We start from the raw sequence: 126054 nt of genomic DNA, 5'->3' as shown, positions 1-126054 counted from the left end.
AATCCTTAATTTACCTTGTAAGGTGTTCTGATCAACTCTTGTGTTGGTAGAGTGACTTTAAGAGATCTCTCACTCCAAAAGGCAACATTTTCAGTGGAGATAAAGAGAAGCCCTGCAATAGGACCAACTGTTGTTGACAAATAGCATTGGAAAGCATTTTAACAGCTTCTCTCCTTCTCCAACATTGAAGATCTGCTTGAATAGTTTGTCAACACCACCTACTTGGAGAATTCTGGCACCCAACCTCAACTTCCCCTTCATGGTGGCAGATGCCTTGGCCCCAATCTAACTGTAACATCCAACAATTCAGAACAATATTCAGATACTGATCCACTATTTTAGGGCCTGTTTGGTTACGCGAATCCAGAGATTTGAAATCTCTGGATTCACAAATGGGAGATTTTTACCTGTTTGGTTGTGTGAATCTCTAGATTCATGAAATCTAGAGATTCACATTTTTACACTAAAAACGTAAATCTGTAGATTTATGGGTATGAGGTGAAATCCAGAGATTTCACCCATACTATCAAAGCGTTAAAGATTTGAACCATAATTCAATAAATATTTTTTAGGATAAATCTAGAAATTTCATTCCAAAAGTTCAAACTAACCAAAGAGTTAATTTTACGAACCATGACTCTAGAGTTTTGAAATCTACAGACTCAAGTAACCAAACAAGCCCTTATACAATGGCAATACTGATGGGAGGCTAAACAATATGCTAGTGTAAATTAAAATAACAAACACAATTGTAATGGATCAAGTATTCAACAAATAAACTATCACAAATACAAGAATTTTTTAACATGGAAAAACCTGTAAGGGAAAAAAACTACGGAACTGTTATCGGAGTCCACCCAAACTTCCACTATCTTCCATTTTTGCCTCTAACATTGATTAAAAAGTCACATTTTGTTAGTCACTGTCACCATGGGAAAAATTATTCTTAATAAAACTTCCAAACATTCTACTTTTACAACCGGCAGATACTAAGCACTATGTGGTATTTATACAGGTCTCAACATGTGATGAGAAAATTTTCCAAAAATCAATTTTATTCAATTTTTCTTTTCTTTTTTCTCTTTTCTGTCATTTTAGCAAAAGAGGCTAGATGCATTTGACAAGTCAGTCACTTTTTCTAGTGACAATCATTGACAGATTTGAAATAATGAATGCCACAGAGAATAATGCTTATTATTGATTAGATGTGAGAAGATTGTGTTTTCTTTATTATCAATCAAAGGACATGATCAGGCGGAGCCAGGATTCAACATAGGGGTGGTAGTACTAATATTTCAATTGGAAATTGAACGCCACTCCCCTCAGGAGGAACTCTATTTGTACATTGACGCATAATCCATTTTTCCTCCATATTAGGACAAATAAATCTTACCAACAAAAAGCTCAAATTTCCATCATACCAATATAAAGATAAAAAATTTCATCATACTGAGCAAAAACAACCTTAACAACAAAATGATCAAATAGAATTTACTAGAGTAAAAGTTCCATTGGACTATCATACGACCAGCTATGATGTATATTGTAAGGTGTTGGCTGTTAACAAGCATCATATTGATATACTCAATATAGCTAAAAGAAAGGAAGCAACGATGCATGAGTGGCAAAAGTAGGAAGAATTAAGGTAAAGAACGATCAAATTCCTCCCCAAAACACAAAAAAGGTAACGAATAACCATATTAGAGCTAGACTCAGAGGAACTCTGGGAAATGATAAGCCTTGAGAAAATCATCAAGATGGCATAACCACATTCAATTAAGGCCTTCCTGACTTAGAGTAATTGTGAGGAATGATAAGTTTTTAGAAAATTGTTTAAGTTAGCCCGGCTACATTCAATGAATGCCTTTGAAAGCCCTTGGGTAAAGAAAGATTTAATCAAAAGCGGAGGAATAAGAAAAATTAGCCGCAGACATAGTATGACCTTAAGAGAAATGGTGAGAAATGATATGTATAACTTAATACTTGTATCTAATATGACTTTAAATAAGACTAATTAAAGATAAAAATTGATATGGTCAACTCCGTTTAATTGGAAAAAGACAATGTCATTCTTCTTCTTGTTAACCCTCAATCAATTATATAAAATGGTATGAAAAAAAGAAGAAAAAAATTCCTCATGGGTGGATTTTTAATTATTTTTAAGTAATTTGAGGTCCAGAACCATGATATTTATAACAATTAAACCAAATTACAGAATCTCAACTCACCATTCTCCACATCCTTTCCTTCTATGATATTTAAGTTTTCCTATACACTCTTCTTATTCCCAAGCTGTCATCAAGAAAGGAGAGGGCAATATATATAGGCAAGAAGAAGCAAAACTACCCTCAGGTTTCACCTCTAATGGCGGAAAATGGCTGTTTGATTCATATAATCTTTAGGCCCATTTCACTCTTACCCTTAGATTTGTAAAACCCAATTGAGTGTCAATTTCAATTCTCCCTTTGTTATTCATTCTCAAATTGGTAGAGAAATGTCTCTTGAATGTGCACAATGGTATGAATTCCGATAATCTCATCATCCCTAAATTGCCCTTAATGTCTTGTGACTTTATTGCCCTTAATCCCATGCATAAAATCCTTGATACATTGAATTAAAAAAGAATTTTCTTCACCAGGTTGCTAAAAAATATATTTATTCCTGAAATGAATAAAATATAATTGATAGCAAAGGTCTTTATAAAAAATCAAATTAGTTTTGGCAAAAGCATTTGAATTTGAATTTGAATTTTAAATTTAGGAGTAAATTTGAATTTTCTTTAATAATTTATTCATAAATTCAAAATTCAAGCTCAACTAATTTTTGTCAAAATTTTTGAATTTCACAATGATTTCTGCTATCCATCATATTCCTTTTATAAGGAGTAAAACTTCTTTTAAAGAACCTTACGAAGTAAATCTCTTTTAAACACAATATATTAAAAAATATATATATTTCCAAAGGGGTTTAGGGCTGTATTGTAAAGTCACAAGGTATTAAATGCAATTTAGGAATTATAAGATTATCTAACCATGACTTTTGACCTTTTGATTTCAAGTACACATATTCTCATGATACAAAATTTCGGCAAAACGAAAACCCTAGATGAAACGACATATGCCAAATAGGGCAAAAAAATTTCAAAATCGGCAAGACCTTGATGATTATTCATTTTATTGCGCTAAATTAGTTGATAATCTCGGAAATTCTCTAGAAATTTGGAAATACGAAGGGATTTAATTGCGGAATCTTCAAGGTCAAGGGACAATCTTTTCAATTCTATCACAATGATTCAAGCCTCAAAAGGCAACGTGCCTAATTAATGTGGAGAGAGAGGAGAATCTATATAGAAGAATTTCTGAAAATAATTCAAATTAGGAAATGATTTGTAGCAAAATCTTCAAGGTCAATGGACAATCTTACCAATTCTGTCCTAATGATTTAGGCCTCACAAATGTGATTAGGATGGAGAATCTGCATGTAAAAATGTATGAAGGGCATGTTTGGTTACATGAATCCAGAGATTTCAAATCTCTGGATTCATGAATGCAAGATTTATACCCGTTTGATTGTGAAAATCTCCATATTCATGAAATCTAGAGATTCATCCTTTTGCACTAAAAATGTGAATCTATAGATTATGGGTATGGGGTGAAATCCAGAGATTTCATCCCTACTATAAAAACGCTAAATATTTGCACATTCACAAAAATCACAAATGAATCCACAGATTTCATTCCACATATTCGGTTAGGGCTTGTTTGGTTACTCGAGTCTGGAGATCTCAAATCTCAGATTAATCTCTGGATTCATGAATTTGAGATTTATACCCATTTGGCTTTGAAAATCTCTGGATTCATAAAATCTAGAGATTCATCTTTTTACATTAAAAACATGAATCTGTGATTTATGGTTATGGGGTGAAATCTAGAGATTTCATTGCGCCACTATAAAAACACTAGACATCTTACCAAAGCATTCTTGAGCTTCTCCCATCAACAAAGCCCCAAATTGCATACAATACCATTCAATCCTCTGCAACAATGGATGCAACAAGAGTAATAGTTGTAGCTTTGCTTCTTCTATTGGTCGGCCAAATCAATACTACTAATGTTACTAATACTTCTTCAGGTAACAAAGACAATCTCGCTCTCTTGTATATAAATATAGATAAATACATATAATGTATGCCTTAAATATTCTTTTATATGTGTTCTATTCGTAATTCATGATTCTGTTAAATTTGGGTTAATTAACAGAAGAAGAATTGTTTGTACCTGTTGAACTGATGCAACGTCAGATCTACTACAATGAAGGACTTCGTGGACATACAGGGAATATAGAGAGGTGTACTAAATGCAAATGTTGCAGAAGAGATGATAAGAGTGTGTGTTCTGAAATGTGTTGCACATGTATTGCTAGTTGCACACGTTTTGGATGTTTCTGTGATGTTCCTGCTGGCAAACCTTGCGATTGTAAATCATGTGATCCATGAAGTAACTAGCTAGTTAGTAATAAATAAATAAATAATAAATAAATATTTGAAAGACTTGGAGTTCAAATTAAAGTTTCTTCACATGTTTCATATTTTCTTTTTAATATTTTTTCGTTCCTTTTCTCAGTGGTTTTATTTTTATTTTTATATCTGGATGTGATGAGAAAGAAAAAGTTTGTGGATTTGTACATATGGAGTCTGTGTTACCTATGAGATTATTTATATATCAGAGCCTCAGAGGCATTAATTTGTTTGAATTGTGAATTAAATTTCCTGTTAGATTTCACCTTCATTTGTCATGAATGGTTTGACTTTGACAGACTAGCTAGCTTTTCATTCAGACTCTCCCTCAGCCACCTTCGTCGATGGAACTCAAGTTAACTGATCATGCATAGTTATGGATGACAAGTGAGAAAGAAATATATACAGAACAGAAGAAAACATGAATAAGAAGAGAATCAGAAAAAATAAAGCTTGAGTACTTCATTCAGATTAAGGAAAGATGGAACGGGGTAAATTCTGGAAAGCCAAAATTGTTTATAGTTGAATATGGCAAGAAATATATTGTTACTTCAAGAATTTCTGAAGACACGCAATAAGAGAATGTGAAGATAGGATCAAAGAATTCCTTAAAATAAGGAAATTATTGTGAAACAGAAATGTTGTCAAATGGGTACCCTCATCTCGAGCTGGGAAAACCTAGTGCTTGGGACTGGATGATTTCACTTCGGTGTTCAATTATCAAATGAATCTAGACCGAAAAGCCAAGCTTCAACTTTGATGGTCCAATTCAGACTAGAACCCCTTGAAAAAAAGCCCTTCTTTCGAAACTTGATCGTATGTGGTTTCTCCTTTATCCCATCCCTTCTCTTGCTCAGCCTTCAAGAGAAACTCCTCTGGCTCCCTCTAGAGAATCTTTTTTCTTTTCTACTACTACTTGGAATCATATCTACAACTCGTCTGGGACTAAGCTCACTTGGTTAAAACCATATCCCCCATCATGTTGCCTCCCAGCTTAAGCCTTCCTTATCTACCGTTCCATCCTACATCTACTACACCGATGATGAGACCGCCGCTCACTCCAAAGGGTTTTGTGTCCTCTTCTCTATTTGGTCTAGATCTAGACACTCTCAACCCCTACGAAAGGTGTGGTTGTTTTTATTGAAATCAAAATACCAAACATTCTATTATTTTAGGAATTTCATGTCATGGCTAAAAAAGAAGTAGGGAAGCTTTTGAAATGTCTCTGCACTGATAGCGGAGGAGAGTACACATTAAAAGAGTTTAAGAACTATTGTTCCAAATATGACATCAAACATGAGAAAACAATTCTTAGAAGCCCTCAACACAATAGGGTAGCAAAGAGATACAATCGAACCGTTGTTGAGAAAGTAAGATGCATGTTGAAGATGGCTATGTTACCAAAATATTTTTGGGGAGAAGCAGCTAACAGTGTTGTTCTTTAATGAACAGGTCTCCACCAGCTCTTTTAGGGTTTGAGATTCTAGAAAGGGTGTGGAGAAAATGACGTATCTACTATCAACTAAAGGTGTTTTGGTTGTAAGGCAATTCCTTACATATTCTTGGGATATGGAAATGAAGAATTCTGGTACAAGTTATAAGGTCCAAAAAAAAAAGTCTTTCAGAAGCAGAGATTTAATATTTTGTGAAGCTGAAAATTTTTCACACTTGGAGAAGACTATGAATTCATATTGAAAATGTTATACTTGATCCTACATATGTTCTGGCAGGAGAATCTATTCATGGTAAACATGTTGATAATGATGATCTAGAGATAGTGATAGATGATACTGAAAAGCATGAGAAAATTGGGCAGGGAGAGCAGCTCCCATAAGAAGAGGTTGCATGTAGAACTTCAAATGAGGAATCCACAAAAGAGCGTAGACCAACACAAAGGTATCCCAATTCTAACATGTTCTTCTTACTGATGAGGGGGAGCTTAAAAGCTTTCAAGAAACAATGACCCACGCTGATAAAATTAGTTTCATGAAAGCTATGCAGAAGGAGGTGAATTCCTTGCATAAGGACCATACTTATGAGTTGGCAAAACTTCATAAGGGTATAAAAGAATTGAAGAATAAATGGATGCACAAGATAAAGAAAGATGCAACTGGGCAGCTAGTGAAGCACAAGGTTTATTTGGCGGTGAAAGGATTTGGACAAAATAAGGGAATTGACTTTAATGAGATCTTCTCACTAGTTGCAAAATTGAACTCTATTCGAGTCATTTTGGGTTTAGCATCTAACTTGGATCTTGAGTTTGAGCAGTTAGATGTGAAAACTGCATTTCTTCACGATAACTTAAATAAAGAAATTTATATGATGCAACCAGAAGGGTTTGAAGTCAATGAGAAGGAGTACTTAGTATGCAAGTTAAATAAGAGTCTTTATGGACTAAAGCAAACACCAAGGCAGTGGTACGAGAAGTTTGACTCACTTATGCTGGCTAATGGGTATCAGAGAACTCAAACAGATCCTTGTGTATGTTCATTGGGCAAGATACAAACATGATTAAGAAGTTAAAAAAACAACTATTCAAGTCCTTTTATATATATGAAGGACTATAAAAGGACTTAGGGCTAGTCAAATAAATATTGGGCATGCGAATTGTTCATGAGATGAAGGCTAGGAAGCTATGGTTGTCACAAGAAAAACATGTTCAGTGGGTGCTTGAAAGGTTTAATATGCAGGGTACTAAGCCTCTAAGCACACCTCTTGCCAATCACTTTAAACTGAGTAAGTAGTCATGTCTATCTACTAGTCAAGAAAGAGAAGCAATGTTAGGTATTTCTTACTCATTTGCAGTTGATAGTCTTATGTATGCCATGATCTACATTACACCAAATTGCGCAAACAATTAGTGTTGTAAGTAAATTTCTTGATAATTCAGGAAAAGATCATTGGAAAGTTGTAAAGTGGATCTTTAGATACTTGAGAGGAAGTTCCAAATTGTGTTTGAGTTTTGGAGGTTCAGATCCAATCTTGCAAGGGTATATTGATTCTAACATGGCGGGTGACTTTGATTGTAGAAAGTCAACTTCAGGTTACTTGTTTACTTTGTAAGTGTAGTTATTTCATGGAAGTCCAGCTACAAAATGTGTTGCTTTGTCTACAACTGAAGCTAAATACATCATTGCTATAAAAGCAAGGGAAAAAATGTTGTGGTTGAAAAGATTTCTCCGAGAATTGGGTTTGAAACAAGTCAAGCATGTAGCCTATTTGACAGTCAAAGCGCAATAGATTTTAGCAATAACTTTACATATCACTCTCGCACAAAGCACATTGATATTAGATGTCATTGGTTGTGTGATGTGGTGGAAGGTTTTGTTGAAGATTAACATGGATAAAAATGCTTTCGATATATTGACAAAGGTTGTTACTCGAGAGAAGTTTAAGGTATGCATGGAGCTTGCACACATGGATTCCAAGTAAGGAGTCAAGTGACGGTTTCCTCCCTCATGGCCACGGTAGGGGAGATTTGTTGGGTCCGGCCCATTAAGTATGTGGGGCCAACATCATTAAAAGAAAGAAAAGAAAAGAAAAAAAAAAATGGAACAAAACCAAAAGAAAGTTTCACTTTTCAGTTTGAAAAAGCAGAGTATCGCACACAAAAGGAAAATTGTGAAATAGAGAGAGAGAGAGAGAGAGAGAGAGAGAGAGAGAGAGAGAGAGAGAGAGAGAGAGGCAGCAGCAGCAGCAAAAAGAGAAGAAGGGATTTTTTTTGTTTGGTTTCTCTAGTGAATCCAACGGTGAGATTTTCCCGAAATGAGGTGAAATTTGAAATGAATGGTCATGATATATAGCACTTCATATCGAACGGTCAGAATTTTATTCTACCACAGTTCACGGAAAACTTTAGTGACTTTTCTCCATTTTCTCTTGATTCCCATTTTGTGATGATGTGGCTATGACTTTTTGTTCCTCTAGTCTTATTTAGAGATGAGATAGTAATTTTGTAACCATTATTGTTATTATTTGGTGATAGTTAAAGTTTGGGTGGACTCCAATAACAATCTCATAGTTCTTTTCATTGTTATTATAAACCAATGCTTCCATAGATTCGATTGTGGTTTATAATTATAGCTTCCATGCCTGTTCATTTGGGGTCATATCATCTCCCAAATAAAGAAAGGGCAAGAGTCAAAGAAAGGGTGGTGATTCAAATCAAGATTTTTCTAGTACCCTATCTTAAAATCGCAAAAATCAAACAAAGATACCAGAGCAATGCCACATCCAAATCTACTTGAGCATCCAAATCTAGGTCAATCCCAGCAAAAAGGTCTTTGAACAAGGTTCTAGCACCATCCAAATGTGTCCGAAAAAGAAGAGCAAGGCAAAAGAAACATGCCCAAAAGTAAACCAACCCCTTGGACTGCTACGAAAACACTATGAGATTTCAAAGTAGCACTATATAATTCAAAAAATTTGCCCAATTGAGCGCGTCTAGCATATTCTTTTACAATAGCAAGATCACTATAACTAACTCCATTGAGTTCATCATCATAGAACTCAACAATTACGCCTACTTGTTCGACACAATACTTCAATTCTTCCCTTCTGAAAGGAACATCGACTCTCACAATTTCATCTCTGTCTACCAAAACTGCAAGAAATTTTTCAAAAAAAGTAGGCAAAGAGCATACAAAAGGCTCACGTCCTTCTTTATATCTAAAGACGAATCCAACAGCTATTTCCATCCCCGTTGTCCATTAACCTGTTTTGAACAATCCCCCTTTTGCTAGATTGTTGCCAAAGAAATCATAAAAGACTAATTTTTCAGGAATTTTAGACAAAGCTTTAGATAAACTTTGGTTTTCGGCTAGTCTGCTGCCAACTCTTCGATATATTTCTTGCTGGAAATATCCTTGATCCCATTGATAACAAGTGAACCCAAATAATTCAATGGGAGTAGTTAGTTGTGATTATTGGATAAATGATTGCCATACGTTACAATCCTAATGGTTAATTGCAGGGAATTGTTGGATTGCAAATGACCATATTCTCTCCACCTAATCCATGTTTTTCCACTTCCACTTTGACCCTCTACCCAAGGGGGACGTGATCAACTCACAAGTTATATGGTCAAAAATGCAGCTCTATTAATTTTGTATAAGTTCCTTAATCTCAATTGTCAAAATTGGAATCCTTACTATGGGGTGATTCCTAAATATTTATCGAGTGTCGTGGTGGACGACTACCTTGACTATAGACCTTTGTCTGTCATATTTGGGAGAAGTGTGAGTACCCATAAGATATATTAGTTGCTCTTAGATGATTTCGAAGGGAAACTAGAAGGAAGCACAAAGCAGGGACTTAGAACTTAAAAGTGTTTCCAGAATAAAAGTGAACTTCGTTTTCAAACTTTTCTTTCGTTAATAGATTAGAACAGAACCATGGAACAGTATCATTGAAGTCAAAATACTAGATTAAGGTAAACACAAATTACTCAAAACTATTTCCTTTACATCCAAAGATATCAAACACTTCCTGTTGCATATATGATATATACAAGTTCCATTTACATGAACATGAAGTCTATACATGAAATCATGTGAATATAGTTTCCATCAAACAAAAGAGAGAGAGTTCCAAAAGCCATATACAGGGTGGATTCGTGATGCTTCTTCAATCCAGGCTTTGGTCACAGCTAAATTTTTTAATTCAACTTGCTTTTTTGCCATTAAAATTATATGACAGTTCCATCTCAGCAAATCACTGTTTTGGCCTTGCTAACTCTGAAACATAGCTGATCTCTTAATTTCACAGCCAATGATGATCAACTGTATTGGGAATGCACATATCTTTTGAAACTGGAACTCTGTTCTCTCCTTACTGATTGAGAATCACATGTTGTTCTAAAGCCTCTCCAGAAGCCACAGGCATACCGTGTACTGGGAGTAGTTTTCAGATGGCCTCCTCGGAAAGATTGGATCATGAGGTCCATATAAATTTACCTTCTGTGGTTCTGTCTCATGAGAATGGTTATATGTCTCGAACCTCTTCTCTTTGGTATTGAGAACTGATCAATTCCCTCACTTCTCTTTAGACCCTCAGATCTCATACACAGGGTACTCTAGTTTCTGGAGGTCTCATCAAATTCAAGACAGAAATTTCAATGATATCATACTGCAAGAACAGTTGGCCTGCGCGAAGAAACAACATCTCGTTGGAGATCGAGTAATAACTCGTCCACACGAATGATGGTTGGCATCCGTTAAAAGCTTTAAGAAATATATACATGAAACTTTTGACGAATGCTGAATTCCTGGGCGGAGCAGTCAGTCTCTGTTCTTATAATGACAGAACTGACTCACTTAAGATTCAGAGATGGCCTGTTGAATATACTTGAAAACTTTGAGAAAATTTAAGAAACCCATAAACCAGAACTCAAATTTATCCACGGTAACTACTTGTATGTAATTCTGGTTTGGGTGCTTCACATTTTCACTTTGGTTGGCTCCCTTTATCTTCTTCAATGGAATCATGACCTATATAAGATAACAAAACATGTTTGAGTAAAAAAGAATTCTCTAATAGAGCATGCTACAAAAATGCTGGAAGTATATGTCTTCAGGGATCATTAGTTCCAGAAATTTTATCATGAATTTACCTTGTAAGGTGTTCTGATAATCTCTTGTGTTGGCAAAGTGACTTTAAGAGATCTCTCACTGCAGAAGGCAACGTTTCAGTGGATATAAAGAGAAGCCCTGCAATAGGACCAGCTGTCGTCGACAGATAACATTGGGAAGCATTCAATAGCTTCTCTCCTTCTCCAACATTAAATATCTGCTTGAATAACTTCTCAACACCACCTTCTTTAAGAAGTCTGGCACCTAAGCTCAACTTCCCCTTTACAGTTGCAGATACCTTGGACCCCAATTTAACTGTAAAAATTCAAGAGTTTGGAACAACATTCAAATACTGTTCATTGTTCTAATGGCAATACTAATCTAGAGAAGAAAAAATATTGAAACCTTTGGCTCAGATCAACATAGTTATCAGAAGAGAAATTTCAGAAAACACTTCCAGTAAATTTTAGTGAAATTACTCAGAAAAAAACTACTCAGTTCTTATCATAAAATAATAAAAACAGGGTTTTTTTTTTTTGGGGGGGGGGGGAGGAGGAGAATAACTAAATTCTAGCATGAAGATGCTTACCATGATCACAGAGTCCATGTGTGAACCTGTCGGCTTTTTTCCCCAGCTTATTGATCCGTTCTATCAGTGTTTCAAATCTGTCTGCATTGACAAAGCTAAGCCATCTTAGTGCATAGCTCAGATATTTAAATTATAGCAACTAGTTAGTAAATTAACCCAGGGGGAGAGAGGGAGAGGGAGAGAGAACATAGACTAATTACTTTGTTTGGATCTGGAGGACTCATTTGGAAAGGAAATAAAATATGGGCTCGAAGTTTCTGATCCTGTTGTTTGCTTCTCAGCTGATTTTTCAACCGTGAAGGATACTGAGTTCACTGGGATACCGATGACTTGATCTGGAAATTGGTTCTTCATATTGAAAGAATTCAGATTCAATCTGAGACTACAAGGCCCAAATGTTCTCCACGGCTAAAGAAATGAACTTACAGATTTAAATGCTGGAGCAAAACTTGCAGTTGGTTAGCATATTTAAAGGAACAGGGTTGGGTGGTGAGTGAGTCACAGCATTGTGTTGCCAAGTCATCTATGGGTCATCGACATCAATAAAGACAGATTTGGATAAAGAATGAAAAATATAAAGGTCCCACAGAATTTTCTGTTTGATGGCGCCTTTCAAGTGCTCGGAAAACTGAAACTTTTGATCTTTCTCCATGTGAAAAGCAGGTAGGAGCAGTAGGGGAGCAACAGTAACCAGAAACTTTGTCTTCCCACCATTGTTTCCCTATATAGTTTCCAGGAGATTGACATTGTCAGATACATCTATATTCTTGTTATTTCTTGGTAAAAAATGGAAGATCCATAGAAGAGGTCCCAATATACAAATAAAGTCATTCAGGTCTAAACATTTCAGTTAGTTCAACATTGCCGACTTTCAAAGAGCAGAAAACTTAGACATTTTGATTGCTTGTCTCTGAATCAGCTTTATATATCTTTAATGGTCGAACAAACTGTAGAGCCCACTAATGTTTTTAAAGGAACAGATTGGGTGGTTACTCACACCTTTCAGTTGCAGTGTCATCCATGGCTCATCAACAGGAATAAACAAAACCCACACAGATATGAAAAAAGAAAAACTTCTAGTGGCCACTGTGTCCTTCCATGAATTTTCAAAGAACTTGGAAAAGTTCAGTCTCCCAAGATTAAGAAATTTTGAAATTTTGTAAAAAGCCTTATATTAATGACGATGCACATGTGTGCTTATATGTAAAGTAGGGCTTTTGCGTTTCTTTTTCACTCATCCTGAGGTTGAAGGTAGCGTGGTTAGTAAGAGAAGCAAACTAAGGATCTCTTTTCGTAGTGGCCACCTCATATGAAATAGATACTGAAAGGGGATAGGGCAGCCACATATTTTATGCTTTTGCAAGCAGCGTACTTCTCTGATTAGTCAAAATTTTCTCTGTTCTCCTAAAGATATCATGGACATATGGGAAGTTTCTAGTAGTTACTGATTTTTATCAACTACCCCAACCTAAAGTTTGCAAGCGAAACTGAAAACTTTTCTGGATTTCTTTCTGGAATCTGGACTAAAAAGCACAAGATACTGCTACTAAGGTTAGTCAATCGGTTAAAGACCCGCCCTCCCATGGGTAGGTCTTGGGTCCGCACCCACTTGACGGTATATATTAGTAATTTAGTTCCCACCCCATAGTAACAAGCTACCTTTCCAAATATATATATATATATATATATATATATATATATATATATATATATATATATATATATATATATATATATATATATATATATATATATATATATATATATATATATATATATATATATATATATCAACTATTTCTTGCTGGTTGAGAAAGGGCATGTTCTTTTGCTCAAAATTATTTGCAGAAGAATCAAAGGCATCAAGAACATGAGAAGTGGTTTCAGGTCTCATTTGATGTGACCAAATGGGATGAAACTGTTTATTATTTTTAATATAATAAAATGATAAATACTTCATTTTATTGGATTTATAAATGCGAAAATTTTTCCTTTATTTATTTTAGGAAAGTGTTTTTTATATAGTTCCACATTGGAAACCGAGATGCCGGAATTCAAGTTAATTAATAGGTACTACCTATTAACTTTAATTTATAATAATGAGACACGCCAATGCATGTGCAATGTATGAGCGAAGACAATGTACCGTCCGAGGGTGCAGGCAGTGGGCTGTTTAGGCCTTTTTGGCGCATGCACTTAAGATTGGGTTGTTTAGGCGCTTCGAGTGAGATCAGGACTGAACCGTATATTATATAGGGCGATGAAAGTAGATCCATAAATATCTATTTGATGTTTTAATCTGGATCGTTAGATCGTGCGGCCGAACGATCCGACGGCTCAGAATTAAATGTCGGCATTTGTAACCCTACAGAGAGGTGCACCCATACGAACAAAGTCATGAACTATTTAGAAAAGGCACCTCAATGCCTATAAATACCCTTAGCTTCTCAACAGCAAGACATACGAAAATTCCGAAGTTTTCTCTGTTCTTGAGTTTTGTCTGTGCTTTGCAAAACTTGGGAGATACAACTTTGAATTGGGCTTCTTTGTATCATGGGAGATAGTTCACCAGTACCTCATAACACCTTTGTAGTGAGGGCAAATTACGTCTTAAGGAAAGTAACATTAGTAACACGCCTAGAAGTTCCTACTTTCATACTATGATCTCGTATTCCATTATTTTACAGAAACAACCCGAAAGGTAGCCAAAGCGCATAATCCATATTTCAGATTCTGTTTTGGGTGTAAACAATAAAAGCATACCTCAACCACAATAAATAGACAAATTTTTTTTGTATCAAGGTCTATACCCAACTCTTTTCTACAGGTCTTTCGTTTTTCTTAAGAGTTTGAGCCTTCTTTTCTTACCCATGAAATTGCCTCATTACTTTTTCACCCAAAAAAAAATAGAAATTGTTTCATTACTTCTCTTTTTTTTTTTTTTTTTTTGTTGGTAAAGAAACTATCATTCAACTACACAGGAAGGCAAGGCATCAGAATTACAAAGGTCCAAGAGCCAAGAGGTGGAAAGTGGCCAACTGATCCTCCCTGTAGAGGCAGCGGCCTTCCTAGCCAAAGAGTGTGCTACATGATTACACTCCCTGGGACTAAAAGAGAAGGAACAATCCAAAAAGTAAGAAGATAAGTGAGTAACATCCTCCACAATAGGTTTCAAACTTACAGGGGTAAGGAAGGGATTATGCAGCCAACGAACAACCTCTCGACAGTCACTCTCCACAACAATATAATCAACTCCTTCAGCAACAGCAGCAAGTAGCCCCTCTCGAATACATAATACCTCTCCTTCAGACACCGAACCGAAATCTGATGGGATTGAAACTGCAAGAGTGGGCGCCCCTGTGTCTCCACGAAGAACAAAACCCAATCCTCCTTTCTTCCCTCTTGTAGCAGCATCAGTGTTGAGCTTACAAACTCCTCTAGGAGGTGCTGTCCATTTCAGATTAGTTCTCTCCAATGGTAAAAGAGGAGTGTCATTAGTGGCCAAGACCTGAAAGGCTGCTTGAAAATCTGTTGCACTCCTCAGAGCCTTCTGCACAACCTGCAATGGAGAGAGTTCCACGCCTTCAAAAAGGAGCTTATTACGGGCCAGCCAAATTTCCCAACAGATGAATGCTGAGAGACTTGATATCCCTAACTGATTCCATACTGCTATAAAAGATGGAAGAGACAAGTTAGACAGTGGGGCAGAGAAACCCAAGGGAGAGTGAAACCAGACGGCTCGGGCAAAAGAGCAATCCAACAATAGATGTTCAACAGTTTCCTCATCCCCACCACATCTAGGGTAGCAAGAGTCCCTAGTCAAATGCCTAATTTGAAGAGCCTTTGCAGTAGCTAGACGTCCAGAGAGAGCTCTCCACAGGAAGGTCCGAATTTTTGGGGATGTCTTGCAGCTCCAAATAGCTTTCCAAACTTCTTTAGGGACCTGCATCTGGGACAGTTCAGCACCATGTGCTTCTCTATTCTCTTTGTCTAAAATGTCACATAATCTGTGGTAAGCAGATTTAGTAGAGAATATACCATTTGAAGCTGGACCCCAAATTTGATGGTCTTCTTTTGGAAACAAAGCAAGTTTTATAGAGAGAATGGCCTTTGAATCCTCCTCATGAAACATTTCCCTTATAAGATCAGCCTTCCATACTCTGTTGACTTCATCAATTAAATCAACTACCCAAGTGACCCTCGAAGACCTGAAAGATTGGTGCACAACTTTATATTCAGGGTTTTGAGGAATCCATCCATCCTCCCAAATATTGATTTTCACACCTGTACCAATCCTCCACAATAGCCCTGCTTTTAGAACTTCTCTTCCTTCAAGGATTCCTCTCCAAGCCCAGGAGGGTGACGAGGATAATCTGGCCTCCAAAAAATCACAGTGGGGGAAATAGAGTTTTTTATAAAATTGGGCCCAATAAGATTGGGGATCCGACCAAAGCCTCCAAGCTAATTTACCCAATAAAGCTCTATTATGTAATTCAGGGTCTCTGAAGCCTAGACCCCCTTTCTCTTTTGACTTGCTCATCCTCTTCCATGATATCCAACATACCTTGTGCTCCTTGTCCGTATTGCCCCAATAGAACTGAGAGATCGAGCTCCTTAGCTTCTGATGATGTGCCTTAGGGATCTTAAAATGTGAGGCAGCATAGATGTATCCAGATAAAGCCACTGATTTAATTAAAACCTCCTTCCCCGCATGTGAAAGTAAATTACTTGTCCAACCCTGCATTTTGTTAAGAGTTCTTTCTTCCACATCCTGAAATAGAGTTTTCTTTGACAGTCCAAATTCCACTGGTAATCCCAAATACTTCTTTGGACCCTGCCCATAAGGGATTTTAAGAATACGAGAGAACCACCTTTTGATTCGAGTAGGTGTGTTTGGACTAAAAGTGAGGCATGATTTTTGGCCATTGATTCTTTGGCCACTTGCAGAGCAATAAAAATCAAGACATGCTTTCAGATTGTGGACTTCACTCAATCCCACTTCAGCAAATAAAATACTGTCATCTGCAAAGAGTAAATGGGAAAGAGGAGTGCTTCTATTCCTGACCTTGATCCCATGAATAAAACCATTGTTTTCTGCTTCAATCAAAATGGCACTCAAAGCCTAGGAGCATAACACAAATATGGAGGGGGAGAGGGGATCACCCTGCCTGATACCTCTAGATGGAGTAATGGTAGGTTGAGGTATACCATTCACTAATATGCTATAAGATACTGAGGTAAGACAAGACATGACCATCTTCACCCACTTGCCTGAGAAGCCAAGTGCACTGAGAACCTTTTCTACAAAATTCCACTCCATCCTGTCATATGCCTTGGTCATATCTAACTTGATAGCCATGAGCCTTTTCTTCCCTTTCTTTTTCTTCCTGATATAATGGAAGGCCTCATGGGCCATGAGGACGTTGTCAGAGATCAATCTCTGAGGGATGAAAGCTGACTGAGTAGGGGAAATAATATTATCCAGGTGGACCTTGAGTCGGGTGGCTAGAATTTTGCTCACAATTTTACTTGTGACATTACACAAGCTAATAGGTCTGAAATGGTCAACCTTCTCTGGTTGGTCAACTTTAGGGATCAAACATAGATAAGTCACATTTGCATCCTTGGACATGCAACCCGAATTGAAAAATTCATAAACAAAGTTACAAACATCAGTACTTACCAGCTGCCAGAATTTCTGGAAGAAAGCAGGGGGTAGACCATCAGGACCAGGAGATTTGAGAGGTGCCATGTCCCAAACAGCTTTCTTGATTTCCTCCTCAGTGGGTGTAGAGCATAATCTATCATTAATGTCCTGAGAGACTGAGTTGTTAAGAGCTGATAAAGCAAGCTGCAAGGCTTCCTCATCAATTGGTTCTGAGGAAAAAATCTTCTCATACTTCTCTTGAATGATATTCTTAATGTCCTTTTCCGATTCAGCCCAAGTCCCATCAAGGTTCTTTAAAGCCAGAATTTTGTTTCGTTTCCTTCTTTGTATGGCACAAGTATGAAAGAATTTTGTATTCCTATCCCCTTCACGTGCCCAATGTAACTTTGCCTTCTGTAGCCAATGCACTTCCTCCCTTTGATAGGCCACCCGAAGGTGCTCTTGAATTTCACATTCCCTAGATTGATTCAAATCCGAAGGAGGTGCATCTTGTAGATATTCGAGTTCCTTGAGCAAAGTAGCAATTCTGCTATTGATATTACCAAACACCTTTAGATTCCAATCTGAAAACACTTCCCTGCATTTATGGCTCTTCTGCTGAATTATGTCACTAGCTCTACCATATGATGGTATATTCCATGCTCGTTTGGCTATTTCAGCACATTGCTCATGGGAAAACCACATGACCTCAAATCTGAAAGGTTTGGGGCCCTTGGGAATATGACCTTGAGTATCTACTGTGATGGGAAAATGATCAGAACCTATAGCTGATTTTACCCGAACAACAGCATTAGTAAATAATCTTACCCATGCAGCATTAGCAATCACTCTATCAAGTCTGATTTTAACATTGGCATCACTCCTCCTCTTGTTTGTCCATGTGAATTGAGCTCCTTGAGATTTAACATCAATCAGTTGGCAATCATTCAAGAATTGCCTAAAATGATCCATGTCATGAGAATCAGATTGGTTTCCCCCCAGCTTTTCTTTCCATTGCAGGTATGAATTAAAATCGCCAATGCATGCCCAAGCCTCCTCCCTTCCATCACCCAGTTTTTTAATTCTGTTCCAGACCAAGTGTCTCTTCTCCTTAACAGGGTCCCCATAGACGAAGGTAAGAAAAAAGCAAGACTCACCTCTAGGCTGAATATATGTATCTATCAACCGATTATCTGCGTAGAGAATCTGAACTTTAATCTCATCAGTCCATAGAATGGAGAGACCCCCAGCAGTGTTTAAAGGAGGTATAGAGAAATGGTGGGGCATCTTCAATCTACGACAAACAGCCTTGAGCTTAGTACCTGGATTTTTTGTTTCCATTAGGAATACTAATTCAGGTTTGACATCCTGCATGAGCCTTTGAAGAGAACGAACTGTCAAGTGGCTCCCAATACCTCGACAGTTCCATGAGATTAGTCTCATGGGGCCCTTTGGGGCTGCATACCCCCAGCCGCCAAGGGGTTTACCATTAAAAAAGGAGTCTCAAGATCAGCTGCATCATGCTCCATGAATTCGGGATCCTCACTCTCCATATCTGTCTTAGTTCTTTTGCATCTGTTCACAGCTCTTACTGTTGGGTGATTTTGTGAGGTAGAGGAAGGTGGCTGATTAGGACTAATGAGTGCTGGAGAAACAGACATGTTAGTAGAGGTAATATTTAGGGAAGAGGTAGGGGAGATATGGATGGGGTCGGGATGGTGTGAGTCTTCATTACCCGTGCTAAGAAGAGGTATGTTTCCTTGTGGAAGAAGAGGACGTTGACTGGTGGAATTGGATTGATAATTGTTGTTGGCTGAAGGTGGGCTATATTGATGAGCATGAAGAGAAAAGTTTGAGTGATGGGCTTGGGCTTGTGGGCTGGTCCATTGGTTAGAAATTGTAGATGAAGGTTTTATGGAGATACTATTTAAAATGGGTAAAAGGTTATTAAGGTGTGTAAGCACTGCTGGATTCTGGGCCAGATGGGCCTGAAGAGAATTTAAGATCTGTGATTGTGAGACATTAGTATCGGGTGGCTGTTGAGATGTGACAGAAGAGTGTAATGTTGGGTATTGTATGGGGAGTACGTTGGTTGAAATTTCAACGCGAGGTTCCGCCGAATGTTGAAGTATGTCAGAGTGTGGACGGATTGTGTAGGGAGCACGTTGGTTGTACTCAGCCATAGAGTTGGTACCACGTGGCACAGTAGATGTCAGATTTTCAAACTGTTGGGTTCTCGAGGTTTCATGGAACAGACGAGTTGCAGGACTTGCCGAACCTTGAACAGTCACCGCCGTTTCAACCGGAGTTGGAAAATTCTGCTGCCCTTGAATCATTCCATCAACAAAACTAGGAGCCAGGTTGATGAGACGAGGTGGAAGGACTAAGGCTCTCAATCGGGTATCCAATGTTGCTTTCGGGGCCTGGGAGCAAGACTCAGTGTTGCAGTGGCCATGGGAACGAGAATGCTGCACTTGATCGGAGAAGAAGAGTTGACACAGACTAACGTCATGGCCGAGCATACCGCAATACGAGCAAAATATGGGAATCCGTTCATATTGCACTGAGAAAATCATAGCTTCTCCATTTCTTCGCAGCACCTGAATTTCAGATTTAAGAGGGCGTCTAACATCCATTCTAATTCTGCAACGGATATAATTTCGCAAGACACTCCTACCATCCCCTGTTATTAGCATGACCTTCTTTGGCATTCCCAACTGATGAGCTATCTTCCACCCAAAGTTTAACTTAAACAGTTCAATGGGAACCTCATGTATTTGAGCCCAAAAATCGGTAAATAAGAAGGAGCTTGGAGTGGAGCGAGACCAACGCTCTAGCACAATAAGGTTACCCGCCACCGCCCAGGGTTCACCTTGTAGAACATTCTTCACATCAATCTCATGGTTGAAATGGAACGTGAAACAAAAGTCAGAAACTTGCTCTGTATGAACCCCATGTAATAAATTCCAAGCTTTAATCAGGCCCTTCAGTAATGGCTTGACGTCTAAAGGGTTTCCCAGCCAATATCTTACCTACCAGGACTAGCTCCTCCTTCTGGTCCAGAAGTTCTTCCTCTTCCTCATCAAGAACAAAAGGTTCTTCAATATCAGGTTCATAGTTAGGAGAATACTGGTTCATGGGTTGTTGATTAGATGGGTCAGGAGGTGGACGCGAGTGAGACGATTCTCCCCGCATGGTGAATACAGATACTAGGTGAGTTACAGCTTTCTATTCCGGTAAGGACAAGGGACACTCCGGTAAGGAGGACAATACACTCCGGTAAAGGAGGACAATACACTCCGTTAAGGAGGACAAAACACTCCGGCAGCAGATCTTCTCTGAAGAAGAGAAACCTTCACTACATTCAAGTTTCTGCTAGCTTAGCTTCTTTTCATTACTTCTCTACAATGATAGTAGTTGCTCTTCAAGGATTTCAGAGGGAAGAAGGAAACAAATATTAGACCTCTAATTCTTCCTGAAAGGGCTCTCTACTGAAGGGAGGGGGTGACTTGTAGGCTAAATTTTACTTCTGAGGCACTTTCCTAGTGAATTATATAAACTATTAAGGAAACAATAGACTAGATTAAGCCACTCAAAGCTTAAGGAATTTCGTCACATTCAAAGATCAAAATGATTTCTGCCCAAAAAACTAAGGGGGAAAGATGCAAAAGATTTTCTCTGCTTTTTGTGGACGTAAGTTTTATTGGCCAAAAAAATAATAATTATAGATATAAACATAAAGCCTATACATTCGCACAGTAAAATTACATTAGAAGAAAAGAAGCAAAAATGAGAAGTGGTTCCAGGCACCATATACAAAGGCTTGACAAATTCAGTAAAATGGATTCTTGAAGCTTCTTCAGTCAAGGCTTTGAGGGACTAAATTTTGCATCACAACTTTGCCTTCTTTACTGTTTAAATTTGTATAACAATTACATCTCAGCAAGACTGTGTTGGCTCAAATCTACATGAAACAGAGCTGATCTTGCCTTTATAGCCAATTACCATCATTTGTGTGGAGAATGCACCTGTTAACTGTAATTAGATCAACGTTTTCTTTGCACTGGTTAACAACCACATGACATTTTCTGGTTAGGAACTGAAAAAGCCTTTGGATTCTGGACCTTAAGACCTGCTTCACAGTAAATCTTCAAGATATGCCAGAGCCAAAGTAAGTAATTGCATCATGCATTGCGAGGGACCTTCATTTACCTACCACAAAGATAGCATCAAAAGGTCTAGAAAAGTTTTTTCTTCTGTGCTTTATACTTCTCATGGGTGTGCTACATTTCTTGAACTTCTTCACTTGAAGATGGAGCTGATCTATTTCTCATCCTTCCTTTTCAGTGTCTCAAATCTCACATGCAGGGCACTTAAGTTTTGGGAGATGTCAATTAATTCATGACAGAAACTTTATATGGGACAGAAAGAGCAGTCAGACAGGTACCAAGAATCATCATCACCTGGGAGACCATTCAAGCTAACTTCTCCACACCTATGTAGAGATTTAAGACATATCTACATGCTTAATCTTGGCTGAATTCCAGGAAGGGAAAGTCAATTTCTGTTGATACGTGTCGAGAACTGACTCACTTAAGATTGGAGGTGGCTGTCGAATACATTTCAAAGCTTTCGGAGAATTTACAAAACCCAGAAACCAGAACTCAAATTTATCCAAAGTTACTACTTGTATGTACTTCTGGTTTGGATTCTTCACATTTTCACTTTCGTTGGCTCCCTTTATCCTCTTTAATGGAATCATGACCTGTAAAATGATAATAAGAATTTGTCGAGTGAATATTCAATATGACCATCTGAAGAAAGACTGGTATAGAGATTTTGAAAAAGTTCTGAATTTTCAATCCTTAATTTACCTTGTAAGGTGTTCTGATCAACTCTTGTGTTGGCAGAGTGACTTTAAGAGACCTCTCACTCCAGAAGGCAACATTTTCAGTGGAGATAAAGAGAAGCCCTGCAATAGGACCAGCTGTTGTTGACAAATAGCATTGGAAAGCATTCAACAGCTTCTCTCCCTCTCCAACATTGAAGATCTGCTTGAATAGTTTGTCAACACCACCTTCTTGGAAAATTCTGGCACCCAACCTCAACTTCCCCTTCATGGTGGCAGATACCTTGGGCCCCAATCTAACTGTAACATCCAACAATTCAGAACAATATTCAGATACTGATCCACTATTTTATACAATGACAATACTAGTAGAAAGAGGAAATATGACTGAAAATTTTGACTCAGACAAATCTGATTCAATTTCAAAGTTAAATGTTCAGGTTACCAGTTTCACGTTCAGTTTCTCTTCTGATAATTTCTCATTCAACTACCAAAAGAGAATTTCTGAAAACATGTTCGTGTAATTTTAGTCAAAAACTAGAAGCCCACAAAGGCTCTCCACGTCTCATACAGAGAACAGTCCCTATCTCCTGGAAAAAAGAGGGAAGATACAGATGATGTTAACCTAACCAGAAGATAATTACCATGCTCACAAACTCCATGTGTGAAACTATCAGCCCTTTTTCCAAGCTTGTTGACCCATTCCATTAGGGTTTTAACTTTATCTGCATTGTCAAAGTCAAACCATCAATGCATAGCTCAAAGATTTAAATTCTGTAGTTATAGCTAATAGTCTAGCAAATATGTTGTTGAATATATGCAATACATATGAGAGAGAGAGAGAGAGAGGGGGGGGAGGGAGGGAGGGAGAGAGAGAAATTACATTGTTTGGATCTGGGAGACTCCTTTGAAGGAGTGGAAATAAAATATGGAGCAGTTTGTTTCTCTGCAGATTTTTCAACCGTATAAGATACTGAGCTCACTGGAATTCCTACAACATGATTCAGAAATTGGTTCTTCATATTGAATGAAAATCTGCAGAGGGTTCCTATTTGAAAATCGTTCTTTCTTATCTAGCCTACAAAACCCAAATGTTCTACACTGCCAAAGAAGAAGATGAATGGCGTTCACCGTTGAAGCAAAACTTGCATTTTGGTAGTATATATAAAGGAATAGAGTAGGTAGTGAATCACAACATTCTGTTGCTAAGTCATCTATGGCTCATCAACATCAAGACAGACAGAGATATATGTATAAGAAAAGGGAAAGTAAAGGAACTGTAGATAAATAAAAAATTCATGTGATATGATTGCTTGCCATGGAGTCAGCATTGTCCATCCCAGCATTATATACATGATACAATCAATAGAAACAGAGGAAATTGGCACTCATTCCATGCAAACAAACCATATGTCTGCCATAAAGATTGTAATCCCTGAGTCAAAGAAGCGTATAATCTATAAAGATTCGACATTTTTATACTATTTCTCTCTGACTCACCATGAGCTTCCCTTGTCTGTGCTGGGAACATGGCTTAGTGATACTATTACTTTAGAATTCACATTTAACAAATAAAAATCCAATGATTAAATAACATACTGATTAGTATATTGATCTGACAAAAATTTGAACTTAATATTGCAACTACAGTCAGATTATACCAATCAATTAGAAAACCCAACTACCACTTCTTCCTAAAAAATTTATTAAAGATGCACAAACTGAATTCAAAACCTTTCCTAGGAAGTAAAGCCAATTGCATAAAGCCTTCTATTAATGACAATGCACATGCATGCTTACATGCAAAGCAGGGTTTTAGCATTTCTTTAACTCATTCTGAGGTGGAAGCGAGTGTGGTTCGTAGGCCAGGAAACTAGGATGATTCAGTTTTTTCCATAGTGTTCCACCTCATCAACAATGGATGTGGAAAGGGGGATAGGGCAGCAACCCATATTTTATGCTTATGCAAGCAGGGAAATGGCATCACCGCATCAGATGTGAATCAGCTACTGCCTCTTATAGGCCAGGCGAAAGAACAAATATCCCATTTTGTGGGGTTTTGAAGCTTTAATTGGGTCCCTGAAAACATTATCATATCAAGTGTAAAGCAACACATAATTGATTCATCAACCCCACCTCCCACTCTCAGGGACTCACTTTGGCATCACACAATCCCTCTTTATGAACAAATCTGGTTAGTCAAAGATTCATCTCTGTGCTCTCCCAAAAAAAAATCATGGACCGGTGGAAAGTTTCAATTAGTCATTTATTTTATCAACTACCCAACCGAAAGATTCGGGAGCAAAAATAAAAAGTGTTCTAGCAACTACAAGAACCCCAGAAATTGCTACCTAGGGTTGATCAAGAACTTTGTTGGAAATGCACAGATTTCAGATATTACTCACCAACTGAAATGGGCTTGTTTCTCTGATCTGGATTATATCTTCTGTTCCGTTGCTGTACAATCCCCTGGAATGTAGAAGAAAGATGAACATCAAGAACATGAAAAATGGTTTCTCTTCTCACCAGGGGAGGACCTCCTTCCCTGGTGATGAAGGGTCTACCAGATAACCTTCTAAGAATTAGTTCTTTCTGTATCTTCCGAGTTGTGTGGGACTTGAGAGGCTGAAAATATATCAAACAAACTCAATCCACAAATCACCATTATTACCACTATAATACACCTTGGGATCCTAAATTTTAATGTTTGATTGTCATTTTTGACCACCAAAATCCAAAGTAAAATGGGTTTTATCAAATATTTATTTTCTTGGGATATAATTACTTTAGCGGCTGAACAAAGGATAGAAATTTCTACTCTGAAATGAAAAAGTATGAACCATAATTTTCATTTCGACCACAAATTTCAAACTAGAATTGTATTGAATACTTAACCAAAGGAAAGGATTAGGTCAGTTTTTTAAAATTCTATTTTTGACTTGGGATGCATTTGTTTGATGGTACAAAATGGAGTCGACAAAAAGATATAATTGGGAGATCACTAGTTTCAATGAAATCTCAAAACATAGTTTATTACCAAGTACAAAATGCTAGCAAAATTTGGTTGTTTTGCCTCTTGGAGAAACTGGCAAAATAGCAAAATTCTCCAATATTTCTGTTGAAATTTTGCCCCTGTTTCAGTAGGATTTCAACCCCAAGTTTTGAAGGGTATTTATGTCATTTTTTTTGCTGAACTTTGATGTTTAACCTAATTTTAGGCTGATAAATATACTGGGAGCTCTATTTTGACCCAAACATCAACTAAATTGATGTTCTTGATCAGGACATACTCAATATGTGTTTTGACTATCAAATTTCATTGCCTAATGGGTTTTTGGGCCACTTTTAGTTTTCTAATTAGATTTGAGTTTTTTTTCATTTTGAGTCATTTTAGCTTTGTTATTCATATATATTGCATAAATGTCGAAATTGAGCAAAATAGAGGAAAATGCAAAAAATATGAGAGAAAAACCCTAGAAAACAAAGAAAATTTGAATAAAAATTCACCTAAATATATCGCGAGAAATCAATAAATTGGCTATATAGCACCAATTCAATGATAAAGTGGCAAATTATCACGATATTTTGGTGATTTATTGATAATATTGTTTTTGTCCCCTATTTCGGTTAATTACCTTCCAAATTGGAAGAATTTCGCCAAGTTTTGGCCGAAACTTCCTACCATGGTTTATTAGGTTCGATGGAGTGAGAAAATGAGCAAACAAACTTATAATGACATCCCACTTCCCACAAAAAAAAAAAAACCTTTCATTTTCAATTTTTCTGCAAAATCCTTTCTTATTATTTTCTAGTCTCCATTCCACTATTAGTGCGTCCTATCTATTTATTTTTTCCATTTTTTTTTTGGGCAAAGATAGTTATATTATATCAATTTAATTCTCACCCCTTTTATCTTACAAATAATCAAACTTAAGTATTTTAACCTAGTGTTGAGCATCCTAATCCCAACTACAAAATAATATAACGATGCATAACTTCATATTACTCTCACTTTAATAAAAATAAATAAAATAAACATTGAACCCTGACCTCGTGAAAAACCATAATATGACCCAAACTTGCTCGACCTAGCTTGCCCTTGGGGTCAAAATTTTGAGCCCACTACGGGCCTCACCCTACTCAAGTTCAGAGTGATTTTGAGTCATTAGAGCCAAAATTGCACAAATAATCTCAAAAGTTCATTCTAATGAAAACATCTTCCACAAGTACTTGGATGATTAGTGGTTTATGGCAATACAATTTCCTACCATGGGTTTGCAGAAAAATTTTGCCCATCTTGGAGGGCTTCTACCATATGGATTAGCTCACTTCACATGAAATCCTATGAACCATATGAGGTCATTTTAGCCATCAACGTACACAAAAATGTTTACAGATTTCCCAAGCTAAATTGAAAGTTGATCAACATCAACCCCAGCATATCATTGAAGCCAGATACTGGATTAAGGTTCACATATTACTTGAGGCCATTTCTTGCATATCAATCAAATACTCAAAAGATGCTTTATGTTTGGTAAGCACAAGTTTCATTAGCATAAGCATGAAGACTATACATTAATTAATACATACAAGTAAATATTTACAAGAAGATAAGCAAAAATGAGATGTGGTTCCAGGCACCACATAATTATTGATTTTTTATGCTTCTTTAACCAACAATTCCATCGCAGCAAGCCTGTACATTGTCTCAAATCTCCCTGAAACATAGTTGATCTTCCTTTTGTTTTGCACTGGTTGACAACCACATTGTGGTTCCTTGGTTGGAAACTGACAACCCTATCAAATCTTCTTGGATTACAGATGATATGATGTGGGTTTGGATCCTGAAACTGCAACTAGCTTCCTCATGAACCCCAAAGATATGGAAGAGCCAGAACCCAGAAGCAGAGGCACCAAGAACTTAACATAAGCTTTCACATTGCCCTCTCATCCAGAAGGTCAGACCTAGAGGTTTTACCTTCCAAGCTTCCTTCTGTCATGGCCATCCTTATATAGCTTGAACTTCTTCAATTGAGGTCAGAGAGATGATCAGTTTCTCCTCCTTCAGTGTATTAAATATTATATTCAGTGCACCCGAGGTTCAGAGATATTATCGAAATCTCCACAGGAAATTTTGAGATGTGAAACTGAATGATCCAGACTGGCACAAAGAATACATTTCAAGAATCCTTTTCAGATAGCTTCTTCATTGGCATGATGGTTGCGACTCCAGCACCAGCATCAAGAAATACAAATAACATATGATGCTTTAACCTCTGCCGAAGAAGAAACAGTCAGTTCCCTTGTTAAATGGCAGAAAACTGACTCACTTAAGATTGAGAGATGATGGCCTGCTCAATATGCTTGAAAGCTTTCTGATAATTTAGAAAGCCCATAAACCAGAACTCAAATTTATCCACAGTGACGACTTGTATGTACTTCTGATTTGGATTCTTCATATTTTCACTTTGGTTGGCTCCCTTTATCTTCATTAGTGGAATCATGACCTGTAAAAGATAACAAGGAAGTGCTGAGTGAATATTTTATAGGATCAACCGAATTAAAATTAGGTGGAGAAAACACGAGATTTTCAAGAACTTTAAGCTTTGGAGTTTCTCTTGAATTTACCTTGTAAGGTGTCCTCATCAACCCTTGTGTTGGCAGAGTGAAAGTAAGAGATCTCTCACTGCAGAAAGCAACATTTTCTGTGGAGATAAAGAGGAGACCTGCAATAGGACCTGCTGTTGTCGACAAATAACATTGAGAAGCATTCAATAGCTTCTCTCCTTCTCTGACTTTGAAGATCTGCTTGAATAACTTCTCAACACCACCTTCCTTGAGAATTTTGGCACCCAATCTCAACTTCCCCTTCACAGTTTTAGAGACCTTGGGACCTAATTTAACTGCAACATACAATAATTTGGAACAATATTAGATACTGTTCAATCTTCTAAGAGTTGAAATTGTCCCCACTAGTTCAGAAAACATGTCCACTTATTTTTAGTAAAAGCTTGATGCTCAGAAGAAAGACTCTGCAGTTCTCATATATGAAACAGTTTTTAATATAGCAAGCTGAAAAAAAGTGGAGAAGAACCAGGGAAAGAAGATGGGGAAAGTAAATAGATACTAAAAAACAGCAAGAAGATGATTACCATGTTCACAAATTCCATGTGTGAAACTGTCAGCCTTTTCTCCCATCTTTTTCATCCATTCTATCAGTTTGTAACTTATATCTGCATTGACAAGGCTAAACCATGAATTCATATCTAAAAATTGAATAACTTTTGTTCATAGCTAATAATTTAACAAATTAGCTGTTGCATATTTGCTATGAGAGAAAGAGAGATTACATTGTTTTGATCTGGCAGACTCCTTTGAAGGAGTGGGAACAAAATATGGGCTAGCAGTTTCTGGTACAGATATGGGTTTCTCTGCTGATTTTTCATCGACCGTGTAGGATACTGAGCTCACTGGAATTCCAATGACATGATTTGGGAATTGGTACTCCATATTTGATGAACACATATTCAATTTGTTCATGCTTCCTATTTGAAACGCCTAGTCTCTCTTATATCCAAAATTTTCTCGTCAGCCAGTGAAGAAGATGAATGGCCTTGACTGGTGGAGCAAGACTTGCATTTTGGTAATATATATACAGGAACAGAGTTGGATGGTGAATCACAAGATTTTGTTTCCAAGTCATCTATGGCTCATCAACAGAGATAAAGAAAGCAAAAGCAAAAGATACTATAGGTACACAGAAAATTGATATGATTTAATACAATCAATTGAAACAGAAGAACATGGAAGCAGAGGGTTAAAAAAAGACAATTACATAAAGCATTGTATTAATGAGCATAAAGCAGGGGTTTCTGAGGTGGAAGGGTGTATGGTATGTAGGCCAGGAAAGAAAGAAGCTTGAGTTCTTTCCGTAGTGTCCACCTCATTGAAAATAGAAACAGAAAGGGGGATAGGGCAGCAAACCATAGATTATGGGTTTGAAGGCACGAAAATGGCATCAGTGCATCAGAATTGCATCAGCTATTACCTCTCATAGGCAAGGCAAGAGAACAGATAACTGATACTATGGGGCTTTGAAGCTTCTATTGGATCCTTTTGCCTTATTATAATTGATGCTTCAACCCAAACTCCACTCCTCTAGGGATCAAAAAAAAGGCATGGTGTATCATTCTTAAAGATATCATTGACCAGAGGGAACTTTTCAGGTAGTTACTGAAATTAATCAAGTACCCAACTGAAAATTGGCAAAGGAAAACTGAAAATCCCCAGTTCATTATTGTTAGTGCTTCTGAGTGTTATTCAAGAAAGCTTTTCTTTGCTTCTGAGGGATAATCAAGGAATTTGGTGGACTATGTCAAATATGAAAAATGTAAGATGTTTTTAATCAAATCTTTGTTGGCTTAGTGAATGTAAGAGATCTGTCACTGCATGGGGAATACGATGAGTGAGGAAGACCAGGAGGGGAATATACAGAGATTGAAAACAAGGTTGCCTTCATAGTTTTGGTTTATTGTCTTTTTTTAATGGTTTAGAATAGAAACTAATAAAATGACCAGAAAATAAACTGCACAAGAGCTGAATCGAATGGAATTCTCCTATTAAATAGCAAGGAGTTAGCATGACTGACACCCCCTCTTCCTCCAGAGATCCTCCCCCCCCCCCAAGTCCTCACTCTTCTCCCCTACCCTGCATTTCATCCAACCCTCATCTGATAGCTCCACCTTGTTTGCCCTCTGTCCCACTTCTTCTCTGGCCCCTGGCATCTCTAAGTGGAAGTCATGCCTCATTGGAAACTTCATCGGCCCTCATCCCCCTTCAAAGTTGTTCAAGCATCTCTCTCTAATAAGTCGAATGCTTCTAGCTCTCTTCACACCTATTTGCTTAAAGGTGTAATTGTCTTTCATTTTCTCAAATGAGAATGACAAGGTCTGCACCATGGATGGTGCTCCCTGCCAAGTCAATAACAAGCAAATCTACCTCCAGCAATGGGCTCCGGACAGGAATCTGGAAAAAAATGACCCTGCAAGCCATCCCCCTCTGGGTTACTCTCCCAAGTCATTTTAGCCATCAACATACGCACAAAAATGTTTACTGATTCCCCCAAAAGAAATTGGAAGTTGATCAACATCAACCCCAGCGTAACCCAGAAGAAATTGGAAGTTGATCAACATCAACCCCAGCATATCACTGAAGCCAAATACTGGATTAAGGTGCACATTTTACTTGAAGGTCATTTCTTACATATCAAATACTCAAAAGATGTTTGGTGCTTGGTAGGCACAAGTTTCATTAGCATAAGCATGAAGTCTATACATTAATACGTACAAGTAAGCATTTACAAGAAGAGAACCAAAAATGAGAAGTGGTTCCAAGCACCATATAATGGATTCTTGATGCTTCTTTAACCAATGATTCCATCTCAGCAGGCGTGTATATTGTCTCAATCTCCCTGAAACATAGTTGATCTCTCTCGCCTTTGCGGCCAATGACCATCATTTGTGTGGAGAATGCATGTATCATTTTGCAATTGGATCTTCAATTTTGTATGGTTCCTTCATTGGGAACAGAAAACTCTACCAAATCTTCTTTGATCACCAATGCTATGACATGGGTTTGGATCCTGAGACTGAAACTAGCTTCCTCATGAACCGCTAAGATATGGAAGAACAAGAAGCAAAGGGACCATGCCCTTTTCTCACCCCACTTTGCTGCAAGACCGAAAGAAAAGCGTCGAAGCGGAGAGGTCTGAATCCAACAAAAACATAAGAGTAACAAGGGGGAAAGCCCAATGAGATGGTTCCAATTGGATCCCCTTGACAAGAAGCCTTCAGGTTGCCCTCTCATCTAGGAGGTCAGACCTAGAGAGATTTTGCTTTCCAAGCTTCCATCTGTCTTGGGCATCCATAACATAGATTGAACTTCTTCAATTGAGGTCAGAGATGATCAATTCCTCCTCCTTCAGCATATTAAATATTATACTCAGGGCACCCGAGCTTCAGAGTTATCATCCAAAATCTCCTCAGGGAATTTTGGGATCTGGCATTGATGATCCAGACTGGCACAAAGAATCACCTTTGCCTAAGAGACCTTTTAAGACAGCTTCTCCATGCCCATGATGGATGCCACTCCAGCACCAGCATCAAGAAATATATATATATATATGATGCTTTAACCTTTTCCTGAATTCTAGGAAGAAACAGTCAATTCCCTTGTTAAAAATGGCAGAAAACTGACTCACTTAAGACTGAGAGATGATGGCCTGTTGAATATGCTTGAAAGCTTTCTGATAATTTAGAAAACCCATAAACCAGAACTCAAATTTATCCACACTAACTACTTGTATGTACTTCTGATTTGGATTCTTCAAATTTTCACTTTGGTTGGCTCCCTTTATTTTCATTAGAGGAATCATGACCTGCAAAATATAACAAGAAGTCCTGAATGAATATTTAATAGGATCAACCGAAGAAAAATTTTGGTGGACAAAATGCAAGATTTTCAGGAACTTTCTAAGATTTTGGAGTTTCTCTTGAATATACCTTGTAAGGTGTTCTAATCAACCCTTGAGTTGGCAGAGTGAAAGTAAGAGATCTCTCACTGCAGAAGGCAATATTTTCTGTGGAGATAAAGAGGAGACCAGCAATAGGACCAGCTGTTGTCGACAAATAACATTGAGAAGCATTCAATAGCTTCTCTCCTTCTCTAACACTGAAGATCTGCTTGAATAACTTCTCAACACCACCTTCCTTGAGAATTTTGGCACCCAATCTCAACTTCCCCTTCACCGTTTTAGAGACCTTGGGCCCTAATTTAACTGCAACATCCAATAATTTAGAACAACATTAAATACCGTTCAATCTTCTAACAGTAGCAATTGTCAATACTAGTTCAGAAAAAGAAGAAACAGGGAAAGAAAATTGGAAAAGTAAATAGACATTTAACAATAGAAAGAAGATGATCACCATGCTCATGAATTCCATGTGTGAAACTCTCAGCCTTTTCTCCCATCTTTTTTATCCATTCTATCAGTTTGTAACTTATATCTGCATTGTCAAGGCTAGAACATGAATTCATAGCTTAAAAGTGAAATATAGCTTTTCTTATAGCTAATAATTAAGAAAATTAGCTGTTGCATATTTACTAAGAGAGAGACAGAGAGGGAGGGAGATTACATTGCTTGGTTCTGGCAGATTCCTGTGAAGGAGTGGAAACAAAATATGGGCTTGCAGTTTCTGGTACATTAGTGGGTTTCCCTGCTGATTTTTCATCAACTGTATAAGATAGTGAGCTCACTGGAATTCCAATGACATGATCTGGGAAATTGGTTCTCCATATTTGATGAACACAGATTCAATTTGTGCTAGCTTTATATCAGAATTGTTCTTGACAGCCAGAGAACAAGATGAATGGCTTTTACTGGTAGAGCAAAACTTGCATTTTGGTGGTATATATACAGAAACAGAGTTGGATGGTGAATCACAAGACTGTGTTGTTAAGTCATCTATGACTCATCAACAGCAATAAAGAAAACAAAAGCAAAAGGAAGTATAGGTGCACAAAAAAAATTATGATTTAATATCATCAATTGAAACAGAACAACATGGAAGCAGAGGAATAGAAAAGACAAGTCACATAAAGCATTGTATTAATGAGAATGCAAACGTATGTTTATACGTAAAGCAGGGGTTTCTGCATTTACTTAGACTCATTCTGAGGTGGAATGGAGTATGATTTGTAGGCCACAAAACGAAAGATGCTTCAGTTCTTTTCATGCTGTCCACCTCATCAAAAATTTTTAAAAAAATGAAAGGAAGATAGGGAAACCACCATACTTTAGAGCATCAGAATTGCATCAGCTGTTACCTCTCATAGATAAGGCAAGAGAACAAGTGTCTGATTCTGTGGGGCTTTGAAGCTTCGATTGGATCCTCGAACAGATTGCCTTATTATAGTTGATGCATCAACCCCAACTCCACTCGGGGACTGAAACATGGCAGGGTATATCTCTCCTAAAGATATCATTGACCAGTGGAAAGTTTTCAGGTAGTTACTGAAATCAATCAAGGACCCAACTGAAAGTAAGCAAAGGGAAAACTGAAAATCCCCAATTTATTATTGTTTGTGCTTCTGAGTGTTAGTCAAGAAAGTTTTTCTTTGCTACTGAGGGTTGATCAAGACACTTGGTGGACTATATCAACTATGAAAAAATGTAAGATGTTTAAATCAAATCTTTTGTAAGCTTAGAGAATGTACAAGATCTGTCACTGCATGGGGATTACGACGAGTGAGGAGGACCAGGAGGGAATAGGGAAGACGAGAATATAGAGAGATTGAAAAAGTATTTTTTTTTTTTTTTTTTTTCAAAAAAACTGATAAAATCACCAGGATATAAACTGCAAGAGCCGAATATAATGGAATTTTTCCTATAAAATAGTGAGAAGAATGTTGAGAGAATCCCCGCCATTTCTCATCAGGATCTAACGAATTTACCAAAAAATACTATAATCCAACGAGAGTTTGATGGATATTGAAACGGTCAAGAACAGTATACCAATAAATAAATAAAAAAAGGTCAAGAACGGAACACTCTGTTTCTCACTACTCTATGTGAGAAGAATTAAGCAACATCTTTGGACACTTGGGTTAATGGGTAAGGCTTCAGTGATCATCTACATTGCTGTAGCTCTTCTACTTCTATTCATCATCTCTCGCCATCCTGAAGAACCCAAAACTGACCGCAATCGCCGACTGCGTCTACGTCCGACCTTCCTCTTCGATTATCAGCACCATGAACACGTTGCATTTGACCCGTTAATCGCAGACATGGAACTTCGTCGAGAAGGCAAAAAGAGGTATTTCGATTATACCCACATGGATTTCAAAGAAAAAGCTTCAGGAACTGAATCTCAAAAAGAATGGGAAGAATTCGTGAATTCCGAGGATTTCTTGAACGATGAAGACAGGTTGGACATTCCTAAAAGATTGACATCGTTGTTTCAATCGATTGATGTCGACCCAGTTGATGGGTTTGTGACGAAAAACGAATTTACCCACTGGATTTTGAAGCAGGGGGAGAGGACCGAGGAACATATGATTCGGAGGGAAATGGAGTTTCACGATAAGAATAGTGATGGGTTTGTTTCGTTTGCCGAGTACAATGATCTTAGTTCGGTTCAGAATGCAGGTTAGCTTTTAGTATCTAAGCCCAGATAACAACTGTAAGCCTTTAAATTTTTGAGCTGACATCATTATGCATTGTTAAGTAGGAATACTTGATCAGCAACAAAAACACTAGACATACCATAGCTGGTTTCAGACGTTCTTTTCAACCCCATTACTGTCCTTGGTTTATTTCAAAAGTTCATTTGACCTTCTGGGTGATCCGTTATTGGTTACCGGTTTCTGTTCTCGTTCCAGATAATACTTCATTTGGGTATGATATGGGTTGGTGGAAAGAGGATCACTTCAATGCTTCAGATGCAGATGGGGATGGTCTTCTGAACCAAACTGAGTTCAATGAGTGAGATGCTTCTTTTCTGGAAAATTTATGGTTCACTATTTGGTTCTTTGTCTGATTTCTTTCATCAATTTTCTAGTTTCTACCATACGGCTGACAGCAACAACCCAAAGCTAATGAGGTGGTTGTGCAAAGAGAAAGTGAGGTATAGTTAGTACATTTGCTATTGATGGAGTTTATCAGTCATGAAAGTACTGGTCTGAGTAGTTTTTCTTTCTCCTCCTTTGCATGCTATATCTAGTTTGTTAGTTGGTACTTTGTCACAGAAATCATCTTTAGAGGACTGCTACTGTTCTCAAGTTCATATCATTGTTGTAGTTATTGTTTGCTGGTCTTGTCTATTATTTTCATATTTAAGGAGACAATTTGTCCTGTCACCCCCAAACAAATGTTGGATATTATCTTTAGATGACTGCTACTGTCTCTGTAGTGAGTGAACTTAATGTCTCTAGTGTGGTCTTATTATCTGCTGGTCCTATCTAAATATTGTCGTTGGTGAGGAGAAATTTTTGCTCTGTCATGGCTAGAAGACTCACAGGATTTTGCTTTGTTAGGGAGAAAGATAAAGACCAAGATGGAAAGATTAACTTCAAAGAATTTATTCAACTGATCTCCTTGGTAACAATAAATAATGGAGAAGGTCTCAATTTTTCACGTCACACAGATGCTTCAATTGAGTCATCGGAAAAGATATTGTTTTCACAGCTTGACCAAGATGATGATGGGTAAGGGCTGATATAATGTGTTTCTTGCTGATTTTTTTACGCGCAAGTTCACATTTTCTGATCCATTGATCTAGCTTCTACTTTTTCTTTTAGATATTTGTCAGAAGAGGAGCTACTACCCATTATTGGAAGACTTCATCCAACAAAGCAATATTATGCGAAGCAACAGGCACGTTACCTCATAACACAGGTGATCTTACTTAAATGAGTAGGAACTTATTCATTTTTATTATTATTATTGGTCTTCTTTCATCAGTACTCTTCTGCAGTATTTTATTTGGTGCTTGAATTATGACTTCAAGAACATAAATTTGATTTTTTTTGATCATTCAATGAATTGATGAAATGAAGCTTTATGTAAAAGTGTCCCTATAAGCAGTCTTTCTAGCAGCATTAGAAAATATTTGGCCTGATAGAATTTGTTACATCTTTGAATTGTGGTGCTAGCTACCTCTAGAAACATCATACATAGTTCCCAGGGGCTCAACAATATATCTATTGATGTTAACACAGTGGCCAACAGACTCTAGATATCTTGATTTTTCTTGGCTCCAGATGTGTCTTTGACATGAAATTTTTAAACTTCAAGCTTATTTTGCACTTGGATGGTTTCTAGGAAGTTATAATTTAGGTTTATCTTTTCGTTTCTTTTCTTGTTTTTCTGTCAGTTCCTACTGGATTAGTGTTGGTATATTTTGCTCGAAATCCCATTTCAATTAGTCATATAGATTTGTCATCATGAGACTGTATGGCATCCTTGTTTTGGCAGTTCACTAATCCTGGAAATATAATGGGTTAAACACTTGAGCTAAAGTGAATAACTGAGATTGGTTACCCTGTTGGTTTATTGGCTCCATACATATGTGGTGAGAACATTAGAGGGAGGGGAGAGGGTTGACAATGTAGATGGTAGTGTGCATCCTGTAGAAGTTCATCTGACATCTCTGATTTCTTGAACTATCTTAACTGCAGTATCCAAAATCATTAAAGCAAACCATTAAGGAATGCAAAGTAGTTGTGCAGGGTTAAAGTCCTTTTTTTGGGGTGATGAATTTTATAATACAACCCAGAAGGGGTTAAATTGCTCTGTTCAAGTTCTTTTCCAAGTTAAAATAGAAACAAGTCTTCATGATCAGCTCTAGCACTTAGCTTGACCATTGCATTGAAAGTGATGGCATTGAGCTTAATGCCAAACTTGGGCATTTTTCAAATTTCTCCACATGTTTTGTACTGTTGCACTGTTGCACTGTTGCAGTGCTTTGACTTGCGCATTTTGTAGCAGAGTCATTTTAGGAACTAGAAATTGGTCACCATGTCTGAATCACGGTATCATGCCTTTTTCATTTAGTGAGACAAGAAGATGTGCTTAGCACATAGGGTCTTGAGCTGTAACTTTGATGATTGGATTATCATTTGAACTCTGTAATTTGAATTCTGAACATGTGTAATGTATTAGACTTGTTTGAATTTTGAAGTTTGAACAAAAAAAATATTATGTGCATATGACATGTAAAATAGGTCATTTGAGGTTTCACTCCAGCGTCCAACTTGTGGACCGAAGTGGAACTTACATTTACACCATTGTTTTCATAAATCTGATGTCACTAGTGTGTCTAAGTAATGAAATAGGCTGAACAGCAAGTTTCAGTCTCAAATGATGCCTAGTACCCCTCAAGTTGGGGAAAATTTTTCCTCAAACTTGGCGAGATCTCGAGCCAACTCACTTTTTTTAGTTTGTGAGATGGGCCTAGAGATTGAGATCTTGAACCATGAGTCATATGCATGCTGCAGATTGTGGTCATGTTCCATTACATAAAAGTTGGGAGATGGCTGGGGGAAGGAGGGAAATGGTGAGCAAACCCACAGCCACCTTGAAGAAAGACAAATATTTTTGGGGGTAAAAAAGGGGGCAAAATATGGTTCCAGCAATCAGTTGTAAACACCTGGGTGGAGACCATTCAGTCTCATACAAAAGCTCTAATATTGAATCCCTCCTTTGGAATTATACGATAGTACTGTTTACGCTTCCACTGATTCTACCATAGATTCTTCTGCTCACTCCACTTCTTGAGAATTGTTTTCTTTGATACTGAGTTTGTAGTGCTTTTTATCCTGAATTTCTAAAATGATTGCAGAAGTGAACTTAAATTGCAGCAGGTGAACTTCTCCATTCCCCTCATCCCTTTGTCCCCTGGTCCCGCCTGGTTTGGTTTAAAGGCCACATCCCCCGTCATGCCCTAGCTAACCCTTTGGAGATCTCTTAACCTTGCCCTCCCTACCCAAGCCTTCCTCATTAGCCACCATATCCCCACCACCCCATGCTGCTCCCTTTGTGGGAATGGTTCAGAGGACATTGACCACATTTTCTTTTCTTGCCCCTTCTCCCTTCCCCTGTGGGATAGAGCCCTTGCATCCATTTGGCCCCACTCAAGACGCTCACACGGGGACTTGGATCTTGAGGTCCTTTGCCGGTCACTCTATTTGTGATAGCCTTGGCAAGCTTGTCTTTGGTGCCTCCATCCACCATGTTTGGTGCGATCGTAACCTTAGAAGTTGGACTTCCAAATCTCGATCCCTAGACCAGATTTGGAAAGCCATCTACTTTGATGTTTCTTCTAGGTTAGCTTCCCTCCCCCATCCCCCTGTTGTTGACAACCCCAGGAATAGGCTAATTGTTAGTTTCTGGGGTCTTAGTTGCCCTCTTATCCCCTCGCTCTTGAGCTTGTGCTCCCCCCCCCCCCTCTTCAGCTCTTGTTGTATTTTCCCTTGTTGTGCTGCTTGTGCTTTTAATATATTATTTATTCATCCAAAAAAAAAAAATTGGCCGAGGATCAATTTGCAAATATTTTTGCCATGTTCCTGATTTCTTGTGTTTTTGTATAGTCTGATCTTTTACACAGAGCATAGATTCCCATCTCTTCCCTTACCTACTGAGAAAGAGAGGAAAATTCAAGTCACAAAATTAAGAGGAGATTATTGCCTCATTCTGAACTATAATCAGTGCCCAATTTAGGCTTCATGGTTGGCCTGATCAATAGAAGTGTGCATTTAAGTATCTTACTGAGCTTAATGTTTTGCATATTCAATTGGTCACTTTTTTTTGTTTTTCACAGTAGCAAGTGGAGAGGCCTTTTAAATGAAATATCTTCGTTGTTCTTGCAGGCAGATAAAGATAATGATAGGCGTCTGACCTTGGCAGAGATGATTAATAGCTCTGACACCTTCTATAGCATTGCAGATGATGAAGAAGATGATTATGATTTCCGTGATGAATTTCGTTAAATATTGATCAGATTAGGATGGATGGTCTCACTGCCTTCTTCTTTCAATTTGTTGTGGTTATTCTATTCTTGTTTCAGAAAATCAGAAACACATTCTTGAGTGCAAGAATGGTCAGTGTGTGCTGCACAAGAAAGTACCTTTTGATACTCTTTTAAAATTTTGTAATGTTTCCTAGTGATCTTTATCATCTTGTATCAGAATGGCAGAAAACTAACAAAATTCTTTTAAGTTCAATTTTTTCAACTAGGTTTTTTATGTGACCTTCGTACTCCTCAAATTTCATCAATGGTGAGAATCCATCATCTTTTCTTCACTCTTTTATTTTCTCCTTAACATTCCCTAATGATCATGACCCCTTCTCTTCCTTTTTTTTGTTTGTTCTTGTAGTGTCATCTCAACAAGCTTGTGAATTTGGAGTCTTTTCTTTCACCCTTTTTTGGGTTTACACTAACAAGTAACAGAAGTTGTGCTAGCAAATTTTTTTTTTTTTTTTATCTAAGGTTTATCCTAATCAGCTTAAGCGCACTTCAACTACGTCTTCAGAGTAGCTTTTATATATAATTTAAATATATAGCAAAGCTTTAACCCTGGCCTTAAGAATATTCAAACTCTTAACCTCATACTATGAAACGTTGGTCTTTTGCTAACTAAACCAACTCTTTGAGATTGTGATAGCTATTCTATTATTTTAGAATTTCTATCCCTGTCTAGCATCAAGAGTATTCCTATAAAAAGAGAATTCACATCCGCATCCGTTTAGCGGTATCCAAATCCGTCCGATTACTAATAGATGCAGATATGGTATACCCCTTTCCTACCAATTATTATCCGTCCTATAAAATTATCCAACTAGGTTATTTATTTGGATTTATTTTCCCTATTTTTATAATTTTTTACTTGAAATTTGTGACTATTTTTCTAGATTTTCTACTAAAATAACTACCAAAGTTGTTAAATTCTTAAATTTCAAACTTGTTCTCACAAATAAAATGGAAAAAGTGTCAATAGGTAGTCAAAAACTTGTATTCAATCTGTGTTCATGCCCATTTAGAAGAATCTACTTAAGAAAATTATTATCCGATTATCATCCGAATCCAACTAAATCCGTCCGAATATAATAAAATGCAGATAAGGTATTACCACTATCTGATCCGAATCCAATCCGTTTACACCCGTACTAGTATGGCAAGCAATACTTTTACAGAACCAATGAGCAATAATGAGATTTACCGAGACTTTAAACCCATGGCTTACCAGCTCAAACAGTGATAGGACTAGCGTTTTCTTCCATTCGACTACTAACCACATGATGGGCTCTTGATTTTTCCAATTATTCATGTTATTCAACGGCAGTAAGTAGCATTTGATATTCCACTACCAAAAAAAAAGAGCATTTGATGTTCTCGCAGAAGAAGAGTTTAGGGTTTCAAACCATGCATTCCCTTCTTCTTCTTCCTACTGAGACTATGCATCTGAAGAATCCAATCAGCTGTTACTTCAAGACTGGTCATATATACCATACAGAGAAAGAGATAAGTCAACCAAAAGTTATTGAAATTTTAGAGACAGACAAGTCAAACCAAAATTTTTTGAAATTTTTATAGCTGGTCACCACAGCAATCTATGGAAACTGAAAATGAGATTCATACAGACATTTTACTCTCCAACCTTAGCTTTTGTACACTTGTCTTTTCAACCACTCCACAGACTTGAGAATTGGGGTAGGTTTTGGCACAATAGTCGATGGATCACAGTTGTAGCCTAAGGTGAAAGTATCGAAATGGCCTCTTGAAAGAGTCAGCGGCTTTCTTGATTTCTTTCTTGGTCCCTTCCTAGAAAGAATTTGAAGAAAGCAAATGCCTGTTCTTTCCAAGAAAGTTACATGATTCTTAGCAATTGGTTGTGAGATCTCATTCTATTCTTCTTCTACATAGTGAAAACTCTTCCTCTTCACCCATGGACGTAGCATACCTCATTGGTGTGTGAACCACGTTAAATCTCTGTGTTTTTGTTTTCTTTTCTATTTCGATTCACTATTTCGTAGTATTTGTTTCAACATGACTAAGAGATCTTCCTGTTCCAAGCGAAAGCTCACTTTCAAGGAAGAACGAATTGATTATTCAGATTCAAAGAAGCTTCTTCTGTAGAAATGATAAAAATCTATTCTTAACTAAAATAGGATAAAGTGACTCCCTGAACTCTTTTCATTTCATTTGAGTGAAAGGTTTTGATCAACTACAGTGAAAATTGTTTCAGTGAAGGAAGAAACAGGAAGTAGTACTATAAATTGGTACAATCGGTGAGATCATCCATTCATAAGGGGCAGGGAATTAGTACTGAAAATGGCTCAGAACCAGGTTGATGAGGTTTATGCTTCCCTGATGGAAGAAGCCAAGAAAGGAACAGAAGATAAGTTATATGAACTGCTTGGGAAAGACAATTCAATTCTTGAAAAAGCTGATGAGAAGTTCAGAGAAAATCCGTTACATGTTGCTGCGTCGCATAACAATTATCTTTTTGCAGCTGAACTCGCAAATCTGAAGCCTTCATTAGCTACAAGTCTAAACCAAGATGGGTTGAGTCCTCTACACATTGCTGCTGGAAATGGAAATTTAGAAACTGTGAAGAAGCTCTTGAAAGCAAACAAGGAACTATGCTTTGTCAGAGGGAGGGAGATGATGGTTCCTCTTCATTGTGCAGCAAAATCCGGAAATCCCAGGAGTGAAGAGGTTATAAAGGAGTTCCTTTCTGCTTGCCCCAAGTGTATCACTGCATTGACCACCAGAAATGAGACAGCTCTTCACACTGCAGTAAAGAGTAGGAGTTCCAAAAACTTTCAAGCGCTTGTGAAATGGATCAAGGAACAATGGGGTGGCTACAACATTCTAGGCTGGAAAAACCAAGATGGCAACACCATCTTACAACTTGCAGCTTCAGAAAGAAATCCTGAGGTAAGATGTTAGATTCTTTTCTTTTAGTACAGTGAGTTATCATCGATGTTAATTTCTCTGAATGAAAATATGAATTGTTTGGAAACTGAATTGAAGATTGTAGAGATGCTGCTTCATAAGTATGGCTATTTTGTTAAAAAGGCTGCAAAGATAAACACAAAGAACAACATGGGAAGGACAGCTTTGGATGTCTTACTGGGGACTCAAACTGGACCAGGACCAGGACCAGGACCACTCTGTGATGGAGCCAGAGCCACTGAATCTCAAACACAACAAGTTAAGGAGGTTGTCATTGACAGCATGCAGAGAGAGGAAGATGAAGAACAGGTGAAGAACAAAATACGAAAAATCCTTCAAAGCTCAGGTGCAAAGGGTTCTGAGGATATCTCTTGTACACCTCCTCGTCAGCAGAAAGACTCCAAGGCAACAAGGGCCTTAAATTCTGGAATCAAATGGTTGCTGAAGGTCCCAAATTTCTTAACTTTCAAGATAGACAGAGATGCTCCAAGTGATGTTCACAATGCTTTGTTAGTGATTTTAATTCTGATTGTATCAGTAACATACACAACCGGAGTCAGTCCTCCGGGGGGCCTTTGGCAAGATGCTGGAAGTGAAAGCAAATCACACATTCCAGGAACATCAATTTGGTTTGATCATCACCCAAAATCTTTCGTTGTCCTTACAATTTGTAACTATGCAGGGTTTCTTGTCTCTGTTGTCCTTGTTTTCAATCTCACACAAGGATATACTTTGCGAGGTCTGATTCTATTAGCTCTGCTCTTTATGTTGATCACCTACGGGTTGTCGATTCGAGTATTGTTTCTGGGTGTGGGTGGCATAACAGTAGTGTTGATAAATGGAATGCTGTTCACAATTCCATTACTTGTGCCATTTGTCCTTCTGGTTGGTACTTCAAATTGGTTATGGGACATTAAGGAGTAGTCTTAATTTTCTATTTCCTTTGTATACTAAGTTCTGGTTGAAAGCTTGTACTTGTTACTCATTTGATTTTCTTTTAAGGAGGGTGGGATTGTTTTTTGTAATTAAGCTCTAGTTGAGACCTTAAACTTCTTAGTCATCTGTGCTTCAGTTTTTCCTTTCATTTTCTTACACTAACAGAAAACTGGGAACTCTTTAGCCACCTTATCTGACTTGATTACAAGGCAAAGCCAACAAGACTGAACGGCACAAACCAAAAGCAAGACAAGGAACTAAAATGGAAAAACAAGAAACCTAGGGCCAAAGGCGGAGACAACACAAGAAAGAACTATTGTTTTCAGTTTTTCTTCTTTTTCTTCTTTGAAAAAATGGAGCTCCACAATGAAGTCTTTATCGAGATAGTGACGAACTCTAGTAGAATGGGTACTTCGCCAGGATCCCGGAGAAGGGGGTTGGGGTTTCAATAGAGGAAGACTACTCTTCAGGCTCAGAGTTGCAAGAGGCAATGCCCTGGGGATTCAACTGCTCAACTTTTGGTCTCTCACAGTAGCAAGTAGAGAGGCCTTATAATTGAAATATCATTGTTCTTGCAGGCAAATAAAGATAGTGATGAGCGTCTGACCTTGGCAGAGATGATTCATAGCTCTGAGACCTTCTATAGCATTGCTGACAATGATGAAGATGATTATGATTACCTACTATGATGAATTCCGTTAAATTTAAAACATAATAGGATGGATGGTCTTTCTGCCCTTCTGAGAAAAGAAAGTGTTTCAACTTGTTGTGGTTATTCTGTTCTTGGTTCAGAAAATCAGAAAGCACATCCTTGAATGCAAAGAATGTTCAGTATGTGCTGCACAGAAAAGTTACCTCCCAATACTCTTTCCAATATGATAATGAATATCACAAAGCAGGGATAAACTAGTTGACCATAATAATAATTGGAACTGGGAATATTTGTTTAATTGCACACGTATAAGTGGCTCTCAATTAAAAGATCAATCAGGGTTTTCTTCAGCTAAACTTGGGATAAACTTGGAATTTTCCTATTAAATAGCAAGGAGTTAGCTGGACCCTGGAGTGAGGCATGACTGACCCAACTCCCCCCCCCCCCAAGTGGAAGTCATGCCTCGTCGGAAACTTCATCAGCCCTGATTGCCCCTTTAAAGTTGTTCAAGCTTCTTTCTCTTAAGCAGTGGAGTGCTTCTGACTCTCTTCACACCTATTTGCTTAAAAATGGTGTCTTCCCCTTTCGTTTTCCAAATGAGGAAGACAAGATCTGTGCCATGGATGGCAGTGTCAGCAACAAGCAAATCTACCTCAGGCAATGGGCTCTGGACATGAAGCTGGAAAAATGGACCTGCAAGCTGGGTTACTCTCCCCAGTCATTTTAGCCATCAAGATACACAAAATGTCTATCGATTTCTCCAAGCTAAATCCAAAAGTGATCAATATTAACCCCAGCATATCATCGAAGCCAAATACTGGATTAAGGTGCACATTTTACTTGAAGGTCATTCCTTCCATATAAAATACTCAAAAGATGTTTGATGCTTTGTAGGCACTAATTTCATTAGCATTAGCATGAAGTCTATACATTAATACACAAGTAAACATTTACAAGAGGAGAAGCAAAACTGAGAGGTGGTTCCAGGCACCATATAATGGATTCTTGATGGTTTTTTAACCAACGATTCCATCTCAGCAGGCCTGTATGTTTTCTCAATCTCCTGGAAACATAGTTGATCTCTTACCTTTGCTGCCAATAACCATCATTTGTGTGGAGAATGCATGTATCATTATGTAATTGGATCTTCATTTTTGTATGGTTCCTTGGTTGGGAACTGAAAACTGTATCGAATCTTCTGCAATTACTGATGCTACTATACACATGGGTTTGGATCCTGAGACTGAAACTAGCTGCCTCATGAACCACTAAGATATGGAAGAGCCAGCACCCAGAAGTAGAGGCACCATGCACTTAGCAGAAGCTTTCGGATTGCCCTCTCATCTAGAAGGTCAGACCTGGAGAGGTTCTAACTTCCAAGCTTCCATCTGTCTTGGGCATCCTTTATATAGCTTGAACTCCTCCTTCAGCATGTTAAATATTTTATTCAGTGCACACAAGGTTCAGAGTTATCATCGAAATCTGGAAAGGGAATTTCGAGATGTGGCATTGATGATAAAGACTAGCACTAAGGATCACTTTTCCCTAACAGACCTTTTAAGACAGCTTCTCCATACCCATGATAGTTGCCACTCCAGCACCAGCTAGCATCAACAAATATGTACATACATATGATGCTTTAACCTTTTCTTGAATTCTAGGAAGAAACAGTCGATTCCCTTGTTAAAATGGCAGAGAACTGAACAGTCGATTCCCTTGTTAAAATGGCAGAGAACTGACTCACTTAAGACTGAGAGATGATGGCCTGTTGAATATGCTTGAAAGCTTTCTGATAATTTAGAAAACCCAAAAACCAGAACTCAAATTTATCCACAGTAACTACCTGCATGTACTTCTGATTTGGATTCTTCATATTTTCACTTTGGTTGGCTCCCTTTATTTTCATTAGTGGAATCATGACCTGTAAAAGATAATAAGAAAGTGCTGAGTGAATATTTAATTGGATCGACAAAAGAAAAATTAGGTGAAGAAAACATAAGATTTTCAAGAACATCTAAGTTTTGGAATCTCTTGAATATACCTTGTAAGGTGTTCTAATCAACCCTTGTGTTGGCAGAGTGAAAGTAAGAGATTTCTCACTGCAGAAGGCAACATTTTCAGTGGAGATAAAGAGGAGACCCGCAATAGGACCAGCTGTTGTTGACAAATGACATTGAGAAACATTCAACAGCATCTCTCCTTCTCTAACACTGAAGATCTGCTGGAATAACTTCTCAACACCACCTTCTTTAACAATTTTGGCACCCAATCTCAACTTCCCCTTTACAGTTTTGGAGACCTTGGGCCCTAATTTAACTGCAACATCCAATAAGGAACAACATTAAATACTGTTCAATCTTCTAACATAGCTATTGTCAGTACTAGTTCAGAAAACAATATCCATTTATTTTAGTAAAAACTCTATACTCATTCTTGACCACCACCACACCCCCCCCCCCCCACAAGAAAAAAAAGTCGATACTTAGAAAAAAGACTGCCCAGTTCTCATACATGAAACAGCTTTTACCATAGCAACCTAAAAAAAAGGAGAGAAGAACCAGAGAAAGAAAATGGAAAAGTAAATAGATATTAAACAATAGCAAGAAGTTGATTACCATGCTCAAAAATTCCATGTGTGAAACTATCAGCCTTTTCTCCCATCTTTTTTATCCATTCTACCAGTTTGTAACTTATATCTGCAATGTCAAGGCTAAAAACCATGAATTCATAGCTTAAAATTGAAGAGTTTTCATTATAGCTAATAATTTAGCAAAATAACTGTTGCATATTTGTTTAGGGAGAGAGAGGTGTTGGGGGTAATTGTATTACAAATTCTTCAAACATATAAAAGTGAAATTGCAATACAATTGAGAGATGAAGACTTTAGCAATTTGAAGGCTGAACTAGCACCGCCCCGATTGATGGGTTGAGTCCCCTGATGCTGTCTTTGGTAATTGATGTACCCTACTACTAAGGGTTCTTCACCCACCACCACCAAGATAAGCACCTCCAACTGAGATGGGTGTTCTTCGTCCCTGGGCCAGCTAGGCCCCTTGCACTCGGTGACTTTGTCAAATTGTGAGTGAGGAGGTCATTAGCACACATTGCGGAGGGTTGGGTTTATTGGCCCCCCTCTCCCTCGGGGAGTCTTCTCCCCTGGGTCTGGTTTGTCCCTCCTCCACTTGTGTCCCCTTGCCTCCTCCCCTCTTGGGGGTCTCTCTTTCCTTCTTTGGATGAATGGCTTTACCCTTCGCCTTCCCCCCTCTGGTTGGCCTGTGGTCTGGTTTGGTGGTCGTTGATTTGGTTTCCACCTTCGTTAGCCCCCTCTCCCTGTCGACCTTTGCCCTGCCTGTCTGGCCTCTCCGTCTGGGGCCTCCTTTACCAGGTCTGGGGTCTCCTTTCTCATGGTGCCTCTTCCCCCTTCCTCTGTGCCTCTTCCCCCTTCCTCAGGGTCCCCCCCCTTTGTGCCTTTTTGTACTTATTTGTTTGATTTTATCCTAACAGAGAGAGAGAGATTACATTGCTTGGATCTGGCAGATTCCTTTGAAGGAGTGGAAACAAAATATGGGCTAGCAGTTTCTGGTACAGTAGTGGGTTCTCCTGCTGATTTTTCGTCAACTGTATAAGATACTGACCTTACTGGAATTCCAATGACATGATCTGGAAATTGGTTCTCCATTTGATGAACACAGATTCAATTTGGTGCTTCCTATTCAACTTGCATTTTGGTTGTATATATACAGGAACAGACATGGGTGGTGACTCACAAGATTCTGCTGCGAAGTCATCTATGGCATCATCATCAATAAAGAAAACAAAAGCAAAAGTTACCATAGGTGCACAAAAAATTGATATGATATAATATGATCAACTGAAACAAAGAAACATGAAAGCAGATGAAAAGAAAAGAAAATTACGTAAAAGCATTGTATTAATGAGGATGCACACGTATGTTTATACGTAAAGCAGCGGTTTCTGGATTTACTTTTACTCATTATGAGGTGGAATGGAGTATGGTTTGTAGGGCAGGAAAGAAAGATGCTTCAGCACTTTTCATAGTGTCCACCTCATCAAAAATAAAAACAGAAAGGAAGATAGGGCAGCAAAATGGAAGTAGAGCATCAGAATTGCATCAGCTGTTACCTCTCTTAGGCAAGGCAAGAGAACTAAGTATCTGATTCTGTGGGGCTTTGAAGCTTCTATTGGATCCTTGAACAGATTGCCCTGTTATAATTGATGCCTCAACGCCAACTCCATTCAGGGACTGATACATGGCAGGGTATATCTCTCCTAAAGATAACATTGACCAGTGGAAAGTTTTCAGGTAGTTACTGAAATTAATTTAGTACCCAACTGAAAGTAAGCAAAGAAAAACTGAAAATCCCCAGTTTATTATTGTTAGTGCTTCTGAGTGTCATCAAGAAAGTTCTTCTTTGCTACTGAGGGTTGATCAAGACATTTGGTCGACTATATCAAATATGAAAAATGTAAGTTGTTTAATCATTTCTTCTTCTTTTTTTTTTTTTAAATTAAGAAAAGCCAGTAAAATCACCAGAATATAAACTGTGAGAGCCGACTAGAATGGAATTTTCAGAAAAAGGTTGAAAGAATCCGAAGCCGCCATTTCTCATCAGAATCCAACGAGTTTTCCAAAAATATTTATATATATAAAAATCAAACGAGAGTTTTATGGATATTGAAACGGTCAAGAACTTCTACCCAAAAAAAAAAAAGGGTCAACAACAGAAACCTCTGTTTCTCACTACTGTATGAGAGAAAAATTAAGCAACAGCGTTAGAAGAGTTAAGGGTTAATGGGTAAGGCTTCAGTGATCATCTACATTGCTGTAGCTCTTCTACTTCTATTTCATCATCTCTCACCTTCCTAAAGGACCCAAAACTGACCGCCATCGCCGACTGCGTCTACGTTCGACCCATCGTTTTCGATTATCAGCACCATGAACCCGTTGCATTTGACCCTTTAATCGCAGACATGGAACTTCGTCGAGAAGACAAAAAGAAGTATTTGGAGCACACCCACAAGGAATTCAAAGAAGAAGCTTCAGGAACTGAAGCTTAAACAGAATGGGAAGAATTCGTTCACTCCGAGGATTGCTTGAACGATGAAGACTGGTTGGAGATATTATTGTTTCCGACGATTGATGTCGACCCAGTCGATGGGTTTGTGACGGAAAACGAATTTAGCCACTGGATTTTGAAGCCGGCGGAAAGGAATGAGGAACATAGGACTCGGAGTGAAATGTAGATTCATGATAAGAATCATGATGGGTTTGTTTCGTCTGCCGAGTATAATTCTCTTAGTTCGGTTCAGAATGCAGATTAGTTTTTAGAATCTAAACCAGATAACAACAGTATGCCTGTAAATTTTGGAGCTGATAACATTATGCATGGCTAAGAAGGACTACTTGATCAGCAACAAAAACACTAGACATACCATAGCTGGTTTCAGACGTTCTTTTCAACCCCATTACTGTCCTAGGTTTATTTCAAAAGTTCATTTGACCTTTAATTTTATTTATTTTTCTAATATACCATTTATCATTACTTGCTAGATACTTGAATGTCACTGTGTCCTAATTTCTGGGTGATCTGTTATTGGTTATTGTTTTCTGTTCTCATTCCAGATGATACTTTATTTGGGTATGATACGGGTTAGTGCAAAGAGGAACACTGGGAATGGTATGGGTTAGTGGAAATAGGAACACTTCAATTAAGCTTCAGATGCAGATGGGGATGTTCTTCTGAACCAAACTGAGTTCAATATTGAGTGAGATGCTACTTGTCTGGAAAATTTATGGTTCACTATTTGGTTTTTTTTTCTGAGTTCCTTCATCAATTTTCTAGTTTCCAGCATCCGGCTGACAGCAACAACCCAAAGCTAATGAGGTAGCTGTGCAAAGAGGAAGTGAGGTATAGTTAGTACACTTGCTATTGTACTCAACTTATTATTTATTGGAATTGTGATGTAGTTTAGTACTCATGAAACTACTGGTCTGAATAGTCTTCCGTTCTCCTCCTTTTTTCCATGCTATATCTAGTTTGTTAGTCGGTACTTTGTCAAAGAAATCATCTTTGGAGGACTGCTATTTCTTGGTGGTGAAAATGTGTTCTTAGCTCCTTGGTTCACTCCTGATCCAAGCCTGGTTCCTAGAACCAAAACAAATGTGAGAGTGGGCCATCTCTCGAGGATGGGAAACCACCTCCAATGATTAAGTCAATTCAGGTAGAGAACCAGAGACAAAGACTCCTCTTGAGGAATAAATGTTCAAGGGGACAAAGGAAATAATGTTTTTCAAGACTTTATGCAGGAGATTAAAGGTTGGAGAACTCAAGTCTGCTTGTCCTTTTACCTATGTGTCTCCAGGTTATTTATGTGATTGGTCCATACCTAAAAAGATAGTGGACGCTTCATAGCTCTTAGATGTTTATCTGATGATGACTTCTTGATGAGGCTTACACAACAAGTCAAATCGTGCAATTATCTAGCCGATGGAAGATCTTGTTGATGAACCAAAGATCAGCGTCAGAATGATACTGATGTAATGAATAGTGGTCAAAAGTTGGTAGTTAGGGGTGACAATCCCTAGGCTCCCTCGGTCATTGGTGTCTTCCCTCCTCCATTCATGTCTATAGATTCGTATCATAGGCAGGCTTGTTTTAGCGATTTTCTTATCCGCAATATAATGGTTTAAGACCCTCGAGTTCAATGTAAATGTTGCACTAAATGCTAGCTGAGGAATATGCCGAATTCCTCATTTCCGCCCCCTTTACCGAGAAGTCACGTGAAGACAGTTATGTGCACTTGCCATGGTCTTCCTCATACAATTTCTCTAAGGGAAGGTCCTCCGAGAAGTACCTTATCCGAAAAGCATCAACTGAACCTTCTTAGTCCAAGCTTGAACCTTAGATCTGGTGCAAGTGGCTTATTCCAGTTTAGAGATTGTTGCTGGAATGACCATAACACTATTGTTCTCAAGTTGATATCAGTGTTGTAGTTATCGTTTGCTAGTCTTATCTAAATATTTTCATAACCCTGGAGACAATTTGAAAATTAAAAAAAAAATCGTACTTCGACAAAACTGTGACCTTTGTTCATGTGAGAGCTCTATAGCTTCTTGCCAAAATATATAATGGGGAACTTTAGAGCAATTATCACAATTTATTGATGGTGGATGAGCCCTTGGAGGCGACTGGAATTCTTATCTTGATTTGGAGAAAATCTTTTATGATGAATTCCTCCAAATATATCTATTAATGTTAACACAGTGGCAGGCTCTAATTATCTTGATTTTTCTTAGCTCCATGTGTTGTCTTCCCGTGAGCACTGAAAATTTCTGAATTTAAATCATGTTATGGGCACCTGATGGTTTCTAGCAAGTTAAATCTAGGTTGTTTACCCAGAGCTTTCCCAACCCCCCCCCCCCCCAATGGGACTTTTTTTTTTCTTTGTGGTGAGAACATTAGAAGAAGGGGAGAGGGTTGACAATGTAGATAGTAGTGTGATTTGATAATTGGATTATCATTTGAACTTTGTAATTTAAATTCTACATGTGTTATATACTAGATTTATTTTGAATTTTGAAGTCTGAGCACTAGTGATGTGTATATGACGTTTAAAATAGGTCATTTAAGGTTTCACTTCAGTGTCATGGTTTCCAACTCTTAGGAGCTGAAGTGGAACTTACATTTACACCATTATTTTTTCATAAATCTGACATCACTAGTATGTCTTAGTAATGAAATAGGCTGGACAGCAAGTTTCAGTCCCAAATGATCCCTAATACCCTTTGAGAGGGGGGAAAATTTTGTCCGACTCGGCGAGATCTCGGGCCAACTAATGCTTTTCTAGTTTGTGAGACAGGCCTCGAGATCGAGATCGAGATCGAGATCTTGAACTGTGGGTCATATGCATGCTGCAGATTATTTTCATGGTCCATTATATAAGAGTTGGGGAGATGGCAGGGGGGGTGGAGGAGGGAAATGAAGTGCAATCCCACAGCCACCTTCAAAGAAAGACAAACATTTGTGGGGGTAAAAAAGGGGGCAAAATATGGTTCAAGCAATCAGTTGTAAACTCCTAGGTTAGAGGCCACTCAGTTTCATACTGAAGCTCTAACATCAAATTGCTCCTTTAAAATATTGCTACACAATAGTACTGTTTATGCTCCCACTGATTGTAATGCTTACTCTGCTCCTTCAGAATTTTTTTTCTTTGATACTTTTTGAGTTTGTTGTGCTTTTTGTTTCTAAAATGATTGCAGAAGTGAACTTAAATTGGCCAAGGATCAATTTGCAAAATATTGTTGCCCCGTTCCTGATTTCATGTGTTTCTGTATACTCAGATCTTTTACACTGCCCACAGATTCCCAGTTCTTCCATTACCTATTGAGAAAGAGAGGAAAATTCAGGTTCACAAAAATGAGGAGGAGAAGATTGCCTCATTCTGAACTATAATCAGAGCCCAACTTTTAGGCTTGATGGTGTGTGCATTTAAGTATCTTATTAAGCTTAGTGCTTTGCATATTCAATTGGCACTTATATTCAAAATATCATCATCGTTCTTGCAGGCAGATAAAGATAATGATGGGCGTCTGAGCTTGGCAGAGATGATTTATAGCTCTGAGACCTTCTATGGCATTGCTGACAATGAAGAAGATGATTATGATTACCTTGATGAATTCCCTTAAAATTTAAAACAGATTAGGATGGATGGTCTTACTGCCTTTTTGTTAAACACAAGTGTTTCAATCTCTTGTGGTTATCCTATTCTTGTTTCAGAAAATCAGAAAGCACATTCTTGAATGCAAGCAGGTATCTACTTTCACATCATCTGAACCTGGAGATGGTTCCTAATGATCTTTATCATCTTGTATCAGAATTGCAGGAAACTAAAAAAATTCTTTTTGGTACAATTTTTTCAACAAGGTTTTTCAATGTGAAGTTGGCATTCCTCCAATTTCATCAATGGTGAGAACCCATCATCTGTTTTCTTTCCTCTCTTTTTCCCCCCCCTAACATTCCCTAATGATCATGGCCACTTGTATTTTGTCTTCTGTTTTGCTCTTCTAGAGTCATCTCAACAAGCTTGTGAATGTGGAGTCTTTTCTTTCACCCTTGTTTGGGTTTACACTAACCGCAGTTGTGCTAGCTTATTTTTCTTTTCAGAATTTCTACTGTGTCAAGCATCAAGTTTGAAAATTAAGTGTTCCAATAAAAAGATATGTACATTATTTATCAGTGGTTTCTACCCATGCAAGCATAGAAACGTGGCTATCATTTTCTCTCTCTCCATCTCCACCTTACATTTAAGAGTAAATTACATATACATCACTTGAGATTTATCTATTACATTTATATTCCTTATGTTTCAAATTATATATCAAATGCCCCGTTACTGCTAGGATAATGGAGTTAAGTTTAGCATCTGTTATATTTAGAAATTTAAAACATTCTTTTATTCTCAAACTTGCTGAGGGGAGGGTGAAGAACAACTATGATTGATTTTTAAGTATATTTTTCAATTCTTTTTCTCACTTACAAAATATCCAACAAGGGCAAATATGTTTTTTTTTTTTTTTTTTTTTAAATTAACAATAACATATACAAGGGAATATTTGTAATATAATAAATTTCAAGAGATAGTTTATTCTATATTTTACTATAGAAAAAATTTTCTTTGTCTTACCAATATAATACTTAATTAATATCACAATGCAAAGATAATCTAGTTGACCATAATAATTGGTACTTGGAATATTTGTTTAACTGCAAACATTATTAGTGGGTCTCAATTAAAAGATCCATCAAGTTGATTACTTAGGGTTTTCTTCTGCTAAACTATCAACTTTTTTTCTTGGGTCATCATAGTCATGAAGACAAGGGAGTCTTTAAGCCCCAAGACGTCTTTAGTCTTACTGTTTCTATACAAGAGAGGCTACCACCATTTTGTCAAAGGCTGCCAACCATGCAAGTTCTTGATTTTTCAATTATTCATATTATCCAAGTAATTTCATATGAGTAGCTTACTTGAAAATTTTGAAACTATTATCTCTGTATGCAGAAATTAGCATTAGATGTTCTTGCAATTATTCTCCATACTAAGAAGAGCAAGAGAAGAGGAAAAATTTTATTTAAACAATAATTTACAGAAGGGTTAGGGTTTTAAACATTCACCACTTCTTCCTACTGAGACAATGCATCTGAAGAATTCAAAAAAAGTGAAGTCAAATTTCATTTCAAGACCTGGTTAATTTCACCAAAATTCTGGGCAATTTTTAGAGCTGTCACCAGCAATCTATAAACACTAAAATTGAGATCTATACAAACATTTTAGTCTCCAACCTTAGGTTTTGTATAATTGTATTTTCAACCAAGGTGGATCTTGATGCAATGGTGACGGATCATAATTGCAGCCTAAGGTCAACATATCAAAACAGCCTCTTAAAAGAGACTGCGACATTCTTGTTTTTTTTTCTTGGTCCCTTCTTCCCAGAAAGATTTTGGAGAAAGGAAATTGCCTATGCTTTACCAAGAAAGTTCATTCAAAATTACATGGTTCTTATTTTACCACACTACAGAATATTCAGTCTTGATACCTTCTACTTTGCTAAGACAGAACCTCAATTTCCTTGGAAAAAATGAGCAGAATTGCAGAAAGACAGAATCATCTTTTCCTAGAATGTTCTTGAAACTAAGTGAGCAAGATCTTCCTGTTCCAAAAAATAGTTCAATTTCAAGGAAAAAATGAATTAATTATTCAGATTCAGAGAAGCTTCTTCTGTAAATGACAAAAATTGGTTCCTGCCTAAAACAGTAAAAAGCGACTCCAGGAACTCTTCTCATCCCATTTGAGTGAAAGCTTTTGTTGATCAACTAGAGTGAAAATTGTTTCAGCGAAGGTGGAAAGAGGAATTTTTTCTGGTGAGATCATCAGTTAATAGAGGGAAGGGAAGGGAGTTAGTACAGTTTTTCAAGAAAATGGCTCAAAACCAGGTTGAAGATGTTTATGCTTCTCTGATGCATGAAGCTCAGAATGGATCAGAAGACAAGTTATATGAATTGCTTGGGAAAGACAACTGTATTCTTGACAAAGCTGATCAGAAGTTCAGAGATAATCCATTACATGTCGCTGCCTCGCATAACAAATATCTTTTTGCAGCTGAACTTGCAAATCTGAAGCCTTCATTAGCTACAAGTCTAAACCAAGATGGGTTGAGTCCTCTACACATAGCTGCTGGAAAGGGAAATTTAGAAACTGTGAAGAAGCTCTTGAAAGCAAACAAGGAACTATGCTTTGTCAGAGGGAGGGAGATGATGGTTCCTCTTCATTGTGCAGCAAAATCTGAAAATCCCGGGAGTGAAGAGGTTATAAAGGAGCTCCTTTCTGCTTGCCCCAAGTGTATCACTGCATTGACCACCAGAAATGAGACAGCTCTTCACACTGCAGTAAAGAGTAGGAGTTCCAAAAACTTTCAAGCACTGGTGAAATGGATCAAGGAACAATGGGGTGGCTACAACATTCTAGGCTGGAAGGACCAAGATGGCAACACCATCTTACAACTTGCAGCTTCAGAAAAAAATCCTGAGGTAAGATTCGAAGTTCTCTTCCTTTAATACAGTGAGTTTATCAATGTTTCTGTGAATAAAAAATTGAATTGTTTGGAAATTGGGTTGAAGATTGCAGAGATGCTGCTCTGTAAGTATGGGTATTTTGTTAAAAAGGCTGCAAAGATAAACACAAAGAACAACATGGGAAGTACAGCTTTGGATGTCTTACTGGGGACTCAAACTGGACCACTCTGTAATGGAGATGTCTTAGTGGGGACTCAAACTGGACCACTCTGTAATGGAGCCAACGCTACTGAATCTCAAACCCAACAACTTCAGGAGGTTGTCTTTGACACCATGCAGAGAGATGAAGATGAAGAACAGATGAAGAACAAAATACACGAAATCCTCTTAAAGTCAGGTGCAAAGGGCTCTGAGGATACTTCTTGTGTACCTCTTCAGCAGAAAGATTCTAAAATGAAAAGGGCTTTGAATTCTGGAATCAAATGGTTGCTGAAGGTCCCAAATTTCTTAAGTTTCAAGGTAGATAGAGATACTCCAGGTGATGTTCGCAACGCTTTGCTAGTGATTTTAATTCTGATTGTGTCGGCAACATACACAACCGGAATAAGTCCTCCAGGGGGTCTTTGGCAAGATGCTGGAAACGAAAAGAAACCACACATTGCAGGAACATCAATATGGTTTGATCATAACCCAAATTCCTTCCAAGTTCTTATGATTTGTAACTATGCAGGGTTTCTTGTCTCTGTTGTCCTTGTTTTCAATCTCACTGAAGGATATACCTTGCGAGGTCCAATTCTATTAGCTCTGCTCTTTATGTTGATCACCTATGGATTGTCCATTCGACTACTGTTTCTGGGTAAGGGTGTTATAGCAGTATTGATGAATGGAATGATTCTCACAATTCCATTACCTGTAGCATTAGTCCTTTTGGTTGCTACTGCAAATTGGCTATGGGACATTAAGGAGTAGTCTTAATTTATTTATTTTTTTCTTGTTTCCTTTGTATGTATAGGAGTTCTAGTTGAAAGCTTGATTTTCTTTTAATGGAGTGTGGGATTGTTCTTTGTACTCAAGTTCTTGCTTTTGAGACCTTGAACTGGTTCCTTGTACCTGAGTTCTTGTTGAGACTTCAAACTTCTTATGAATCTGTGATTTAGTTTTTCTTTCATTTTTCTAAATCTTACATTTACAGAAAAGTAGGAACTCTTTAGCCGCCTTGTCTGACTTGATATTAAGGACAAAGTTGCTTTCTACTTTTGTGAGGAAGGAATGGGACTTCAATAGTAAAAGTGGTTGCTCCAAAAGTTCAATCATTGGATCATGATATAAAATTATGAAATTAAATCATTGATTTAGTGTTAAAATGACCACGAAGCAATCACGAATAAAATTAAATACAAATCAAACTAGCACAGCTATTTAATATATAGTTTACACACCAATACTATATGCTACATCTGCACGCCAATAAGAACTTTTACTTTTCATGGAAGAAGATTACAATGGAGATTGCTCGAAACTCTCACCCAAAATCCTGAAGCAAAAATCTCCCAAGTCTCACAATGATCCAATAAAAAAATGTAAAGTACATATCTATAGACCTTTAATCGCGTAAACAAGTTGAACCCATCGGGTTGAGCTGCATCGTATAACGGGGATTACATCCAACACCTCCATTGAGGAAGAGGTCAGTGATGGGATGTGGATAGGCCTCTATTCCTATCACATATCTTAGAAAATGTCAACCCAAAAAAAGATCTTAGAAAATGGATCATTTAGATCATCGACTAAAATATGTGCTGATTTAAATCATTCTTCAAGACCCAATACAAGAATTTGAATCATACATAACATTTGAGCACAAGACACATTATGGAGAATTCTATTAAAGAAAACGTTAGCTAGTTAAAAAATGAAAATTTATAGAAGTTTCAAATTTTGACGAAAGAGAGAAAATAAAAACAATCATTTCATCATCATCATAACCAATAATGAAAGAAATCAAGCAAGTTTGGGTTAAAAGACTGCCCATGCATAGCAAAGAATAATAAGAGAGAACTCCACTAGCATAATTGATATTAGGGGTTTAAGTTTGGCCCTAATGGTTTGGATCTATCTTAGCCCTTTGAACCCGACTTGGGTTTTGGCCTAAAATACTAGTCCTATGAGGCAATTCAAGGTCAGGTTAAGTTGATCTTGATTAGGGTTAGGACTGACTCGGGATTGAGCACTTAAATAGAGTCAAGCACACCCAGCCCAACTTGACCCCACCACCTCGGTTGTAGTTATTTTGGTCAAAGTAAGATAACAATATGAAATTGTGCATTATTAATTTTATTGTTCTGTGGCTAGGATCAGGCTGGAGTAATGTCACAGTCAAGATTAAGTGTCTAACCTAGCCCGACCCTGTCTATTTACCAATCTCTAGCTTCTGCAAATGTGTAAAGCAAATGCCTCTTCTTGTGCTAGCATTTCTTTGTAATGAATTTCTTTTCCAAAAAAAAAAAAATGGGGTGACCCATAAAAGAGAATTCTCATTAATTGCCTTGGATTAGTACTCATGTCACTCAAAAAATTAGTGTGTTAAGATATATTAAAGATTATTTGGCCTTATCATATTGTTAATCTCTTCGTTTTTAATACTTACAACGGTAGGCTTATAAGAAGAGTTATTCATATAGAAAACAAGACTTAAGACTTATATTTAGAATGTGTTTGATAACGGCTTCGGAGAATAGTTCCTATGTTTTTTTCTACTTGGATAACAAAAGAACTTGAGTGTTTGTAAAAAATAGTTCATTCTTTTATTCTTTAAGAACAAACTAGTGAGAAAAAGTGGTTTGAGGAACATTTTAAAAAGTGGTCTAAAGAACAGTTTTTCGAGAAAAAGCAAATCGGAGGAGCAGAACTTGATAAAATAAATTAAAATAAAAATTCACCGTGGGACCCACCGTCTTGGGGGGCCGGGGGGGGGGGGGGGGGGGGGATCCGGATTCAATAGTGAAGGTCTATTGAGACCAACCCCACCGCCATCTTTGCTCGTAAAATCCTTTCACCTTGCTCTTCATTGTTTGAAAACAATTGTTTTTCAAATTGTGGTCCGATTGGAAAATATTTCCAAAATGGATTTATGAAACACCTAGTTTCAAATAAAGAAGAGTCTCTTCGGAGTTGTATGGCAATGATTCTGTGTCAATTTGCCCAATTTGGCACATAATAAATTTTTTTGCTTTTGTGCTACTTTGTCCAATTTGACACAAAATAGGTATTAAAATAATATATGGCTAGGCACGTTTTTTTGCCAAAATGGACACATTATTTTTTTAATAAAATAAATTAAAAAAAAAAAAAGGTAAATACAAGTACTTAATACACAATTGCTCACATAAAATCAGGGGATAATCCTTCAAGTGATTAGTGGCACATAATAAGTGTGCCGAGAGTGGTGCTCATCTAGTCCGTCCTCCAATCTTCCTATATTTATTGGTGCGATATCTTCCTCTCTCCCCAAATCTACCATCCATACCGTGGAATCCCTCTTTTCTGCTTCTTTTTTGAAGGATCAAGGAACCTCCCATTTCCTCCACCCTATTAGTTGGGCTGCCACTTGCCGGCCTAAATATGAAGGAGGCCTTGGAATTTGTTGGATTAATGATATTAACTTGGTTTACCTCCTCAAACTCATTTGAAAAATTGCCTCTAAGCATGATTCCATTTGGGTCTCTTAGGTCTACTCATATCTTCTCAAATCGGCCTCCATCTAGACTGTCCCGACTCTTTCCTCCTCTTCTTGGAACTGGAGAAAACTTCTTACCCTCCGCCTCCGCACCCTTTCTGCAATCTCTATTCAAATCTCCTCTGGATCCTCCACTTCTTTCTGACTAGATCCTTAACATCTGATAGGTATATTGTTCTCTCTTCTTGGTCCCCAAACTGTCTATGATTTTGTATCCCCAAAGCTATCCCTCTCTCCTCTTTTATTGTTCATGGCTCTTGGTCCCCTTCTCCCCATCTTAGCCTCACACAAGTCTTGAACTCCCTCCCCCCTATCAACCTTTGCTTCTGACCACACCTTATGGATCCATTCTCATACCAAAACCTTCACAACCGCCTCTACTTGGAACCTCCTCAGATCCCCATCCCCCCTTGTCCCATGGGCCCCTCTGGTTTGGTTCAAATGCCACATCTCCCTCCACTCCCTCATCCCTTTGGACAGTTCTTAACTTAGCCCTCCCAACACAAGCTTTCCTCATTGCATTCTTTGTTGGAATGGAAATGAGAACCTTAACCACCTTTTTTCCTCCTGTCCCTTCTCCCAATCCATTTAGAGTTTAACCCTTGCTTCTATTTGGCCTAGGTCGAGACGCTCTTTTGGTTTTGCTTGAGATTGGAATTGAAATTGAATTCTAAGAACTTTCTCTGGCAAGATTTGCGACCAAGTGGATAAGCTCTTCTTCACCGCCACTGTTCACCATTTATGGTGGGAGAGCAACATGAGAAGATGGACTTTCAAATCCCAATCCTGAGTCTTGATTTAGAATGCCATCTATTTTGATGCATCTTCTAGACTTATTGCTTTCCCCCACCCCCTAGTTTATGATTCTCCAAGGAATAGGTTGATTGTTAGTTTATGGAGTCTAAACTCTCCTTTCCAGTTGCCCTCTTGATTGGTTGCTGCCTTCTCTAATTGTCCAATGTTTTAATATAATTATTTATTCATAAAAATAAAAATAAAAAAAGTGCCACGAGCGTTGTCATACAACCCCTAATACAAAAGACATAAAAATAATTTTACACAAGAGCTGGTCTTCTAGAACAAAAATGCAACCAACCACATACTATACTGATGATAGACCTTCTCAATTTTCTCTCCTATGACAACCTATTATAAGCAAAAAGATCTACACAAAATGTTGCTCGCGTCTCTATCTATGAAGATCGCTGAGCTCTAAATCTATCTCTACTAACTAGCTAATTACTTGCCATTCAAGGAATTCCAACGACTAAAAGTAGAAGAAAAAAATCTTAAGAGGAAAATACCTTTCTACCCACATGTATTTCTTTTTCATTCTCAACTAAAAGGTCAGGTGCAAAATTACTCCCCCATCAATATCTGACTTCAGTCCATGGATTTAATCACAAGAGATTGACTAAGAAAAGCCATTTGTTACCTAAAAGGAATGTGTGCAAGGCCTTATAGTACTCTAAGTTATGATTTTGAGATAATTTCTATTCAATTAAATTGAGATAGATTCATGTAAGATAAACCCTTGACAGTTCATTTATGATGGATTACCCTTTCTTTTTTCTATTTTACTAAAGTTTATGATGGGTTAGTAGTTGATTATATAAATTCTTGAGGGTTGAAAATCTTCTCTACTCATTATGGAGGGGAATCCGGATCATCACCCCGTTCTGTGATCCCTGACGATTTTATCACCACAAAATCGGTGGGCTCCTACAGATAAAAAATATTAAAAAAAAAAAAAAAAAAAAAAAACACATCACCCAACCCCAGCCCCTGTAATTTGTGGTGGTAAATCCGTCGGGAAACACAGATCCGGACTCAATGGAGGGTATCAATGAATAAAAAGTACCATCTGTAGTAAAGAGGGCCAGACCTGCAGGGTGGAGTTGCAGGGCTCTTTGTCTCAAGCCTCATTTTTTTCATTTTTTTCCTTTTTTCCCCCACTTTTCTGTGGCTTCTGATCCAAGTTGACCCATTTACTAAAAGCCAAGCTGCATGAATCAATTAAGCCAAGTCAAGCCAAGCCAAAAGTGAATTACCCACCATGTCCCCCAATTCCAAATTTACTGACAAATGAGGCTAAGATTAGAAATAAATGAATTCTTATTACCATGGTTTTACTAAATAAACTTTACCTCTTGGAATTTTAATTGTTTTATGATTTATGATTAATGATTTTACATATGCTTTAACAAAGATAATTAACAAGTTTTTTTGTAATTTGACAATTCTTAATAGACACTTAATGACTAATAATTTGCCACTTTTAGTGAAGATGTCATAAGCTCAACTCTTCCTATGGTATATGTAAAAAAACTGACATATATATGATCTTTTAAAAATTGTAATAGTCATTTAAATGCATGTGAAAATAACAAAGATAGTCTTTCAACATTTTGGAGTGGAAACTAGTGTAAGGCAAGTTGAAGTTTATGAACTTTTTTCGATTATTTTAGTGTTTTGACAATTAAACTAAGTATATGATCCAATTCTTATATACATCTGTGACTTGAATGTATAATATAAAACATATCATTTTGGATATGCTTGGATATATTTTGTTTTTATGGTTCACACTTGTGTTAGAAGAAGTCAATTCATAGTGTCATCGGTAGATAGCAACATTTACTATCGAAGAAAATTTTTTAAAAGAAAAATAGTAACAAAAACAAAAAAATGTTGCAATATCCATTAGTGAGTCGAGTGAAAAAGATTCAATATAGCATTGAAATTTGAAAAGGATCCAAGGTACCAGTTTGGCCCCAATGGCCCGAATTCACCTTGAGCTCCTATATTTTTGTAGACTCCAAATTATGAGTTGAAGTCCTTTACTTGTTTGGGTAAGGATTGTGCTGTCCTAACGTTTTTCCTATCACATGTTTATAAAGAGATCCACTTGTGCTTCACTTTATTAATTCTTAAAGTGTTTTTCCTTTTAAATGTGTGGTAGAAAAGTGTACGGAGAGCACAATTCATTATCAGATAGAGGATCCGGACTCCAAAATTATGGCCTAAAATGCGAGACAAAATAGATTGTTTTGCTCAGCATTGGTCGAACTTACCATATTTTCAGACAATGGAAGAATTTGAGCAGCTAAAATGCAATCAAAGGAGTCCAATAATAAGATTAGATGCTTGCGTGAAGGGTTCTCATTGCATCATCATCTTAATGTATTCTAGAAAAAAAAATCATCTTAGTGTATTAAATCATTGTCCAAAAATTATAAACAATTGAAACAGTCATCAACAATACACGAGTATTTGCATGCCTTTTTTATTAGGGTAGGGGAAGCATTCATTTCATAGGCAGTATTTTAATGGCCACTGAATGAATTCCAAAATATAAAAAGAGATTGGATTACAATTTAAGCGACCCCAAATAAATCCAAAATTGGTGTCTGTATAATTCTGTCTTCTCCATGAATAGAACGCTTTGAGAACTGAAAAGAATGGAGCCGCGCTGGAAAGAGGGAAAGTCTAGCGGGGCTTGAAAGAATTTGAAACTTGAAGAAAAAAAAAGAAACCTTTTTCATGAACGATTTGCTGCAGAGGGAGGGAGGCATCAAAAGGTGAACAGACATTCAATACTTCCCTGTTTTTTTCTCTTTTAATTAAAAAAATATTTGTTCTTTCTGCAACTGCAGATCTTTTTATCTCACCTGTTGATGACTCCTTTTGTTTTTTTCCTCACTCGCAACCCAATTGACGAAGAAAGTTTCTCAATTATCTTTGGTCAGACATTAATGGTCTCTGCAGTTTCCTGTTTCTTCACTTTAACCAATTTGGAGCCTTTTTCAATCCCAGCTGGCGCTGCAAGTTGTTGTTCAATGGGACCCCGGCGCCAACTCTCGTGTTTGATCTTGCAGGATAACCCATCAACGTCAAGTAAAATTTCTTACATACCCCGTGTAATTTCATCAACTTTACAAGGTCTTTTGTTCATCAAAATCTCGTTTTTCATGTGTTTCCGTTCTTGGGTTTCACTAGATTTTTCTTGTTGGGGTTTCTGATTCTGCTCTAGGGTTACTGTTGTCTCCAACTCCAGTACACTCTTTTCAAGGCCCGTGGGTTTCTATCCTGGGTTTAGCGGCCCTACTGATCCAGTTCTGTTTTTCAGACTTTTCTACCCATTTGGTTATTCAAGCTTTTTGCTTTCTTTACCTATCAAATTTCAATATGCTTCTTTTGCTGCTAACAAATCTTTCTGGCTGATGGGGTCTCTTTAACTCTCGTCTGCATTTTGGTATTTTCTAACTTATATGAGAAATCTTTCTTAATTACAGGAAAATCTTTTCTCATCCTTTTTTCTTTTTTTGGGGTGGGGGGCTGGGGGAGAGGATTATCCTTGTTCTAAGTCATTGCCTTTTTGAGTATTTTGGTTTATAAGCAGTCATGATTTGAAAATGTTATGGCCAATCTTATTTTAGACTGTGTCATTAATTTTGGGGTACCTTCCTGTCATTTTAATACATCCAGAAACGGGTATTAGAAGTGGTGTGAAGTCTTGTTTGCTAAAGGTTAGGTTTCTCACTTTCTCTTCAGTCAAAAAGGGTAGGGAGAAATACAGTCTAAATGAAAAATATGGGCACCTGAATGTTAGATTTTGTTTGCAGAAGTCAGTATTTTAGATCTTGTTTGCAGAAGTCAGTAATCTTCTGCTGCTTTTGTTTTAAAAGAATCTTTCTGTTCTATAACATTATGATTATTATTGTTTATTAACTTGTAAGGGCAATTAGTGGAAAGGGTTGGAAACATGATGAGGGTGTGTTCACAATCACGGTTAAAATCTAGGAATTATGAGATTGGTTTTTACTGCAGAGTCTTTATCAGTGGAAAAAGGTTGTTCTTGAGGTGGGGTTTTTGGTGGTTGGTAGTGTGAATTCATTTTTGTTTCAGAGAGAAATCAATTTGATTGTTATCCTACTTGTTTGTCTGTTGATGAGGAAAAGGGTATTATATTTGTGGTGGGATTCTCATCATTTGGCTTTAATCTGCTCAAGGAAACAAAGTATGATGGTTATGTTTTTTTTACAGTACAGGGGGCTAAAATAGTCAGGGGAACAGTTGGATGAATCTATGGGCCTGTGCTGTTGAAATAGTACTTTTTTTTTTTTTTGGGTAGATGTTGAAATAGTACTTATGAAAGGGACTTTTGTTTAGCAGATCCGCAATTTGAAAGGCTAGTTTAAATCCATTTGGATTTCACTGCATTACATATATTTTTTTTTGGGATGCCTGGTTTCATTCTGGTTTTCCTGTGATTCAAGTGTCCACCATTAATAATTTCCCTTTTTTGGCTTGCCCCACACCATCATTTTATAAATATTTTATATTGGAATTAAGTTAATTTTCCCTGATCTAACTAATTGTTTTGCCTTGTTCTGCTAGGCCCAGAATTTCTCCAGATATCCAATTCCTCTGGTGGAGCAAATCACCACTGAATAACTCTCCTTCATCTTCTGGTCTAGTTTGATTATTCTGCGAGGTGGTTCTGGTTGATTCCCGTCAGTTAATCTGCTCTGTGCACTTACCTTCATGGGAACTGTTACTTCAAGTCTGCCAGCATACCCCTGTCTGCAAGTTAACCAGTAGATTATAATAATTCAGATCCAAGTTTCAAGATCGATTATAGATAATCACTCCAAGTAGAACAGCTCCCCGAAGGACTGAAAGATGATGGTAGAAATTAGAAGGAAAGATCTCTTTCAACTTCTGCACATTTACTAGTGATTTTGGGGATTGATTATAGTGTAGATTTCCCCTTTTCCCTTTTCCCTTCGTTTTTTTCCCCTCCTCCTTTGGGTGTCCCCTCTCAAGTTATCAATTTCCCTTGGATGAAAACCCTTCTGGGCAGACTTGAACAAGGCTAGATGACCACAGAGGAAACGAGCAGTAGCTCCTTGTGGAGTAGGGAACAGGAGAAGGCATTTGAGAATGCTCTGGCAATTCATCCTGAGGATTCCAAGGATCGGTGGGAGAAGATTGCGGCAGATGTACCAGGGAAATCCCTAGCAGAGATCAAACATCATTATGAGCTTTTGCTTGAAGATATTAATGGGATTGAAGCTGGCCGTATTCCTCTACCTACTTATGCTTCTTCTTCAGAGGGTTCAACAGACCAGGCAACAGAGGCTGGGACTGGTAAAAAAGGAAACCAATATGGCCAATTGCAGAATGAATCTAATCATGGAGGGAAGTCATCGAAGGCTGAACAAGAACGACGCAAGGGAATAGCTTGGACAGAGGAAGAACACAGGTAAAATACATTTGTTATTTTATTTTCTTGTGTGTTGTTCAATAGTGTCATCCTGATACATTGCTTTTATTAAAGATTGGTTACTGTTGCATTATGTTATTGTTTATTGTTTCTCTACAGTTTAATTTAATATTATGCTTTGAGGAAAAGTTGCCTCAACTGTCTATGGGTTTCTCGTACTGAAACTACTGACTTGAATATTATGTTTCTTCCTTCTTTTTTGTTTTTTTGGTGTCCTTATTCAAGACATGTTTCTTCTGTGATTCTTATTCTCTCGTATGGTTAACTGACAGAGGAGCATAAATCAGTAACTCAAGTCATCTAGGCCACAAATTAATATTTATCTGACACTGAAACTTAAATTGAGATGCAGAAGCCATGAGGTTTCTCATGTAACGCTTATTGCCACCTGTTGTCAGCTTGTCATACCACTTCTTCTGGTTGCCTACGCAATTGTCCATTCTTAGCCTTAATGATGTAGCCTCAAGTGAACAAGGGCCTATTCTTCCAAGATCCTTAGATGATTGGTAGTGAATAAACTATGGTTTCATTATTAGGGTCTGGGGATCTAGGACTGGGGTGTGTAGTTTTAGAGTTATGGTTCTAAGGATCTAGGTTAGGGTTTGGGAATCTAGGGCAGCAAGGAACTAGGGTTTAGGAATTTTGGGCAGCAAAAGAATTAGGGCTTAGACTAGGTTTGGTTGGTCTGATATGGCTGAATTTGGGATGGAAGGTCACTAGGGTTGGGGGGATAAGGTTCCTAAACTTTGGGACAGATCTAATGGTTAGATTGGCATAAATCTGACCTTGAATTTTGGTCTCTAGAAATGTCCGAAAATTCAAGAAAATGCCAGAAGAATTAAAAAATAGGATGATACGAGAAGGGGAATGGAATTGCATGGAGGGGATTTGGAGTTATGAGATTTAGGTTTTGCGGAAGAAAAGGGAGGGCGTAATGGATTAGGAAATTAAAAAAAGCGGCAGCGTAAGATGGTAGAAGATGAACGAAATGATTGCTTTTGTTAACAAATATGGAGGGGCTGGGATGGAGAGGGTTGGACGGAATGAAGGCAGACCAGCATTTGAAGGAAAATTCCTTCAATCTATAACCCCTGATGCTCGACTCCTTGATCTCTCGTTGCAATGAAACTCCCAATAATTTTATTCATCATAATCTTTCTTTGATACAAGCATAGGCTTTCAATTTATAGCCTTTGTTGCTCTTTTTTTTTTTTTTTGGGTGGGGGGGTGTGTGGGTGTGGTGGTGGTAGTAAGTTTAGCCTTATTTACTGACTACTAACAGGACTTAACATCAAAAGCAGAATTTAAATAGGACTTCTATCTTAAACAGGACTCTTACTTCAAGTTGGATTCTTACTTATCTCAACCTAGACTGACTCAAATAATAATTAAAAATAGAATTGGAGTCCTTCCTGACTCCTAATTATAATTATGCCAGCTGTACTCGAGTAGAGCTGTCAAAATGACTAAAATACCCCTGATATCGAATTATTCTTCTAATGCCGTTGGGCAGTAATCTAGGCTGCTAGACCTGCATTAACTCTCCCCATGTTGAAAAAATTCGTCGTTGAATTTGGTAGTGATGTTGAGGGGTTACATGTTCATCCTGTTTCCTAGCGACCTTTCATTTGACTTAGCTAAGTCTTTATTTGGTCTTTGCTTTTACACTTTTAAACATAATTTGGTAATAGTAGTGTTAAATCCTTTCCATTTCATTTCGAAGTTACATAAGTAATGCAACTGCACCCTGTCATGTGTAACAAGACTGTGAGGATTTACTGACATGGCATAGGTTCCACATACAGATCCCATTTAGCTGTGATTCTCTCGACTTACTGATCTATGCCTCATTCTCTCACTGCTATTTTTCTTTTTATTATCCATTTTTGCATTTCTCTTCTTATTCCATATTCCTCTTTTCCACATTTCTTTATTCCCCATTTATTTATGTTTAGACCTCATGTTTTCCTTATTTTTGGTTGTCCGGATCCATGTAGCCAACCCCATAAATTGACATTAGGCTGAGTTTTGTTGTTGTTGTTGCATGGGCTAGAGGGAGCATCTGGCAAGCAGTTATAGTGGAACTAACAATCTTTGGTACTTGGTTTATAAACTAATAAGTTTTGCTCTTTCAATTTTACTACATGTAAGGATCTGTTCATGCACATCTTGCTGATGCCATTCTTTGTCAGTTTTAAAACATTTGTTCCAAATATTGAATAACTTCTTTCCCAGATATGATTATTCAGATTTTTCTAGCGGCTTAATTGTTGAATTTGCATGATTCTGAATTTGCCTTTAGTACCCCTTGGTTGACTTTGTCTGCATAGTGTGAAATCCCAGGCCAGACTGTAAACCATGGGTGTTCCCCTTCAATTTGAACTGTTTCAGTGCAGTCTATGTTTGGATAAGGATGTTGGTGTCAGAATTGTGTTGCACACAAAGTGTTTGACATTACAAAGAGCCCAATAATAAGATTAGGCACTTTTTTTTAGGGGGTGGAGGGTGGGGGCATAAACAGTTGTACTATTAAATATTTAAAATTTAATTTATTTTCTCTGTTGATATAAATAGTTCCGTAACTCGAATTCAGTGACAAATTACTTAATGTTTGTCTGTAAAGTTATCTGTATTGAATTTCCATATTACGTTTTGTTTGGGGTGGTTTTAATTTTTGTTGGTATCATATTGAAATTCTGTAGTATTATGAAACAAAGGGTTATTAATGTTTTTTTGGATAACTTGTATCGCCTCTACAGATAATGTTCAGTCGAAGTGGGGTGTAATGTTTTTTGTCTCTTTCTTTTTTCCCCTTTTCTACCTTATTGGTAATTCCTCAAATACTATATTCGTGTGCGTATGTACACTATCAGTAGTACTTATGTTTATCTTTCTATTGTATTAGCCTATCAAGAGCCATAGCAGGACCTGTGTTAGAATCTGTTGAAACATTTATTAGTCACAGGTGCTAAATTGATTTTTAGGAGTACATATATAGCAGATAACCTAGTTTTGGAGTAGATTTTGGTTTCCTATCTATTAATTAAAATTAGAAATAGGAAATATGAAATGGAAAATTCACCATTCTTCAGAGAAATTAATCTTGAAAAGGATAGTGAATTTTATGTATTCTACAGTTTTTAGTTTTTACCATAGATTTCTTTTCTTCCCCCCCCCCCCCCCCAAAAAAAAAAAAAAAAAAAAAGAAGCAAAAAAGCCCTCTCTCTCTCTCTCTCTCTCTCTCTCTCTCTCTCTCTCTCTCTCTCTCTCTCTCTCTCTCTCTCTCTCTCTCTCTCTCTTTGTTGTGTTCAAATGTAAGTAGATCAGAGTCTAATTTCCCAAACTCCCCTGCCCACTTTTCTATCTGTTGGACTTGCTACTAGAAAATTATTTGCTTCCTGTGGCATCTTTCTGTTAATTCCTTGTGGGATTTTCTTTTAAATATTTTGCCATAAATTAGAAAGATTCACATCGATATTGATCCCCAGAGCAGAAAACATCTTTATTTTTATTGGTTTTTCATTGGGTGAAGAACTATGTAATTTAAACAGCCCAAAAGGGAAACGAGAGAATTATATATATATATATATATTTATTTATTATTATTTTTTTTTTTGGGGGGGGGGGGGGGGTGCTACTTATATTAGTTACAACTGTGTTTACCCATTTCTGGTGCCATTTTTCACTGCCATATTGAAGTATTGTATTTTTACATCATGTCATTTTTTCCAATTTAAGAAATAAAATAAGGACCTGAGGGGTTTGGGAGAGAACAGCTACAAACCAAGGGCATCTTTTTTTCTTTTTCTTTGTTATTTCACAACAGTAAAACATCTGGATTGTAATATCAATACCTGTCGAAGGGGAAATAGATACACAAACTTGCAGACTTCCGTAGTCAAAGTGTTTTCTTTTGCAATCCACACCCTCCAGAAAACAAAAAATTCACCAGTTTTCCCTCTTGCCATGTATATGCAGCAAATCAGGAGTTTAAGAGAGGATGTTGGCTGATAGGCAATGTGGCAGAATTTTTTTATGTGGCTTTGCAGTATGATTCTTCGGTCCTTTGAATAACTTTTATAGAGAATTCCTTTCTAATGGGGGCCACTGAATAAGCTAGATGCACTCGGCCATTCTGATGACCCTAGTCTTAGTTGACCAGGGCCCCTTATTTAAGATTGTTTAGATATGCATGATTTACCACCTCAATGGCAACCACATCATGTGGGTTCCACCATAGATTGGATTAGATTTTATTTTATTTCCCTAGCTTCTATTTGTTAGATAAGGATGTTACTTTCTATTTTTATGTAGCCGACTAGCAAACAATACATAGGGAGATCTTGTAACCAGATTTAATGATATTTGAAGATCTCTCTAATCTGGAAACTTTCAATAACAAATACATTGTTGAGGGGCAGAGATGCATCTTGCACAACACTCCATTCCCTCCTTCCATCTCTTCTTCTTCTCCACCACTTCTTTTCTCTTCCTTTAACTTTCTAGCATTTCTAGTTATTTTAATTTTAATTCTCTTATATGGTATCAGAGCAGCGACTACAGATCCTATTTTGAAATTATAAACTTTGCTAGTTTGAAAGTCGTTTCAAGGTTTTCTTAGTAGTGGTGAAACCCTAGTTCATTTAAGAAGAAGAACTAGGGTTTTATAAAGATTGATGAATCTGCATGATGAATCGCAACTGATATTGATTCATCTTGTTGCTACTAGTGCCATCAATTTGCTACTATAGTTTGAAGATACATCTAGTTTTATTTACAGTTCTTTTGAGAATTGGTTATTAATTGCCACGTGTAATGTTATACATGAGGGGAGATTGGAGACTTATTCTATATCTACTTTACTCAAGATTTGTTGTAGAGTATTATTTTTGAAGATCTTTATCCTCCTAAGTTGATATTTTACAGCAACACCTATCTATTTGGTTGTTTTATCTACCTATTTGGTCCGTAGTAACTCATACTATCTTTTACCTACCTACTTGGTTTATTGTAACTCATATTGCCTTTTGTTTACCTACTTATTCTGTAGTAACTCATAAGACTTTTACCTACCTACTTAGTCTGGAGTAACATATACTACTTACTTGGTCCGCAGTAACTCATACTATCTTTTACCTATCTACTTGGTTTGCAGGAACCTATACTGCATTTTACCTACCTACTTAGTCTGCAATAACCCATACTGCCTTTTACCTACCTATTTGGTCCACAGTAACCCATGCTACTCTTTGCCTACCCATTCTTTTACCTACAGCTTGCCTTCATGCAAAGAGCTTATGCGTGAACAATTGGTGCTTCACTTTTTATCTTCTCTTGTGAAGATTCCTACTTATTACCTACTCCTTATGATATAACGATTGGAGATGTTGGTTCGTTTGACATGAAGATTAAGTTGTTTTTTATTAGCTCCAATGTGAAGTTCTCTTGGTGTTTATCAGCACTTTCTGTTGCTATTTATGTTAAAGATTGATGAAGCTTCCAATATGCGTTCCTGCTATTTCAAGCTGGGACCTTTGACATGTGTACTCCAACTTGAGGGGGAGTGTTAAAGATATGCATGATTTACCACTTCAATGGCAACCTCATTATGTGGGGTCCACCATAGATTGGATTAGGTTTTATTTTATTTTATTTCCTTAGCTCCTATTTATTAGATTAGGATGTTACTTTATGTTTTTGTACTTTCTATTTTTATGTAGCTTGACTAGCAAGCAATACATAGAGAGATTTGTTTCCTTTCTTTCTTTTTAGCTGGGTATCAAGCAAGTATATTTTATGATCGTAATATTTGAAGACCTTTGTAACAAAATTTAGCGATATTTGAAGATCTCCCTAATCTGGAAACTTTTCAATAATAAATACACTACTAACAGGGAGAGCCGCATCTTGCACAATGCTCCATTCCCTCATTCTTCCATCTCTTCTCCACCCCTTCTTCTTTCTTCCTTCAGCTCTCTATTCTTTCTAGTTATTTTAATTTTAATTCTCTTACAAAGATTAAGAGCGATGATGTGGTCCAGACATTCAAAAAAGTTTCTTCATTAACGTTTTATATTAGTTTATCCTATTTCTCATTTCTTATGCTTGTATTTCCTGAGAACTATATAGCACCATTACCCAGTGCTGGTCCTGCCTATGTGTGGTCCTTGGAGTCGTGAATTGGAGTCATCCTAACCATGGTAGGAGAACCCTTGAGATCTCACCAAGTTCTAGCGAGATTCCGCTTTTCTCCATTTAGTGAGACAAGACGATGTGCTTAGCATATAAGGTCTACCAAGTTGATGATGTTTTTTTATTTGAATTTTTTTATTTGAAATATGAAGACATGTAATTTATTTGACTTGTTTGAATATTGAACTATGAGCATTGGTGTATGAGTATATGATGTGTACAGTAGGCTATCTTAAGGTTTCACTTCAGCAGTGTAGTTTCCCACCTGGGGTCAGAAGTGGAATTCTCATTTACATTCTTTTCATAAATCTGAGGTCACCAGTGTCTTCAGAAGGGCTGAAATAGGCTGGACAACAAGTTTCAACCCCAAATTTTCCCTGATACCTGTCAACTTGGTGCCTCAAGTTGGGCAATATAATTCCACCAACTTACCAATATCTCGAGCCAACTCTCTTTTTTGAGTTGGCGAGATGGGTCTCGAGATCAACATGTTGAACCCTGGTCCTAACCTTTGGCATGTTTGCATTATTTAGCCACCATCAGGGCTTGAACCAGGCATTTCCCTTACAGCCTGAAACCCTTACCATTGCTCTGAGCAATGACCTCTGTTTCATGAGAAGTATATATAGAAAATATATGGCCTCTGTAGTGGGGACTGTCATTCTTTAAGTATGCTTGTGCACGTTTGTGGCACTACTTAGCTTCAGCAGCCTTTGCTTCAACTTTTTTCTTCTACTATCAGGTTGCTTTTCCTCATTATTCTCTGTGGTTGTCACAGATAGGGCTTTATCTTATCTAAAGCATGCCATGATGCAGGAATGTGTCTGAACCCCATTGCTCAAATAATGTGTCTGTTACTGCTACAGACTATAGAGTTACATTACGGCTGTGATAGATTAAAAAAATGGGGCATGTGTGTTGTCTCACCAACTTTTTAATCTTGGGTTATCTACTCACTTTTTGGGGTTGGTAATGAAATTTGGTTCTTACACTGATTACATTTGACAAGTAAAATGTGATACCTTTGTCTGCTGGTTGGAAGAAATCTGCAAGTACTGAATGCCATTAAAGTACCCTTAGGTAACATTGAGTGTTGAACATTTGCAACTGTGCCTTGCATCTGATCTAAATTGCTTTTCTGGAGTAGTAGCTTTATGTTTTCCTTCATAAATGTTTTGCTTCCGGTTTAAAATTATGCATTTTGCTTCAGAGTTGCTACCTTCTGGCTTGTTGATTCTGGGTACATTCCATTCATTTGTACTGCCATTTTTTCTTCTAACCTATTAGTAATTTTTCAGCTATATTAGTACCGAAACTACTGCCTATGTGTGTTTTTTGTAGTTGTCTTGCTGCATTTCTTGTTTGGATCAAGATTTATTCTTGACCATAGATTCAGATTTATGACTATCTGAAATTATCAATGTTTTGATGCTTCAGGTTATTTCTTCTTGGACTGGATAAATATGGAAAAGGTGATTGGCGGAGTATATCTCGAAACTTTGTGGTATCGAGAACACCTACACAGGTGGCCAGTCATGCGCAAAAGTATTTTATTCGCCTGAATTCAATGAACAAGGACAGGAGAAGATCAAGTATCCATGATATCACAAGTGTAGGGAGTGGAGAGATATCAACACCGCAAGGTCCAATCACTGGTCAAGCAAATGGGTCTAGTGCAGGAGCTTCAGGTAAATCCCCCAACATACAACCTCAGGCCACTGGTGCCCCTGGAGTTGGTGTTTATGGAACTACCATTGGCCAACCTGTTGGAGGACCCCTTGTTTCAGCAGTTGGCACTCCTGTAAGTCTTCCCGGCCCTCCGCATATGGCATATGGTGTACGACCTCCAGTTCCTGGATCAGTTGTTCCTGGTGCTCCCGTGAACATGGCTCCCATGATATACCCGATGCCGCATACCTCTGCACATAGGTGATGCATTTTCAGTTGAATGGCAGCTTATGGAGGGTCCTCAACTTAGGAAGAACATGGTAACCTAAGTTTCAAGCAACGGTTGCCTAAAGTCATCATGAGTTGCAGTTTTAGTCTAGTCTTAGAGATGAGTCTTACAAATTCTTATTTATGTTCAAATAAGCCAATAGCGAAAGGAATTATATGTACATTTATAGGCAAAATATGGAATTAAGCAGCAGCAGCAGCAGCAGCATTAGTGGGTAGAACAAGTTGTTACTGTTTCTCTGTTCATTACCGTTACTGTTCAGTGTTAGATGTTAAGACAAAGGAAGGTGTAAAGTGTCAAACTTAATGTATTTCAGTGGTGTAAGAGCACATATTGTGCAATGCTTTGCAAAGCTGATCATTTGCACTACCTTCACCAAGTAAATTCTAGAGAAAATTTGAATGATTACTTCAAAGTAAGTTTATACATGTGATGTATCACTATGCTTAAAGTTTTCACATTCTCAAATATGATTTAGGGGTTTTTTCTTATGTATAATATTTTTCCAAGCTCAGTCCTGTTGCATTGCTGATCATTTGAAATCCAATGAGTCGTACTAGGTTAAAATTGAAACCGATGAGTCATGCAAAGTAAGACCAGAGAAATACTACTGGTGGAGAGTAATAACTAACTCTAAGGAACTGAGTAAAATTTCCTGAAACAAACTCAGTAGGGATGGATGGAGCAGTAGTCTACATTAGGGATCCATGGGTCAAAGCACAGAAAAGTAGAAGATCCATTTCTTTTATTGCACAAACCTCCCCCCTCAACAACCTATCACTTCTATTTATGAAACTAAATGTTAACTGAGCCTTTTCTCCTCTTGTCCTTTTGTTTGCTTATTTCAGATTGTCTGGTTTCAATACATACCGAAGGTATGAGTACCTAAAACCAGAACCGTACCAAAGAAATTCGGTTTCGGTACGGTACGTACCAAATTTTGAACAGTGCGGTACAGTGCGGTTTTAGACGGTGCGGTTTGGTAAGGTTAAACGGTTTTGGTATGCAATTGACACCCTTAGGCTGAAGCTGAATTGGTGGTTGAAGAAGATGGGTTCAATAGATAAGAAGGGGTCATTGAGAAAAATAGGAGAAAAGAAACCAGACTCCAACAGGACTATTGCCATAGGATGTAAATAGGGAGGGGGAGAATAGATCAACCATATTTCTTTTTAGGGAATCGTCCTTTGATGGGTAGTAGAGTCATGGTGGCAACTTCAAAGAGGTAAAGGTAAGCCAAGGTAAGGAGACTGCTGCTTTGCTCTTTTGTCCTAGTTACTTAAAGGACAATCCTTGGTTTCATGAACAACAATACCACATCTCTTACAAATAGAAAAGAGTTTATATTTGAAAAATAGCTTCCAACTATAGCCATTAACATGAGGGACAACATTTGATAAATACTAGGCCTTTTCTTTCTAAAGAGAATCTTAGCTCTTACCATATCAAGACCAAACTCACCCATCAAGGCTTTGAATCTGGATTTCAAGGACCTTCCAAACACAGTAGAAAGCCTTTTGGATGATCTCAATATCTAAGCAAGCAAGAGGATTGGCAATAGATGTACCCATATTGGCACAACATCCTTTTCATTTAAGGGACTTTCTAGGGTCAAAGAACGAATGAGTAATGAGGTGGAGAAGAGCTGCTCCAAATTTATCACACAGTTTCATTTTTCTATGGATTGAAACTCAACCTTAAATGTCCTTCTATTATAGCAAACAATTGTTAATGGCTCCAAAATCCTTCCAAAGAGCCGCAAGAGTTGTGCACAAGGATAGCCGTTTAGGTTTTGGAAACCCAATGCAACCCCCAAATAATGTGTTCGATGGATTTAGGTTTGATGGAATTGAAGTAGGATTTGGAAACAATTGCATGGAATGAGAGGCTTCAGGTCTCCAAATAATACAGAATGAAAGGTGGGTGTAGTTAAGTCCCGGCGATAGGCGACAGTGGGGCATTCCCATGTAAATCGGTGAATAAGTAGGCGGAGCTAGAATTTGAATAGTAGTAGAGGAAGAAGAGGCAGTAGTGCAAGCCATTAGAGGTGGAGAGAAAAGGAAAGCGCGAAAAGGAGAAGAAATAAAATATGGAAAGAACCAAAGCCAATCATCCAATAAATCCTGCAAAACGCCACCAAGTTGGCCACAATGGTCAACAAACATAGAAGTGACCCTAAGGGAGCTTAACGCGTTGAATTAGGGGAAGGGGCGTGTGGAACGACTCGCAAAATCCCATGAATTACAGCTGCATTAGCGATAAGAGGGGAATATACTCCCCAGATTGCCAAGCCGGCCTTCGTCCCCAAGAATGTTTGCTCAGGCCATCTTAGGGAGAGTGGATCAAGAAAAATAGGATACAAAGGAAGATCTAGAAGAAATTATAATGATTAGGCACAAGGGAAATGGGGTCAATGAGGGTAGATGTAGAACTGAGTAATGAGAGTTTGAGGGTGGACGAAACACTTTACTCATTCTCTCAATATAATCCTCTATTTTTTTTTTCTTGTTTTGGTTAATGTAATCCTCTATCTATTACCATCTTATAGTAAAAGCTACTTTTTCCCCAAAAAAACAATGATTTTAAGTAATGCTATTGCTAAGCACATTAGAGTTTTTTTTTTTTCATTTTGAAAATTTTGGAAGAAAATTCAAACATTTTTTTGGGATTCCTTAGACCCGAAAACTATTCTCAATTAGAATTAACCATGAATTCACGAAATCCACCAATTAATCACCATTAATGAGATAAAACAAGTATAGGGATGACCCTCGGTGCAATCTCCACAGTCGAAATGAATGCATCGGACAATAGCAGAATATTTCACTCCTTGTTTGCTTCAATTGGACTGAGTTAACAGGGTTAATCAGGCATTCCTTCCGTTTCCAGAATTCCAAGGACAGAGTCTCTGCTTAGCAGAAACAATGCCTGCAATTTCAATCCAATCTTACGCTTACAATACAAACCCTATAAAACCCAGAAATTTTCGATGTTGTGTATCTGGAAACAACTTGGGATGCAAAAAAAATGTATGTTGCCGGATCATATACGATTCAGTAAAGGCGCCGTTGTGGAGTGTTTCTGAGATAGCAGAAGCTGTGAACGGGAAAATCATAAAATGGGGTCCCTCTGGAACTATCTCTACAGATAGCAGAAATCTGGAAACGGGTCAATGGTTCTTCACCATAGTTGGGAAGAACTTCGATGGCCACGACTTTGTTAACCCCGAACTGCGGAGAAAGGGGTGTGTTGGGGTCATAGGAAACCGAGTTTGTGAAGAATGGGATATGGGTTTTGTCCAAGTTGAGGAGGATACTCTGATTTCACTCGAGAAGATGGCCATGTATGCCAGGAAGAGGTTCAATGGTCATGTGGTTGGAGTAACAGGAAGTGTGGGGAAGACTACTACAAGAGAAATGATTGCTCAGGCACTGGAAAGCCTCGGTTCAATTCATCAGACGCAGGGGAACCAGAACAATGAGATTGGAGTTCCTTTATCTTTGATTCGGTTACCTCAAAATGTTAAGGTCTCCGTTCTGGAGCTAGGAATGAGACAGAAAGGAGACATCTTGAAGCTCACTCGAATGTGTCAACCTTCTTTGAGAGTGATTTTGAACGTGGGTCCTTCTCATTTGGTGAATTTTGGCAGTTTAGAGGAGGTTGCTAAAGGCAAAGGGGAGATTCTTATGGAGGCAAAACCAGGGGATGTGTGTGTTTTGAATGCAGATGATACTCGAGTCATGAGGCTGCCGGTCCCAGAAGGAGTTAAGAAAGTGGGTGAGACTAAATTCAATTATTGTTTCTTCTGTGCCTTGAGACGTATTTATATTTTAGAACTTATTGGCTCAGTTGATATCTAGGCAAATGGACTTGGTTTTGTTTTGTTTTGAGTCTCACAATGGTTTCTGGGTATCCAGCAGAATGGATTTCAATCTTTATAGATTTTCTAGCAATTTTCAGCTCTATACACAGTGTCCAACATAAATTAAATGGCTAATGATAATTTGTTCATTGATCTTAGGAATATGAGAATCCAAATTACAGCAAAATAGCACACAAGCGAAGACATAGGATTTTAGAGGGGTTCCGTTCCCCCTGACATGCATCTATCACCAATGATTTGCTCCCCTTTGACATAAGTCTACTACCAATGGCTAATCCCTTACTGGGAATATTTATGGATGAATCCTTACTGGGGTTTTCACTGTCACTGTTGGTTTCAATAGATGCCAATAAAACCAATACATGTTTCCTGGGCTCACAACCAACTCAGTAGTTTCTTGTGCTTGCTAACTACGACCAAATCCTTTCTTGGAGGATTAAGATTAATCCCTCACACTTACTTCAGATGGACTTTTGAGTACTTCAAATCAATTTACAGCAAACCTCTCAATAGGCAAATAACAAATGAAGCAGAAATAATAAATCCTTTATGCTAGGGTAATTGCACGATGAATGTACTCTGTTTCGCACAAGTTAGCCTTCAGTCAGATTATCTGCTTGACTTTGAACTTCAAATACCAAGGTTTTCACTCACTTTTTTTAGATTTCCAACCTTCATCAAGTTTCACTGAAAAAACCCTGAAAGTCTGTTTATGAGGGCATTTAGGCCCATCCTCCTAGTGGTTATATTTCTAGCCATTAGAACCATCCACAATTTGACCACAACCAGTTGCAGTTGAACAGCCAGAGTGCCATTGCATTTGTACTTTTTCTTTTCCGGATTATTCTCTCTGATTGGCTTCGACTTAGCAGGGGTTGATCTTGGCCTTTGAGGTCTAATAACCTTGGTTACTCCCATCATATTCCACACTCTAGGTCAACATCAACAATCAACCTCACTAATCTTGTGGACCAGTTGACCCAGGTTCTCTCACAGGGCTAGTAAGCCTGTATCTGATGCAGTTTTGAGTGCAACTTCAGGTGAAAGACTCAAACCAACATGCCTTGTGATATTCAAGGGTAATATAATCCACTTTAACTTGTCCAAGCATGTGGTCAAGGTCAACTCTAAGTGCATGGTAATGTCTCAGTTGAATTCCACAATAGGAAGAGTTATTGCTACCACTATATTAGTCCACTCAGGCTATGGCGTCAAAATTGGTCCAATTTTAAATCCAGTTTTAACTTTTGGTCTAGCCTAGGCCCAGTGTGGTGGAAGAAATCATTATTACATAGGATAGAATAAACCAATAAAAGCAAATAGACACATGGCTTTGGCATCACTCAGATCTGATATAATCTAAATTAAATGTTGTTTTCCACTCAGTAGCTCTTGGAGATTGTCATTGATGCTTATAGCTATGTGATCAACGCTTGCATCGTTTCTTGAGTTCTTGATTTTTCATAGTAGTTGCCTGGAGTGATGCTCATTCATTATATGATCCTTTGAAAGACCTGACAAAGCATACACATTTGATACTTAGCTTTCTCATCACTTGAAATTTTTTTTTTTGGAATCACCAGACACTGTTATGAGAGCATGCAGCATTCAAAGAGCTTTGGCTATGCATGGACGCTTGTGAATTTTCAATCTATCGGTCTCGGATATTAGCAAATTGATTATATAGACTAATCTAGTTTATTGGATTGGTTTTTTAAAATATGAAAGATAGAGTGGTCACAATTCCACATATAAATATTTGTCATTGCCACATATTTATCAACTCCACTGGCACCCCCACCCCCAACAGAAAAAATTTTTTTTTAAATAAACTAAAAATAAGAAAACTCATGTAATTTTCTTAATATTAAATAAATGTAACACTCATTAGATTGTAAAATATGCAGCTCAAAAAATCTTGTTTTCTTTTATCTTCACCTCCTTGTTAATTTCATTGTACAAGACTAAGGTTTGTTCACTGTCTCTTCACTTTTTATCCATGCATTCCTTGCATTTCTTGGACTAAGGGATCCATTCTGCATTGTTTCTTTATCTTCCTTAACCATTGAGCAGGGAACTTTTAATTGAATGTTGTTGATAAAAATGCAAAGATCTTGCTTTGCCTTAGGTATTTTTTGGCCAGAGAGACGGTTGTGATGTTCAGCTAGTATCCGCTGAAATTACTGATGGTGGTAATAGGAGTTCAAGTAATTTTAAAAAGAAGTACAGAAGTGTAAGTTGTTGCCTCAAAACTTTTAAGTAACTCATCCAACTCAATTTCTGTGTTGAAGTATTGGTCCGAATATATTCAAGCATCTTGCTGTAGATTGATGAAGGTTGAAGAGAATGACCAACAGCGTTGTTCAGCCTTTTTATCATTTTGCTTAATAAGCAAGGTGTGAAATTAGCTTATTGAATAACCAAACTTTTACATGGCCTTCAAAAACTGGGCAAACCAAGCTTGTATTGCTGTTCAATGCCATAGAGAAATTTCCTTATCTTGCATACCTTATTGGTTATAGATAATGAGGTGAAGCCTAGAGGGTAATCTTCATATCCATAAAGACATCTTTGAGATCTACATGGAGGAAAGCATCCTTTACATCCCACTGTTAAAAAAAAACTCCACCAAATGTTGTAAAAGTCGACATTGAACTGAGGAAAACTGGCAGGAGATCATTCATATCCAGGATAAACATGATAAGGATAAAAAAATTGAATAACTGAAAGTCTGAATTGGCTCTCTGGCTATCTTTGCCTTGGGTCTCTCATTCCCCAGCTATCCTAGCTATTGAACACATCTCAGACTGTATTTGTAAGTTTGTAGGAAATTTCATTAATCAAGTTTCAAATCAAGTACAATGATGGAGCCTATTTATAGTTCGGTCCAAGCTTTAGTAAATAGAAACTAATAATTACTAAAAGGAAACAAAGGAATGAAATATAATTTTAAGAATGGAGACTTCTAAATAAAAGCTAAGCTTTCTTTTTAAATCTGAAATTAGAAATTTGTTTAACTTTCTAAATCTGTATTTAGAAACTAATAAGGCTTTATAGAAACCAGCCTTCTAAACAATGTGCATACAAAAATGAAAGAAAATGAAAAGGAAACTACTAGATGTCTAGATAACTGAAAAACAATTGCAAAACTAGAGACTAAGCTAATAGCAACCTCTGGTAGAAATTTCCATTAACATCCAGCAGCTAATCTTCATGCCAGCAGTCTATATTATCCCCCAAATCACTGCTTATGTGAAGAGTTGCCCGGATACTTTCATGGAAATGGTAATTTAATAAATAATAATTTACTTTCTGTCTTGTTCACCTCTCTTCTTCATGCTTCTCTCTCTCTCTAGGCTGCCTTAGATGACTCTCCATAATTCCAAGTCACCAACAAAAATTTGCCACTTCATCAGACCAGGCTGCCTCTCACAGCAGTTGAATACCACAAGCTTGCTGGGCTGGTTTTGGGGCTTGTTCCTATGGTTATGCACAAACTTGTGATCGACATCACCCAAGATTGGCTGTACATGATGGTAGACCTCAAACAGAATTCATCTTGGCTAGAGAAGCAGATGTATCCTATATAGGTTTTGAGTAAAGCTCATTGCAACCAACCTTGCTTTGAATCTTTCGGTGGTTCTTTTTGCCTTCTGCTTCACTGTGAACATGCATTTACCTCCCACTGGTCCCCCCCCCCCTTTCTGGAAGAGAAACAAGCTTCCAAGTGATATTTTCCCAGTGCCTGCGTTTCTTCTACCATAGATTCCTTCCACTTTGCATATGTGATGGTTTCTTCCAGTCCTATAGAATAGATGTAGAGAATAATGATGAAACAAAGGCATGTTATAATGGGAATAATGACTCATTAGAAACAAAGTTAGAAATAAGTTGTTGGGTGCATGCTCTCACTCAGTTTTCTAATAGTAATAGGGACATTATCGTTATCAGACGAGAGGATCATTACTGATGCCTGGCATGTAGGAGCTGGATTAAGAACTGTATGTAGCAGGGGATTAGAGAATGATTTGACATGTTTAATATGACAGAGACCTTGCTTATTTATACTGTAGAACAAAGTACAACTATGGTATCTAGTACAAATTTATACAAGGTATGCTGCACAACCTAGGTAGCACATACCGTGGTGTCCTTTGATAATGCATTCTTATCCTTTAATATTTATTATTTTGATTGATACCAAGAGTTACCTTATTTCACTGTTTAAATTTCCAATTTTTTGATTGTCTAGATGTATCTGCAAATAATTACTGTATTCGTTGGTTTTATGGCATTATTGTCTATTGACTTGTATTCTTTAATGGATTTCATTCAGGGTGGAATTTGTAATTCCTGCTCCAGGTCTGCATTTGGCATTGAATGCATGTGCAGCTGCTGCTGTTGCTATTGTCTTGGGAGTTTCTCTTTCCCAAGTTGGAGTGTCCATGTCCAGATTTGTACCTGTTCCGATGAGATTAGAGATTGAAATGGCTCCAAATGGCATCAAAATAATCAATGATGCCTACAATGCCAATCCCACCAGCACCAGGGCTGCAATTGATTTACTAAAGACAATTGATTGTAAGGGGAACAGAGTTGCTATTCTTGGAGATATGCTAGAACTTGGCCCAATGGAAACTGATGCACACAGGGATATATTAGAACTGTTGATTGATTCTCCTATTGATTTGGTTGTGCTTGTCGGAAATAGATTTTCTGTGGTGGCTGAGGATTTGGATTTGGCAAGGAAGAAAAATGCTGTTTGCACACTTCATCCAGAGGCTCTCGCGATCACCATTACAGAAAATTTAGCTCCTGATGATGTTGTTTTGGTGAAGGGAAGTCGTGGAATGCAAATGGAGAAATTTGTTGCCGCAATCAAGGAAATGAGCACGTAGGCTTTCAATTTTCTTGCTGAAATCCAACATCGGTGCTACAGGCCATCTGATCCCACCTTTGAGGAAAACACAGCCGCAGCTGCGAGGCCCTGGTTGTAGGGATGCATACAAGACCCTTGGACTTGGGACAAAAGCTGCATCAGCCACTGTCCTAGCTTTTGGAAGTCTTTTGACTGCCCCACACAAAGTTTCACAGCTATATATTGATATCAATGAAGCTCCAAGAGATCATAGATACAATCTTTACTTTCAGAAGATTGAATTTCTTCCCTTTGTCCATGAAATTGTGACTGAAGGAAAGCAGTTAGTGATTGTGAGGATAAAAGGCTCCTTTCCTTTGCAGAGGTCAGTCATCATCCATCATGGAGCTCGACTGCTCGAGGCAATTTGGGATGCGCTTATCCGAGCACGGTCCATCCACCTACCCAGGATTTTGGTCTCTTTTGATTATCAGTCTGCCATTCATGCTCTTAATGGGCAGCCCCATTCTTTAGATTGTGCTTGTTGTAGCTTAGTTCAAAAGATTAAGACTTTTGTGCATGAGAATTTTAAAAATATAGTAGATTTTGAGTCATCACCTAACGCTTTAGAGGTTGTAAAATATAATTGAGTAAATTATAAGGGCTGTAAACAAAACAATATACAAATTTAGAAGGATTTATATGTAATTTGCTCTCAACATTACAAACATTGCGGTGAAGAGAAATAATTGGTAGCTTATGAAATCTTAACCAATTCGAACCTTACAATGAAATAATATGTACCTTGTAAACTCAAACTGGTTCACCTATTCGTAAAGAAGAGCTTCTAGTTAAATCCAACAACAATTATGCTTCTCGAAAATGTACGATCTCTCCCAATCTCTCTTTTCTTGATTAATATACTAAGGGCAGTCTTTGGCATGAGTTTCATTTTGTGTTTTTACCCAAAGAAATACTATAGATGATGAATCTCAAGGGATTGGTTCAATTGACAAAAGACATTGTTCTCGCTAAGAGTTCAAATCTTTTTAGAGCCAAGGGTGGCCTACCTTAGAGGATATAGTCAACGGGTGCATAAAACTAGTTAGAAAATATTTTGAACGTGTGTTTGGTAGAACTTATACAACTTTAGGATATATAGATATAAAGGACTGGAAAATTACAAAAACTGATCAGAAATTTGTTTTCAATTTTTCTATGAAAAATGAATTTGAGTTATTTTTGCGGTGCCCTTATATATGAAAGGGCTGCAACAGGGCCAGGTTGGGCTTGGCTTTTACAATCCCAAGCCCAGCTCTATATATTCTAATCTAAGTCCATTTCCCTTAATTCAGGGTCAATGATTATTGTCCATAATCCTAAGCCCTACAGGACCAAGCCAAGCTCATTCTTGTCTTGATTGGCCCTGTCTTTGGCTCTGTCCCTGGCCCTGATTGGCCTTATGGCCTTGAGTCCCTAACCTTGATTGTTTATACTTGGCCTATCCTTAGCCCTGATTGGCCCTGTCCTTGGCCGTAATTGGCCCTGTCCTTGGCCGTAATTGGCCCTGTCCCTAGCCCTGATTGATCTTATATTTGACCCTCTCCCTAGCCCTAATTGACCCTATCCTTATTCATATTTCTAATTCTTGAGATTAAGCATCAAGGGCAAAATTAAGACCAGGATTAAGATCAGAATCATGACGAAACTTGCACCCGTGAGTGTCTCTGCCTTTATACATGTAGTATGACCAAAGGGATGCCAACCCCCGCTCACTTGTTTCTTGATTGAAAATACCCTCTGTGTCTTTGGCTTTTTCTTTGGAATTTTAATCTACTAAAATAGATATAAAAAAAAAAAAAAAAAAAAAAAAAAAAAGGGGAAAAAAAGGGTGTTGTGCCAGGTTTAGAAGGGGGGGAGGAAGACGACTTTAAATCCATTGTCTCTAACCTTGATGTGTGTCTATACTTGGCCCTAATCACCTCTTCTCGATGAACAAAGGTAAAGCCTTGGTTGTCCGCAGATGGCCATTCTCATCCGATCCAAAGCCGCCGTTCTTAGAATCCGAGACACGATGGCGGGGCTCGACCGGGACAAAATCCCTTCGCCGGAAAGGACGACACGCTCGGGATGGGGTTGATCTTGAGATGCTACACCAACGAAACATGGAGTGGACTTCCCGTAATTTTGGAAGACATCGTTGGTTTTTTATTAAAATTTCATTTAATCTTTCCTTGTTGTCTACTTAGGATCTCCACAAAAAAGCAAGGGGGAGGAGAAGTTTAAGATTGATCTAATGGTTACACAACTTCTGCTCCATCTTGTTTGCTTTTTTATTTTATTTTTATTTTATTTATTTCCTTGTGGATTGATTTCCAGCATATTTATTGAACGATCCCCCCTTTCCAAGGGCCCCCTTTGAAATCATTCCCCCGGAAGGGATAGCGATAAGGCTTTAGATGAAATGGGGGAAAGGGAATAGTTCCCCTTAAGATCGGCACCCCATAGCATCTAATCCAATATGATCTATGCCTCAACCATTTCTTAGAATCAGATCTCTTTCATGGGGGTCCGAACTTTTGCTCCATTGCTCCCAAATCGTGTTTTCGGAACAAGTGAGGAGATTCAAAACCTCCGATCAAATATTGAAAACCAAGACATCTATAAAAATGAAGGCTAAATGGGAGATTGTTAGTATGACTGGGGTTCAAAGCTTCAACCTGCGGTAAGAAGGTTATTTGCTAGGGGAGTTTTTTTTTTTAATTGTTTTTGTTTTAGTAGATTGAGTAAAAGAGAGAAACTAATTAAAAAGAAAGAAAAAAAAACTAAAACAAATAAATTAATTAAAAGATTTTTAAAATTTTTAAGGTTTTTAACGCCGTTTCACATTTCTTTAAACTAATGACCTTTTCAAACCACAGAGGTATGCAAAAGAAAACTGAACAAACCAAAACCCCCCCCCACCCCCGGGGCCGGTGAATTCCCAAAGTTAAAATGAGATTTCCATTTTATAATACAGAGGGGAAAACTGAAAACCAACAATTAGAAAATCGATCAAAAGGGATTCTTCTTCTTCTCGAAGGAAACTTGAACTCAGTTGCTGTCCTCGCGAAAGAGATTCCTTTTCTTCGTCTTCTCTATCTAAAGTGGTGACCCATTGCATCGAAATCATTTGTTGCAGCAGTTTATATCTTCTCGTCTTGGCATCTCCTAGTGGGGAATCGCGAGAAGCTGAGCCGTTAAGGTCAGTGAAGTAAATCGATTTTCTCAGTAGGATTCTTCTATGTTCTTATAATTCTTATAATTCTTCTTGTTTTAGTTCTTTCCTCCAAATTTATGTGATGGTTTTTTCTACTTGAAGGGACTCTTCTATTTATCTATATTTGTTTTAATCAATTGAATCCCCATTTCTGAAAAACGACCAATTTCGATTTTGGGTGAAATAAAAATAGAGAACAAGCAAAGCCTCTGTTTGTATAAGGCTATTGGCTTTGTTTCTCTAGACGTTGTGATAACTTCTTCTAGTTATCAGTGGAACTACATTGTTCGTTTCGTTTGTAATGTGCGGGTTAGAGGTTCAAATCATCTACTATTGATTATTGAAAAAGTCTATGATAAATGATGTGGCTTACCCTTTGCGCGTTGATTGATCCTTTCTATTAATTAGACAGGTGGAGAACAGACACATAATTATTTTTCTTTCCATGATCTGGATCTTCAGTTGTGATGCTGATGAAAATTGTGGTGTTCATGTCAATGTTGATGGTAAAAAGTAACAGTCACTTTTTATAGCTATGGTCCTATGGATAGATTTTTTTTTCCTTTAGGATTATCACCATTTTTTATCTTTTTCTGCTGTTATTCAACGTCTGTTTTTTGTAATTACATGTCCAAGAACTGCCAAGGTGAGTTCTCAACTTTTCTCTATGTCCTTAAATTCCATATTAAAAGTTAAGTTAGACTGTTAGTTTCACAGGAGCTATTCAATTTCAGTTCTGGAAAGCAATTCTGCTTTCAAGCTGTTGTTGACTACTCCTCCTTTATAGTCAAATGTGCCTTCCCTGAGAGGTTGTTGCTCGGACAGATTCAGCTATTCAATCTGGGATTTTGTTTCCTTTCAGTTATTTAGCATATAACTTCTATCTGCTTTCTATCTCTGCTTTGAAGGTTATGCATGAGGCTGTTTTTACTAAGTTCATGATCGTTTTCAGTTTATAAGATTTGGGTGATCTTGGACTTGATGGTGATTGTTGCTTATATGATTTGAATGATGTGTTTCTGCTTATATACTTTTTTTAATTTTCGATACAAGTTTTAAAACCTATAAAAGTTTATTTTGTAGAAAGGTATGCCACACTTATTTTAGCTATTGGTTACCTAATAATTTTTGCATTTTGACCCAAAATGATTTTTAATACTGATTTTTGAAAATAGGTAAAAATAAAAGTGAAAACCATACCAAAGGTAGCCTAATACTTTGCAATTTCCCTTTACCTTCCCATTTTCTTTGTCTTTATCAAAGGCTTCCAATAATTAAGTTGGAAAAACACTGAGATATGCCTCTGAAAAACAGAGTACTCTAATTTATTCTTTTTTGGGGCTGAAGCTGAAATTGGCAACTGAAGTTAAATTTAGAACTGTGGGTAGGAAAACTTGTCTCCTTTTGCTTCAATCAACTTTGTGATCATCCAAAGCCTCCTTTCTCTAGATTTTCTTGTTCCAAGTACAACCTAAAAACTCTCTGTTCTAGACTTCACTGTTGTTCTTTTACTCTGATAGTGGTCTTCATGGTTCCTTTCTACACCCAAACCAAAGCCCATATGCTTGCTGGCCTTTTCATCCCTTCTGTTGATTTCGCCCAAACAATTATTTATAAGAGCTAACCATTGTTGTATCTCATTTTGTTACAGAATCACATTCTCAGGGCATAAACAGAGCATAAGGGAAATAGGGCAAAAGAACAAAGATGAACGTTATCACTTTTAATAGAAGCAGATGGAGGAAGAAGAGCCCAAATAGGCCTTTAGTTTTCTTTGTTCCTCTTATTGTTTTGGTCTTCTTCTTTTGCTTCGTTTTTAACACAGGTGGTCCTTTCTCTGTCCTTAAAATTTCAAACAAAACCCTTAAATCTCAATTACCCCAGTGCAGCGGGGACACCCATGGAGAGAAATTTCTCTGGTTTGCCCCTCACAGTGGTTTCAATAATCAGCTAGCAGAGCTCAAGAATGCCATCTTATTTGCAGCTATTCTAAATCGAACCCTAATTGTTCCCCCAATTCTAGATCATCATGCTGTCGCTTTGGGGAGTTGTCCAAAATTTAGGGTTTTGGACCCAAAAGAACTTCGGATGGCTGTCTGGAACCATATGATTGAGCTCCTTAAAAATCATAGGTACGTAAACGTCACTCTTCCAATACTGGAGGAGAATAACTTCAGTTCTTTTTTCTGATTTGTTGCTTTATACAATGTGCCTTATTGATTCCAGTTGGGGTATTGGTGATTGACCTTTCCAGTAATTTAATGGGTAATAATATAACTTATTATTGTTTTTCCCTTTCCAATTTTTCGGTTTTGCAGGTATGTTTCCATGGGTGACATTGTGGACCTTGCTTCCTTGGGGCCTTCTTCCATGGTTAAAACCATAGATTTCAGGGTTTTTACCCTGCTGTGGTGTGGATTGGATGCAGATCTTTCTTGCTTTGATGCTTTGGAAGATGGAAATGCATTTGAAAACTTAAGAAAGTGTGGTTCACTGCTTTCTGGAATGGATGGTAATGTAGATAAGTGCATTCATGCAGTGGATGAAGATTGCAGAACTACAGTTTGGACTTATAATGAAAATGATGAAAACAAGTTGGATTCCTTCCAACCTGATGAAAAGCTTCAGAAGAAGAAGAAAATTTCCTATGTTAGGATACGTAGAGATGTATACAAGACCCTTGGACCTGGGACAAAAGCTTCATCAGCCACTGTCCTAGCTTTTGGAAGTCTTTTCACTGCCCCATACAAAGGTTCACAGCTTTACATTGATATCAATGAAGCTCCAAGAGATCATAGAATTCAATCTTTGCTTCAGAAGATTGAATTTCTTCCGTTTGTCCCTGAAATTGTGGCTGCAGGAAAGCAGTTTGTATTTGAGAGGATAAAGTCTCCTTTCCTTTGTGCGCAGCTTAGGTTGTTGGATGGGCAGTTTAAGAATCACTGGAAGGCTACATTTTCAAGTCTTAAGGAGAAAGTTGAATCTCTGAGGCAGACTGGTCCCCTCCCTGTCCACATTTTTGTAATGACTGATCTTCCAGAAGCTAACTGGACAGGCAGCTTCTTGGGGGACTTGGCAAGAGATTCAGATTCATACAAATTATATAATCTACAGACAGGGAATGAATTGGTGCAACAGACTGTGGAGAAGCTCATGGCTGCTGGACGTGGCATGAGGTCTGGGTTTCTTGCCAGTCTTGGTGGAAGGAGTACACTGAAGAACAAATGTCCACATGGGATATCACCTGATATACTTCTATACATAGAGGAAACTATTTGCAGCTGTGCTTCTCTTGGCTTTGTTGGGACAGCTGGATCAACCATTGCTGAAAACATACAGCTAATGAGAAAAAAGGGCATTTGTTCGGAGTCTGGGTCATTTTGAGCTGACAACTGAGTTTGAGTTTTCTGGGTCAGTTAGTTGGTTTGGTCTGCTAGATGTTTCATCCAAACACAGTTCCTTGCTGGGTATGATCCAGTGGTGGGTGTAGCCTCCTGAAAAAGCTGAAATTGGTTCACCAGGCCTCAAGATTCCTGAAACATTAGTTCATCAATTTATCTGTCCTTCCATGTAAGCTTGATGCATTGCGTATCTGATGGTTAATCCTAAACGGGGTATGTCAATCTGCTGGATCTTTGATCAATTACTCCACGAGTGGATGATGCACACTCATTTGACTTTTGGTGATAAGTAACAATGGTAAATTCCTTCCTCTTTGTGGGTCTGTTGTGGAAGAAATCATTTCTTTGCTGAGGAATACATATTTGATTGTTCAAGGAAGATTCTTCAGCTTTCAGCTCAACGAGGGTGGTGCATAAATTTGGGCTGTCAAAAATAGCAGCCAAACAGGTCTGAGAATACCGCCATCCTTGAAGTGCCTAATATGTGATGTACTCTGTTTCCAGATAATGCATCTCTTGGTCAAAGCTTCTATCATGTAGCATTTCCAGTGATACATTGACCATCTTTCCCATGATCCTTTTTTGTTCTTTTGCTGAAGTTTTGCAATATTACTGAGACGAATAAGTGTGTTAAACTTCAATTGTGGATGTTCCCAGTTCTCACCAGATACCAGTAAAGAACACTTTGCCAGATGTTTGAAAAGCTTATCAGAAAGTTGCTCACAGCATCCATTCTTTGATGGTGCTAATCATCAATTCTCTCCCTATCAACAATGAGTATTTGGACAAAGATCTGAGGAGTCTCTATTCCTGCAGAATTGTGCTTGAAGCTTTAAGCACAGGACCATCAATCATTTGAAAGTGATACATGGATTTCCTTCTACAGGGTGGATGGCCTTCTTACCTCCAAATCTCTGGCATTTGCTTTGACCGTAGCCACACAATTCATCAATCATGACTTAAAATTTTCAAACTCATTCCCCTATGGAGAGAGCAAGCAGATAGGTCTGCTAGAAGTAGAAACTAAACCACATTTTCTTGAGCTATGATTTTATTTGATAGCTAGTTGACAGATTGACTGTTCTTTAATGGAATGCCTCTCAATTTTTGGGGCTTGGAAAAATTTTGATTATCAGTCTGTCCCAGTTTTGCCAATTTAAGCATCAGGACCTGACCAATAAAGCAAGTAGAAATGGAGATAGTTTAAGATTTTCCAGGTTTCCATTTTACTACTATGTACATCGACACATGAATATTATGAAGTTGGGAACCATTTTTTGCAGGTTGTGAATATATGATTTTGGTATTGAACATTTATAGTGATGAATTGTTGCTGTACAAATATATGTACAAGGCAAATTATTGTACAGTCATATTTTTCCATTCCCCCCACCCCAAACAGGAAGAAGTCCCAGAAAAAGCTGGTCCGGTATGAGTCTGAGTTGTCTTAGAATTCCCAGAAAACGCACTAATTTGAGACCCAAAAGCCTCGAATAGGGCAAGATGCCCTGATTATCTACCTTGACCTTCCCTTATTGGCTGTGCAATAATGAACCAAATGCTCAATACTTATATTGGACCATGACGGATGGATCAGTTTCCTTATTTTCTTGGTCCTGAAAAGATTTACTGGCTTAGTATCAGTTTGGGCGTGTCCTGAATGGGGTGAGAGTTATTGAAGACCTACCGGAACCACCTGAGGTTTCCATGTTAAGTATTGATGCCCCTACCCACACATTTGATCTTGTAGTTGTAAAGGAATTCCCCCCCCCCCTTCTATATGTAGGAAAAAATGACTACATTTTGTAATAGTCCTGAGGGGTTATAAAAACATGGAAGAAAAGACTGAGCATGAAGTGAGTTCTCCTATCTGAAGGACAAACCTAACAGACACCCTCCACTCTGTTTTATCCATCATCACTGGACTCTATTGAAGCTAATAGAGTTTCCTTTGGCCACAAACAGAAATTTTGAACTAGTTTCTAGTTAAATGGGCAAAGCTGACCCGCCAAGTGAATGTGTTCTCACTAGCACTGATGAAGCATTTCACCAGATTTTGAAAGATGAAGCTACAGAGTGGATAATGTGGCACCATAAATCCTTGTTTTTTTTCTGCCGGGGGTGGGGGTTGGTTTGTTGCAAGTAAGAGGCCAGGATATGTACATTGATTGCGTCCAGTTCATGGAAGCAGCACTTAGAGAGGATGCTTGAGGGAGATCCTAAGATAATGGTTTTCAGTGTAAGAATTGTCACTGATTGCAAGGTCCTTGTGGCACATTTTGATGGGTTTCACATTTACTAGCAAAACAATTCTCTCATTTTTATATGTTGATGTTTGACACATCTTATATGTACTCTCGTGGTTTCAAAGGATTTACTTGTGTCATCCATTACCAATAAGGCCTCGCTAAGAACCACAAAGTTCTTTTTTCTCCATTAGGTATAACCACCTGTTTGCTCCTTGTTTCTCATCCTCCATTTTTTCTGTATTGATTGAATGTCATTTATTTTGGTGCTTTTTGAAATGCTTACATGGCTATTTTATGGCTGTTAAGTTTTGTTGTAACATTGATTAGTAGTCCTTTATTCAGTGGAAAATATGAACAAGATTTACAAATTTTTAATGCTAATACTTTTCAAGTTTATCGAAGGTAAGTGTTGCATTGGACCCAAAAATATGTTTACATAACTGGTTTTTTCATTCAATTAAATGGGTTTGGTGTGCAATAAATTGTTAATAATGTGTTGCAATTCATTTTAACTTTTTTCAACATGCCACAGAGAAAATATGATGTTATTTTCTTCCCTTTATTTTTATATTTTAATTTTCTATTTTAATGGGTGTATATTTGTTCCTGATATCCATTACTGTTTATAAGATTAGAGAAATTCATACTTTATTCTTGTTAGAATTTTAGATATTGCTAGTGGTGTCTCTTGTGCCTCTTGGGTGTTTAGTTGTCTCAAGTGCCATCTTTATCATCTGTTTTTTGTCACAGCCAAAACTGTAAGGATATAATTATATCAATACAGAAGGGTAGTTAATACAGAGTCCAAACTAGAGAGTTTGCTCCTGATATAGACATATTAAGGAATACATACATGCTGAGTCAGTGTCAAAAGTAACATGTATACTCATACCTCTATTTACAAGCATAAGAGTTTGGGGGATGAATTGAAGGCTTAGTAGGGTAAGGCAGCATAGATAATAGTGGACTACATTTTGTGGTTATACAGACATCCCGGATATTAAGAAGCATGTCATGGCTAAATGCATCAAAAAGTCCTTCCAAGGTTGCCTGTAGATGGGAATATGCTGGACTTCTTCCACTTCGTGCCAGTAAACATGCACCTCTAGACACAAAGCAGAAAGACCAGTCTGCATGCTTTACAGATCCATTAGTGGACCCTGCAATCCATAAGGTGGGTATATTAGTAAGAGGGCAAGTTATCTGTGATAGAGGTTTGATTGGTAGGATGTTGTGAAGGGTGTGGGAAAGCATAAATATTATCATGTAAGTGAAAAAGAGTAGCTCAATATTTAGTTTCCTGTGGATGGTCTGAGGGCTGATCTCCTGATTTCCAAACAACTTCTTATTTCAAGCATCCCTGATATAGTTACAGGTAATAATGAGAATGGAGAAAACCCATTTTTCCTCTCCAAGACTAAGAGGAAGAAGGGAGAAGACAGGTAAACAATGCTTAAAATCTGAGATTTAGCCCAACGAATCAGATCTCCAAATTGGAGAGGACCAACAACAGGAAAAAAAATCGATGCCATTCAGTTTCATCTTGATTATCATTTTGTTTTGCCAGAGTAGGAAGTTTAATTAAAAAAATAAAATTTGAAAAATTGATTTAAAAATAAAAAAATAAAAACATTTGTGAGTTTCTTCTTTTAATAAATTCTCCGTGATGTTGAGCTCCACCATGTTTAATGCTTGTCTGGAAAAGGGGCAGTACCTGGTTATAATTTCTCTGGGTGAAAATTATTCAGGTTGGTGTCTGGCTTAATTTCTTTGTGTATCAATGGAATAATACCATCGTTCTCTTCTTTCTTGTTTTCCCCTTGGCCCTCTCCAGACCTGTTTTACTGCAGTAGGTGGATGGCTGGTCATTTTCGCTTTTTGCTGTTTCTTGTATTTGACTGGTGGGTAGGGTTAAACTAGAGCTTTATCATTTAGGTTCAGAACTGGCTATGATGGTGTACAGGATGATGAGTTTCACTTTGCTTAATACCTCCTTTCTTAAAATCAGGGAAAACTTGCATGCAGGTTATTAGCTGTGTTAGTTGTTGGATAGAGATTTCACATGATTCATTGTTCATTGATGGTATGTAATGCCACTTCCTTTTCTCTCTATCGAACAGAACCCTTTGTGCTTCCCTCTCCTGGTGTTTGGTGTTGGCACAATCCTCTGTGGATGACTGTTTGTTCCTGTTTGTTTGGTTGTCTTGTATGGTTGAGATGGGTTTGTATTGAGCTTAATTAAGTATTTTATAAATGACAATGAATGCATCCAAGAACCTCCAGTTTCATGTTTGGTGATCCTGAATGATAATAATAACACTGAAGTAGGAGCAGTGGATGTTGGAATTCTAAAATCTGCGATCAACTCAAGCCATTGGAGATAGAAATTGGAAAAGATGGTGTTGCATTCTCTGTTTAATAACTCCAATCCTGCAGTGTTTAGGGTAATGTCATTTTTAGGCGGGCCATAGTCGTATAATTGAGATTTGGAACAACTGTGGTTCCATGAGAATAGTGCAAAACACCTTGTGATAGCTAATGGAACTGTACTTATCATTTGGGGAGGGGGTTTAAAAACTTTAAATGGGACTTTGCAGCTGTATGTAATATTTGCTTCAAATTTGTTTGATAGATTATTTTTCCTGATATCAAATAAAATGAAAACGTGGTGGAAGATGTTTCAATCTTAGGTCTACTGATACTCTCTTCTTGGGCATAGATTATGTAATTTGCTATTTTAGATGAAAGGCTTAGGTTTTCATTTTTCTCTTTTTCCAGGAGGGGGGGGGGGGGGGTGTAATTCTGATTTTTGTCATAAATGATTGTTAAGAGTGATTTACATTGTAGACTAATTTGACCAGACACTGAAAATTTTCAGAGTGAGGGTTTCATTATTCTGACTTAAGGAATTGTGTGTGTTTCTGTGCAAGAATTTATGTTATGTTTGTAAATTTTCTTCTGAGAAAAATTGAGGTTGAAATAGTGATTAAGGTTATAGCTTCACTTTTTTTGTTCAAAATCTTTCTTTCAAAGAAATTGTATGTTACAGCGTACATTTGTTGGTAGTGGAGCACGTTCATTACATCTTTTGCATTTTATGTTAAAATAAGCAATCATATATCCATTTTTGCACTTTTTCATCTTTTTACATGGAAACAGAGTTTTCTGAGATGTATTCGAGGTCAGTACTGTGGCAAGATGTGGTCGTGAAATCTAGCTGATTGGTTTAGAATCTGGTGTCTTGGCTTATGGTAATGCCTGGGATGTCGATATTCTGGCAACATTATCCAGTGTATTCAGACCAAACACTGCCTACAAGGGATTCATCTAAAAATTAGTAGAGATGTTTCAGTTAATAATGCCTTTTTCTCTTTAGAGTTCTCACTTGTCTCATTTTACAGATGCATTTCAGACTTCCAGTAGTCTTTCAGGGAGGCCCTTCACTGTGCCCCTACTGCTGCTGTGGATGGTTTGTTGGATGTTCAATTTGTGTGATGGCTCTCTTTTGACCTACAACTTTAGTGGGACATTATTGTGGATAAAGACCTCCCTCTGTACTTGAAATCATGTCACTCTGGGTTTTTCTTGATTCCCCATATGTATGAGAAAGCACTCTTTACTCTAGGGTACCCCACTAGAGTTGTGAGCAGTGGTTTAAGGACCAGATTATGCAATAATCTTGCTGCAGAAGATCACTGTTGTCATTCTGCTTCTGGAAGGGTCTTCTTGTTGGTTGATCTCATGTACATGAACTACTTATTAGTTTCATGTAACCAGAGAATCCAAACGGTCACATTAAATTTTTATACAGGTGCAGTTTTTTTCTTTTGGGTGAATAAAAACATACTATAAGCACCCCAAAAACAAGAACAACAAAGAGTTACCAAGACTCCAGTGATCAACACTATACCTGTTCCTTGAGGCACCTGTCAGAAGTTTTAGAGGTAAAAAGAGTTAAACATTATTGCAAATGGCTTTCCAAATATGATCAGTGAAATTTGAGTACAATATTAGGTAGCAACTTGCAGTCAATGTTCAAAACCTCACTAGTGGTGTGAACAGTACTGAATGGCAAATGAGATAGATGAGTTGTATGGTTGTTTAAGGAGTTAGGCTACAACTGTTCTGAGTTGTGAATGGGTCTCTCCTTTGTTTTAGGGCAAAACCAACTGGCCTATTAGACTTCTTTGTGGTAGTTGTATTTGAAGGATATTTGACCATTTGATTTGGGAGATGAACCTAGTTTCATAAATGTGTGGACTAGTAGCTAGAAGCTATAGAATTTTATAATTCAAGGAGTTCTGGATTACTCCTAATCTAAACAAATCAATAATTATTAATTCATACCTAATACATAGCAGTTGGCAAAAGATAGCCACAACACTTTTTTCACCCCACAACATCGCATGTTAGTAACCTCCATTCAATACTCAATATTTTTGGTCATCAGCAAATTGGTTACAAGGATTGGGAGCTTATAAGCCCAGAGTTTTTTTTTTTTTTTTTTTTTTTTTTTTTTAATATAAGATATTCTTGGATTTACTCCCTCTACATAAAAAGTAACCACCACTGTGCTAGAAGCATTCATGGAAGATTCAAATCACCATGACATCACTGCAGCACACCCATAAAATCTCTAATCTATTATCCCTTGTCTTTATGTTTTTCACAATACCCCTCCTCCAAAGCATGAAAATTTTGCACTTTATGGTAAACATCTCTCTAGAATGGTCACCATCAACTTTTGTATATTATGTAATAGGGTTGTCACTTAGGTGGTGGTGGTGAAATGAAAGTAATAGGCTTGTTTTGGTCTTTCTTTTTCTTATTTTCGGATGTTACTTACTCGACAAAAAGTACCTAAGGAACCGTATTCACGCTACATGGGCCAAGTTGAACTCAAGTTGAACGGTGCAAGAGTAAATTCATTCCATGGTGATCTATGATTCGTAGACTGAATCAAGATAAGGCTATACACATTATGATCCTCGAAAACCCTGCTGTCGAAATCCTTGGAATGGTGGGATCCTTGTCCATTAGGTATGTTATTTTCTTAAATACTAAAAATTATATAAATAGTTGAACATACTAGCTTCTAACTTCATATAGGCTTTTCTAAGGTTAGAATCCTATGCTTGGCATGAATGATGCCACAAATCTAGCTCTCAATTAACCCTAGCTAAATGTAAGTATAATCTCATGAGTGTACATGCATCATATTTAGAGAGAGAGAGACAAAACCAACCAAGAATTATAAATGGTAAAGTAGTGTTCTTTGTTTGGGCATGGATGAATTTTCTTCCTTTAGCTTCTCTGAAGAAAATATTTTGATCAAAGTGGTTGAAGTTGTCCACATCACTGTGCTATAGTGGCTCCTTTTAGCCTACAAAATAATCCATGAAGCCACCATTTAATGGTTGGTCCTAACCTTCTTACGTGAGATTTTATGTCATGACATAGCCCTCAAATACATTATTATCTTGTCAACTTTTCTATAATTATTCTTATGATTATATTTTCTTCCTTGTCATTATTTAATAAGTATCACCTTTATGTGCTAATAATGCTTCAATTATTTGAAGCTCATGGATTCGTGTGACCCTTCCACTATTTTCTCTTCACATTTTTCTACTCCATCAGCTTTGTTTGGCCTTGTCGTTTTGATATGCACTCACCAATATTTATTTTGAAAACACTGATTCTTCATTTATTTAACTTACCCATATCTCAGTCTCTGCACATCTTTGATATTTTTGTGTTTATTTCTTCACTTTTTCTCTAAAATTTGTAGCAATTCTTGGCGACATAGATTGGGTTAACGGTGCTATACTAAAGATCAGTCACATTCAAAATCCACGCATGAACCCAGAAGCTTTGTGGGTGCATTAAAGCTTACAAGCAGAAATATTAGAAGATCTCTTAGTTGCCCACTCACTAAATGCTGACAAGTGAAGGTCTATTCTCACAACACTTTTAAAGAAAATGTCAAAATTAGATTCGGGTGTTCTGGTTTTCTTGTATATCTTTTTTGGTGTTTTGGGTTTGTTGTATATCTTTTTTATGTCGGAGATCCTTTATATATATGTTAGGATTGAATTCTACAAGCAATCATGCAACAAAAGAGAAGAAGAAAAATGAACATAGAAACACGAGAAGAAAATCCAAGGTAGCCAACAATTCATTAATCTTAATTGTCAAAAACCAGTTTCAGAGACACCAGAGTTGCATGTTTATATTAAAACCCTAATTTCGAATTCATTCAAAATCAGACTCACATACATAACAACAAAAACATAGAGAATATCGCACTATTGAGGTAAGCTTTTCAGCATGAGTGAAAAATTATCATATTCAATTCTCACGGGTTAAGCATTTATGAATGTGATTTTCTCTAACACAAAAAATAATAAAAAAAAGTATAAAGTGAGAGATTCTCAAAGTATAATAGAATACAAAAGTAGGGTTCATTGCTTTACATTGAACCAAACAAGATTCATTTAACTGATTATAACAAGTTGGTATAAGTTTTTGGTGAATCAGTGGGATCTCAAACAGTTTCTTCAACTTCTAGACCATTAGGGTTTACTTTTTTTTATAAGCACTAATTGTTCTAAAGGCATGTATGTTATGTAATGTAATGTTGTCTCTCCAAGTGTTAATCTCAGTTAGGTTTATAACCTCAGGGACCATTCTATTCTACCAAAAGGAAGAAAGGAAGAAAGGAAGAAAGGAAGAAAGGAAGAAAGAGAGCCGCCAATATGGAGTTTATAAAATCAGATTTGGAGATCTCACTTTGTAACTTACCCTTCCACTCATTAAGAGGAAAAGGTAGGATTACTACTTAATTTAATGAGCATGGAGGGTTTTGATCCAACATTAAACAAAAGAAGCATACCTTTCTAATAAGATTAACTGCCCACATAAAATACTTGACATGATATCTGATTTTATTGGTTGCTGATGTATACAAACAGAAATGTTGAAATGGGAGTTCTCTCTCTATCTCAACCTAACTCTTTTAAAGTTCACCAAAAAAAAAACCTAACTCTTTTAATTTTGGGATTCCACCCCTAAAGAAAACTTTTGATTATGGCACATAGTGTTTATTAGGTTGGGGAGGTAGTGAATCTCTCATAAGGTAAAGTCAGGTAAAAAAATTAAACATTAACCCTTTTCTTAGCCATAAAATAATAAAATAATTCATAATTCAGTGTCATTCCTTGCATCTATCAAAAATATTTTATAGGATGTGTGGGACAAGTTGGACTTTATCGGATCAAATACTCGACCTTACTTACCCTAACTTTAGTTTAAGACCACCTTGACTTGACATAATATAATCTTCAAGATCAGAATTTTGAGCTTAGACCTTGTTTTGGCTAAAGATAAGTTCAGACTATCAATGTTGTTGTAGTGAGAGTGTTAATTTAGTACCAAAACTATTTGTATAAAATCTATTTGTATAAAATCATACTATCTTAAAAATTTTAAGACATTTATGTTGTGGTACGTACAATAATAGTTTTAGATACGGTATTGATGATATATACCCTTTTCGTGTAATTTTCTAGCATTTCTATACCATTTCCATATGATTTTTATACTGAAATCATAGAATACCATTCAATACCATATATAATACTTATATTATACTAACATAGTACAATAATAATTTGTAAATATAGATATATAACGATATAATATGATTTTAGTTTTAGATATTGATTTTCAATACCATAATACATTATTGATACCTTACCTATATTGTTAGGAAACAGATCCTCTCTGCCATGATAGGCCTTCCGCCCCCCTCTCACCCCCTGGATGGGCGACTCATGACTATAGTACCATTGGCAAGCCATCTAGATTCTAGAGTACAATAGAATGGGGGGATAACCTGCCGGGCGGAGAGGATCTGGATCTATAGTACTATTTAGATCTCTTTCTTCTTCTTTTTTCTTTTTATTTATTTATTTATTTTTTTTTTTTGGGGGGTCGTGTTCGATCTGCGCATTAAATGTGCGGCACGGTGGCGCCGGCGAGCAAACCGACCGTCTGACCGTCCGTTTCGGTGTCGAGATAGACGGTCGAGATCAAAATCACGGTGGAGATTTCGATCTCGATCGTGTGCTGCACATGCTGCGCATGCAAGTCACACTAGGGGGGTTAATAAATAGTGTTTGTGATGTTCTTGACCATTTATACCTTTTTCCCTTGGTGGAGGTACTTTGATGGGTGAATGGTCAGCCACTTGAAAGATCATCATGGGATGAAATGTTGGCATGTGAGTGTTTGGGGACAAGTGTAATGATTTTGTATGAGAACAGTGATAATGTCACACTTCACGTGCATTTCTCTTTTTCAATTCACACTGTGAAGAAATAAACCTTGACCAGCCAAACAATCCCCTCCAAGACTGGACCCAGATACGGGTCGGGTCAGGTCGGTTCAGGTCAGGTCAGGTCAGGTCAGGTGGGTCCTGCTGATTTTGCAGCTGCACTCCATCATCCCTTTCTGGACTCTTCTAGCCCTCTAGGTAATCCCTTTTTGGGAGTTTTGTTAAATTAATTTTACTGATCCCATTAAACAGTAAATAGTAATTCTAACACCATAAAGGATGAGATTTATTCCATTTTACTAATAGGAAAGAGACATTTGTCTTGCATCTTCTTTTGGTAATTTTTTTAATTAATTGATGATGTGGTATATTTTCATTTTTCAAATACCCAAGATAACCTTAAATGGTGGTTAATATTGATTTAATTCTAATTAAATTACTTTATTCTCCTTGGTAAATAATAACTTAAAAACTTACTTCTTGTGATTATCTTTTTTATTTACATATATTTCATTTTATTAATAAAACATAAAATAATATTCTTTTTTTTTGGGGGTCAATTTTTCATACACAAGAGTAAAGTGGCTTAATACAGTTTGAAGTGAGAGTGCACTAGTAATTTCGTTAAATACATATAAGGTTTATTTGAGCCAGCTTAGATACATCTAGATTATATCGTCAAGATAACTTTTATATAAATTTTAAATATATGAAGGACCTTTGCTCCTAAATCCAAAGAGATTTGAACTCTCACCTCATACTATCAAGTGTTGGTCTTTTGTCAATTTAATCAATCCCTTGAGTGCTCAGTATATATACTTAATTTGATGCCTCTAACCTTCTCACATAAAATTACAAAGCTATGTATCCCTTTTATGCCTAATTGTGTATGCTTCTCTATATAAAATTGTTTCTAACACTCCTTAGTCCTTGCTGCATACTTGTTCAAGGAAGCTTCTACTATATTAATATCCCTAATTGTTAGGGTAGGTTTGAGTAGGAAGACCCATGCACTTCAAAAGTTGTTATTATGAAATAAGATTATACACTGCAAAGGTACTTTTTGAGTAAACCATGTTTGGTAGGAAGTATGTAAAAAGGCCAAATAAAATACATTACTTTCTCTACTGAACTTAACCACTACTAAAATCAAGCTGATTAAGATATTATCCTTCTCTTTACTTTCTAATTTAATAAAATAGCCTTTGAAAGACTGTTATCATAACGAATATAGATCCTCCATCTGTAGGAATAGAAAGACTGTGCTCTTTTTATATCTCTTCACCATATAATTAGGAGGAAGACTCACTTCTAAGCACTAAAAAGCTAAATGAGAGGTGAATTTCTTCCTAAATATATGATGGAAGAGTGTGAAAGAAACACAATCCTTTATCTTCGTAGGTAAAGGATCCTAACTCTATCACAACATTAATGGTTTGCCAAGAATAACCTTCAATTCGGGTATCTTAGCTCAAGTCCTACTCAGTATTGACAAGCCAAGGTAGAATTAGGCTAGTAAGGCCAAACTTATATCCCCTACAAATCAAATATTTTCTATTTGTTTTCTTATAAGGGTAAAATGACTGCGTTCTTTATCACAATACGATAACTCACATCACATGTCAAAAACCACTGATACCAAAAAAAGATGGAACTCCAACACTGAAAGCTTCTACACAAATAGGATATTATCCCAACAATGTTTTTGAAATGTTTCAATTTCTCGACCTTCAAGTTACAATTGTGGTCCACTGACTATTAGCCTAAGATTGCCCCTAAAAGGCCAAAGGGGTCATGCACATAGAAATGCCATACCATGCCAATATGCACAAACACATACATGCATGTATAATTTGCATTTGTAATTACATGCATTCTTTGTTTAAAGCAATACTTGACAAGCATTCCTAGCTGAAAAAGATACATCTTTTGGTTTGAATTAAAGAAAAGAAGTTTACTTTCCCATTATTTCAAAACTTGTAGAAGTAGAACTCTTCTAAACACATTTAAAGCTTGAAAACAGTACTTTTACAAGGTCTCTATGGAAAGGTTAATCTGAATCTGTATTTTATACATTATCATAATTAACAGCTTTCTCTGCACCTGTAGAACCATATCTCAACTCACCAAGCTAATCAGGTTATACTGTAAGTTAAGTTTAATCTTTACCAAATCAGAGAGAGAGAGAGAGAGAGAGAGAGAGAGAGAGAGAGAGAGAGAACCCCCACTAAAAACAAACATCTGAACCCATCTCTCAATAATTTTCCTTCCACCCATTCCCCACCATAGTGTCAAACCCAGCACAAATAAATGCTTGAGCTCCCACGAGCATTCAAGTGCTTGCAAGAACCAAGAACCCAAATAAAGAACCATGCCTTCCCTTAAGCTTTCATTCTTGTTGGTGTTGCTGATGGTGCTACACCTTCTTGGTGGTGCATTTCTCCCCTCCATCACCACCATCTGTGCTGCTGCTGCTGCTTCTGTTGCTTCTGCTTCCACCAAACCCAGCCCTCATTTTCAGGTCTTGAATGTTCGAGAAGCCATCGCAGGCACTAAAACCCACCCTGCAAAAACCACTTCTTTTCAAGAATCTTCGGAAGACAGCCACAGATCAGAGAAGAAATGGAAGCTTCAGTTAGTCCACAGAGATTCACTCCCTTCAACAAACTTCACCGATCACCGGCGCCGCCTCGAAGAACGTCTGAAGAGAGATGCGGTGAGGGTTGCTAGTCTTACTCGCCGGCTTTCCGCCGCTGATCGCGGTGGCGCTAGTTATGATGTGCAGGATTTCGGGTCGGATGTGATTTCGGGTATGGAGCAAGGGAGTGGCGAATATTTTGTACGGATTGGCGTTGGAAGTCCACCAACGGACCAATTCATGGTGATTGATTCTGGTAGTGATATTGTATGGGTTCAATGCCAGCCTTGTCGAGAATGTTACCACCAATCCGACCCGGTTTTCAACCCGGCTGAATCGGCTTCCTTCTTAGGAGTCCCTTGCAGCTCCAGCGTCTGCGATCATCTGGGGAATTCCGGCTGCCACGGCGGCCGGTGCCGGTATGAGGTTTCATACGGCGATGGGTCTTACACCAAGGGAACTCTTGCACTTGAAACACTCACTTTTGGTAGCACTGCGGTCCGAAATGTTGCTATCGGGTGTGGGCACATGAACCGGGGCATGTTCGTCGGAGCTGCCGGTTTATTGGGTCTGGGCGGCGGTTCGATGTCATTTGTTGGCCAGCTCGGCGGTCAGACCGGTGGTGCTTTTGGTTATTGCTTAGTCAGCCGTGGAATGGGTGTATACGGATCCGGGTCATTGGTGTTCGGACATGGAGCCATGCCGGTGGGTGCTGCATGGGTCCCGCTACAACGAAACCCACGGGCCCCAAGCCTCTACTATGTGGGTCTCTCGGGTCTAGGAGTAGGCGGTATCCGGGTACCCGTTTCTGAAGACGTTTTACAGCTATCAGCATTGGGTGATGGAGGTGTTGTCATGGACACAGGCACAGCAGTGACTCGGTTTCCGGCACCGGCATATATGGCGTTACGCGACGCCTTCGGAACGGCCACCTCGGGTCTGCCTCGAGCCTCTCGGGTATCGATTTTCGACACGTGTTATGATCTTTCCGGGTTCGAAACCGTCCGGGTTCCGACCGTATCATTTTACTTTTCGGGTGACGGCGGTGGCAGCGGACCGGTGCTGACACTTCCGGCAATGAATTTTCTGATTCCGGTAGATGAAGCTGGGACATTCTGTTTTGCTTTTGCACCCTCTTCTACAAGCCTTTCCATTATAGGGAATATTCAACAAGAGGGTATCCAGATATCCTTTGATGGAGCAAATGGGTTTGTAGGATTTGGACCCAATACTTGCTAATAAGCTTATTTTATTATCTTGTAAAGCTTTCAAGTGCAGAAAAGCCTTGATTCATCCCTTTTTTTAGTTGTGAGAACTAAAACTATTAATAGTGTGTATCCATTGACCTAATTACTGCATTAGACTGAACCATATGCCTTTTTCATAACTAGAAAGCTTATGAGATTAGTGAATATTCTAAGTGTGAAGGGAAGAGGATTAAATAATAGAAGTGAGAGGGTCAGAGCATCATCATAAGGGGAAAGCAGAAGCAGTCAATAATCCCTGAAGAAAGTGAGAAAAAAAGGTCCTTAACCTAGGAAGAAGAGCTCCCTCTGCTTTGGGTCTTTGAAAACTTAAATTGATAGGATCCAAGAGATCACTTTACCACTCTTGTCTAGTTGAAATCATGGCCTTGAAGAGAATAAAATTGCTCTTTCCTGTTTCCTGTGCTGCTTTTCCTTCTTGTGGAAAGCCATTTCACATCTTATATAACCCAAAACACCACACACAGTCACACACACACACAAGACACTCTTTCTCTGAAGGGAGCCACCACCATTGTGGACATGTGAAAGCTTTGAGTTTGATATCTGGGCTGCTTTTACTGTTACCCAAGCTGGTGTTGATTCAAGCAATGACTTTTGCAAAGACATCTGAAACTTTATCTTTTGGAGATTGAAGAGTTTCTTGCTTTTCCCAGCAGACCCTGGAAGAACATTGGCTGGCTAATAGTGTAGAACATATCCCTGAAATCATGAGATATCAATGGTGCTATTAATTTGTCCCACATTACAGTTCTGCTTAGGTTATCTGAAGGAGACCCTGAAAGCTGAATATACAGTCTAGCGAAATGAGAAAAGTGAGAAGAATCAAGAAAAGTTAAGTAGTTATTTTCCTCATGGAATTTGGATATCCTGGGATATGATATACACTCTATTTTCTTTTGCATTTGAACATCTAAACCCTAAAAATTGCTTTGTTCACTTGCCTCAGACAGTCATTATTGGCTTTCCTGACAAAAGATGAGAGAATATAATGCTCCAAAGTCATTTTCCATCCTCCATTCCCTTCAAACTTAACTCAATCACCTTCCTCTAAGGGAGGTTCTCGTTTCAAGAATTCATTCCAATAGGGATTTTTTACGCTTATGCTTTCTTTATATCTTTCTACCATATATTTAGGAGAAAAATCCATCTTTAAGTATTAACTGGATAGACGCACGTAAATGTTCCAAAATGTTTCATCATACTTATTTAATCTTTGAACACAAAAGCTGTCGCTTGCATTTTGAAATGGAAAGAATATTTGGAGGAATTTCCATGTTGGTGAGATGTCAAAATTTGTAATTATTTTTTTGCCCTCTAAGTCTTTTAATGACAGTAAGATTTTACAATTTTTATATAATTTTGAGGCTAGATTTGTCATTTTATTGTATATGTATCTGAAAGCCATTTGAGATAATGGCATTTCTTTGAAGTGATTGTCCCTTGTCCCTTGTCTCTTATCCTATAAGACAAAGGATACTCCAAAAACATTATATATTTCAGGGGGAATTCTCGGGGCCGTTGAGGGGTGGGAAGGTATATATCTGTCTCTTTACGAAAGTTTGGCGGAATTCACCAGTTCGCCAAGGGGCAAAACTTAGTGAACCAACAGATTTCACCGATTTTTCGCCAATATTTTAGGCGATACTTAATCCATGAGATGGTTAGATACTGAGGTCAAGTCAGTCAATCAGAAAAAAAATATCTAGCTCCCCATTATTAATTTAATTGATGAAAAGGTGAGGTCAAGTCATGCAATTAGTCATAAATGCTTGGGCCCTTCTCTAAACAACTCATCACTCTTTTTAGCTTAGAGATTGAAACATGAGCCAAACATTCTTCACTTCTTCTTCTAAAGCTGCAAGTCTCGAATACTTGTAGAACCTCTGGCTCTAATCGATTCCCACCACCGTTCTCCATTTTCATTTCCTTTCTTAACTTCCATCCCTTCTACGAAATTAGTCAATGTCGCCAAAGGGAGGGTTCATTTTGTTCCTTCCTACCTCCATCTGTGAAGCATCCTTGACATCTCCGGCGAACATGAGAGTGATGAGTGATCTCAGATTCCATGAATTTTTGGCCATTCTCGCTTGTTATTCGCCTATATTCTGATTTTCGGCGATATTTAGCATATATCGTTTTTGTTGGCATTTTTAATTCGCTTCTCACCAAACCATGTGACATTTGACGAATTTGGCCCGAAATTCGCCAAAAGGTTGTAGTACCATGGTCTCTTTCCTTCAAACATGAAATGGCCTTACTACCCTTCGATGCATGATAGTTGTTTTTAGTCTACTCTTTTATGATGCTTATTGGCAAAACCCCGTTGCAGTAGCAGAATGCAACCACCGGAGGTGGTGGTCTAGTGTCCCGAGCTCACTCCCAAGTGATTTGGTAACCCCTGTGTTCCAAATTCGAATCCCTTCTACTCCTCTGCTTCTCACATTGGATAGTTGTATACTCTTCGGCCTTCGCATGGGGTCACTACCGGCTTTTGTGGATTATACTAGGCCTCCGATGAGGCTATGTAGGTTGAACTTAAAAATCCAAACATTGCCTAGTAGGGGATCACAAGGGTGCCACTACTGCGTCCCTTTGAAATTACCCAAAAAAGAAGAAGAATGCAATGGGAAATTACTTTTTTAATGTTCTCGAATAATTATTGCACCTCCCATTCTAAAATCTCTATCATCTAATCTATATTTATTACTTTCTCATCATATATTTTCTCAAGAAATAAATACATGGTTTGGGTAACAAAACTTGTTTTTTTTTTTTCTAAGGGAGAAAAACAAAACATAAAAAGTCCTTTTTCCTACTCTCTATATTGACACTTCTCCATCATTTATAAAGAAAGGTGTTTTACTCGGGGACAGACAGGGTCACTTTGTTTCTAGATTTGGGGGTGTTTGTCACTGAGAAAGTTGTTTAGACTTGAGAGAGAACCGTTTGAGCTGCGTGTCCTCTCTCCTCTCGTCTTCTAGTGGGCCTTGCTAAAAAGCGAAGGTCATTCTGGTCGGCCCACTTACACCTTTGTGGGGTCCACCCCATATAGACTTTTTGCATTCCTCTTTTTTCACCATCTCTCGCCTTCCTGTCTTTCATTCTGTGTTTGTGGCTTCCCGCCAAAGTAGAGGTTAGGTTATGTGACCTAGAGATCCTCTACCCACCACTCAGAGGTTTGTGCTCTCCTTATATATCTCGTCGTCTCTTCTCGAGAAAGAAGTGGGGTATTTCTTCGCAAAATTGTGCTCAATTTCATATGTGGCAATTCCATCAAGATCTCTTCATTAATTAGGGGAAGAATCTGCATGAATCTAATTATTCTTCTATGATCGACCGGTATAAACATCAACAACTTCGAATTGGATCGGTTTCTCCTCAACAAATAAGTGCATCTATAAATTTTAATAAAAAAATTAAAAGTGTATGCTTTCAGTCTCAATAGACCTTCTTTTTAATGTGTGACATAGAAGTGTCAACCTTCCTAATATATAGTGGAAAATTGTGAGAAAACACAAATTTTTACTTGAGAGAATAGAGGATCCAGACTCAAGTTATCAACAGTGATTATAATTGAAAATTTCATCACATCTCAGTGTCTTGTTTACGTCGAGACATTTAGATATCAAAATTTCAACAATATGGTACACAATTGTATCATATTTCAGTAGGTTTTCCGTGTTATTAGGTTTGATTTTTTTCCGTGTACAACGTGATTTGAGGCCAATAAACACAATAATATTGCTATTTTTTTTTTACTAAAACTTAACATAAATTGGTCTTTTTGACTCACACATGCCTAACTGTGGTTAATGTGCTTTGGTTCTATGGAATGAGATTGAAAACTATATAGAATGAATTATTTATTTATAATGAATGTGTATCAAATTAGATTATTCAACATCCATGTTATAGATATAAAATGTAACCCTTAAACTATACCATCTTAGGTTATATGATATGCCGGTATAACATATGAGTCATACTCTAAAACAGTGTAGTTCAGATGTGCTCTGATGGAGTTACCATAAGAAAATGCATACTTTCTGGTGGTGAAATTACACAAATTATGATTGGAAAGGGAGTTTGGGGCTATAAGAAAGGGAAAGGTGGTCATAGAATGGTTTCTTCTTTTATTTTTCCCCCCTTCAGTTCAAATAATAAATTTTTTCATGGCTTTTCACCTTGTTGGGTTCATGGATAAAGTATGAACAATTGATGGTGGTGACTGCAAATCCTATGGGATAATTTCTTAGATCTACTGAATTACAAAAAAAGTAGGTTTATTAGGAAAATAGTTCTTAATAAAGTACCACTACTAAATCAGACTACTTCTTTTATTGTGTTTTGAATGGCAGGATTCTCTGAATCCCCATAAGAAGGCTTCAGTGTTGCAATCCGACCTTGTACATCTTAGTTTCTTCTATATCTGCTAGATATTGATTTTGAACTCCAGCATGTGAGATTTGTTTTCTTGCTCTAAGTTCCTAGTCAAACAAAACCCTGTTCTGCAAAGGACACTATTAGTTCAATTTCTATCATTCTTTTGTAGGTACTGCACTAGTGGTCAAGTGATCCAACCATATCATCCAATACGACTACCTTGTTATGACTTCAGTCACTAGCTCTATCTTCGACATCCCCCTCCTTGCAATTAAGGTAGCAACTTCAGGCATGGCCAGCTCCCATGGGCAGCGTATACAAGGCCTGGGAGCGAATTCACCACCGTATGACTGATAGGCGGATACTAGCAATTCCGGCTTTATGCAGGGGAGTTGTAACCTACAATCAAAATTGACGACAGGTTTTTAGAGTTCGCTCACCCTTGCAGGTTCACGACCCTTTGTCCTGTCCAATGTAGCACTTGTTCGCCTAGGCCATGAGGGACATGATGACTTCACATCAACCTCACCTACCACCGGCTTATCTTCAGCAGGTATTGCCCTAGTGGTCAAAACCCTACTTTGGTTCTTCGCTTGAATACCCTAGACCCTGGATTCAATTTCAAATCTCCCAGACCATACTAAAATCTGCAGTGCAGATACTCCAGTGCTACTGTATTCACCTATATGATGAATGCAACATATCCAGCCATGCTGATAATAGTTTTAAGGGTATGCCTAGGGGAATAAATTTCCTGTTACAAGGGGTAACCTCTTGTTACAAAGAGCTAATTCGTTTACTAAAAAAATGCCTGACTGAGGAAATCCATTAAATCCCTATATTTCATATCTTCTCCATTTGACACACACAGAGTATTCTTCAGCTCCTATTCAGAGGAACAGGGATGGAGTTTAACCTTAGCATCATGGTGGATGGAAGTTTTACAACATGGAGCCTAAAAGGTATTTTGGGTGTTTAGATGTTTGAAAACACCCATGGTTACCAGCCCTATTCTTGATAAGAGCCACTACAGTTATATTTTAATTATTCGACATCCAATTACACTTTTGCTACAGCACTTCATCAGAGTGAAAGAGTATCTAAGAAAAAGGCTATGCAAGCTCCTGAAGGATGTTAATTCCACCAGAATTCATTATTTCTGAATATTTGGGCAGCGAAGAACGGAAGAATTTCAAAGAAGTCCTCATACATTTATGGCTCATGGATATAGTACGAAAGAATAATCAAAGACAACCATTTCAAGGACTTCTACAGAAGCTGAAGGATAATCCAAATTCAGTAAAGCTGCTTGCTTCATGGGATGTCCAACCTCACACTCTTGAATGTGGGAGAGGCAAAGGGTAACTAGAAAATCCATTAGAAACTGTCCAGTAGGGATTAAACCACAGATGAAGGGGAAAGATCTGGAGAGGTGAATTGAGAAAAAGGCAGGGGTAGCTGAATGTACCTTTGAAATCAAGTCATGCTGCCTCTGATTCTCATTTGGTCATCCAATGTATTGATGGAGCTGTCGAGGTCCCTTTTGGAGGAGTTGCTGTAATCTTCATAAGATCATTCAGCTTCAGAGGATTGTTCATGTATATTTCATCTACAGAGGATTTTTCATTTATATTTCATTCTCTATTGTGTATATAAGTGAATACCAGGCTCTGTAGATTGGTTATCTAGGAGATACAGCTGAAATTCAAATCCCTTGCATAATTATGAAGGATCTTGACAAAATTTCTAGCAAGATCCCTTGGTAGGAAGCCTATATAATATTTCTACATTATGCCATAAGTGCTCTCTCATCTACTGCCATATAAGCCTTGTGTTCTCCCCACCCCACACCATGTGAACTTTCTCCCTCAGTTTTTGAGTTATTCCAATTAAGTTTTTAATTTCAGAATGTACTATGCTTCTATACTTTCCAAAAAAATTTTAAACCTGCATAACAACATAACACGTGATAATATAAAACAGAATATTTCACCAATGGAAAACTCAAAAAAAAAAAAAAAAAAAAAAGGGGATAACTTTTCAATAAAATTTGAGTCCCAACCAGACTGTCACATGCAATCCTTTTAAGGCATGTTGTATGAGTTGCTGGAATGGGAAACTGGAACTCAGCTCTTGAAAAATTATAAGAATGACATTCCATTGACACAGAATCTAATGCCATCTTCTGGATTTTCTGTATGGCTTTGTCTTCCTCCATAATCCACCTCTAAGGGTTAATAACTTGGAACATTTTGAAAGGCATCTGAAGACAAATAGATGAACTAAAAGACACGGAAGTTTGGAGACTGAGAAAGATGCTCAGCAGGTCAAACAATTTCTGCCCTTAATGTAGCTTTGAAGCGAAGCAATGCTTCTCTGGATGCATTCTATAATTGAGCATCACGTGGGATATTCTCAAGTGGTTCAATGGTTCTTGAACAAAACTTATGGAAGCTGGCCAAGGGATCCAGTGTGCATCTAATTAGATACATTCATCTTTTAAGTGTAACTTGAACAGTACTTTAATAGATTAATCAATGAATCATTGCATGTGCTTGCTTCCCATGCCTTTTTTTTATTCAAAAGGTTAGGACCATTGTTAGAGATCTCAATCTCAATCTCTTTCTTTTGGCCTGGCGAGACAACATATCAGGCGACATAAGAAAAAGTAGAAATCTCAACCGAGATCTTGGTCCAACCATTTTTTTTTTCTTTCTAGTTGATCGAGTTGAGGCGAGATCCAATCTTGTCTCAACTCTGTCTCACTCCTCTAGCCTCCTATCTCGCTCGTGACCTTCCAAGTTGGATTTTGGCCAAAATTTCCGCTTGATTCTTGATAGATCTTCACCTGCACCACTGCTAAGCAAGGTTTAGCACATTACATCAAGAAACAAGATCAACTGACCCCCTCACCAAGTTGGCTGAACGATGTAGAGCCTCAGTACAAGACCTACAAGACGAGGTCATGGTGCCGGTGGAGCTGGGCCTTGATTGATTTGATCTCACCTTCTATTATGAAGTTATGATTTATGAACTTAAAATAAATTGTACTATTGTATTCTCAAGAGTCGAGAACGATGATGTTGTACTATACTCATATGGATGAAATTCTAAGCAATTTAAGTTATTTGATATATCTTATCACTTGCTTTTCACTTATATGTTCCAATGGTTCTATATTTCATTTTTTAAAACTCCGTATGTTTGTTCCAATAGCATTTTTGTTTCAAACTTAGGGTCGAGTTAGACTCATTTCCATAGGATTGTTTGCTCACAAATTTAAGGCCACCAGTGTTGTTTAGAAAGCCTAAATAGGTGAATACCAACTTTGAGCCCAACTTGACCCTTAAAACCCCCCGAGATGGGCCCTCGAGTTTGGCCTTGAATTTACTATATTTCGGTCGAGATCTCGATTGCAAAATTGCCCTCAAGAGCGAGATCTTGAACCATGGTTAGGACATGAACCCTCACATCCTTGGTTCGAGGTCTCACGAGATCTTGCCGAGATCTCAATATTTTGAAATATCGAGTTGAGAAGCCTTGCAAACCTAGAGAATACCAAATCCCGATCGAGTCAAGATCTTGGTTCGAGTCTGGATTCCATTGGGATCTCAGCTTTGAGTTTACCCTTTATATGCCCCCTCTTGCGGAGTCTAGACAAGATGTCTCCTCTTGGCTCCTCTAAACCTCCTCTTGACCCTGCTTCTTGTTCTTCCATTTATGGCCGATAGGGGTGCAAGTTTGGCCTTGGTGGCCCTGACCCGCCCTAAGCCCACCCTAGAGCCCGCCCTGAGCCCGAATAGGGCTTGGGTTAAAAATTTTGGCCCTAAGGGCGGGTTAGGGCCAAGGGCGGGCCTGGGATTACTCTTTGGCCCACCCAGCCCATCCCGGCCCGTCCTTGATTTTGGCCCTAATCTTGGCCTTGATCTTGGCCCTAATCTTGGCCTTGATTCTGGCCTTGATTTTGGCCCTGATTTTGGCCCTGATTATGGCCCTGATTTTAGCCTTGATTCTGACCCTGATCTTGGCCTTGATCCTAGCCATGATATTGGCCTTGATCTAGGCTATGATTTTGGCCTTGATTTGAATCTGGACCCTCCACCCATATGGAGAGGAATTAATTATAATCCACATGGGTGAATATTTGACACTTGTCAAATTTTAAAAACATGATCATGTTTTGTAAAAAAAATTAATAAAAATAAATTATATCTTCATTACGAATGTAGTAAGCATCCACCTGATTTTGGCTCTAGTCTTAATGTTAATTTGACCATGATTATGTATTAGATTTTTACCCTATCTTCACATTAACATTGATATAACTATAAGTCTCGACTTTGACCTTTAGTCATTTTGATAATATTAGACTATGAGTTCACTTTTTATATTATTTTTAAGATAATTTTTATTTTTTGAATTAAGTCATTTTTAGTTCAAAAAAATCATTGATTTTTTTTTTTTGACTAAGGCGAGATAATATATTATAAATAATAAAAGCTAGTATATAGAAAATTTATATCTAACAAATCTACACCCCAACTTCTCATCATGAATATTGACATCTTTCTTTTGCCTCCAATGTGATATTTCAAAGAAAAAAAAAAAAAACTTATTAAGGACAGATAGCTATGTTTGTAACTAAATATAATTCTCTTTAACCATGAAAAAAAATATCAATACTAAATTATTGTTGATTTACTTGTTAACAAAGTTTTGAATATGAATTTTTTTTTTTTTTTTGAATAAGGATATCAATGGGAGGGGTTTTCAATTTCCATCATGAAAGTAATGGGAGAGGTTTTTAATTTTCATCATCAAAGCAATGAAAGACTTTCATAGATCAATATAAAATTATGGAGTATGAATTTAATTATGTTTAAAGCAATACTATTAACTTATTGACTATTTTATCATTTTGTATGAGCTTGAATCATCTTATATTTCTATGAATTTTATTTTTAGTTTACTTATGATACTTTTATTTTTATTATTATTATTATTTTTTTATGAATTTACATTTGTTATTTTAGATCCAAGAATATGACCAATTAAGGCTAGGGCCAATCAGGGCTAGGGACAAGGCTAATTAGGGTCACTCAGGGCTAATCAGGGCCAATCAGGGCCAATCAGGGCTAGGGACATGGCCAATCAGGGCTAATCAGGGTCAGGGCCAATCACCAATCAAGGTCAGGGCCAATCAAGGTCAGAGCCAGGGCCAACCCATCCCGACTTGGCCCAATTAGGGCGGGAATGGGCTTGGCTTGGCCTTGTAGGGCTTAGGGCCAGGGACAATAATTCTTGGCCCTAAACTAGGGTCAGGGTGGGAATGGGCTCAGATTATAACATATAGGGGGCTTGGGATTGCAAAAGCCCGGCCCAGTTGCAGCCCTAATGGCCGGACTATTTGCTGAAAAACAGCTACATCTTCCCCTACAGCATCAAAACTCTACTTGGCTCATCTACAATAAGTAATCAACAAGAATCAAGTGATTTTGAAGCCATTCTTAAAGGAAGGCAAGTTTTCTTCCCTAATTTCATTCTTCTCAAATAATATGTTATGTATTATGTGTTGGAGTGTGGATTAATGTACATTGAATATCTTTGCCAAATCTACAATTTCATAGAACAAACTTACTTTTCTGTTAATAATTTTTCTTTTAAATCTTTAAATAAAAAAAATGTAATAAATTAAAATTTAAAAAAGTAATGAAAAATACTATGTTTTGAAAATGATTGTAATATATGTTAGACTCCATAATGACTTAGTCATTTAATTTCATTCCACTCTTGTACTCTCGTGGTATAACTTATATATAAGTACAATTTTGTAATGTCATAATGTGGAATTCTAAACCATTGAACATGTTTGATGTATCATTTCACTTTAAACCTTTCTGTTTGCATTTATATCAAGTGATGATTGTGCATTTCATGTTTTATACGTTTGCAAGTTCATTCGTTCAACATTTCTATTTCAAAGTTAGGGTGGAGTTGGAACTCACACATTCACTCGTTCCTTTGGTACATTGTGTTTAGAAAGCCAAAATAGGTTATATACCAAATTTCAGCCCAACTTGAGCCCTAAAACCCACAAAGATGAGCCCTCGAGTTGAGCAGGATTTATTTATGAGATCTCAGCCGAGATCTTGGTTTTTTGGCTGGTTGAGATCTTGGTCAAGACCGAGATCTCAAACCATGCGCAAATCATCTTTGTTCAAAAGTACCTTCAATTGTAGGTGTAATGTGCTATGATATTAAGTTTGTGTAATGTGTAATTATGGACCTTTGGTATAGTTTACTTTCTACTACGACAAAACCCCACACTTCCAATCCCCAAAAAAAAAAGAAAAAAGAACCTTCAATGTACTAACTAAGAATGTGGATAAAATATGTAATTTACATTACACATTAAAGAAAAACTTAGTTTGCAGCATTCCACAGCAAAAAATTATCAAATAAAACTTCAGCGTTACAAAAAACAATAATAATAAAGAAACTATAAATCAAAAGGATAATTTTTTTTCTTTCCCTTTTTTTTGGCTTCTACCTTCTTTAAATAAAAAGTTAAACAAATACCCTTCATGGTATCCAAAGAGAAGAATATGGATAAGGATAATCCTTTTTTCGTAAGGAAAAATTTATAAAGAAGAAAAAGTACAATCACCTGGGGAAGAAAGCTGAAACCATTCCTTCTTAATCTGATATATTGTTAACCTTCTCTATATTTACATTTAAAAGGAAAAAGAAAAAAAAAGTAATGATAACAGAAAGATTTAAATGCTAAACAGTCACATGTGATGGAGCAACATATGCTTTTTGTTTCAATTCCAATACAGGACATAATAGTCCACCTCTGAACATTGAGAAGGTATTATCAACATTTCTTTAATAAAACCCCATACAAAATCAACACATAGACATCAAGAACATTCCAAGATATAGGAAAACACACCAGGATATCACAGATTCAATTGCGACCATTAAGGGATGGGTACATATCATACAACTAATCAGCTCCATAATAGTCCACCTCCGAACATTGAAAAGGCATAATCAAAATTTCCTTAAATAAAACCCCATACAAAGTCAACACATAGACATCAAGGACATTCCAAGATAGAGGAAAACACATGATGATATCATAGATTCAATTGCGACCATTAAGGGATGAGTACATATTATACAACAATCAGCTCCAAAATATAAGAAATTCCCCATTAAACCAGAGAAGTTAATGTAGAATGCTGCTTACCACAAAAAAAAAATATAATAATAATATAAAAAAAAAATCTAGAATGCTGATAATCATCAAAACAGATTTACATTTTATTTTTAATATTCAATTCCTAATGTGAGTATGTTAGCTGTTTTGGAAAGAAATGCAAAGTTATACAAAATACCACATGTGATGGAGGAAGATATGCTTTTCTTTTTCAGTTCCAATAAAGGACACTATAGTCCACCTTTAAACATTGAAAATATACAATCATGAATTTCCTTAATTAAAACCCCATATGAAGTCAACACATAGAAATTTCAAGGACATTACAAGATACAGGAAAAGGCACAAGGATATCGTCACCATTAAGGGATGAGTATATATTATACAACTGATCAGCTCCAGAAGTCAAGAAATTCCGATTAAACAAGTGGTTAATGTAGACTGCTAATTATCATCAAAACAAATATACAATCTCTTTTTTTTAATATTCATTTCCTACTGTGAAATTGTTAAGCCACTTTGGAAAGAGATGCAAAGTTGTACAAAATGCCACCTAGAACTCCATGAAAGATTTAAGGACAGAAATATAAGGAATACCAATATCAATTATATTTTGTTTTTCTTCACAACTGTGCTTAAAATAAGGATCAATCCAAAGGTCGGACTAGGTATGAAAAGGTGACAAATTAGAGAAAATGAAAATTTTAGTAAGCTGTCAGGCACCATCAAAGAACTCATTCCAGAGCCTTTCTACTTGTCCAACAATTGATATTTATAACTGCAACAAATTATCTTACACAAAGAAGTAACTGGACAGAGGTGGTACCAAATTTAGGCAGATAATAACACTACATTGCACTGAGATGGCAACCATATGAATGAGTATACTCCATCAAATCTATACGTGAAGTGGGACAAAACAGAAACGCTAAAAGGAAATAGGGCTCATTCGACAAATAAATTCTAAAATGATATATCAACGTGCAGTAGATGAAGTCTAGAATTTAGCTAGCCATGCTTAAAATGTTCCAAGGACACTTTAAAAAGGAGTTCTCCTTATAAATACCTGGTGTGGGGTGTTATAAAATTCAAATATATAGAGATCCACACAGGTTCAGAGAAACAACAGAAGATCCAACTTATTTACTCATAGGACTTCCATAATTCAAAATTTCCAGTAAATACACCTTCCTACCCTCTTTGAAGAATGAAGAGCTAACAAAGGAAAGTCAACTTGTCCCGACTCTTAGATATCTAAGAAACCCCAAAAGTATAAAGAAGAATTAAGAATTTTACATATGGTTGGTAATTTTGCCAGTAGTAAATAAGGCCAAGAAAATAAGTAGAATAATTCCAGTCCAAGAAAAATCCAATTTTAAGGCATGTAGGTGCAGAAAATCTAATGAACAACTTTACAACAGAAACAAAACTAATGTCCTTAATATGATCTTGCAGCAGACTGGAAGTAAAGATGAGGACAGAAAGTACCTTCTATAAAATGAAGAACCTCAGAAATCAGATATAGCCATAAAGCCCACATTTATGCTGTCTAAGCCAGAAGAAAAGCAACTTTACTTCTAGACTGATTAAAGAATCAAATATAGTTTACCAGTCTATTCATCTGAGCACCACAATATTCCACCCAGGAAAAGCAAGAAGAAAAGAAGTCTTGGAAAATATAAAAAATGAATTGTCTCCAAAAAGTGAATCCCATCAGAGCTGTATGACTTAATATTTTGCCTACAATTTCCAATACTAATATTATCCTAAAAATGTTATTATTATTTTATTTATTTCTGAACAAAGTCCAGCACCAGAAACTCAAATAGAACCAAGAAATAGACGACTGACTGTGTTAACTCAAAATGGAAAATGTCACATGGAATTCATTATTGACTAACTTCCAAGCCTCAATTTGCATCACACTGCTTGGCCACTTTGCATCTTAATGCTTTTTCTTTGTTACATACGTATGCAATGACATTTCATAACTTCACAGTGAAAAGTAAGAAAAATATCCCAAATTTCAGATAGTACCAGTATGGCAGAATCTGGATTGTGGAACATGAATCCTTTTCCGCTTTCTTTATTTTCACTGCAGAAAGGTGAATTTACTGCATGAATATACATAAATATTTTATTATAGAATCACTCCAAATATATCTGAAAAGTGACTTTCTTTTTTCAGAGATCTTACATGAACAAGATTAAGCAGAGCCGGAGCAGTTGGACAGTTAACTGGGTTTTGGGCAAATCACCTAAAATTTCAAACCAAACAAATGGTATACAAAGTAGCTTATAGCCAAGTTAAGGTAGACCAGAATTTCTGGTTTTTCAGAATATTCATTAAGATAAGCAATTAACTATTGGGAATCAGAAGGGTGAAACATTTGGAAACTTTTCCATAACAAAAGGCAATATCACCAAAAGGAAGTTCTGGAAGAATAGATGCAAATACAGAAGAACCCTATCAGATCGGAAGGGTGAAAGGTACAGTAGGTGAAGAATAAGAAACTGTTGTCATGGCACCATGGCATTTCGGCAAGGTAGTACTACAAGACTCTTTTCCATATTCCTGATATTTTCCACATATCCCAAATTTTCTGGGTCTCACCACCCTGGTGCATCAGGAAATTAATCACCAATGTGTGTCAGGGCATGCCTTGTCGCTTCATGACAAGTTGAAAACATTGATTAAAAGAGGGAAGAATGTTGCAGCTATAACCCTTTACTCTTACAAGTTACAATGACTATTGGTCATTGATAACAGACCACTTACATATTGATATCCTGTTTACGGTAAAAGCTTAATACTAATTAGGCTGATAAATGACTGCCTTGAAAATGAAATCCTAGTTCAACAGTCAAGCTCTTCCCAGTGGTACCCCCACTGTTCAGGTGCAAGCCTCAGCGTGTAACAAATTGTTTAAAAATGGACATGCAAAGTGGTACTTTATTGGTTCTGGTGCCCATGAACAAGCTTCAAACTTGCTACTGTGGTTCTTTCTAATCTTTTTCAAATAATATGAAAAATATGGGGAAGTTGGTGAGATGGTAAACATTAACATGTACAGTTTCATTGGCATTACATAAATATTATGAAACTTAAATGTATTTACCAGACCTGCGTCAGGGTAGGTTAGTTAGCTGCCAATGTCTGCTCTCCAATCTGATATTTGATTTGGTCCATGTCTCCATGAGACTGGACCCATCAAACTAACTGCACTAGATCTATCATGTAAGCCAGATCTGTGGCACCTCAATTTTTTGTATAATTATATTTTAGAACACAGGAATGGTTTAATTTCTTTCCTAAATTTTCTTGGAAGATGATTTCCAACTATTAAGAGTAAGGATGGGCTAATAATTTGATTTTAAATACTATCCAAAAAATCCCTCTAGGAAACAATTTTATCAAAACCATTGACTGTTATGCCATACAAAGCAAGCATGGGCTTGTATATTCAGATATTTACAATATGTTGTCTAACTACATCTGCACAGTAAATACTGGCTTTTAAGCCTTAGCTAGATATGTCAGACTGAAAAATATGCTGTGCATCATTCCCACCTGTGTGACAAGCACGCAGCATGAGAAATGAGCAACAACTTCACTTGAATATGTTTCATCTCATTATTCAACTTTAGGTTTGATTCCTCGGTCATTCCTTAAGAAATGGAGCACAAGGAATACCTGACAACTCTGATCATAGAAGAGAAGTTAAATTTCAGACCATGAATAGATATCTCAAATCTTCCACTGTAAGCCGAGTTGCTGAACCACCCGCTTGATCTTCTCCAAAAGCGGATGCAACCATCTTTTTCTTCTCCTCCTGCAAATCAATGTTGTAGCAAATAAGTATTACTAGTGAAAAAAATCCAAATACCAAAGATGATTACAAAAATATGTGAATATCCTTCACACAAAATAGTACCAATATATAATTGCACAATTTGTTGTCACTCAATTGTTCCTAACTCATAGAAGCACAATAGGCACCCAGAGTCCCAACCAAGAGACCAAAGTTTAACTACCAATCTCACCTTTCTGGGGATTCATATAGAATATCTTGGGTAAGTGGCTACAATCGAACCTGAAGTCCATCTAGCAAGAGGTTTATTCTCCCGCTAGCCCAGCTTTCACTCAGTTTTTGTCCATCATCAAGGGGACAAAATGGTTATTATGGTTGTTTATGTGAATGATATAATTATGTCTGGAAATGACAGGGCCAGCATTAAGGAAATAAAAGCCAAACTGCAAACACATTCCCAAACTAAGGACTCCAGGGATCTTCACTATATTCATAGCATAGAAGTAGTTCCTAACACATGCATAGGAATGCTTACTCCAAAGCTAGCGGACATCCCACTGTACCCTAATCAAAAATTTGGGGTCGATGACGAAGAATTACTGGATGACGTTCATCATTACAGAAGTCTGATAGGGAAACTGATTAATCTTAGTATTATGATACATGACATCTCCTTCATTGTTGGAGTTCTAAGTCAGTTTATGGAGTGCCCTACAAAGGCTCACTGGGATAATGATGTCCATGTACTTCATTGCTTTTGAGGTGCTCCAAGCAAAGGGCTAATCAATCATCCCGATCAACATATGGATATGGTGGCCTTCCCTGACGCTGCTTGGGTAGATTCTGCAAGTGAACGACTACTACTTGTATTGCAAGTGATCCAATGTTCCATAAGCACACCAAACATATGGAGGTGGACTGCCACTTTGTTAGAGATGTTTTGATGAATAAACTGATTGTCACTCCCTTTGTGTCCTCAGCTGGCCAATTAGTGGATATGTTTACCAAGGCACTGTTTGTTCCTAGTTCTCATTCTAATTGTACCAAGCTAAGCATGGGTGATTTGTATGCTCTAGCTTGAGGGGGAGTTTCAAATTCTTGTGGCACAACTTAGGGGCAACTCTGACCCTATCTCGTGGCATTTTAGGTTTATTTAAGTTTTATTCCTTGTATAAGTCTGCCACTAGTTTTTAATGGCTGGAAGATCATTTCTCCTTTTAGAATTAAGTTATAAAGCTCTAGCCAGCAATTAAAGATATCATCTAATCACAGGCCTCTTCTTTGACTTGCGATAACCCTTCTCTTCCTCTTCTTACTTATTCTCCATCTTCTCTCTTTTCTCTGTTCTTGGACTGGTTATAAGATCTTGGTTTCTAAAAAAGGAGAAGCAAGAGGCTGCTCCCAAGTTGTTGTGGCTAAATAGTCAATATGTGAAGATGTAAACCTTGCTTTTGGTGCACAAGAGAGAAAGTAAAATAGTCTATGCTTGAGCCATTCTTGTGCTTAAATACTCACCAGTGAACTGGCCCAATGAGGACATAAATCCATGAATGTAGACACACTGCTGAACAACATAAATCTTGTCTTCATGTCGTTTTAATATATTCATCATTGATATTTTGACAATTAAGCACCATCCGGTAAACCTGGTCTGATGCAACCAGCATTGGCAAGTAGGGCCCCTCATTATTTGGGCCCAAAAAGCCCACAAATCTTGCGGCACCAAGAGCAAGCCACATTCCCTAAGGGGTATTTTGGTCATTTTACCACATCCCCTTGAGGTCACAGTGGCCTTGTTTGATTCCCCTTAATTTTAGGAGTCCATATCTGATTTTGTTTTGTCCTAAGAGTCCTCTTTGATTAGCAAGTTATGAAAGAGTACTTGTTCCATTACGAGTCTTAGTGGAATCCAATCTCAAGTAGGATTCCTTTTTTAATTTGATTTGCAAGTTGTATTCATTAAGAAACTGCTACTTAAGAGTCATTTTCCTAGTTTGGATGTTGAGTCTAATTGTACTAAGGAATTTTAATCCAAATAGGATTCCTTAGTTGAGTCCAATTTAATTTTTGGTCCTAATTAGTCTTTTATTTGTTGAGTCCTAGTTTAAATTTCCTTCAATGTAAGGCTATAAATAGAGCCGCCACCCCCACCCCAAAAAAATTGTAACAAATCAATTTGACTAATTGAATGAAGCTTGCTTTGAAGGAAGGGATGAAGTCATGGGGAGTCAAGGAGGAGCTCCCACGGCTGTAAGCTTCAATTTTCTTGCAAATTCCAGACTTTATTTTCTTCTCCAAAGCCTGCAGCAGCCATAGAAAGATTCCAATTTTCTGCAATTGATCACAGCTCCCTTCACCTACAAGTAGGTACTGCCTTCCCAATTCCATATCTAGCATTCCCTCTTTGTCCCCCTTTCCATGTGCCCTTCTTGTTTATTGTCCTGAATTTTCGGATTTTTTTAGAGAGCCAAAATTCAATTTCAAATCTAAGCCAATCTAACCGTTAAATCTGTCCCAAACTTTAAGAACCTCACCCCCCCCCCCAAACATTAGTGACCTTAGACCCTAGTTTGACCCATTTTGACCGTCCAATTTTAAGATATAATTATTTTCTTGAATTTTTGTACTTCCCAAGACCCTAAAAACAAGAATCTTAATATCTTTTAATAGTGACAAGTTGCCAAACAAGAAACCGTAATATCCAAAAACAGCTAATTTCATCTCTCTATTGCATAACTAATGTTCTACTCTTCTCACTTTTCGACATAGTGCCTGTAGAAATTCTCTCTTGCTTTTCAACATAGTGCCTCTAGAAAACTTAAGGCATTTTCTATTAATAGTTATGAGGTTATTTTTGTTCTGTTTTAGAACTGTAATCATTTTTAATCAGCGCATATTGTTATAGAACTTAGTGATGCTAACAATTAGCTGAAAAGAGACGTTCCATGCCCAAGTGTCATGAGCAACTACCATCTCAATTTCATCTGCCAATAAAGAGTTATAGCACTTCCAGCCTAAGTTTCCGAAGCCCTGGACAAAAGAAAAACCTTTTCTAAACCAAAAGTATAATGCATTAACTTATGTAACATGCCCATATAATCAGCATTGACTCTTGGAACTTTTCCTCGCGAAAAAAGCACAAAATCTCTCTACATGCTTCATGAAGAAGGGGGTTGAAAAGGAAGCTGAGCTAACAGACAAAGAGGAACTTAAGTATTAACACTTCTAGTGACAGAACATACCAAAATCTCAACAACACCATTTCTGCCATGAGAGCACAGCCCATTGACCAGGCTGTTTAGTGTGACCACATTCGGAGAAACACCCTCGTACTTCATTCGTTCAAGGAGCTCAAACGACCTATCAATCTCTCCTGCCTTGCAGAATCCATCAATCAAGCAGTTGTAGGTAACCGTATTAGGAGAGCAAGAAAGTTGTGACTTCATCCGGTCAATCAAATTCAGACCTTCTTCATGTCTTCCTACCTTGCAGAGCCCATCAATTAGAGTATTAACAGCGATCACATCCGGTTGAACAGCAAATCCATCCTTTTCTCCTTCCATAGACATTTTCTCAAACACCTGCAGTGCCTCATCAACCCTGTGCGATTTGCATAGGTTATTCAGTAGAATTCCAAAAGTTACAACACTAGGCTGAATGCCCATGTCCTTCATCTCAGACATAAGCAAGTTCATCCTCTTAAAATCCCCCTCCCAGCCCAATCCTGTCAAGAGGGAATTGCAAGATGGAACCTCCACTGTTCCGCCCATCTTCATCACGAGGTGAAGAACATCCCAAGCCTGGCCGGTATTGCCGGTTCTGCAAAGCTTGGTAACCAATTGAGTTAGCCGCACTGTATCAGGGAAACCCCGTGGTCGCCCATTTTGGACACCCGGTCAATTAATTCTTCCGCAGTGACCACCATTCTAGGTTGATTCCTTTTCAATAATGCCGAGAAGACAATAGAACCAGTGACATCATTGGGAGGAGATGATGAATCGGGCACAAGCATATATTTGAGGATACGCAGAGCATCGTCTGTACGATCTGATTTGAATAGAACGTCGATGATGGTATTGCAAAGGTATGCGTTCCGACGCGATGGATCGACGTCATTGTGTTGTAAAAATGTTTAAAACTTTATATAAATATTTTATTTATTTAAGTGCTTTTATCCTGGTTTTATTAGTCCCCACGGGACGAAGGTGTTTTAGGGCGATTTATTCTTGCGTCCGCTGGGCTTACGGGTGGTCGCTCGCCTGGCGCCTTGGCCCCGGGCCCCTCCTCTCCCCGCCGCCGGTTTCTTCGAGATTTCTTTTCTCTTTTTTTTGTTTTGGTTGTTGTCGTTCTCCTTTTTTCCTTTTTTGTGTGTCTTGTTCTTTTTTCTGGTTTCCCCCTCCGTCCCTTTCCGGGCTTGTTTTCCCCGGGTTTCCCCCCCCCTCCCTGTCCCTCGGTGGTTTGTGGTGTCTGGGGTGGCCTTGGCGGGTTTGGGTGCGTCTTGGGGTGGCCTGGCGGTCGTGGCCTCTGGGTTTTTGCCCTCCGGGGTGAGCGTCGGGGGCTTTCCCTGGGGTTGTCCCGTTGGTTCCCTCTGCTTCGTGTTTTCCTGTCCGTTTCCTGGCTTCCCCCCGCGCCTCGTCCCCTTGGACTCGGATAGACTCCATGGCCATCTGGGCTCTGCCGAAACAACGTATAAGAAGTGATGCAGAGTCGCGATTAAGGGAGACGCCACGAGCTTTGGTTATCTGAAGGACCTGAGATAGCTTTTGGTGATACTCGGGTTCTCTGCTAGCGAGCTCGAACACGGCCTGATAGGCGGAGGCAGAGTACCCCTGTCGGAAAAACGACGAGATCGGCGATGAAGGTGATGATGAATATTGTTCGATCCATTCAAGAAATTTCAGAGCTTTGGAGCTATCACCCAATCGCCGGATGACTTGGAGGAGACGAGGATGGGTGAATGGTGAAGTATAGGACGACAAAAGCTGCCGGAGTTTTTCATCATCCGAGTAAGCATCTTGTCTTCGGAGTAGCTCTACAATCCTGGTCACGGCCTCTGCATCATCATCTGCTGACGCTGCTCTCTTCGTCGTCGTCGTTGTTGTAGGTGCAGAGCTGCTGACATCCAATGAGAAATAGCGAAGAAATACAGATAAAGAAAGCTCCTTTCTTGTTGGGTATTTGGCCAGCCCAATCCCATCTTTGTCAATTTTGCAGGCGATACTCCCTAGCTCCATTCTGGTTTGGGGATCGGCTCAGGCAAACGTTGGGAAGGACGCTTGTGCGTGCTTGCTGCCACTGCCCTCACCACTTCACGTCGACTTGGGCGTCAGCATCTGGCTGGCCGGTCGTCCCTCGTTCGGCCCACTCGCCTTCCTGTTCCCTCGGCTGCTGTCCTCACGAAGTGTTTCGCTCGCCCTCTGCGGTTCCATTTCCTTCCCCTCCTGTTGGTTGTGGTGTGTTTGCGGGAAAAGAGTTTTCTTTGGGTTTGCCAACCTATTGTTTTGTGCGTGTTTCGGGGTTGTTTGGGTTTTGGGGTCTCCAATTCTGCCATGGATTGGATCAATTGATCGATCCTGGGTTTAGAGTTTAAAATCCGGAGACCAATTTGGGAGGGAATAGATATTCAAAACATACACCAGCAATATTATATTATGAGATTACACACCATGCTAAACAAGGGTGAAAGCTTCGGATTCACATCCTCGTAATTCCCTTCCTAACAATTCCCTGTAATTCCCTCGTAAGATTGTGCCATGTGGCATTCAAGTAATCCAACAGTTATCTAATTTAAAATAAATTTAAATTTTATTTAAACCCACCCATAAATTTGAATTTTATTTAAACTCTAGTTTGTTGGGAAACCTTTGGACTTAAATGCCACATGGCACAATCCTATGTGAATCCAAAAACTTCGCCACCCCCAAAGTTGTCCCTAAAACAAATGTCACCCCTGAATTATCAAGTTTATCATCTACACCCTCTATAAGGAAAAATATGTCATGATACCCCTAATGTTAGGAAATCGAAGTTAATTGCTGATATTAACAAGTTAAGCTTTTCAAAAAATCGAGAATATCTTTAAATGAAAAACCTAATGCTTGACTTGTTTTTGTCATTCATTATTCATGATGTCTATTTTTACATAATTTTTTTTTCTTTTTCTTTGCTATCTTTTAGCTATAGAATCAATGTAAGGATAATATCAAAATTGAACCAATAAAAACTAATTTAGGATAATAGTATTAGTAATAGAGGATATAATTGATAAATTAGATAACTTAGGGGGTAACTCAAGAGGTGACATTGAAATTGACAAAAATTCATTGCCTCCCGCTATCTTCCTCTATGACAAAAATTCTTAGATCATTTTTTTTTCTCTTTTCAATTTCATATAGAAAAAATTTCAATGTTTCAACATATGTTTATTTCTAGATATTTATTTGGTGGTATTATTCCTCTATGACCTAATCTTGTATTATTGTTTGTATTATATTTATTTATATTAATATAAAGTCTCATCTTCTCCAAAAAATAAAAAGGTTAATTAATACTTACCTCCCTCGAAGGTTGTTAATTGATATTTAGACACCGGCTTAGTTGGATAATTGACACTTGTTCTCTCTCTTTCTAAAAATATGACACATACCTCTTTTATCATTAATTTTTTTGAGTTAAGTAGAATCTTTACTATTACTTTTTTTTAAAGCAATTTACAAGGGCACCCACTATTTTAGAAGGGAAACTAAGTAACTACCCACTATTATCTTCAAAATCACATGCCAACCTACTTGTACAATTATAAGTTATCGGTTTTTTTTTTTGTTTTTTTTTTGTTGTGGGGGGGCCCGGGGGGGTGTTATATATAAATAGCGCGGGGGGGGGCCCCCCCCCCCCCCGGGGGGGGGGCCCTTCCCCTTTCCCGCGGCATAAGGTTAAGTTTTGATGTTAAGTGATGCGTAAGATTGCCTAAATGCCCTTTAGACATTATACCCTCCTTTATCTAACCTTTAGGTGGGTCAAGGGAGAATCCCTTCATCCATCTTCATCCTATGTGTGATCACATTCCCTCCCCACCGGTGACCGGTCCAAACCAGACTTGGCTGCTAAGAGTTAAAAATTTTCAGAGAATGAAGCTGATTCTTCAATTTAGGATATTGGTCGAGTTCTTAGTTTTCTTTCTACTATCCATGCGCTTTGATTTGGAGAAAATAAATGATTTTCTCTTCCAAACAAATTATTCAGAGCATCCAAATGAGTCGGCATGTCTACAAATCATTAATCTAATATTAGAATTAAACAATAAAAACTTTAATTATACAAGCAATGTAGATTTATTGTATCAACAACCAACTTACATAATTAGAATAGCAATAAAAAGAAGAACCCACCATAGTAAAGAGTGTCAATAGTGTGTTTTGATGTTAAATTTACATTGACTTCAACAACATTCACAAAATAATAGCCAAAGAGTACAGGGATCAATCGATTAATTTCTACCAAAGGACATGAAGAAGCATTACTAAAAACCGAAAAGAATGAAATAGACAAACTGTTCAATAAGCAAAACTAAAACACCCAAAACCCTTCTCCTCGGCTTCCATTCTCTTTCTATTTTCCAACCCCTTCAAATAAGTTTCACTGTTTCTTTCCTCAGCCAACTTAATCCTTAAACTAAATGCTTATGTTCTCAAAAAAAAACTGTC

At 37.6% G+C, this 126054-nt stretch overlaps 12 protein-coding genes and 2 pseudogenes across 17 annotated transcripts; 8 read left to right on the top strand and 6 right to left on the bottom strand.

The window, feature by feature from the left end:
• Positions 1 to 10023: 10023 nt before the first annotated feature.
• On the bottom strand, positions 10024 to 12095 carry LOC149012625 (GEM-like protein 4; annotated as a pseudogene). Its single transcript, XR_016173995.1, has 4 exons — positions 11875 to 12095; positions 11675 to 11755; positions 11127 to 11400; positions 10024 to 11004 (listed from the first exon to the last, which is right to left on the bottom strand). The product of XR_016173995.1 is annotated as a GEM-like protein 4 (transcript).
• An 8888-nt stretch (positions 12096 to 20983) lies between these two features.
• Positions 20984 to 27176, bottom strand: LOC149012624 (GEM-like protein 4). Its single transcript, XM_089157638.1, has 6 exons — positions 27114 to 27176; positions 24576 to 24795; positions 23054 to 23161; positions 22815 to 22895; positions 22196 to 22470; positions 20984 to 22086 (listed from the first exon to the last, which is right to left on the bottom strand). Exons 1-6 carry the CDS (start codon positions 27174 to 27176, stop codon positions 21829 to 21831), a joined length of 1005 nt encoding a protein of 334 aa, XP_089013764.1. The 3' UTR covers positions 20984 to 21828.
• Positions 26685 to 28778, bottom strand: LOC149012623 (GEM-like protein 6). The gene is made up of 4 exons (XM_089159589.1): positions 28521 to 28778; positions 28323 to 28403; positions 27799 to 28073; positions 26685 to 27677 (listed from the first exon to the last, which is right to left on the bottom strand). The coding sequence occupies exons 1-4, from the start codon at positions 28708 to 28710 to the stop codon at positions 27501 to 27503; spliced, it is 723 nt and encodes a 240-aa protein (XP_089015715.1). The 5' UTR covers positions 28711 to 28778; the 3' UTR covers positions 26685 to 27500.
• A 1635-nt stretch (positions 28779 to 30413) lies between these two features.
• LOC149012622 (GEM-like protein 7) lies at positions 30414 to 32538 on the bottom strand (the record flags this gene model as incomplete). Its single annotated transcript, XM_089157637.1, has 4 exons — positions 30414 to 31606; positions 31731 to 32005; positions 32154 to 32234; positions 32364 to 32538. Coding segments are annotated over 4 exons (708 nt in total), but the record flags the coding sequence as incomplete, so codon positions are not given.
• A 1270-nt stretch (positions 32539 to 33808) lies between these two features.
• On the top strand, positions 33809 to 38859 carry LOC149012621 (uncharacterized). The gene is made up of 6 exons (XM_089159914.1): positions 33809 to 34375; positions 34609 to 34711; positions 34788 to 34853; positions 35263 to 35433; positions 35527 to 35623; positions 38596 to 38859. The coding sequence occupies exons 1-6, from the start codon at positions 33838 to 33840 to the stop codon at positions 38713 to 38715; spliced, it is 1095 nt and encodes a 364-aa protein (XP_089016040.1). The 5' UTR covers positions 33809 to 33837; the 3' UTR covers positions 38716 to 38859.
• A 2198-nt stretch (positions 38860 to 41057) lies between these two features.
• Positions 41058 to 42608, top strand: LOC149012620 (uncharacterized). Its single transcript, XM_089157636.1, has 2 exons — positions 41058 to 41666; positions 41754 to 42608. Exons 1-2 carry the CDS (start codon positions 41058 to 41060, stop codon positions 42606 to 42608), a joined length of 1464 nt encoding a protein of 487 aa, XP_089013762.1.
• Positions 42609 to 44085: 1477 nt separating this feature from the next.
• On the bottom strand, positions 44086 to 46965 carry LOC149012619 (GEM-like protein 7). The gene is made up of 4 exons (XM_089159261.1): positions 46792 to 46965; positions 45888 to 45968; positions 45314 to 45588; positions 44086 to 45193 (listed from the first exon to the last, which is right to left on the bottom strand). Exons 1-4 carry the CDS (start codon positions 46949 to 46951, stop codon positions 45017 to 45019), a joined length of 693 nt encoding a protein of 230 aa, XP_089015387.1. The 5' UTR covers positions 46952 to 46965; the 3' UTR covers positions 44086 to 45016.
• Positions 46966 to 48085: 1120 nt separating this feature from the next.
• Positions 48086 to 48716, top strand: LOC149012618 (uncharacterized; annotated as a pseudogene).
• A 5050-nt stretch (positions 48717 to 53766) lies between these two features.
• Positions 53767 to 56004, top strand: LOC149012617 (uncharacterized). The gene is made up of 2 exons (XM_089159017.1): positions 53767 to 54878; positions 54969 to 56004. Exons 1-2 carry the CDS (start codon positions 54270 to 54272, stop codon positions 55830 to 55832), a joined length of 1473 nt encoding a protein of 490 aa, XP_089015143.1. The 5' UTR covers positions 53767 to 54269; the 3' UTR covers positions 55833 to 56004.
• A 6011-nt stretch (positions 56005 to 62015) lies between these two features.
• On the top strand, positions 62016 to 73647 carry LOC149012616 (Duplicated homeodomain-like superfamily protein). 5 transcript variants are annotated; one of them, XM_089158703.1, is made up of 4 exons: positions 62016 to 62180; positions 62416 to 62496; positions 64000 to 64867; positions 72518 to 73647. In XM_089158703.1, exons 3-4 carry the CDS (start codon positions 64482 to 64484, stop codon positions 73011 to 73013), a joined length of 882 nt encoding a protein of 293 aa, XP_089014829.1. In that variant the 5' UTR covers positions 62016 to 62180; positions 62416 to 62496; positions 64000 to 64481; the 3' UTR covers positions 73014 to 73647. The 5 variants fall into 5 exon arrangements, with proteins under 5 accessions (XP_089014829.1, XP_089014828.1, XP_089014830.1 ...); XM_089158702.1 differs by having other exon boundaries at positions 62349 to 62496; XM_089158704.1 differs by lacking the exon at positions 62416 to 62496.
• Positions 73648 to 75831: 2184 nt separating this feature from the next.
• On the top strand, positions 75832 to 82464 carry LOC149012615 (uncharacterized). Its single transcript, XM_089160277.1, is given in 4 exon segments — positions 75832 to 76810; positions 79049 to 79117; positions 79119 to 79153; positions 81257 to 82464. Coding segments are annotated over 4 exon segments (1515 nt in total). The 5' UTR covers positions 75832 to 75961; the 3' UTR covers positions 81819 to 82464.
• A 2343-nt stretch (positions 82465 to 84807) lies between these two features.
• On the top strand, positions 84808 to 92561 carry LOC149012614 (O-fucosyltransferase family protein). The gene is made up of 3 exons (XM_089159237.1): positions 84808 to 85022; positions 86689 to 87169; positions 87356 to 92561. The coding sequence occupies exons 2-3, from the start codon at positions 86745 to 86747 to the stop codon at positions 88419 to 88421; spliced, it is 1491 nt and encodes a 496-aa protein (XP_089015363.1). The 5' UTR covers positions 84808 to 85022; positions 86689 to 86744; the 3' UTR covers positions 88422 to 92561.
• Positions 92562 to 101243: 8682 nt separating this feature from the next.
• LOC149012613 (Eukaryotic aspartyl protease family protein) lies at positions 101244 to 102968 on the top strand. Its single transcript, XM_089160126.1, has one exon. It carries the CDS (start codon positions 101397 to 101399, stop codon positions 102900 to 102902), a length of 1506 nt encoding a protein of 501 aa, XP_089016252.1. The 5' UTR covers positions 101244 to 101396; the 3' UTR covers positions 102903 to 102968.
• A 14195-nt stretch (positions 102969 to 117163) lies between these two features.
• On the bottom strand, positions 117164 to 123585 carry LOC149012612 (pentatricopeptide repeat-containing protein At3g61520, mitochondrial-like). The gene is given in 4 exon segments (XM_089157634.1): positions 117164 to 118372; positions 121594 to 122219; positions 122222 to 122472; positions 122996 to 123585. Coding segments are annotated over 4 exon segments (1572 nt in total). The 3' UTR covers positions 117164 to 118267.
• Between the last annotated feature and the right edge of the window lie 2469 nt (positions 123586 to 126054).

This window comes from Hakea prostrata, chromosome 6 (assembly GCF_041222555.1).
Source record: "Hakea prostrata isolate BN-2017 chromosome 6, UWA_Hpros_2, whole genome shotgun sequence".
NCBI lineage: Eukaryota > Viridiplantae > Streptophyta > Magnoliopsida > Proteales > Proteaceae > Hakea > Hakea prostrata.
The sequence above is the reverse complement of the archived record's forward strand: the minus strand, read 5'-3'. Positions and strand labels throughout refer to the sequence as shown.

Coding starts and splice junctions, on each gene's coding strand:
- LOC149012624 (XM_089157638.1), bottom strand. CDS start 27,176: ATGGCCATGACAGAAGGAAGCTTGGAAGGTAAAACCTCTAGGTCTGAC. Junction 24,796..27,113: donor CTGACCTTCTGGATGAGAGG/GCAATGTGAAAG, acceptor ATATATTTTCAG/CCTCTCAAGTCCCACACAAC. Junction 22,471..22,814: donor ACATGGAGTTTGTGAGCATG/GTAATTATCTTC, acceptor TGGATGTTACAG/TTAGATTGGGGCCCAAGGTA.
- LOC149012623 (XM_089159589.1), bottom strand. CDS start 28,710: ATGAACAAATTGAATATGTGTTCATCAAATATGGAGTACCAATTCCCA. Junction 28,074..28,322: donor ACATGGAATTTGTGAACATG/GTAATCATCTTC, acceptor TGTATGTTGCAG/TTAAATTAGGTCCCAAGGTC. Junction 27,678..27,798: donor TGATGAGGACACCTTACAAG/GTAAATTCAAGA, acceptor TATCTTTTACAG/GTCATGATTCCACTAATGAA.
- LOC149012621 (XM_089159914.1), top strand. CDS start 33,838: ATGGGTAAGGCTTCAGTGATCATCTACATTGCTGTAGCTCTTCTACTT. Junction 34,376..34,608: donor TAGTTCGGTTCAGAATGCAG/GTTAGCTTTTAG, acceptor TTCTCGTTCCAG/ATAATACTTCATTTGGGTAT. Junction 35,624..38,595: donor CACGTTACCTCATAACACAG/GTGATCTTACTT, acceptor TTGTTCTTGCAG/GCAGATAAAGATAATGATAG.
- LOC149012620 (XM_089157636.1), top strand. CDS start 41,058: ATGGCTCAGAACCAGGTTGATGAGGTTTATGCTTCCCTGATGGAAGAA. Junction 41,667..41,753: donor CTTCAGAAAGAAATCCTGAG/GTAAGATGTTAG, acceptor TGTTTGGAAACT/GAATTGAAGATTGTAGAGAT.
- LOC149012619 (XM_089159261.1), bottom strand. CDS start 46,951: ATGGAGAACCAATTTCCAGATCATGTCATTGGAATTCCAGTAAGGTCA. Junction 45,969..46,791: donor ATCTGCCAGATCCAAGCAAT/GTAATCTCTCTC, acceptor TTGACATTGCAG/ATATAAGTTACAAACTGGTA. Junction 45,194..45,313: donor TGATTAGAACACCTTACAAG/GTATATTCAAGA, acceptor TATCTTTTACAG/GTCATGATTCCACTAATGAA.
- LOC149012617 (XM_089159017.1), top strand. CDS start 54,270: ATGGCTCAAAACCAGGTTGAAGATGTTTATGCTTCTCTGATGCATGAA. Junction 54,879..54,968: donor CTTCAGAAAAAAATCCTGAG/GTAAGATTCGAA, acceptor ATTGGGTTGAAG/ATTGCAGAGATGCTGCTCTG.
- LOC149012616 (XM_089158704.1), top strand. CDS start 64,482: ATGACCACAGAGGAAACGAGCAGTAGCTCCTTGTGGAGTAGGGAACAG. Junction 64,868..72,517: donor TGGACAGAGGAAGAACACAG/GTAAAATACATT, acceptor TTGATGCTTCAG/GTTATTTCTTCTTGGACTGG.
- LOC149012614 (XM_089159237.1), top strand. CDS start 86,745: ATGAACGTTATCACTTTTAATAGAAGCAGATGGAGGAAGAAGAGCCCA. Junction 87,170..87,355: donor GAGCTCCTTAAAAATCATAG/GTACGTAAACGT, acceptor TCGGTTTTGCAG/GTATGTTTCCATGGGTGACA.
- LOC149012613 (XM_089160126.1), top strand. CDS start 101,397: ATGCCTTCCCTTAAGCTTTCATTCTTGTTGGTGTTGCTGATGGTGCTA.